At 31.6% G+C, this 144,179-nt stretch overlaps 3 protein-coding genes and 1 long non-coding RNA gene across 4 annotated transcripts in view; all 4 read right to left on the reverse strand.

Moving 5' to 3' along the window:
• Positions 1–4,675: 4,675 nt before the first annotated feature.
• On the reverse strand, positions 4,676–59,917 carry LOC139515638 (adhesion G protein-coupled receptor L4-like). The gene is made up of 32 exons (XM_071305264.1): positions 59,714–59,917; positions 55,782–55,973; positions 51,505–51,576; positions 50,939–51,010; positions 48,655–48,726; positions 46,329–46,400; positions 45,599–45,670; positions 44,697–44,768; positions 42,942–43,013; positions 38,689–38,760; positions 36,573–36,644; positions 35,778–35,849; positions 32,133–32,278; positions 30,991–31,101; positions 28,730–28,929; positions 28,222–28,407; positions 25,710–25,781; positions 24,299–24,407; positions 22,611–22,730; positions 20,645–20,717; positions 19,216–19,330; positions 18,819–18,865; positions 17,669–17,792; positions 16,502–16,605; positions 14,112–14,214; positions 13,338–13,488; positions 12,889–12,958; positions 9,986–10,052; positions 8,887–8,972; positions 7,740–7,866; positions 6,295–6,336; positions 4,676–4,832 (listed from the first exon to the last, which is right to left on the reverse strand). The coding sequence occupies exons 2-32, from the start codon at positions 55,970–55,972 to the stop codon at positions 4,731–4,733; spliced, it is 3,066 nt and encodes a 1,021-aa protein (XP_071161365.1). The 5' UTR covers position 55,973; positions 59,714–59,917; the 3' UTR covers positions 4,676–4,730.
• Positions 59,918–69,784: 9,867 nt separating this feature from the next.
• LOC139514174 (adhesion G protein-coupled receptor B1-like) lies at positions 69,785–100,616 on the reverse strand. Its single transcript, XM_071302963.1, has 20 exons — positions 100,607–100,616; positions 99,671–99,870; positions 95,693–95,881; positions 95,080–95,151; positions 92,930–93,050; positions 91,858–91,977; positions 90,607–90,679; positions 88,995–89,109; positions 87,830–87,876; positions 85,123–85,246; positions 79,262–79,365; positions 78,312–78,414; positions 77,504–77,654; positions 76,788–76,857; positions 76,046–76,112; positions 75,141–75,226; positions 74,087–74,213; positions 72,966–73,007; positions 71,951–72,034; positions 69,785–71,077 (listed from the first exon to the last, which is right to left on the reverse strand). The coding sequence occupies exons 1-20, from the start codon at positions 100,614–100,616 to the stop codon at positions 71,024–71,026; spliced, it is 1,959 nt and encodes a 652-aa protein (XP_071159064.1). The 3' UTR covers positions 69,785–71,023.
• Positions 100,617–103,536: 2,920 nt separating this feature from the next.
• LOC139515642 (leucine-rich repeat-containing protein 15-like) lies at positions 103,537–117,556 on the reverse strand. The gene is made up of 5 exons (XM_071305266.1): positions 117,491–117,556; positions 110,989–111,060; positions 108,210–108,281; positions 105,353–105,424; positions 103,537–104,128 (listed from the first exon to the last, which is right to left on the reverse strand). Exons 1-5 carry the CDS (start codon positions 117,535–117,537, stop codon positions 103,960–103,962), a joined length of 432 nt encoding a protein of 143 aa, XP_071161367.1. The 5' UTR covers positions 117,538–117,556; the 3' UTR covers positions 103,537–103,959.
• Positions 117,557–142,917: 25,361 nt separating this feature from the next.
• Positions 142,918–144,179, reverse strand: part of LOC139515643 (uncharacterized) — a 4,766-nt gene continuing 3,504 nt past the window's right edge. Inside the window, exon 3 of the long non-coding RNA XR_011662819.1 lies at positions 142,918–142,993. This is a non-coding gene — a long non-coding RNA (uncharacterized lncRNA). The remainder of the gene's footprint in view (positions 142,994–144,179) is intronic.

Consider the following 144,179-nt stretch of genomic DNA (forward strand, 5'->3'; position numbering starts at 1 on the left):
ATGGATCAGTGAACAAGGTTAAGTTTTGGTGGTCAAGTCCATATCTCAGATACTATAAGTATAAGCAATAGGGCTAGTATATTCAGTGTATGGAAGGACTGTAAGGTGTACATCTCCAACTGGTAGGTGTCATCTGACCTTGACCTCATTTTCATGGTTCAGTGGTTATAGTTAAATTTTTGCGTTTTGGTCTGTTTTTCTCATACTATATGCAATAGGTCTACTATATTTGTTGTATGGAACGATTGCAGGGTGTACATGTCTATCGGGCAGATGTCATGTGACTTTGACCTCATTTTCATGGTTCAGTGGTCAAAGTTAAATTTTTGTGTTTTGGTCTGTTTTTCTCATACTATATGCAATAGGTCTACTATATTTGTTGTATTGAACAATTGTAAGGTCTACATGTCTAACGGGCAGATGTCATGTGACCTTGACCTCATTTTCATGGTTCAGTGGTCAAAGTTAAGTTTTTGAGTTTTGGTCTTTTTATCTAATACTATATGCCATAGGTCAACTGTATTTGGTGTATGGAAATATTTTATGATCTTTATGTTACTCGCACAGGTTTTATTTGACCGTGACCTCATTTTCACGGTTCATTGCACAGTGTTAAGGTTTTGTGTTTTGGTCTATTTTTCTTAAACTATAAGTAATCGGTCAACTATATATGTTGTATAGAAGCATTGTTAGCTGTACATGTCTGCCTGGCATGGTTCATCTGACATTGACCTCATTTTCAAGGTTCATTGGTCTATGTTTAGTTATCTTGGTTAATGTTAAGTTTATGTGACAATTGTTATAAAGCTTAGCTTTATACTTAGGACTATCAACATAATATCAATGATTAGTATAGAAGGCGAGACATTTCAGCGTGTGCACTCTTGTATTAAAATGGGTATATTTTTAGGCAAAAATGTTGTCACACCCTTCTGTGTTTTTTTTTGCACTGCTCAAGATGCATTCTTATTGACTTTATATAGTTTTGAATTCACATATACATGCACCAAGATACATAAATTTCAACAAGCCCTCACGATCCCAGATTCTGAAATGAAGACTCATGCTTAGCAAAACAATATGATTGGCGTTCGTTATAGTTTTTTCATCCGATGTTATGATTTTAACAATCAATATGCTCTTAATGTTCAATTACCATGATACTTGTCAAAAGCATCATGATACCTATGGAGCTACCATTTGATATTTAGGGGGGGGGGGGGGGTAGTGAAGACGAAAAATTTCTTTCTTTCAAAATTTCCATATTGTCAAATTACAAGATCAAGAAGCATATATCTAGAATAAGGGAGGATTAAAGTTGAAAATAAGGGGTACAGGAACAAGCAAGCATGTGTAGCAGCAACAACAAAAATTATCAATCCTGAAAAAAAAATCCTCCTTTTCTACAGTGGCGTTTTAAATGGCCCGGCGTATACACACATCTCCTGATGAAAATAAAAATAATAATCTTATAAGCTTGAATAAAAAGAGTGGTGTATGCTCCCAAATGTCACTCACCATTTGGGGTACATGGGGCTCATAACAACGACCCCCTAAAACCAAAATGATTATAAAGTTGAGATTTATTTTGCTATTCGACTGTCAAAGCCATAGCCTTATATTAAGACCAAAATTTCTGGCTACATGGAGACATCTAAGTCTACTATCAATATTAACAGGATATTTTGTATGACAGGAACAGAAGCGGTGACATTGTAGAAGAACAAAGTATTAACGGTATTTATGTTAAAAATGGTTTTTATTTTCAAATCAAAGGGGGCATATATATGACCTCTATGTCACCGTATTAAGAACTATTTAAAATATCACCCTCATTCGTTTTTAATTGAGACAAAATGAATAAAGATAAAAATAAAGAATAGCAATCAGTGTCTATATATATATGTTTAAATTACTGGATGGTCATGAAAGTGAACTGGACTGAAAGGCAAAACAATGTGACCTCCAGTCCTCTTATTTTTGACTGATTAAGCAGAGGCGGATCCATGTAACCAATTTTTTTCAGGCCCAGTCATGGATAAAAGGGGGTGGGTTCTAACCATATGTCCAATTCAAATTCATTGATCATCAAAAAGGTGATTCCAACCCCCTTCCCCCTGGATCCGCCCGGGCACTATTTAATTGCAAATACTTTGATAATTTCTGTACATTTATTTATTTATTTATTTATTGCATAGCTTTTATATAGCGCCTATCTAATAAACATAATACTCTAAGCGCTTAACATATAAAATTGAAGGAACATATATATCACAATGCATTTGCCAACTGTCTTCACTCTTTTTATGAAAGTGAGACAATTGCCATACTAAAAGTTTCATTAGAAATATGAATAAAAGGAAATACAAAGTATCATAATGTGGTTAATACGTAAATGAGACCGAAGCTCCCTTCCCCCCACAATAATAAAAGAAATTACTGCAAATATTCTGGGACTATAGTCCCAGAAATTTTAGACCTTTCAGAAGACCAGCCAACGTAAACAATGAATCATCCCCCCCCCCCCCATCCCCGGTAAATATATTTACTAACTGTGATTATAAACAGAATAAATCAACATATGACCATGGAAATATCACACCCAAGTGTCCTTCTGATCCCTGCTGGTATTTCTATTCTCATTTTACTGTAAAATGAGAATAGATTTGAAAAACCAAAGGCGGATTAGGGGGAAGTGCTTACTGAACAACAAAGATATATTCTCAAACGTATTTTATTGAATAAGACCTTTAGCGTAGACTTCAAAATTTCATAATAACTTATGAATATCTGATTCATTTATTCACACAGCCCGGTCACACAGTCAGTCAGGTTTTAACAGCATCTGTGATTTATTATAAATAGATATCTTTTTCAAATATGGTTTCAATGGTAATTAATTTGGCGATAATTTGTGAATGTCCCTTAATTTTTGGTTACTTATTCCTTTTCGAATTATTTTTTACAGTCAAAGAAAATATTGTGTTCGTCTAATACCTTTCTCTGCATGTAAAAATGTATAGGTAGAGGCTATGTTTCGCTCCCCTGTACCAATTTATCCCTTTGAAAGAAAACAGAATTCAAGTTGGGATGCTCTCTATCATGCTTCCTACATAAAACAGTGAACATTATTTTGTTCTGATTAGTGAGTGTATAAATATATTGTTGAAATGGTAATTAAGCCAGTTGCTTAATCATAAGGTCAGGATTGAGTAAGGCTAAGACACTGTAAGAGGGTGAAAACTGTTGTAGTACCTGACTTATCAGAGACATGTATTTTTTAAAAGATACATATAATGTATTATACTGCTATGTGTTGTGTGTTACAGTCTGTTGAAGTCATGATAGTACATATATTTTTAGTGTTTTGGCCATTCTTTCTTCATTGCAATATTCTAATTGCTCAATACTTTAAAATGGAGGGGGGGGGGGGGGGGTGGGGGGGTGAACAAGGGAAATAAATCAAATTTATCTAAATATGAGTATACTTTGTAATCAGTTATAGAAACTATTATTTTAAATTAACTCCCATTGCCTCAGCAGTTACATCTAACCTTAAGTGGAAATGATTCCTTTCAAACAAAAAGATATGGTAAGATGATATTTTCATACTTGTACAAAAAAAAATAATGTATGAAACCATTGTTTATTACATCTGCTTGCATAATAATATTGAAGTTGAAACTAACAACGATCACGTGTATCCTGTCAACCCCTGAAAAACATAATATTGTCTTCTTGACTACTTCCGCAAACCGTGATTTGATAAAATGATATATTGTTATAGTGTATGTTAATCAAAGACATACATTGTAAATACATGAATGTTTCACCTTTTCACATTGATTTTTTTTTATTCATTTAAAAATAAGGAGATGTGGTATGATTGCCAATAAGATTACTTCTGAGTTCAACAGAAAATTTGCACATGCATTTTTGAAATTCTAGATTCACATGCATGACTACATTTAATGTGTAAATTTTAAGTTTAATAATACCAGAGACATGTATACATACAATATAGCTTATTAAAGGAGGAAAATGTGCTTTATCATTTTATCAGCTTAAAGAGGCTTAGCATGAACAGATAATTTTAACCATTATGCAAATATTCATGTTTTCATATTTATATGCTGTAACAGTTCTAATTTTTTTGTCAGCTTGTACACTATTTATAAATATACTCTCTAGAAAATAAAAAGCGATGGAAAATAAATTGTGAAAAACATGTTCAATTTGATGTAAAATTCTCTTGAAGTTATAAAATGAGTTTTTTAATATGAGAAAAAAAAGGCTGCGTAACACAAAAATATATAATGAAAACGCACGTAAAGCACACGTAAAACATATGTTTTACGTATATATATATGTTTTACGTGCGTTTTTAAAACATACGTTTTACGTACGTGATGTATTACGCCCGTTTCAAAACGGGCGTAAAACACCCGTTTTGGTACAGGCGTTTAACGCATGTTGGCTAAAACATGCGTTTTCCATACGTAAAACGTACGTTTTACAGACGTTTTTTTAAAACGTACGTAAAACATGCGTTGCACTTTTTGCTGTGTACAAAAGAAAACTTATAACTTGATTTGCTTCAGACATGTGTATTAAGAATACTTTAACTGGCATCTAATTTCATGTCACTGTCCAGTTTAAAAAAATATACTTGATAATTATTTATTGTCGGTATGACACCGTTTCTTATCAACCTTTGTTAAATTTTATATCTATAAAATAATTCTTACATATTTAGTTGACTCGGTAGATAGTTTCAAATCCATACGACCAGCATGTCGTCGTCTCTGATAATGCCTGTAGCCAAGCCTTACCTGCGTAATTGATAAATATTTACATATGTTCAAAATAAATAGAAAACAGAAGAAAATACATTTAGTATTTGAAAATATTAGTGATTTTAATGATGCCTTGTGGTTATATTAGCTATTGTTATTTACTATGTTATTTGGTAACTTTAGAATTTTTTAATTTGCAATCATACTTCATTTTACATTTTCTTTCTAGGACGAGTGTCAAATGTGGATCAAACTATTCAAACATCCCAGCTGCACTTGATATTACTCCAGTATTTTCCTTGTACTGCCCAACCTGTTATTGTGTTTAATAACCTATATCGCAGATAAATAAACTTCTTACCATCATAATGTTTCAATAACAACAATCTTGTCACATGATTTGTTTTTGTCTATCGATTTATGAGTTATGAACATCGGTATACTACTGTTGCCTTTATTCATTATTGATTTTGCCTTTGCAGATTTGTTGATTGGAGCATCACTTATGAGTGTTGTATACGAAATTTCGCATGTACTGCAAATCTTAATCCAGATGCACTCTGAATTACACTGCACTTTTGTTTAGTATGTGTTGCTCAGTCTGTTACTAATCTTTTATCTGATAAAGTAATGACTTTAAGTGTCCGATTTAAACTACAGACACGCCGACTACTAGACGTATGCTACCAGGATTGGATGGGGGTAAGAATACGGTGGTTGGGAGGATATCCACAGTGGCGTTAAACCAGTGGTTGTGAGCAAACTCATCAAAGATGTAGGGATTCAACTTGGGAACACAATAACTAACAGAAACTGTAAAAAAGATGCATATCCATGTCAGGCATTTTCCGACAAATATGTAGGGTTTATCCTAGTTAGCTAGCTGTGACGGAATTGTCCCCCTTAGAACATGATGTAGATACTTAGTCAGCCATGAGTAGTTGAGCTAAGGAAGTACTTCTTAAGATCAGTCGATAAATGCGCTTGCCTTGTAACACAGAGTTCTCGCGAGTAGAGACATGCGACTTTGCAAAAATAATCATGCTCTCCGGTTACATTGGCGCCCAACTAAAAAAATATGGAGGTTAGAGGGGGAATCTTGCAAGTGTACTTTTGTGTGAGAGTCATAATTGGTATAATGACTATTGAGGTGGGGGAAGTGTGACGGGATTGCTTCCCTTAAAACATGTGGTAGTTAAGTAGTTAGCCGTAAGCGGGTGAGCTAGGGAAGTACTTCTTTAGCTCAGTCGGTTTAAGCGCTGGCTTGTAATACAGAGGTCCCGGGTACCAGTCCCAGTGGAGACATACGATTTTGCAAGTAGAATCATGCTCTCCAGTTACATAGCGAAAAATAACTGGTATTTCGTTCATTGATTATTTTCTTATTGCGTGTGGTGAAAGTTGGACTGTATTTGTTTGTGGGTATTGGATTGATAATAGCTCGTGTAAATGTTTGCTTTTCCTTCGTTTCGTTGTATTCTGTCAAAATGATACATACCTGCTCATTCAAGAAACAGTGGAACAGGCATATGAAAAGACCCTGTTTAAAGATACATATATATCAACCAATACAAATAGATTAAACACTAACAATTGAAAAAAAAAAATAATTAGTAATAACATGTTCCGAGATCGCTGACATTGTCTTCTTTATTGACTTATTGCGTATTAAATATACAAATATTAGCATTAAGTATGCTAGACGAGCATTTTCTCAAAATCAGATTTATTTATTGCAATCGAACCGAAGGAGCTGGGAAGTCAAATTTAAAAATACGCAGCTCGAAACTTTTGATTACATAGTCTTAAAAATAGCCGTGAAAATTGAATCATGTCATAATTACTTCAAACTTTAAGTTGGTTGAGTATGATATAATTGCAAGTTACAAAGAAACACATTATTACCGGTTTAACCATTTTCGTGATGTCCAATGCAATATCTTTTAAAAAAAATTGTTTAAAGAGTTATTTTTAATCAGACACATATCTCTGTTAACAATAGTTAATAGACATTGATCATTCAACCTGTCTGAGACATTGTTGTTATAAAGTTTTGAATAATGTTTTATAAAATCAAGAAGTATCAATACGAGATTGCTTGCAAGGTAGATTTCCATAGCATTAATTTTATTAAAAGGCATTTTTTTTTAATTTTAAAAGAGTTTATTTGTACTGATGATCGACATTTTACAAAACATTGCTTATATAAAAATCTTACATATATAAGTTTGAAAAACAGAGCACTTAAAATGCAGTTTTTCATATGCCTGATATTCTTAAAAAGGATGAAAGACACTGATTTTATACAAATATCCGGAGCTTATATTTATCTTTGCTAAAACTCTGACAAGAACGATGCATGTATTACAAAGCAATTTTCAATATAGTGTTTTGTTTACAAAGGCATCACTCTTACAAAAAAGACTACCTAATGTGAACCATTTCTCTCTGGCAACTTCGCAGTAACGCTTTTATATCGAGTGTTTATCTTCGATTTGAGACGATTTTATCGAGCATTCGTTTTGTAATATCGTTTCCTGCACAGATAGTTGCTATTTTTAGTGAAACTAGATCAATTTCACAATGTTGCTTAGCCGTTAGTTTTTCTTTGCTTTTGTGCCAAATGATTTTCTTTTGGTATTTTTTTGCTTGTATTTCTTTTGTGTTGCTATTCTGTCTTCAACCTATGCTTATTCATATTTCTGTGGTGATTTCAATCTATTTGGTACACTAAATTATCGAAATCAAAAGCTTCCTGTTAAATTTTGTTATGCTTTAATATCCGATTGCCATGTGATTATGAACTTTCCGATTGGATTTTCTCTGAGTTCTGTATGTTTGTGATTTTACTTTTTACAATTTTTTTTTCAGATGCTTGCATTTAGTTTTGATAACTTCGTAAATGATTTTGTCTAGGGGATAAATAAATTTGATATAGTGTACCTGGAGAGAATTGCAAATTGCAAAAAGGTATTGGAACATGACCAAATCATCGTTCAAAGAAAATGCTCCCAGCACCCAAGTTACACCAAACAACGGCAAAATGACACAAATACTTTTTAAACCAGTCCTATCAAAAGACAAGATGCATGTATTATTACAAATACATATAAAGTATATATTTCTCAGGTAAGACGATAAGCTGGAGCGTGTATTGCTTACCTGGTATGTACGTCCATGAACAGCACGGTATGTGTCTCCTGTTGAAAAAAGCAATCCAAAGAATATGCATTTATTCCGTTTTCGCTAGGGTTCGTGTTTTCCAGGTTGTAGTGTCCTACGTATTATTTTTTAATTCGTCCGTTTGTCGTTGTATATCACTTTTTATCATGACACTACATTTTAAAGTTTTGGGTTTAAATGTCCCGGAGGCTTTATTCTTTCTCTTTTGGAATCAATTAAGTTTTAAAAAGACACCAGTAGACGAAATACATATATGTATAAAGCACAAAGTTCTGAACTACGATAAACTAGACTCTTTTAAAATTTCGAGCCAATCGAGGTAGAAATAACAACAGTTAACTTTATTCGTGTTTTTAAAAAAAATCTTGCATTTAAATATGTGCTTTTGCATGTTTATTCAGAGCGATAACGGTAAAGCCAAGTGACTGTGATAACATGCTGTATCCTTACGTGCAGTGCAGACCAAGTAATGTTTGAGATGCAACGTATTGTCTTTTAAGTTTTCAAAGACAGTTAATGCAATTACTGCGTGCATTTATTATTGGGATTCTAAAATGACAGAGGAAAAGTTTCATACTACTTTGGGTGTTAGAGAATAATCATTTAAGTATTTTCTAATTTAACAGTTTCATGTTCTCTTTTTTGGACGATAACTTTTTGTCATTAAAAACCGTTTTACTATTTGCTTTTAAATGTTGATGACTACTGGCATATGCCAAAAACGCATTAAATTGGTTGTTTTCTTCCTTCGTAAGCAATATTCAGATGCGATCTATGTTTGAGTAGTAATAAGACATTCACATGTAATCAGTTTCAATACATCGAAGTCTTTTCATCAATATGATAATTACAACATAAAGGTACAAATAATATATGTTGACAAAATGATTACCAATAACACACTTACTTATATTTCGTTTGAAGTGTTTTAGCAGCTAACCCTGTACTGGTCAATATTTTATACACCGTAATGATGATAATAATTAGATTAATCTGGAATAGACAATGTGAAAATATACATAGTTAATTAAAAATCCATTACGAATAAAAATAAAATACCTTCTGATGCTAATTTGACTTTTTGTTCGATTTTAATGTTGTTTTGCTCATCTCTATACCTCATTTTCATTGCCCCCTAGGCATCCGCCTACTTTTAACAATTTTTTATAGAAACATGTTTTGTTTTCAATTTGAGTTATTGCAGACGATAGAGTTGTAACTCCAAATAATAATAGCTTAGAGTGAATGAATAAATTATTGCAAAAGGGAAGCTCGGTAACTGAATACATTTACGTCTTACGTAAAAACAAAGTGTTTTCATATTTTTTTCATGGTGTAATTGCAAACAAGTTTTAAGCATTTCAATTCTTAAGCATATGAAATTATCAAATGCTGCGTTTATGGCTACGTTTATTATTTTTTCTTGCATAAAAGCCTAATATATCAACATTTATGACACATTTAAATGTACAAAAGCAGGAAAAATATCAATACAAAGCTATTGTTACTGCAGACATACAGCACACCGAAAAATAAAAAAAATATCGGTCTGTTCAAGCATTTTTGTGGAATTAAATGATCAAATTATATATTGATTCTTTTCATTTACTCTGGACAAAAGTTTTCGACAGTAAACATCATCCGCTGATTTACATTTGAAAAATATCATTGTAACCCTGCTGAACAATAGTTTTTAAAATTTCTACCAGAAAATAGAAAATACTCAACCTTTTGAATGCTTCAATCTATATGTTCTTCCCTTAGTATCTTTTAGTGCATTTATGTTTGTTTTGTATTACTATCTTTACATTATTTTTGTTCTTCTTTCATTTATTAGGAGAGATCTTAATAATGTTATATATTGTATACAAACGAACTGTTGAACCAAAAAATAATAACGGATATTAAAGGTTAAAACTAGAATCAAAGAAAAAATGACAATTACACATTTAATAATTGATCATAATATTCTTTGATTTGTTTTCTTATTGTCATGAAATACATACCAAACTAACAAGTAGTGCTGGTCCAATGAATGCCCAGATGAGATTTGACTCAAGGGTTAACCAACAACTGAAACAATTTAAGCAATCATCTTGATAGTTATCATATATATATATATTACGTTTTTCTTCTGATTTGTAAATGTCCAGAACATGCACACTACAAATACATCAAGAATGCCCATCTAGCATTTGTTTGTTCAGTGCGATTTGCATTCACATTGTAAAAGAGGGACAGAAAATACCAAAAGGGACAGTCAAATTGTTACACATTTGTTTTTCGTTCTTTTTTTTTACATAAATAAGGCCGTTAGTTTTCTCGTTTGAATTATTTGACATTGTCTTATCGAAGCCTTTTATAGCTGACTATGCGATATGGGCTTTGCTCATTGTTGAAGGCTGTACGGTGACCTATAGTTGATAATGTCTGTGTTATTCTTGTCTTTTGTGGATAGTTGTCACATTGGCAATCATACCACATCTTCTTTTTTATAAACTCATATTATATAGAAAATAAAACAATGACAACGTCATGTCTTAAAATAAATAGGCAACCAGACAAATAATAGCACAGAAGACAGAACATAGAAAACTAAAGACGTGGCAACACGAAACCCACCAAAACCTGGGGATGATGTCAGGTGCTTCGGAAGAGTAAGCATATCATGCTCCACATGTGGCATCCATCGCATATCATTAGTCAGGGACTTAGTAGTTGTTGTGTGACTGACACAAATTCTAAACTAATTCACAGTCGATTAGATTAATAAGTCAAAGATTAAGGTACAGGTACAAGTCAGATAAAAAACAATATTAATTGATCATGTTCCAAATGGTTAAAGCATTAGCACAGAGAACATCACAAAAAAGACCAATTCACAATTCATTAGCAAAAGACAAATTAATATTGAAAACGGCCAAGTGTTAAAACGATAAATCGCAAAACTAATGAATGACATTTTAATGTTGTTGAATTGATGTTTTAAGACAAAAGTAGTACCACTGTTGAAAAGTCATACATCAATTGAACTGCAACAAAAACAAACGTCAATGCAATATACATAGAAACGAACTATTAGATAACAACAGCTAAATTTCTGACTTGGAACAGGACATTTTGGTATCAATGGTGGGTTGAACCTGGTTTAATGACTATCGAAATCTTCCGCTTTTGACATTGTTAATAATTCCGCTTAAATGACAAGATTTCATGACAGGAATACATGCTTTATCTATAACAGAAACTAAAGTTTGCGTGCAATAAATTCCAACATTGCACTAGTGCAATAAATCTTCAAAATGCTTGACGTCATCAACGACGAAATCTTAGTTTAAACCAAGTTTTACTTTCAAATATTATATTGCTATACAATAAAAGGGTTATTGCATGAATATTGGGGAATATTGTCCCTCGTAGAACATATATTGTACTTGCAAGCTCGTGCAATATAAAATTCTACTCGGGGACAATATTCCCCAATACTCATGCAATTACCCTATATTAGCTAACTATGTGAGTTTTTCTCCTTAATCAAAATGTGTCAAACAAATATATCATGTGCATATAGTTGCTGTTTACTAAAATCATAAAAAAATAAAAAGTAAAATCTCAAAAATACTGAAATCCGAGGAAAATTAAAAAAAGGAAAGTTCCTAATCAATCAACTTAAGAATTTTTACTTTTACTTTCCAATAAAAAATTTAAAAAAATATAATTCAAACTACTAACGAAAATAAACAAAACAATATCAATGATAATTAAAAGCTATTTGTTCAGAGAACAATTGAAGGTCTTTCCAATACCAACAATATATTTTGTTCTGAATCAAAATTCAGTTTAAAATGTTAGTTCCTATTGCTTAATGATATATACATATGAATTTAAAGCAAAGGTCAAAATCTAGAACGTCCAATCAACCAATGACCTTGACCTTAATTTCAAGGTCATAAACAAAGGACCTCACATCCAAGGACCATTGGTCATTATATATGTATTGTTAATGAGTTATATCTCTTTACGAATAAGTCTTAATGTAAAATGGACGAAAACTCTAATAATATTTTTGAAAGTAAGTCAAAATAAGTCAAAATAAAAATTTAGAAAATGACCTTCAACCTTTGACCTTGACCTTTTTTTCATTTTGTTAACCAAGGACCTTAAATTAAAGGACCCTAGGTCTCCATCACTTATGGTTTATAAGATAATAATGCACATCCTTTATATTAAATGCATAATGGGAAATAACTCTCATATGGAGTGTTCATATCGCTTCGATAAAAATAGGGAAAATCATGTATATAACGAGCAATTTTATAAAATAAATTTGTCGCGTTCTTTTACGGTTACGGAGGAGATTTAGTCACAAGGAAAATAGTATTCGGGGAGATAACTTCTACACTGAAAAGTTTTTGGTTTAGAATGGGTGATAACAAAAAGCGCAAAAACTGTATGATACTATATAAGAAATATCTTGGCGACATATTGCAAATCAAAAATTGTACTCGAGAACAAAATTTGTGGAAGAAAATCAGAACAAATACAATAAATACAAAAGGTCTCTCCACAGAAAAGTGGAAAGTGGAAAGAACTAATAACAAATAAAACATCAAAACTAAATACATGACGGTTGGATAAACAAATACACGTCTTATAGCAATGCGAATTCAGTCATATAAAAATGTTCTTGGGGGAATAGGTCACGTTCGGTACGTAAACCCAGACGACATAAATGGTAATCCACTATCTAAGACGTGTTAAAAATGTCCTTAGTTTGTTTAGACACAGTCATGTCGTATTGATCAACCATTGTAATACAAAATATAACAAAGAAAACTTATATGTTTCTCTGCTTATCCTTTTATTTATCAATCATATTTTATTTGATAATGAAGTTGTTAATACGTACAATTGATGATTGCCATATCCTTTCAGTCCTGTCGTACCTGCTGAAACTCCAACAATAACAGCAGGAATAACTGGAATAAAGAAGTAATCCCTTTCTATCAATCAAAGCCTATGTACATGAACCAACGTAATACGCCCAATAAAACAGTTAGATTATATCTCTCCTGCAATGACTTGTAACTATAGTAACGATATAATCTCAGATGTTTTCTATTTACCTTAAATATATGATTGTTTGCAGTATACTTTCATTCCTCGTTGCAACAAGATAAAACAATAATAGCTTGACAAATCACAAAAACTATTTTGTTCTATTAATTAAGATAAAACAAATTCGTTGACAATATAAAAAACAAACAGGCTTTTCAGAAACTTACTTTATTCAGAAGCCTACTTTATTCTTTAGACTTTCAGTTTGAAGTTTTGCTACACGTAGGGTTTTATACTTACTCCAACATGCTGGTATCAGCTTACGGATAATAGATCCTTTGTTAAAAATTATGACTACCATTCTCACTATCTGGATACCCTGAGCCAACATTAGTGCAAAGTCTGTCAGGAACAGATAATGCAAAACAATTGCAATCGCTGAACAAACAACCTTAAAACGATATATAGCAAAGCATAACACACAATATAAATATGTGGCAATTATGTGTGAGCAGTTAAACTAAAACAATACCAGTTGATTTTATAATTGTATATCTTTATTCATAGATTTGATTTAATTTTCCTTTTTTTGTTGATTATGACGTTTCAAAATGTTGATGACTACCTCTATAAAGTATAGATTGTAGTTTAAAAATTGAACCCTATATCATATAAATTGTCATTTTGAATTATAGTTCAAAAAGGTAAACCATACGTTGCAATTATAGTTTCTTGCTGGCGTACACATTTCAATCTTGGCATCTTTGGTATTAAAACGATCAAATCCAGTCCATGTGCATCGTAGATTTGTGATGAAAATAAATTAACAGCTCTGCATTTTCGAGCCAAATAACCTGTACTTTAGGAATGAGACGCTTTGCGTTATACATTTTGAATATAAGCCGCCAGTAGGGAAGATTCATATAGCCTACCTCATAATTTTGGAAACTTTTGTTTAATCATTGGAATTGTTTTGGTTTGAAGTGGTGTTATCCGTTTTACTTTGAATAATGTGCTTCTGATTTCAGTTTTGAATTTATCACTATTTATGTAATTACTTTGCTGTTTTCTTACTTTGTTCCCTGTTCTTGAAATACCAGCTAAGAAAATAACATATGACAAAAGCAATGCTACACATAAGTTCATCAGTGTTTGTGTTCTTTCATTTCTTACATACCTGAAAACATGACAATATAGATCGACATATGACAGGTAAAAGTCTAGATTCAACATATGATTGCATCCGTATCTTTAAAGATAGAGTCCAAATAACTATTTAAAAGGGACACATTTTCGATCAAAACTTTGTTATTGTAAAGTTATAACTGCTATACTGTTACACGAGGGCAATTAAAACACAAGCCCAATAACACATCAAGGTCAAAACGAAAATTGCAGAAAAGACAACAACACTAACTCAACACTTCATATGCACATAAAGATTGAACAACATAAAACCCTTTCAAAGTCGGAAGGATTTATGTCGTTTTCAGTTATGGCAAATGGAAGGAAAATTTGACGAGGTTATGATTGCTAGCAAGTTTAATACATGTGTAGATATATTTAAATTAGTAATTGTTTTGTTCATAAAACGTTTAAGCACAAGGACTTCGAATTTATCACATTAAATCTTATATGCAAAATTTTCTTTTTAGAAGTATTTCTCTTATTAAGTAAATCATGAATAGATTTGCTTGTCCAGAAATGTTGTACATGTTGTATGAAAATGAAAACGTTGTTGAAAGCGACAAAATTCAAATCAATTTTTTATTCGAGAAGTTCTTAACCGACATTCATTGTCAAGCTCACGATATCACAAAAGATATGAAATATTAAATCATAATTTGCTCTTGATAATTATATTCCAACAGTATAACAAGTGCGATTGCATTAAATACTACCATCGCATCGTTTAGGGCCATCTCCTGATGGTTACGTATATTGACAAGATTATTAAGAAGCTTATCAATAAATCAACAAGGTATTAACATTATCAGAGAGGGACGAACGATACCAGAGGGACGGTCAAACTCATAGATTTAGAATAAACTGACTACGCCATTTCAAAGAAATAAAAAGACAAACAGACAAACAATTGTACACAAGATTCAACAAAGACTAAGCAAAACAAACCCCATCAAAAACTGGGGGTGATAACAGTTGCTCCCGAATGGTGAGCAGATCAACATCAGTATGTGGCACCCGTCGTGTTAAATATATTTCTCAAAATATTTTATGATGAAAGGCATTCACATGCAGTTATCTTTTAAAGAAATTAAAGTGTATTCCTGACTAAAAGCATGACTTTTTTGTAATCAAACTAACAATGAAGCTTAGCTATATTTGCGATAACATTTTGAGAGGGAATTCGATGTTTTCTATACCACTGTTCATGTCAACGCACTTCATGACAATACCACTAAACCAATCAAAATGATTTTTTTCCAGTCTTTGAAAAAAGATTTTACTTTATCAAGTAACATTTGTGAAAAGTTTTATAACTACGAAGTTTCTGTATAAAGTTAATAATTATGTATACATTTGAAGCCCAAATTTGGTGTTGCCTTAAACGCATATGTCTCCTATATCATTACAACAATCCCCTTGAATAAGACTATCAACCGGGTTTGTAATAACATGGGCAACACGACGGGTGCCACATGTGGAGCAGAATTTGCTTACCCTACTTTGTACTAGTTTGGCTTTATAACTATTTTGATCTGAGTGTCACTGATGAGTCTTATGTAGACGAAACGCGCGTCTGACGTATTAAATTATAATCCTGGTACATTTGATAACTCTTACCTTTCCGGAGCTCCTGAGATCACATCCAATTTTCTTTTGAAGTATTCGAGTTTTCTTTGTTGTGTCTGGTGAACTATTATTTGTCGTTTTCTTTGTAAGTCACGACTTTGACAGTTTATGTTTTATCTATTATTTGACTGTCCCTTTAGTATCTTTCGATCCTCTTTTAAAATATCTGACATGTTCGCCCTACTCAGTTTAACCATTGTTACTTGTTATGATGTGGTTCTGTTTTTGTTATGGAATCTTACGCAATATGATTGGATTAAGCTTTTATTAGTTTACCTTTATACGGTTTACGTTTTTATACATGACTATTGATTAAACAAAAATTTGAATAATTGTGTACAGTAACTTAAATTACCTTAGAGCTGGACGCTGAATGAGTCTAGATTATAATTTATCAATGAAAGTAAAGGTTTGAAAGGTAAGAATTGCCACTACTTCTATTTGTATAAATTTCTATGAATACAAAGTTAAAAAAATATCTATAGTAGCTTACTATGTTGAAAAACATGTACGTAATATTAAATATATAAATGAACTGCAATTAAACTAAAGTTTGATTGAATGATTAGTGAAAAGTCTTTCCTTGCTTCTCATAATACAATTAATGCTGTTTGACAACAACAACGATGATTTCAATACGTATAACTTACCTCCAAAGAACCATATGTATCAGAATTGTAATGACTAGAAACAAGATTGACACTCCACATCCGATGGCTGATATGACACTCAATGGAATATAGTGAGACGATGGCTTGTAAAAAGTGTAAAATCATATTTAGAACACAGATTTGTATTTTAATAAATGTATAATTGTGAATAATTTTTTAAATTATATATACTGCTTACTAGATAAATGATAAATCGATGTTTCGGCATGAATAATAAAAAAAGGGAAAATTCAAAATTCAATCAGTATAAGAAAGACTAAATATTCATACTCTTACGTTAAAATGAAACTGAGAATGCATTGCGTGAAAAGGAAACGACGATAAGACAAACAAAAGTCTACATAATACCTCACTTATTTTTTATTTGAGAATACAATCATTTTCTAAAAATCTTTAATTTCAAAAAATTGAATTTGTATCAAAACATGATCAATAGTTCCGATTCGATGACAACTAGCCCAAATTCTCTATTTACTAAGTTGTAACTTAGTATAACCAAAATGTTTCAATCCAAAATGATTTAAGAAGAGAGTTAAAGGATATCAAAGGAACACTCAACCTAAAGTAAAAAATACGGACAAACAATAAAACAAGCCACATAACATCAACATGGTATTTCTTCAATAGCAAAAAAGATCAAACAATTTTCACTCACAACTATTGTTTTAATCACATTTTTTTACTTCCTGGGGAGTACTCGAACCCTTTAAATGTCATAACGTCATTTAAGCATACATAAATATAAGTAGATGCGGTTTGATGTCATTGAGACAACTCACAATCGGTTTGCAGATTTTTCGAATTTGGAAATATATTCCAAACTACGGTACTCTAATTTGTTCTGATTTTTGTATTTAAACTTGAGATACCCGAATTGTATATAATTCGCAGTCAGCGTAAAACGACGTGGACAGAGAGAAGACGGCATTAGTTTGTCCACAGTGGGTTAGTGCAAATGACAAAGTCCACCTTGAGTGTAGTGTACAGATGTTTACGATTCTTCTTATTGTGAAACGTACATAAAAAAATTGGTAGTTGTAATTACATATAAATACATATTGCTTAAGTCAAAAGATGTACAAATGTTTACGATGTATCTTATTGTGAAACGTAAATAAATCAATTGGTAGTTTTAATTGAACATACTGTTTTCCCTGGGCTCATCAATATGGCAAAATTAGTGGTGTGATTATATTCACATATTGTGTATGAATCTGAAGCGTCAACAAGTCGTGAACCAAAAGAAGACCACGCTCCATAAACAGTATTTCTACAAAACAAATTGTTTATTGAATAAAGAGTTCTAAATGCTGAAGTTGAAATCATCCATTTCAAAATCCGACGGACACCATCTTACACACAATTTACTACGAATATGTTTAAAATGTCAAAACAATAATCATGTTCTCTTTTCCTAAAAAGGTCACATACCGAATGAAACTTATTAATGCGTTCCTAATTGTATGAGCAACATGATACACATAGACCAGGTTCAATGACACTTTGGTAACATTTACTATCAAGCAATCATTGTTAAAGGTTTATGTGTTCAGTCTTTAGTTTTCTATGTTGTTCATATTTTGATTGTTTTTCAACATTGTATTGGTTGATTATTGTACCGTATTATAAAGTAACAACTATGAGTGTACAGATTTTTTTTTATTTCGCTGATATTGTTGTATCCTCGAGCCTCCTTAAGAGCTACATTCCTTGGTATTATTTGACTATTGCTTATCTTGTATGCAGGTGATTCAAATGATAATGGTCAATTAACAGAACTTTAATATTAAAAATCAATCAGCTGAAAGCAAAACAATAATACATGGAAAAGCAGAACTAATATCAATCAAAATTTCCATGTTAAGTTTTAAAAGAGTTCTTCAGGGACGGACTAGGTTAATAGAGGGTTGATTGTTCTAGAACATGCCCGATGTTCTCATCCTAGATTTTCAGAAGGTAGATTTCACCCATCATTGTCCTTAGAAAATGCCTGTTCCAAGTCAATAATATGACAGTTTTTTTCCACAAGATCCTTTGCAAATTGTGTTAGACTTCCCTTTTATGATTTAGAGTTCAGTATTCATGTTTTTGTTAATACGTTTTTGTTTTATTACATGTATGTAAGCAGACGATAGGATGTTTTTCTCTTGTTTTGTAATGTTGTGGCATGCTGCAAATTAGTATGCAGTTTCTGATTTGAATGTTGTTTCAGGCAAATATCTAACATGCTTCCAGTATATAGTTGTCACTTTTCACCAATACACATGTTCTTAATGTATAAAGACTTCAAACTTACATAGCACTGAAATTCCAATGTCCACAAAATGGCATGGACATGTTATCCTTGTTTAAAAGAAAAAAAAGCAATTGTAATTTTCATACTTTAAACTTTTAAATTTTGTATATCCAGAACATTTTTAGATTTTGTATAATCAAAACCAATCTCAGTAATCGTAAAGATAGAACAATTCCTTTAACGATATTTTACATTCGTTAAGTATTATTCGTATGCAAAATAATCATGCTATAGATATAATAGTTTCTTTAGACAAATATGGAACAAAATTCAAACTAGCAATATACTAGTATTTGCATGCGGAATGGATCTAGTGAATTTCGCAAAACATTAGATATGTATTACATCACAGTGACCAAACAATATTGAAGAGAGTGTTAAAAATACTGTTACTTACCAAAAGGTGGTCGAATTTTATAATTACGGTAAAATCTAAGCAAGATGTTCCATGAATCGTAAAATCCGTTATGATAGAATTAACATCATAACTCCCATTAAATGATTTTACATTCCTGAAAAATATTTATATATATTATAAATAACAAAGCAAATTAAAATACGTGTGTCGTATCAATTGCTAGTGTAACGGTATTGTGAACAAGCTTTCTATAATATTCAATATTCATAAAGAAAGTTGAAGTGTTGCATAGACAGACAACAAGCTATCTTAGACAACAAAGATCGTAGATCACTGACGGGTCTGCAATATTTTCTAGACAAGACTGATCACAACAGATGTTTTTTTTCAACATTTTAAAGATAAATTACATTACCAAGAATAGAATTAATAAAAAAATCGTTGATAAGAAAAAATCAAACGTTTGATTGTATCAACCCTCAAATAATTGGAAAACTGCTATCATTCAATGAAAATATAGAAGCGTGAATAAGAAAACAAGTCGTAGGGTAAATAAACAAAAATAAATCAGCTTTTAGCTAAATATTTTAAGGTGCATCATGAACATAATTATTTAGTCTTCACTCAACACGTGTAAGTTGTTTCAACAGGTGTATATGAATACCTGTTCAGTTGCTTTGTTTAATACACAAAAGTAACATCACAAAAATACTGAACTTAGAGGAAAATCTAATCGGAGAGTCCATAATCACAAGGCAAAATCGAAAAACAAAACACATAAAAAACGAATGGACAAGAACTGTCATATTCGTGACTTGGTACAGGCATTTTCAAATGTAGAAAATGGTGAATTAAACCTGGTTTTATAGCGCTAATCCTCTCACTCTCACTGACAGTCTCATCAAATTCCGTTATATTTACAATGATGTGTGAACTAAACAGACATAATAAATAAAATAGTCGAACTATGGGTACAGCAGTCATCATCGTGTAACAATTTTAAAAAGAACAATTTAACAGAACACAAAAACATCTATCTACACACATTCATTGATTCGCGTGTCTGACGTCAGAATTTTTTTTTAATTTAATGCGTTTACCCGTTGAAATTATAGAAGAAACAAGGAATAATGATAGTCTTCTATAGTTTACTATAGCAACTTCAAATTAAAAACAAATTACGTTTAGTCCACTTAGGTATTACCAATTAAGTACTTCGTTGACAATACGGTTTTGTGTTTTTACAATTTAATGTTGCAAAATGTTTGCATTTGTTTTCGATAAAGGAATATATCTCCCTCATGCAAAGATTTGATTCCTTGTCATATTTTGGCGATACGTTTTGTGCATTTTAATTTTAAAGCTATTATATTTTAAAAATTTTCTTTTTAATAAATCTGTCGGCTTCAAGCATCACTGTCAAAATGCGCCTCTTGTATAGGATAATTTGTAACTTAAATGTTATTACCCGTCTAGTATTAAATACTTCGGAAACAGTCCTGAAATACTTTTATAGAATGTGCTGCTATATCCTGTCAAACCTAAAATAGAAATATTGAAAATCAATTTGGTTACTTCATGAGTAATCGTCATAACATAATCTGAATCACGATTTTTTTCTCTCATTAAAGCACATCAGAGAACAACGGGTATTTAATTGCTCCATACAAACATGGATGTTCAGAACGATATAACAAAAAATGATATAAAATAAAAAAAACTTTTAAGTTTAAAATCGACAAACTGAGTAAGAATTGTTGACATCTTTGTAATCTAAAGCTGTTAAAACGGAAATGTTTATACCATCCGATTCTATGATCGTAAGTATAAGGGTCATATACTTAGTGGAGGCATATCAAAGTAAATAAAGCAACATACTGCTGTTCGAAATTTAGTAATCGATTTAGAAAAAAAAAACAAATCCGGGTTACAAACTAAAACTGAGGGAAACGCTTCTATAAAATACCTATAGCAACGTTATCAGGTTTAAACTGACCACCCTTCTCACAAGAAAAATCCAAATCATTCAGACCTAAAAGGCGGCGATATTAAATATTTTGCTGATTATATAAAATGTAGTTTAAAAGTAAATCAATGTCTTCTGTAGTATAATTTAAGGACTAATAGGACTTACAAATTTTGAAATTGTATGGAGCTCCTTTGCGAGTTTTTAATTAGACAAAACTGACTCAGATGTTAACCTTATATATGTATTGGTGTTATTTTGGTTTCAAATAGAAGGAAAAGAAATCTAGAATTTGCTGCAATTTTGGTAAATGTTCTTTAATGGATTTTAAGTCTAATATAAAGAGAAAATGGATGTTATGAGGCGAATATTTTACCCTGTGTCGTAGTAACAAAATCACGAGGTACTTTTATCTGACAAACATGACTTTACATCACATAATTAAATCCTTAAGAAAACATGTTTAAAAACAAAGTCAAATTCCCCAAAATACTGAACCCCGGGGAAAAAAATCAAAACTGAAAGTCCCTAATCAAATACCAAAATCAAAAGCTCAAACAAATCAATTTAAAAGACAACAACTATCATATTCCTTACTTGTAACAGGCATTTACTTACGCAAAACTTTGTGTTTGAGCTTTTGATTTCGGCATTTGATTAGTGACTTTCCGTTTTGAGTTTTCAATGGAGTTGAGTATTTTGGAGATTTTACTTTTTACAATTTTGAGTCATAACAGGTTTCATTGCTACCTTTAATTCAGTTTTTGCTCTCAAGACTATTTTGTAATTTCTCCTGCAAAACTTTTTTTCTCCCTGGCAATATGAGAGCATCCTATAAGGATATTTTTCGTGAACACGTGCAACACATATACGGAAATACGAAGCATACATTTTTTTACTTGTATTTAGATTACTTAAAATTTAACTTATTGAATATTATATCAAGTTATCATGACACAACTAGAGTTGACTGTTCTGTAAACTTATTAAAATCAATGTCATATATATATTTAAAATAAATAGACTTATAAGAGTACTCATCAGCTACATTATTGACAAGAGTATCTGAATAAAGACAACAGTAATATACCGCTGTTAAAAACTCATAAATCCATGGACAAAAAACAAAATCGGGGTAACAAACTAAAACTGAGGGAAACGCATTAAATATAAGAGGAGAACAACGACACAAAATTAAAATGTAACACTATGTCAGTCTTTTTTTCATTTTGCTTTATTCAATTAAACAAAATCGCTGTGTTTTATATTTTCGTGTCGGGTGTATACCGCTTTAATTACGAATGGTCTATGTAGTATCCAAGTTATCAAGAGGTAGCTCGTAAAATATTAAACAACTGCTTAACAATAAAGTATGTTGATTAAATTTCATAATGTTCGATCTAGGATTCAAGGAATTAATTATTTATGATACAGTGTCATTTTTGCTTTCAACATGTCATTTATTTACCGCTACATGTGTTCTTTGTCAGTGTAATTTCAGTCTGTGTTTCTGATATCCACGAGTCTGATGTTTTCAAGCGATCAGGAACATGTATCTTATCCGACGAAGTCTTCCCTATTTGTATTACTGAAATAGTTAACTTAATTTCAACAAATGGTTTATGATTAAGATAATTATATAACTGTTTTATATTACAGAGTAATGGTAATAATAACATATTTTGTATGAGCTGTATTGGTTCTGTAATGCTTGTTTAAATTACAAAAATGGCAAATTTCACAGAATGACTATCAGAATCAATACATCCAATGTTACTGCTTGCATGCTTGGATAACGCAAGGTTTGTTATTTTGTACCAGCAATAATCATGTTAATATGTAAATCATAATTTACAATATACTCATTGGCAATCATACCACATTTTCTTTTTTATAATAAAACGCTATCGTTAATGCTTTTTTACAACAATATCACGTTTTACGCTAATTTTAAGTTCAGCAATTCTGCCTAAACATTTTAAACGGCTACCAGAAAAACCCAATATATAGCGAAAATACGACTTACTTAGAAGCAATAATGTTACGATTGACTTAACATTGATTCAATGATATTGTGCATCGGAAATGAATGCATTTATTCTTAAACCAGTTGTTTGCATGATACAGGTTATTTTGTATATGTATATGTTATTGATGATATGATGCATCACCCCAAACGTGCGGGAATGTGCTAGATTTTCACATGAATAAGGCATGATTTTTCAATTAGATTATTTGGGGTCTGCGGCTTGTATGTCAGTAACATCGGACACAGTTTTCTGAATTTAACTGTTCGTATTGATGTGTGTGTGTGTCTTTATTCAACATTGGCTTGAGTCATGGGGAAGGTGTGAGATCGCTAAAAACATAATAAGTTCGCTGCATGTTTCACCTGTCCCATGTAAGGAATTCCAACCTCTGGCATATATTAGACATGTATGTTTGTGTTATTTTGGTTCTTTATTTGTTTAGAAGTCTAGTGTGACGTCATTGTGAAGTGAACTTCAATTGAAAATGGAAATGGTGAATATGTCTAAGAGATAACAACCCAACCAAAGAGCTGATAACAGCCGACGGCGACTATTGGATATTAAACGCCGCGAGTAAATCCCGCAGCCGGAGATGAGCCTCAGTTGGCCCCTGAACACAGATGTGTAGTTCAGTGAAAATGGACGTCATACGTAACCAAAAAACAGAACCAAAATGCGGTAGGGTAAAACGAGTGTTGTGAGATAGCAAAGCCCTTCTGCTACCGCTAGCTAATGTAGAATAAAGAAATACTTAGCAATACACACAGTAAAACTCATTTCAACAGAAGTCCGAATCTGAATTTTCTCGCTGTGTTGAAGACCCTTTTGTGGACTTTTGCAACTTTGTTTTTTAAGTTCAATTTGCTGTCGTGTTGACGCTTTCCGCGTTTCCATTCTCAATGTTATGAATGCAGTGGAAACTTGGTCGGGGACGATTAGTACTTATATGAGGGCTAAATGATATTGGACTTTGTAATTTTAAATATAAGTTTCCATCAAAGCGTTCCTCACTCTAATATTACAAGTTTTGGTTTAAAAAGAACTTGCGTACTGAATTACATAAACACTAGTAATTCACAAATTAAAATGATATCCAACAAGAAATTAAGTAAATCCAAAAACTTACCAACATTTTGCCTTGCTACGACAAGGGAGAATTCACCGTCCAATACATCATTAAATGCTTTGGTATACTCCGAAACTGCGTGTACGAGTGAAGTAATACCACCCAACCCCTGGTAAAAAGAAATAGATCAAGAATACCGATAAATGTCTAAAGCCAGTAGTGAACCATCGCTTATATGAGCTAGAGGTTTGGCTAGCATTAAAACCAGTTTGAACCCACTTTGTTTCTCTCAAAATGTTCTATACCAAATAAGGAATATGGCAGCTGTTATTAAGTAGTCAGTTTCTAGTTCATATGTAGATGTTTGCTTTTACTGCACTTCAGCGTGTCTGCTGTTCCATTGTATCCATTTGATAGTGGATGTGTTTCCCACGGTTTTTGTTTGTAACCCGAATGTGTTTTTCTTTTAAATCGATTTATGACTTTTTACTTATACTATTGGTTTTCTCTTTTTTTTTTCTCTCTTTGCCAAAGTACTGCCTTTCTTTCTTTGCATACACTTAAGTTCAATCTTTTCGAGTCTTCGATCATTGAAATAAAAAAAACACCTATCCAATTTGACATACATTTATAACATACCTTTCCGCATTGATCAAATTAAGTTTATAATGAACACCAAGGTTCTTATCCTAAATAGCAAGTTAAACTTAGATGAATGCTCTTTGATTTAATTTACACATATTAAAAACAAGTATATTTTAATAAAATAATACCTAGATTAAGAATCGACCATGCAAGTGCTGTATAGTCAGTCAAGGTCGTTAAAAGCTTCCATTTGTTAAAGATTAAGTTAAGAAAAGTAAAATACGAACTGTCAATGAATAAAAGGTTTAAAATTGAAAACTGAAATGGGGAATGTTTCAAAGAGACTACAACCCAACTATAACACAGAGATCGGTAAACATCTATATAAAAACAGATCGTGCACAAAGAGATCGATATCTTTACTGTTCAAAACCCGATCGTGCATACTTTAGATCGATATCTTTCTAAAACAAATGATTGTGCACATTGAAATCGGCATCATTCTAAAAAAAGAATGATTGTGCACACTGAGACCGATGTCATTTCTAATAAAAACCCGCACGTGCATTTTGAGATCAGTGTCAATTCTTTTAAACACCCGATCGTTCATTCTACGATCGGTATCAATACCTTTAAACACACGATCATGCACACTGAGATCTTTACTAATACTTTAAAAGACCTGATTTTGAACACTGAGATCGTTACCAATCCTCGAAAACCCGATCGTAAACACTGATAATGGTACCAATCCTTTACACACATGATCGTGCCACTAAGATCGTTTCCAACCCTTTTAAAAATCTGATCATGCACGTTGTGATAGGTATCATTGCTTATAAAAACCCGATCGTACATATTGAGATTTCTATTTAAAATTATAAACCTGGACGTTAAGCTCGTTCCATTGTTGATAGTTTCTGTCGTCTAGTAAATTGTTGCACAGAGTACCAAAGATCTGAAAGAAAAATATGCCTTTTTATTAAATCGATAGCTGTAAGCATTGTTAATCACTATGCTCATTACACGAAAAAGTTTAACAGTTTTTGACAAATTCAACCTTGTTGAAATAAACACAGTTTTATATTAAAAATTCGTAGATGTACAAACAAATTGTTGATATAATTTCAAATGAAAGTTGTAGTTAATATTATAAATATGTATTATTTGATTTACTCTCGATATTGTAGTTGAATCAAATAAAAACAAGAATGTGTCCAAAGTTCACGGATGCACCATTCGCACTATCATTTTCCATGTTCAATGGACCGTGAAAATGGGTAAAAATATAGGTAGGCATTAAAATTAGAAAGATCATATCATAGGGAACATGTGTACTAAGTTTCAAGTTGATTGGACTTCAGCTTCATCAAAAACTACCTTGACCAAAAACTTTAACCTGAAGCGGGACAGACGGACGGACGAACGAACGGACGGACGGACGACGGACGGACGGACGAACGGACGGACGGACAAACAGACGCATAGACCATAAAACATAATGCCCCTCTACTATCGTAGGTGGGGCATAAAAAACATGAGGAAAATATTGCTCCAAAGACATAAAACAGTATATGCAAATACTAATTTTTAGCGTCGATCTATATTCAAGTTTCTTGCACCTTTTCTTACCCCCTGATCAGTTGATACTTGAATTTTTACCTTAAACTCGTCATGTGTAACGCTAAATGATTAGCTGATTGTAAATAGAACAGGCATTTGATAGCCATCGGTAGTATAATAATCGAAACAATATGAACACATGTACAATTGAGTGGTCAAACGACAACATATGTGAAGTCACTTAAATGAGCATTTTAAACAACGTTTATTAAAATTTGTTGGATCATTTTGAACTATATACTAAACATATAAAACTGTTTTATCCCTTCTATTTAATTCATTTTTTTTTATTTGTCTACACTAAATACTACTTTGCCCCATAATTATAGTAAGACAACATACACACTTCTTATAAAATTGAAATTAAAAAAGACAGAATGCTAAAATATATGTTGAAACTCTTTACGGTAATTTTCAGTGCTAACCGACAACAATACTATGTCAATTTCACCTGCTTTGATATCACAATGTCTCTTAACATTTTGGTTCCCTATGCAGATTCCGTATATCGTCAATTGATTGTGAACCCTTCTCTATATTGTATTATGATTACGAACAAAATTAGCAAAGATCAATCGTCTTTTTATCACCAAAACAACATCGGATACAAAAATTTGATAACACTTTAAGATATCTGGATGATATATTGGCTCTCAATAAGAATAACTTCAGTTTGATGTTCCGGACAAACTTATTTTTTGGACCATACATGTATGGTCATGACTGTATGTGTATAAACTCATATTGGCCAACCATACGCGTATAGTCCTGGTATGTTATACGGTGTAAGGAATTACATAATTGAAATTGTGACTAATCAAGTGGTAATCATTGATACAGTTTTAAAAAAGAAATGAATTTTACTCACAAATTAGAGTGTTGCATGGTCATCGCCGGTTTTCCTTACGAAACACAATATTTCGACTTCGACTATGGCATAAAACTTGGAAGTAATAGCAAAATTAACAGTTCAACAAAAATCAACTATTGAACTCACAAGCACTATAGGCATTGTACCCGATTTTTCGTGTTCATCTTCATTTTTGTGATTCGATTTATTTTTACTAAAACTACAATTTCTTTAATATTTCAAAATATGTTCTTTATTTAGTTATATTTCATGTTCATAGTCATACGATTAAACAATTCCAGAAGATTATACGCAAAATACATAAACATATAGGGCAGCAAGCATACACTCCAAAAAAATCAAAAATGTGAGAAAAAAAAGAAGAAACTAGGCGTATTTAAAAAATAAGATAATCTACAACGGAGAAAGAAGAAAAATGATTATTCCGACAATCAACAGGATAAAGATGCATCAAATTTACTCTAGTGAAGGCAAGCTTAAAAATTGATGTACAACAATTCCGAAAACATGTAAAATATAAAGAATTTCGGTAAGTAACTTGTGGTGATTTTTATTGGAGAACGAGCTGTGTGTTCCTGGGAAGGAATACAGATTTATTTGCAGAATAAACATATGGCCAAAATTATCATATGGTCGTGCTCAGTAATAACTATAAGAGTATATACACATATGGTCCGACTATACGGTCGAACTATTTGAATATACGTATATTGTCATGATCATACGCGTATAGTCCGGAACATGTATATTAAAAGATTTATCCTACTGAAATGATTAATCTAATTTTGCAAAAGAGATGGTGAAATACGCTTGATTTAACAGCAGTTCTTTACATCTGGTTAGATTTCTCTCATTGCTTCATATAACAACAATGAGTGCAAAAAGTATGAATTGCGTAACTAACCTCTAGTTGATCAGATGTGTGCTTATCTTTGTGTTTTGTAACATACTTGGCGATACCATTCAATATAGCTGACGAAGAAAGCAGATCACCAGACCGTAGTTCATTGTTATCTCTAGTTATGTTTTCTAGATCTTTCAAGATTAGGGTCACATTATCATAGTCACTGGCTCCAGCTAATAACTTAGTCTTTATATATGAAAACATAACAATTTCTAGATAAATTATATAGAGGTATCAATATAACTGTACTTATTTATCTGTCAAATATCCAAAACATTTTAGATATATATCTCCATGATGTGTGTCTTTTTGTTATTTAAACTGACGTTGACAATGTAAACTATGTCATTATGTTAGCTTATAAATCAATACAATGGCTATCATTTTCAAATGGTTACTTGAATGGAGAGTTGCCTCATTGGTGCTTATACTAATATTTATACAATTTATCGCTTTAAAAAGTCTGAAATATGTTATTTATGAATAAGTCATAGTATACTCAGTGTACCTGTGATTTGAGATTTTGTATTGATTTACTAATACAATTGCTGTAGTTTGGTTCCTCCCATTTCCCATAGCTACTGCAGTATCTTGACACATAACCTGTATAATACCCACTGCATTTTAAGGTAGCTATTGTGTTTTGTGCAGTTATGCTCCATTTAGTATTGAAATTGTCCACATTTTCTGCACAAAGATTTGAAGAATCTACAATAGGACAGTAAAGGGTAACTAAACATGCAATATTATCATGATTATCATTAATTTATTTATGAAGGTGATAGCAAAATAATGATTAAAAATATGATAAAGAGTAGTTTGTTGTTATGAAGATGTTTTTTGTGTCAAAATAAAAAGATACTGGTAGAGTACATACTGAGAGGTATTACAAAAACATAGCTCAAATATAAACAACCCAACAATAATATCCATATTAGGTTGGAGTACTCTTTAACTTTTATACTATACTTTAATTTGGATTGTCCTGTTCAGCTTGGTTTTATTTATTACATTTTGCCACTTACAAGCTAACCAAAACAAACATCAAATTTTTAAACATGGATTTTGAAGATTTATAATTATAATAACGTTAACTTTCTTAAAAGAAATCAGTTTGCATACAAATGAATTATGCATTTCAACAGTTATATATGTTTCATAAACACCACAAATTCGTTGTTACAATGAGATTGGGTTAGGTAAATGTGTAAATTACAAACAGTGAAATTTGCAGATTATGAGCAATGTTAAGCATGAGAAGTGAACACAACAATAGATCTAAACTATTATAATTTAAAACCATTAAGGGATTCTTATTTGTTTACATTTAACACCGACTCCTGCCAAGAAATAATAATAAAAAAAACCATCTCTTTTACAAATACATGCACTATGTTGGAACTCCTGTTTTACTTCAATTGTTGTGTACATTGTCTAGATCATTCATTATACGATATACGTATTGTTATATAACACAAAACACAACTATGAAATAAATAGCGAGTAGTGCCATCCTTGTTATCATAAATAAATGTGTACGTGTATTTTATTTTACAATAAAGCAAATTAATTAAACTAACAAAATAAATTATGATTCAAATAAACTTGTAAAGGACTGAAACCAACATTAGTGACCAGATGAACAGCTCATACTTTGCATGTACAAACTCTCTCACCTATGGAAATCTCAAATCAGTAAAAACAAAAGTACAAATTACAATAAGAAATACATCTATAGATCAGACGAGTTCACACATATCTGAGATAGAGAAATGATTCATTGTGAGCAGCAACCATATAAGAAGGAAACAGAGTTGTGTTATCAACCGACCACCTTGTAACTGTCTTGTTGTAAATCAATAAATGTAAATCTCAATTTTGATTGGATAGATGTATTCAGCATAGTCAAGAACACTATCTATATAGCTGAAAGTTAGACTGACGGAAACTGCCTACTTGATTTCTTTCTTTCTAAGAGGTTCCCGTATGAAGCCAGCCTCATAAGTCGACAAGAAGAGGTTGAACTTACTATGGCAATCAATATTACAATGGCCAATATTATGTTAGATATTAAATGGCTTAACCCATCAGTTTAAATGATAACACAGTGCATGCAGTGTTATTGGCAAATTTTGGAATTTCGGGTCCTCAATGCTTTTCAACTTTGTACTTGTTTAGCTTTTAAACTATTTTGATCTGAGCGTCACTGATGAGTCTGGTGTAAACGAAACGCGTGTCTGGCGTATTAAATGATAATTCTGATACTTTTGATAACTAATTAAAAGAAGAGTTTCACAAATTTTTAAAACTTTCTTTTTTCTTTTGTATTTGAATAATTGTTATAACAATGTAAGGTATAATACACCCTCAATGAAATTTCAAACACCATTTGTGGATGAATATTGTGTAAGGCAATAATTTGCACATTAATAAGGTGAACTCCAAGTTTTGCATATTTTTTTTTTCATGGCAGTTACAATAAAATACGATTTAAATCAAATGCTCAAAAGTATCACCGATCTTTATAAACTTACTGCGTTTTCACCGTCTAATGTTATCAACATCTACGCGTTCATTCTTTTTCAATACAAACGACCGTACTGCATATAGAAAAATATGTATATCCTATCCGTTCATTCGATGTAATGGTGTATACAATACATGCATGTACTTAATTTGGTAATTTGTTTCTAAAAGTATGTGGTTCATTGTATATACTGAATCCATGATAAATAAATGAAACACATTTGATCCAATATTTGCTCTTACCTGTACATTTTTCACCAATCCAGCCACCAACACACGAGCAGTCTAAATCACCATTATTGTTTTGACTGCAAGACCCACCGTTTGAACAGTACTCAGGATGACAAGAATAGTCTGTGAAGACATTTAGTTTGATTATATACATGTAGCTCTTCAACTGTTTTATAAAATTGAGAATAGAAATGGTAAATATTTAAAGGAGATAAAAACCCGACCAAACAGCAGACATTCTTTGTTTTCAAATATATGGCTTTATCTATTGTGGAGAATGGTCTTAATGGCAATCATACCACATTTTCTTATTTTTATATATATATGTGAGTGTTCCTGATGACGGTCAATCCAGAAAAACACATTTTATATAGACTTTACACACGTGATATTAGTGTTTAAGTTAATATCAGGCATTCAAATAATAATAAAACTTATTAAAACAACCTTAAATAATTCTTCATACTGAAAGAGTTAATTTTGCTATCAACATGATGTCAATATATGTTCGTGGAGTTCGAGTTATCATTTAAATTAAACTGTATTTAGTCAACAAATAAATGGAAATTTTTAACGACCTTGACTGTATTGAGTAGCACGACATGAGGCATTATATATTTCTTGAGTACAGAAGATGGTTTCGTTTGTTTTGTTGATACGGTATCAAACAATCTTGAGATGTGCATTATTTACTGTCGTGGTTGTGATTTTTTTCATTGGTTTTGATTCAGGGAAGTTGATTGCCTATGTTAATTGCTTTTTTATTGCTACTCTAAATTCAAATATTTTGAAGGCTGTTATTGTTTTTTTCTGATCTGCGCTGAAATAGAAAATATATCACATTCCCAATTTGTACCCTTTGGTTGTACCCTTTGGTTTTTGTACGTAAAAAAAATGTTCGTGTCATTTGACAGGTCTGAGTACACTTCCTTGAAACCAACACATGTGTTTATCCAAAATACAATAGAAATTGTATAGATGTAGATGATATTAACTCTAACTCTATAAATGAAGTACTGACAAATGATTTTTTGGTATACGTCTCCATTACCTAGAATATAATGTAATATATATAATTGTCTAAACTATTTCACACTTCATTCTTGTTATAAACATGGTTTTTAAAGTAGAAAAGACAATACGTATACACTTACCTGTGCAATTTTCGAAGTCACTGGTTGGAAGACTTGACAGGTGAACATTATTCTGATCCAAGCATGTTACACTACCTCGGTTTGGAAATGATTTTATCCAGGACCAAAATGGAGCGTTAATGCAATCACAAATTAATTCAAGGTAACTGTTAAAAAGGAAGGATACAAAGTGAATACATTAATGGTACATTGTTTATATTTCAATAAGCGCAATGCCACAATTCCGTAATTGATCATATTAGTTTACGAGCAATATCAATACAACACGGAACACCACAGAGACATGTCTTACATGGGTGTCTTAGATGAAATTTTCGTTAGTGGTAGCGATAATAAGCGACAAAATATAACTATTAAAAATGTGTTTAGACTCTCCCAGTAACTAGCGTCTCGATAATTGTTACAATTGTAGGACATGATATGATTTAAGAATTACGAATGTCCCGTAAAAATGTCGCATCGACATTGCTAATTGTTCCTTATCTTGTATATCTTAGACCGAATGATGTGCATTTATATTAAATGACTAGAACATCGCAATTTTTCAACAAACCAATATCAACACAAGATATTAGAAATAAACCTAAGATCTGTCCTCAACAAAATATTCTAATGCAATTTTTATGTTACATTTTTCTCATTGGCTAAAAGTTCCCGTCAAATCCACAGTTGACCAGGCGTAACTAAGGTAGGACCCGCCATTTTGAATTGATTGAATCAACAAATGTTCGAATACTGCTATATTATATATAATCGAAAATAAAACAACACTTACCACGATTTAGCAGTTTTAATGTTATTTTATCCGAATTTGAATCGTTCAGGTAATATAATATCCTCCAGTTTGTAAGTTTCCATGTGTATGACGTCACGTTTACCCATGACGTCTTTGCGCCAAAATTATTTATAAAGTTTCGCGTTTTTTTTTTTTATTTGTCCAATTTAGACATTTTATCAAGTTTAATAGTATTATTTCTTTTTTGTAATGCATTAGAATCGGAATAACAGTACTGTAGTTGAAGAGTTGCCACCGTCAATTTTGATTTAACGGTCGCAAATCTCCGTTTTACTGTCTCCGCTACGCCTCAACAGTAAAACTGCATTTGCGACCGTCAAATCTACAATTGACGGTGGCAACTCTTTAACTACAGTACTATTATTCCTTAACCCTCTTACTGCCGAGTTTTTTTCTTGCTTTGTCGCGCAAAAGCATCTTGATGTTTGTTATATGTGACGTTGCAAAACTTGTTTCTCTCTGTAGAACTGCGCTTTCCCGCCGTCCATATTTTTTCCCGCGTTACTGTAGCCGTAATTATGAAAAACGATGAATAAGTAATTTTACAGAAGTTATTGCTCTAAGATTGTCATAAACGATATTTTTAATACAAGATTATTTAAAAATACAACTTTTAACCTTGAAATATTGTTTTTTTAAATGTCTTATCTTAAATAAAGTGAAAATAATATACCAATTGCTAATAGCTTTGAAGGCGATTTTGTTTGATCTTTGTCAAGTGAAATGCATAAATGATTCTTAGCCACCTCTAAAATACTAAAATATATATATTCTCGTTTTTGGATTAGCTTATTAAACCTTGTTATAATTGGTAAATACCGGAAAAAAGTCTCTCAAATCATTATATAAATGGCAAAACAACGGCACCCAATGAAAATAAAAATAAAAACAATGTGTGTACAAATAAAAATGAAATAAAATCTCCAAGCAGCTGATTCTATGAACTACTTCTTGTTGTAAAGTATCAAGCGTGGCAGATTAACATTTTCATTCCAAGCCTTGTTTCGTTAGGCGAGGAAATATGTTTTACAAACAATATCATCCATATTCATTTTGTTTATTTTTTAATCATGTTTATTATTATTTTGTTGACCACCTATTGCTCCACATTTTAGAGAATACGAATAAAAAAAAACATAGTTAAAAACGAGGGACGAAATTCTCTAAAATGAATTTCTATTGTCTACAAGTGAACCTGAATCAATAATAATTCATTTTCATTTTCTATGATAAAGTACACACTGTAATTAACATACACAAAATATCTTTATAATCTGTTAATTGAGAAATTGTTTTCTTCTCAACGTTCAGTGGCAAATATTTCATGCTATATTAAGGACGTCTGAAATTTAATGTACAGTACATATATTGCTCAATGGGTCCTACAATGTAAAAGATCTGTGGTGAATGCCAGAAAAAAAGAGGTTGCCACTGGGAAAGAATATCGATTATATATATGATAGGAATAGAAATCATTGTGTCTACTACTAATTTAACATCTTTATTTCGAATGCAAATAAATATTTTTATGTCAATGCTTCCATAATGAAACGGGTTTAAAATGTATTGAAATATCGCATGGCAATGCAAATATATCGGTTAACATGTGTGTACTTTTACAAAAATAAATCCTAACTGAGATTTCAAACGCGGCATAAATAAAGCGTGTATTTTGACTGAATATTAATAGTTCGCGTATAATCAAGTAAAACAGTTACCCTTTTTATGAATATTTATTAGGAAAGCGAGTGTTACATAAGTTATTCTGATTGAAAGATATGCGAAAAAAACGTTAAACACATTTTTCGAAAGAATGCAACATTTTACATGAAAATGACGAACTAGATAAGTAGTAAACACGTTAAATATGCTATTATTATAGTACTAACAAGCTTATGATCCAGTATCATTTTTTGACATCCGTTTTAAGTATACTTTTAATGCATTTTATTCAGTTTGCTTCCTTTTGGCGCCGTCTTTTGACGTTGCCAGTGCCCCTGAGTATTGTGACGTTACCATGGACTTTTGACGTTCTACACAATCAACAAGATTTGTGTGTAGAAGCCATAAGTGTCCCTTTAGCAGCAAGAGGGTTAAGTGATAGAGGTCATTTGTAGAATGACAAGAGTATCCCGTCTTCAAAGTAGTATTCAATTTCAAAATCAATTATAAATCCTTTTATCAATTTAAGGTATAATGCATTCTAATGCAATTTGGATGAAACAATTTTTATCATTGGCTTAAAGTAACCGTCAAATCCACAGTTGACCAGTCGTAACTAAGGAGGGACCCACCATTTTGAATTGATTGAATCAACAAATGTTCGATTACTACTATATAATCGAAAATTAAACAACACATACCTCGAATTCGCCTTTTTAATGTTATTTTATCCGAATTTGAAGCGTACAGGTATCGTAATAACCTCCAGTTTGTAAGTTTTCATTTGTATGACGTCACGTTTAGCCATGACGTCTTTGTGCCAAAATTATTCATGAAATTTCGCGGATTTATTTTCAATTTGTCAAATTTAGACGTTTTTCAAGTGTTATCGTATTTTTTCTTTTTGTAATGCATTTGACAATTGACGATGGCTACTCTTCAACTACAGTTCTGTTATTCCTTAATTCGCATCTTTGATGTAAATGGTTCAAAGCTAACAGTAATTTTGGTTTGATTTGTTGTTTGATTGGGAACATTTAATTTCATTTTGAAATTACCTTAATTATGAATATCAAGTTAAACATTGACATACAGATTAAGTGCCTATCCCAATAATATAACCCAGTTTGCTGGTGACTCTATAGCAAATTATCATTGTATTTGAAACTGTTCAAAATTGTACTTACAGAAATCGTAGACTTGGATTACTGGTAAATGTGTCACTCTTGACAAAGGTAAAGTTGTTACCGACAACATCTCTGCGAAAAACAAAGTGTGTTCAACTCTAAGACAGAACAAAACAGGTAGGAAATGTCCATGGTCTTCAGCAAAAAAACGTAGTGGGCATATTTAGGTAGCGACGAAAAGTGTTTCATATAATTTATTTCAACAATAAATCATTACAATATTCTCGCAAAACTCGTAACGGCTCTACACATTATATAGAATAGACCTCAAAATATGTCATCGTACGGAATTTTCTTGAAGTTTGGTATTTTTGTTTTCTTCTACTATCAAATTCGTATACCAATATACTTTACAAAATTATGAAAATAAATATAGCTTATTTAAAACGTACACAATTGTAAGCCAGGTAATGATACATGCTAAAATAGTTTTGCGAAGAACAAATTAAGAATGAAAAATGGAATGATGATGACTTTCACAATGTTTCACTAAATTATTCAATGTGTATTGATTTATAATGCACCTTTTCCATCAAATATGAAAGAAGGAATACCCCCAAAACAGTTATATCTTCATCATATTTTGACAAACATACAGAAATATCAATTGAGGGCGGTTTGGAACACAATTTGTTATCGACAACAGCAATGATTTTGTCATCTCATTCTTAACTATGAAGGAATATTCGTTATAACTCCTTCTTGTTGTTACTGTACGTTGTGCAGTAGATATATTTCTTTAATTAGTGTTCCTTTGCATATATTATTTATAGTATTTAAAAATAATATACATACAGCTGGTATAGCGCTGGTAGGCCTTGAAACATTCCTTTGTGAAGTGTGGTTATTAGATTGTTTTTAAACCATCTACAACAAGTATTGTAGAAATTGTTGTTAAAAATGAAAGTGCAGACATGTCCTTATTATTGAAAATGTTAAACCGGCATTTAATAATCAGAAGAATGCCAGTTCTATATGGTTAATTGAACAACTGTGTTACCTTCAACAACCATATTTTTACATAATAGTAAAATGTATCAGAATCACAAATCAGTTAATTTAAAAACTCAGGATGGATTATTATATAAAAAGGACAGCAAGAATTACGAGATTGTGTCCACTTTAACGTTAAGTGTCAAATTGATGTATTGACAATACTAACCAGAGAATATCAATCATATATTTTTTGATTGTTTCTATACAAAAAATATTTGCCAACATCAATCCACAGTTGTACTTTTTGCTCAGTCGATGAGTTCAAACAAGAATTGGTTAATAAGTGTTTGGAGTGGGTATGTGTCATTGATTCTATTTTATGTGTACTGTTTGTTACTGTTGCTTGATCGCTGGTCGTTTTATTTTTTCTCATGATATTTGTAGTCTTATATGACTAATCCTTGTCGCTTGGCCGTTGGTATGTGACGTAATTTTTAATGCCTTTTCACCATCGTATGTGACGTCATTTTCATAATTTACTGCGTTGAGGCCTGGACTGAGTCGGGTGTGTCTATTCTGTGTTTGTCTTTGCATTATGTATTCGTGTTTGTTTTATGTAATGAGTTAATACTTCAGTTTCATTATGTATATCTGTTATATTCATTTGATAAAATTTACTGTTTGCAATAGCATTAATTGTTCTAAATAATAATAAGTATGTTCTTATCCCAAGCATAAAAACATAGCCGTATTTGACACAACCTTTTTCAACTTTTGATCTTCACTGCTGTACAACTTTGTACTTTTTTTCGCTTTCGATCTTGTATATCTGGGCGTCACTGGTGAGTCTTGTGTGGACGAGGCGCGTTTTTGGCGTATTGAATTTTAAACCTGATGCTTTTTGTTATTCATTAATCATGTGTTTCTTTGTCTAATACGTTCTCCTATTAATTTGTATTGTAGTCCTGAAATATTATGTTGTCATTTCAATGTTACATTTAACATTGCCATTAAAGTGCGAGGTTTGGCATGCCACAAAACCAGGTTCAACCCACCATTTTTTCCTTTAAAAATGTCCTGTACCAAGTCAGGAATATGGCCATTGTTATATTATAGTTCGTTTCTGTGTGTGTTACAATTTAACGTTGCGTCGTTTGTTTTCTCTTATTTTTGAGTGTAAATTGACATTGCGATAAGACGTGTCACGGTACTTGTCTATCCCAAATTCGTGTATTTGGTTTTGATGTTATATTTGTTATTCTCGTGGGATTTTGTCTGATGCTTGGTCCGTTTCTGTGTGTGTTACACTGTAGTGTTGTGTCGTTGTTCTCCTCTTATAATTATGAGTTTCCCTCAGTTTTAGTTTGTTAACCCGATTTTGTTTTTTGTAAATAAAATTGAGAATGGAAATGGGGAATGTGTCAAAGAGACAACAACCCGACCAAATAAAAAACAACATGGATTTATGAGTTTGAAGAGCGGTATACTACTGTTGCCTTTATTTAGGTTCCTTGTTTATTATGTTTAGGCTAGTATTTTGTTTTAATTATGAAATAATTCAGATATTTCTTCCCTAATTACATGTACGTGTATATCTGTAAGAATAACACATGCACAGGATTTCAGTCGAACAAGAACAGTTCAACCTCTGACCACCGTCGTGTTTTTTCGTCACATTTCTAAATTATGTTTTAAGAAACTACGAGTTCAGTTATATCATTATCTATATGAAATCATAGTTAAAACTCACGATGAACTCAACACTTTGTTTTTTTATGATAACAGTTTAGTAAATAAATGAAATATCATGGCAAACAATCAGTTACAACTTTAGACGTCAAAAGGCATAAATTTATAATGAATTTTTTTGGCAAAAGAAAAAAAAACATAAACCGTTACTTATTGACATTATTTATATTTCGATTTACTTCTTAATAAAATTAAGTGATCTTAATTATTAATTAATGTTACATACAGTCTTTGAAGTCGTGGTAGATATCGAAATGATCCTGTCTCAATTGTGACTAGTTGATTGTTCTGGAGATATCTGGAATAGAGATGGAATCACAAAATCATGCAGATATGTTGTTTTATGTCTTTGCAATACAAATATCGTATCATTATTTCCTTAATTTTATTTTGTTTCACAACAGTTTCAAATGAAACTTCAGCTCGAAGCATTGTCTCACACCGAACAGCAAGCTCATAAGGGCACCAAACTGCCATGTGTTGAACCCTTCATACGGGATAGCCAACGGTTTAATCTATAATATATATATGTATATATATATCGGGAAACGAGACACACTTATGAACCACATCAACAAACGACAACTACTGAACATCAGATTCCTGACGTATGACAGGTGCAAACACATACAGCGGGTTTAAACGTTTTAATAGGTACAATGTACCAACCTTCGCCATTATCTGAAACAATATGGCAAAACCCCAAAATAAAAAGGACGCAATATAAATAATCAATTAAATAGGCTTCATTCAATTAAAAGACATATTATATATAATTAAAACAAGTGAACATACACTGAACGAATAAATTTGATCTGTGACACAATGTAAATACAAAATATAACAATACGTCTAGATCTGCTTGGGTTGCATTTCCATATTATTTTTGTTTTCAATATGGCAGAACTAGTAATATCTGTCATATATGTAAAAGGTTTATGTAACTTTTAAACCAGGTCTATCGTAACATTTTGTTAGAAAATGCATTAATAAACTCAGAAATATGGCAGCTGTTTTTCACTTCTCCTGTATATTAATATCATTTGATTTTGTTAGTAAAACATAATTTTCCTTTTTAGAATTTGCCTTGGGGTTCAGTACTTTGTCATACTGTTTTTAGACAATCTGTAAGTTATGTATAGATGTGATATCGCAAAAACATGTGGTTTGTGAGTTAAAAGAAAGATGCATTATAGTTAACAATTTTTTGATGGTTGCCTTAGCGTTTAGGTAAAAAAAGCTTTATAAAGCAAACTTCTTAATTGTATGGTAATCTAACACTTTATCACTAATGAACGCTCTGAACATAAAAACGCTCAATTTGTCAGTTTAATAAAAGTGACATTGTTATTAATTGGGGAAAAAATGTCATACACATCTTCACAAAGACGTCACTACAAACTCCTCAGAGTCTGAATTGACCAGTTTTTGTGCTCTACCAGTAAAATCGAGCACACATTTTACTCGACTAGTCTCGACATTGTCTAGACTGTACTTAACTGTACTTACGTGTACTCGACTAGGTCTCGACTTTACTTAATTAGTCTGATTCAGTACTTGATGATCTTTGTGTAGTCTGAAATGGTCTTGACCAAGGCTCGACCTGTCTTGACTAGTTTCGACCTGTCTCGACTGGTCTCGACTCAGTCTCAACCAGTCTCGACCAGTCTCGACTAGTCTTGACCTTCAAATTTAGTTTTGACTGGTGTAAATCAGCCCATCTAACTAAATTAAATATTGATCTTACAAAATTCAAGCTTATTAGGTAGTTTGATTTATTGCTGTGAAATGAAAGAATTTAATTTTACAATATGTAAAAATAAAAATTATTATATAAAAATTCAGATAGGCATCTTTAATTTTTTTAATAACTTTTTCAAATGAACTTGGATTTTCATCAAACTATGCAGCTATCTTACATATATATCAAGCTTACTGAATCCCATTTCATTTAGTTTTTTGTTGTATTGCTGTAAAATTTAAAAATTAAAGTAATCTTGGTAAAAAAAGCTAGAATTTGCAGTTCGAACAAAATAGAGATAGTATACACTTTAATTTTTTTTATAACTTTTTAAATTCAACTTGGATTTTATTGAAACTATATAGCTACCTTGGTGATGTATTCATCTTACTGAATCCCAGGTTGTTATAAAGTTTGTTGTATTGCTGTCAAATTTGAGAATTAATTTAATCTAGGTAAAAAAAGCTAGGATTTGCAGTTTTGACAAAATAGAGATGGTACACTTTATTTTTTTTCATAACTTTTTCAAATCAACTTAGATTTTCATCAAACTCTACAAATATCTTAGCAATATATTGATCTTACTGAATCATAAGTTGTTATTTTGTTTGGTGTATTTCTGTCAAATTTAAGAATTTAAATAACCTAGGTCAAAAAGCTACGATATTAGAAATATATCTTTTCTCATAATTTGGGAAAAAGTATATATATAAAATAGTTATATAATTCCTTTAATGTTTTATTCCTTTTGATATACACTTTATAAATATATCAAAAAGGGATCAAACATTAGAAATTATTAAAATAGTTCTTCTGATTTGTTGTGATTTATAAAGCAATACCTTCTGCTTGGGGCAAACTTATTAAAAAGATAACATCTACCAGAGAGTTTTAAATTCTAAATAACATTTATTCAAAGTTGCAACATCCTGTTAAATCTAAATCGCAGGGCTTTTAATTCACTAGATAAGTAATACACGAGTTTAAGAAAAGTAGGGCTTTCTTTTTACCTGTCAAACTCACGTGTACTGATGTAATTAAATCATGTATAGTGCCATGTCATTAAATTTGACAAAAAAATATTTTAAAACTTCATAACAAACTGGGATTTAGTTAGATCACCAAGGTAGCTATATAGTTTTAATAAAATCCAAGTTGATTTGAAAAAGTTATTAAAAAACTTAAAGTGTACTATCTCTATTTTGTTCGAACTGCAAATTCTAGCTTTTTTTACTTAGATTAATTTAATTCTTAAATTTGACAGCAATACAACAAAAAACAAAATAATCTGGGATTCAATAAGCCTAATATATATCAAAGATAGCTGCATAGTTTGATGAAAATCCAAGTTGATTTGAAAAAGTTATTAAAAAAATTAAAGTGTACTATCTCTATTTTTTCCGAATTGCAAATCCTAGCTTTTTATACCAAGATTACTTTAATTCTTAAATTTTACAGCAATACAACAAAAAACTAAATGAAATGGGATTCAGTAAGCTTGATATATATGTAAGATAGCTGCATAGTTTGATGCAAATCCAAGTTGATTTGAAAAAGTTATGAAAAAAATTAAAGTGTACTATCTCTATTTTGTCCGAATTGCAAATCCTAGCTTTTTATACCTAGATTTCTTTTATTCTTAAATTTTACAGCAATACAACAAAAAACTAAATGAAATGGGATTCAGTAAGCTTGATATATATGTAAGATAGCTGCATAGTTTGATGAAAATCCAAGTTGATTTGAAAAAGTTATAAAAAACATTAAAGATGCCTATCTGAATTTTTATATTATAACTTTTTTTTACATATTGTAAAATTAAATTCTTTCATTTCACATCAATATATCAAACTACCTAATAAGCTTGAATTTTGTAAGATCAATATTTAATTTAGTTAGATGGGCTGATTTACACCAGTCAAAACTAAATTTGAAGGTCAAGACTAGTCGAGACAGGTCGAGACTGGTTGAGACTGAGTCGAGACTAGTCGAGACTAGTCAAGACAGGTCGAGCCTTGGTCAAGACCATTTCAGACTACACAAAGATCATCAAGTACTGAATCAGACTAATTAAGTAAAGTCGAGACCTAGTCGAGTACACTTAAGTACAGTTAAGTACAGTCGAGACAATGTCGAGACTAGTCGAGTAAAATGTGTGCTCGATTTTACTGGTCGAGCACAAAAACTGGTCAATTCAGACTCTGAGGAGTTTGTAGTGCGTTAAAGCAAGGATTATAACAATTTCATATAGTACATTAAACCAGCTACAGAACAATCATGACAATCTAGAGTACATGCTAGCAGTGAATTATAAAATAGCGTGTATGGAAGGGTTTGCAAATTTTTACAATTTAAATTTAAAACATACGGTATTTACTTTATGTTCATCTTATTTATATATAAAAAATGATACTTATGGGTTTCATAACGAGTAAGAATGGGATATCGCTGGAGTTGATATAAAGCGAAATCCAATTCTCAGAAATTGTTAAAACCTTGCCATGGACGAAATATACATAACCTTTTAATCTCATCAATGACTTAACGAATAGACAATGGAAATGTAATAATATCTCCTAAAGATCATGTATAAGACAATCAAATTAACGCACATTTTCGTTTCAATTTTTTCGTTTCACACTCCGTGCAGTGTGATACTAGATTTATCTTAATATGCAATAAATAGATATCAGGCCTCAATCATAAAAGAATAGTATTTCTTATTTTTTTGTACTTACAAATATCTTAACGAATACAGATTCACAAATGTGTCTTTCCTGAGATGTATCATGTTGTTATCGTTCAAGTCTCTATAAATAATTGAAATTATAATACGGTTTCATTATATGTGGCAAGTATTGATATATTGATAACATTTTAAGATCGCTCGCGGGTATACAAAATTCAGCAACTATTTAAACTTTTTTTTTTCATTACAAATATTATGTATTACACAATTAATGTGGTCATTTTTATAAATTTCCTGTTTACAAAACATTGAATTTAAAAAAAAAAATAAGGATTTTCTTGTCCCAGGTATAGATTACCTTAGCCGTATTTGGCACAACTTTTTGGAATTTTAAATCCTCAATGCTCTTCAACTTTGTACATGTTTGGCTTTATAACTATTTTGATATGAGCGTCACTGATGAGTATTATATAGACGAAACGCGCGTCTGGCGTACTAAATTAGAATCCTGGTACTTTTGATAACTATTAGTTGTTACTTTATGATATGGTACAAAAATCTTCCAAACAAAAAATTGTTTTGGACCCGGATAATTTTAAAATGTTTATAGCATTGACAAAAGCTCCAAATTATCTCCCTTGTTAAAAAAAATGCCAGTTTTTTGCAGTAACATTGAAATATTGTTTTAACTCATTAGTGTCCTACATGTATACTTTTTGTTATATTTCTAAAATAAACTGTACTTAAAATAAACTATTGTAAAATTTAAGCTATTTCTGTAATTTAGTCCTTTTTTATTTCGATATTACCTTTTTTTCTCTTATTAGTTCAACAGAAAAAATTACCTCAACAAAAATGCATGCCTCTCTCGATGGCAGATTGTGAGCTTAAATAAACACTGATCCCATATCTTTTTTATTTTTCTATTAGATATAGGATAATAAACAGCGAAATCCTTTTTTAGAATTTTTTTTATCAGTATTTCAAAATAACTAGTCAGCATTATTGTTAAATGTATGTGTCATATGATAATCTGATTTAAACACAAATTTAAATGTATTAACTGTCACGTTATCTAATATATTGATGCAGTTTGAACAAACAGTTGATAATGTGTTGATTCCAGTTCCGACGTGTGTGATACTTATTACCATAACAGTTCAAATGTGTGCTCTTTTTAATTTTAAAACACGTATCTGTATATGTGTTTCATTCAAAGATTGTCTACATTCATTAAATCAGTGTTTAAACACGGGAACTATGCTCTTTATTCTTTTTCGCGTGTTTCTGGAAGCTAGGTATCAAGTGTTTAAACATTTGGGACTAGGCTCTAACTTCCTTTTTGCGTGTTCCGATAGTGTATATGCAGTAAAATATGTATTCATATGTATACACTATCTGTTTTGTGAGTAAATATTTAAGACGACAACGTGAATGGAATAAAAATAATGATAGTCTGGTACTTTGGAAATTGAGTCAAATGTTTACAAGCTGAAATTTCACAGAAGAACATACATTTTGTTAGATGAAACGGGTGTCTGTCGTAAATATAGAATTTTGATCCTGGTATCTATGATGAGTTTATTTCAAACCATTGTATAAGTTTTTATTTGTATCCAAAATAATAACTATTCTTCTTTTTAGTTTGGGTTTTTTTTTTTTTACAAAAAAAGGCACGTGATTTTTTTTTTTGTACTTGATAGGATAATCGCTTTTTTAATTACCAGTTGGAATAGTCAAACATTAATCTAGACATGCATTTTATTTGCAACTGAATAAATCTTCTTATAAAATGTATACATACAAACGCTGTAGCACTGCATGTTGTTCAAATGCGCCTTGTTGTATAGTTGTTATTGTATTATCTGCCAAGTACCTGAAACAATATTCATGTACTGTTCAAGGTTATTATCTTACGGACTGATTAAGTGTTCTTCTTATAAAACTTACTGACAACAGTATTATTCAGCTGTTCGTTTTTGATCCTATCCATGCGTCTTTATTCTGTATTTACGTGTTGTTACCTTTGATATTTGGATAAAAGCAACGAACTCAAAACGATTGTATGTATGGTAAACGGTTGTGTGTTGTTTTGTTATGCCAGAATTAGAATGGTTTGCTTTCATATTTTATAACTTGAACACATTATACAAGTGTAAGAACCGTAGACATAGTTTTTGTTTTATATAATTTAGCTAGTTTGCTTTTATATGGTACACACTGTCTTATGTAACCTTTGTTGCTTTGTTGGTGAATAAATGTAAGGTATGCAGACAAAAATACGAGGACACGGTGCGAGATAAGAAAATGACTGTACAAAGTCAGGAATATGACAGTTGTTGTCCATTCGTGTAATGAGTTTGTGTTTTTGATTTTGCCATTTGATTAGGGATTTTCCGTTTTAAATTATTCTCGAAGTTCAGTCATTTTTTGATTTATCATTTTACCTCAACACTGAACGATTTACACCCATCCTCCCTTTTATAGTAGTCTTCAACTTCAAGCACCAATCAATCAAACGAGTTATAAGTAGATGGTTCAGGAGCAAATACTAATTTCCAAGTATAATATGACAGAATAAAACACATTGATAACAATAGTATGGAAAGTACTCACTCTGATTTTCAAACTAGTTTAACAAATATACCATTTTTGGATATTTTTTTCTTGATCATCTTAATAAATATTAAGTTACTTCATACATACAGATGATAAAGAGCTGGTACGTCCCCGAACGTTCCTTTGTGTAATATAGTTATTTTATTGCTGTACAGATTTCTGAAACGACAATATATCTTTGTTCTCATTATGATCTATTTTGCAGTGATTGTTCTTATCAAACTGTTGAAAGTTGCTGGGAATTTGCTGTCCATTTTAGTCTCTATTCTGATTGTTACGTTTTTTTTTGTTTTTTTTTTTGTCTCCTAACGAGTGGACGTAAACTAATTTCTAGTAATCCAACTGTATAGCAAATGGTAGTATATGTCTTTTATTATTTCAATATCAAGACCATACATTTTTTACACTTGTCTTCTTTAATGAAACAAGTCGTAAACATTTGTTAAATAAGAACAGTGAGAGAAAAAATATAAAAGGACAAACGTTGTTATGTTATGTAAATAAGATGATGACTTTTTTGAGCTTGTCTTTTTTTAATTCCATTTTGGTGACTTAATCTAGGGCTATCGGATACATTTGCGTGTTAAGTTGCTTTTTTGTTATCCACAAGTCAGAGTGGTTGATTATTCCTTCAAAATAAGTGAACGCAAATACCTCTTAAAAAATGTCGTAGTTTTTATCTAAACGGAATACAAGACATAAACATCTTTATTGTTGGGAGTACGCACATTGTTGCTACATACTGTATTAAAGCTCAATTATTAAAGTAGACACGGTTTCTGCATCTACACAAAGTAGAGTAAAACTATATACATACAGAACATAGAGAGCTGGTATATCTGCTAACGTTTCTCGTGTTAATGTCGATACTTGATTGTAGAACAAATTTCTGAAACGACAAAGTAGAAGCGCCTCTGTGTTATTTTTATTATTTTTGCAAAGATTTTCGACAGTTGTTTAATATCCCTAATGAGCTTTTAATTGAGAAACTAACAAGTAGTGAATCAACTGTGAAGTGACATTGAACAGGTTTCAATTTTTAGAAAGTGACTGAGCTAATCCCTTTGTGATGTTTTTGAGAGCAAAGAACAATAAAGTAAAGCTGTAAAAAAACAAACAAAAACATTTTGCAAAAAGAGTAATTTTTCAACTCATGAAGCCGCATCACAAAATGCTCTTCGAGTTGCGCTTAGTTATGGGAAAACTAATCTCACTTAGTACCAAGAAAAAAGTGAAATCACAAAACAAACTGAACTCCGAAGAAAATGCAAAACGGAAAGTCCCTAATCAAAAGGCAAAATAAAAAGCTCAAGCACATCGAACGAATGCATAACAACTTAATATACCTAACTTGGTAAAGGCATTTCCTATGTAGAAAATCTAAAACAGATTTTTTTTACATGTATATAAATTAGATGATAATTTGTTAGTGCGAGCATTTATTGGACGTTCTGAACGACTTATTTTAGAACTTGAATGCATGTTTGTTTGCAACTTATTTGGCAAAAAAAAAATGCTCTGTGGTCTTAACAAAAGTGATTGATCATGTCTTCCGTATTCCATATCTGTTTATTATTTAGCAACATTTTGTTCAAATGAAATAAAATCAATTAATAAACAAAGTGACAATGAATTACTAGAGACTGTTATCTGATGACATAGCTGGATAGAAATCTATCTCACCAAAGCAGTCTAAAACATAACAGGTTTTCCTTCGTTATCGGTGTTAACTTGTCAATGAAAGTTCAAAAGTTCTGTACCCTTTGGCATAAGTTTATGCACTTTCACTTTTAAACTTGGAGTGATCGATTGAAAAGCAAACGCCATCAACAAAGTAACGACAACACAATCGATTGTTAGTGCCCTTGGCGATCGATTCTTACCTTTGATATAAATAATGAGATGTTTTATCGGACCACAGATAAATTATCAGGTTGTGATTGGTTAAACGCCTTCACGTGGTGACCCCCTATGAGACCTTAGGGGATTAGTAAGTTTCATATGGGGTTCATGACGCGTTGATGGTGACATCATCTATCTTTTATAGTTGTTGTGTTTCATTGTTTATTTTTCAACAATACGCAGCAGAAAAAGTCAAGCGTTATACGGTTAACTACTGATCCCTCCGGCCTCACCCCCTATGGATTTTACTAACCCTCTATGGATCCGTACTGGGTCAGTAGCGAACCATATAACTTATAGTATAATAAAAATCTCCATCCAAGACACACGGGATAAAACGTTCATATTGGAATATTTTAGAAATTTAAATGTGTGCGTTGATCTGTTCGGCAAGCATATAATACATTGTTCGGCTGTGACCTTTTAATGTAATGGTTTGGGTTGTTTTATGTATTCGTTTTTATTCTGAAGTCAGTAACCACTTCGGTGTGAACATGTATATCTATTATATAGTCACTTTCATAAATTTACTGTTTGCAAAAAAAAAAAAATCTAAATACTAGGGATTTTCTTATCCATGGCAGATAACCTTATACATAAATAAGGCCGTTAGTCTTCTCGTTTGAATTGTTTGATGAGTGTTATGTAGACGAAACATGTGTCTGGCGTATTAAATAAAAAGCCTAGTACCTTTTGATTGCTAGTATGTGTGTGTTTCTCTGACCGATATATTTTCCATCTATTTGCATTTTAGTCCTGTCATGTACGTAATGTTTTTTTTCATTTTAATGTTATATTTAACATTACAACAAAAGCGGGAGATTTGGCAAGCCACAAAACCAAGTTCAATCACCATTTTTTCTTAAAATGCTCTGTACCAAGTCAGGAAAATAATCATTGTTATATCATATATAAAAAATTAGACGTGGTATGATTGCCAATGAGACCACTCACCATAAAGCACCAAAATGACACAGAAATTAACAACTATAGGTCACCGTACGGCCTTCAACAATGAGCAAAGCCCATACCGCATAGTCAGTTTATCTGTGTGTTACATTTCAGAGATGAGTGATTTTGTTGGGTCGTTGTTCTCCTCTTATATTTGATGAGTTTCCGTCCGTTTTTGTTTGTAACACGGATTTGGTTTTTTTCCCAATCGATTTATGAATTTCAAACAGCGATATACTACTATTGTCTTTATTTAGCATCTGTAAAGTGTTTTAAAACTGTATACATACACAACTTTAAGAGCTGGAAGGTTTACAAACGTTCCTTGGTGTATTGTTGTTATGCGATTGTTATGCAGATATCTGAAATGATAAGATGATAACTTTGTAATTTTCATTATTGCATTGTTTTTTTCCCTCAATCAGGTTGACTGTTGCAGGTATTAAAGTGCATTCTTCAACCTTTATTATTGCCGAAATTCATGTTTCATTCATATTTCTCTTTTATTTCATCCATTATAGGGCATGAAGTAACTCATCAAATGCACTCTATAATAATTTTATTCAGTTATGCTTTTAAAGCTTTCCTCCTTATTTAAAGAAATATAAGATTAAATCAGACTTGGGAGAAAAAAAAAACTACTACTGTCTGAATGCCAATTTAGAAACAAAAATATTTATACAGAAAAAATACTCGTGATAGATGTATAATCCCTAATATTGGCACATTAATTTGATTATCATGCTGTTTCACTGAACTATTCTTTGTAGAGTTAGTCTTTAAAACATATTTCAATGAATATTGCACTTTAATCGTGGGTAGGACTAAGAAACCTGTTTATATTAATCTTGTTCCATTTAATGTCACTAAATATAAATCTTCCGTTTAATTTGTATCAATTAAAAAAGGACCTACCTTTTAGTTTCTGTAAGTAGCTTGTATGAACACACAATGCCTGTACCAAGTCAGGAATATGACAGTTGTTATCCATTCGTTTGATGTGTTTGGACTTTTGATTTTGCCTTTTGATTTTTGATTTTCCTTTTTGAATTTTCCTCGGAGTTCAGTATTTTTGTGTTTTTACTTTTTACTTTACACTCAACTATACAGAAATTATTCACTTTAAATCCTTAACCGGTTTGATATTATATGATTTTTTTTTATGATGGAAATTGACGACATGTACACAAGTTTAAAACCCCGTAATTTAATCGGATATTTTAACTGTAAGACTTCATAATCCTTGCAGTTGGAGTAAAAACTCTTACAGGATACAAACTTTTTAATTGATGTTTGTTGATACATACCCAATTGTTTATGATGTGATGGAATTTGGTACATTATGTACATAAAGTGTGCCGTTGATCGACAAATTTCGATATTTGATTGTATCCGATAATTCATCCCTTGCAAATGAAATATATGGGTCAATATTTATGAAGTATTAAAACTTCGTTTGGAAAGAACATTATGAAGTCGGAATTTCATCTGCAGTTAGTGTGAAGGGATTCCAAGTAAATTGTCACTTTCTAATTAATATAACCAACAAAATATACTAGTAAGAATCCCGCTATGACCTCGGAAATTATGAAGTATTCCGAAGTTGTTGTAAGATCGTGGTGGTCGTGGTCAGGTTATAGTAAGGATGTGTTTAGAAGCGTCATGATCGTTGAGATCCACGACCAAATTTGAACATGCTCGAAAAATGTGTTGTGCTGTCGTGACCACAACTAGTCGTAGTATAAGAGTATGAATGTCGTACTAAGGATATAAATAGATCGGGATAGGCGTAGACGCATCGTATTTGAAACATAGTACAATCGGGGTAGCCAATTGAAAATACTTCGATGAAACCTTTCTACAATTTTATTGCGACTATTTTAAAACGCTTCTGCTACGATATTGATACGATTATATTAAGATGAGGAATACAAAATAACGCAGCTACTACGATCTGGTGGTCCTCAGTACTACCTCGCTACGATGATTCTACTTTCTAACGACTTCATTTTCTTGATACCTCTACGTTTAGCACCAATACCGATAAGTGTTTACGATACCTTGAAATTCATGTTTTCTCAAAGAAAATGCATTCAGTTAACAATGAGAAACAAAAAAAAATGCATTCAGTTTACAATAAGAAACAAAGAAAAATGCATTCAGTTTACAATGAGAAAGTCGCGATATGTATTTAGTGACAACATATCGGAGTTGTGGTTCAATCGTATTAGATTCGTATTGAAATCGTTATGTAATCGGGAAGGTCTTGATAAAAGCGTAGAGAGAACATGTAAGTTGTGGTAAGTTCTTCTCTTCATCAACAATTGTACATGTTAAAAGCATCAACGCATTAGAAATTATTATTTCAGTTTTGATAGATATGTATAGTATTTACACAAACAATGTATCAGGAGCTACCGCAATTTCTCATACGTTTTTTTTATATTGTATTATATATTAAATAAAGCATACACTGAAATATAAAATACCATTATCAGTTTCAACAAGAATCATGTATATTAAACTTCTTTTAAAAGTGAGTAGCATGCGGATATACAACTTGCAGATACTTACAAGTTCTCAAGGATTGGCAAATTTATAAATGCACCTCTTTCAATGGTTGATATTTCACACGAATTCATATCTCTAAAAACAATGAACTATATAAATGATATGTATGTCTTTGTCAATGAATGATAGAATAATATTAATACGTACATTATTAGCATATATGGCATCAAATGTTCTATTTCAGATTGGTATTTTAACAAATCATTGTCTCCAAACTTTAATTACAAAGTATATAAAAAAAATCAGAGTACTGCCTATGGGACTTGTGATATCCACGAAAATTGCCAGTCAGCTTAGTTCATTTGTGTTATTTCATTCTATAATAGATTGATCAATATTCGAGTCACCTATATTATATCATAGTTATAAGACGCTTTACAAGAGGAACAGTTTTTTTAGTTTCTTTATATGTAAATTATACGACCACTTTATTGATACGAATTTGTATATGATACAATAATTTATTATATTTCATGTGACTTCTCGTGTTCTTCATTAATCAAAAAGGAAAATTTATAGTTAACGTAAATTATAAAATAATTCATGAAACATAACAAGCTTATACTTACAATTGATATAATAATGTCATGTTCTGGAATGTCCCTTCTTCAATTATGGTAATGGAATTGTTATGCATATTTCTGAAATGCATACAAAGTATTCTTACATTGTAGGTTACTTGTTTGTTTATCATTTCTTTATTTCTAGGGGGTTGTTGAAATATCTTGTTCCACATAAATAGTGCAGTTAGCGGTGGATAATGAAGGAACATATTAGGTAAATGTGCATTGACGATCCAAACGTTTGCTTCAATTTTTTATAATTGCTGGTAACAGATTATTCAAGAAACATTTGGTGATAACCACATCAATTAGTCCCGAGACAGACAAACTAAATTCAATATAGTGATCTATGCATTCAACATTATCCACTTATCTATCATGCCTGAGGAAGATAAAATGTTTGCTCACTCAACATGCTCAAGATAAAAAAAATCTGGGGCTTTTTCCGAGGGAAATATGACTTTTCAAAGGTGGAAAAGTCTCCCTTAGCCAATGGAAATGAGGGTTTAATTCCACTGCCTATATTTGTTATTACATGAAAATAAAATATTAATTTACATTAATGTTTTATATCCAAACACGACAAAAACATTGATAACAACATAAATGGTATATTTCTTCTGCACCAGATTCGCATTTCGACAATCAATGTCGCTTCTGTGATGTTGGAGGCCAAGATATTTAATATTTAAAAAATCGAATTTCAAATTTTATTAAAAACATAAAGACATGCAAACCAAAAAGGACAAGGCTGGACCAGGAGTAATGAGGCAGATGTATTCCTTAATTTTAATAATTTCCAAAATTATGTAACAGCATATTTTAAAAACACAAAATCATGATGAAAAGTAATTCTAATCAAAACAGGAACTAATGATTCTGTAAATTGTACAATTTTGTTCTTTATTTTTTTTTAACATTTGAAATAGGTATAAACACATTGCTGACTACACTGTTGATATTTATATATATATACCTCGCGTTACATAATACGATAATTCTAGAAATTTCAGTGGAGAATTTGAATGTGTGTTCATTGTCACATAGGATAGTCTCAACCAAGCATATGTTGCTTACACTTCAGTGAAATAATATTATTTATTTATGATTTCAAGTTGCCGATTTTAATCATGTTGTACTATTTAGTACCGTTTATATCATGTTGAATAAAGACAGTGAATAACTTGCTTTGGCTTTAACTTGGTGTTTTGGTGCTATAAGTTTTCTTTGTTGTGTAAACATAGACCAATTTTGTTATTTCTTAAAAGTTTTTCTAAATGAAATAGATATCATATTGAAATTCTTTTTCTTTTTATGATAATAATTTTTAGGTAAAGAATGCTATGGTGGTTTCTTCTTGATTTGTGCCAGTAGACAGTAATACGATTTATTTCAATATTGTTTCGCTAAGGATACATCTGGCAGTTAAGAAGAATAGCTGCTTCAGAACGCATATTTTAACCCAGATCGTAGTCTAATTTTTGCTTAAATGGCATGTAAATATTGCGTTGAGGAAAATATGGCTTATCTTTGGTCCCCAATGCTCTTCAACTTCATACTTTATTTAGCCTTTTTTACTTTTTTGCCGACATCAACATGCTCTTATGAAGATGGAAGTTTTTAGCTACCTTGACTGGCTATACAGACCGTGCACGGTCGGCCATAACTTGCGCCTTTTAGGCGTTTAAATAATTTAATTTAACCATGTGGTAATTGATATTATTTAGGATGACAAAAAGTTAAAAACAATTAAAAAAAAGGTGTAAAAATTTTAATGATTTGATTGATTAACTAAATAAATAAACAAATTGATGAATAATTAAAAAAAAAAAAGATGAATAAAACAATAAATAAATAAGTTAATGAATTTCAGAAAAGGAAAGAATGTAAAAGAAGTAAATATATTAAACAAAAGAGATACAAAATAAATAAAAAATATACACAAAAAAAATGAATAATTCATAAAAAGGGGCCACCAAAGTAGGAACAGGAGAAAAGGCTAAGCATAACAAACAGTAGTATGCGACAGCAACGTCAACCTGGTACACCAGCAGCCAATTAAACAGTGGATAATTTTCTAAGCCAAATTATGTATGTGAATTTATTAGCCAAATATCTTGTATAAACCGAAATATGTCTAAATATATGTATGTGGATTTTGCAATAATAATTATAAAATGGTTTTGTATGTACAAAAAATATAGAAAAATAAAAATCCAAAGAGTGTATGTACAATTTTAACTGCTTCTGCTAGCCTTACGTAGGTGCAGGACATTTTATAGTGCTTGTACACCGGAACGCTGTCCGCAGGAAGACAACAATCCACGCTAAATAAAACTGGGTTAGTGCAAACCAGTACAATCTCTGATCTGAAGAACTGTAAAACTACAGTAGAAATAAAGGGGTATATAAGCATGATTTTAATGGACGCAAGAAACAACAGAAATCTAAAATTCTGAATTAAAATTTGAAGGGTTATTTTGTTTATCAAATGCCATGCAATGTTATATTTCTTATCAATTCTTTATAATTATGTGGAAATTAATGTTACAGAATCATTTTTGAAAAATTGAATGGATTAAACAATATTTTTTGCGCATTTCCGTTATTTCAAAGATATGACGTCATGACTGAAGATTTTTCCATTGCGTTTAACATTCATATAATAGTGGGTATAATAGAACAGCCCTTCACACGTCATACCCAACCTTGCTTCAGTTTTTTCATGACCGTATTTGTCCGGATGTGTTTTTCTCAATCGATTTATGAAATTCGAACAGCAGTATACTACTGTTGCCTTTATTTTGCACTATTAGAATCGGAACAATTCATTGAAGCCACAGATTGTTGTACATGTACCTAAATAAAGGCAACGGTAGTATACCGCTGTTCAAAATTCATAAATCGATAGAGAAAAACCAAATCCTGGCCACGAATCAAAACCGAGGGAAACGTGCCTAAGGCATAGGCAGTGATATCTGTTAATTTTATTACTCGCTAAGGCTCAGGATAAAATTTTAAATAACACGGACTATGCCATGTGAAAATTTCTGTGAAATCTAGGGGCTCAACGAATTATTTGTTAATCATATGTTGTCATGAACAAAAATAGAATCTTATTATAAGCATACTGTCCTTGGACAAAAAATTTAAGTGTATGGAATAAAACATAACCCAAGACGTTTCTTTATAACTTTTATTATTACGTTATTAAGTATTGTTACAGTGATTTAAAAAAAAAATTGAATCGATTAAACACTGTTTTCATTGTATAAAAAACCTCAGCTGTACTTAATTTTAAGTTTTTTTTCTAACACGTTAACGATTAAAATATAACTAGGAAACATCTGCGATGCGGAATCGTGGACATTTAGAGAGTATATTAACTGTAAAACAAAAATCATGACTGAAAAATTCAGCAGAGGTATTACCAGTGTACTTGGGAACAGGACAATTGTTTTAAGCCCTCCTTCCTTTTCTAAAGACCTTTTTTTTTGTTTTCTATATTTTTCTGGCACTATAAACAGTCACTGATAAGTTACATATAGAGACTTTATAAATAATATATCAGTGACCGCCGTGGAAAGTAAACTATTGGAGTTGATAGTAAAGAGCAAATACGATTAATTCATAGTATATGCATGAACATAGTATACAGAAAAATGCAAAAAATAATTGTCAGGTCCCAAAGTACTTATGAAAAGTATGTGTAATTTTAATACAGTCTTAAACAGAAGTCTTTTATGTGCCTCAAAAGTCAGTCAGTTCGATGAAAGAAATATTATCCAGACACCTTTTCTTCTCCTCTCAAAATAGCCCAACTGAATAATCATAAGCAAAGATCATTAATTCGATTTTGCATTGTACCTATAGGACACAGAGGCGTGACAATGAATTTATTGTGGAAGGAAGAGAAGCGACACACAAAATCAGGCCATTTCATTAAATAATATGGATATTAAAATAGAGGCTTCATGTAGATTTACCAGGAGTTATATATTTGGAAAGGTCTAACATTATATTGTACTTTTTTGCATGCACCCGTTCAAAGTCAACAGCCTGTAATTCAGTAATTGTTTTTAAGACATAAATGTTTTTCGTGTACTGGTTTTTTTTTTTTGCATACGTCGGGCCATTAACTTCTCATTTGAATAGTTTGATATGTTGGGGACTGTTATGGCTTGTTATTAGGTATGGGTTTTGTTCATTGTTAAATCAATTGATCACCTTGTTGGTCAATACAAGCATATTTGTAAGTAATAACTTATGGAGAACATATTTACATAGAGTATGAGTCATTGTTGAAGTTTCTTGGAATAACAGTCAAGCCGTTAGAATCGCAATCTACATTAACTTGACCTGCAAATGGCGTTGTTGTAGAACAGTAACAGTTGTCTGGACATGCTGAAACCACGTTTGTATATATCGCAATTATCAGTAGTCCGAAAGCTACAATGAAGTTCATCGTTTTCATTCTGAAATTAAAAAAAACGTTTTTAAACAATCAGACCATATTTGTTATCAACATCTTAAACAAATACACTTACTAATTGACTTAAACTCAATAAATTTATATATTTTACATTACAAATCTTGAATCTTTACAACAAACAACTGTGTACAGTCTTTGATCAAACTCGAAAAACCAAAAATCTAATGTAAATTCGCTATATCCATGTCATTTTATATCATACTCTTTTATTAAAAAATCCATCGTTTACATATCTAGTTAACCATCAGTTAGACATATTTTAATAAAACAAAAATGCACAACATGCATTAATATCATTTTACACATCATGTTAGAATAAAAACACCTGTTATATCTCGTATTTTAACTGCAATTGGTTTAATTCTAGTCTTGTCAACGTGTGTACGCTGTCTAGACCAAAAATTGCATGCAACAATTGCGCCAATTTATTAGAATTATAAATAACAAAGTTTTTAACTTGATTCTCTAAGATGTAAGCCTATCGGCTGTACTGCTCATGATACCGTTGTGATATAACTCTTATACTTCCTCAACAATTGTACAACGCAATTTAATGTAAATCATTATGTTTTGCTGTATATAGTTGCTCAAAATAGATTATACCGGAGTAAATGATATATTTGACAAGTTTTGCGAAGAACAACTATCAAGTACAATGTATGATACAAGGACATTAAACATCTTTAAAGTCCGATTGATCTTATTCTTAAATTACAAACAATCAAAGTGGTCTGGCTCTGTATAATAAATCTTCGCTAGCCAATGATTCCGATGTTATAGGCACTTTTCGATTGGTTGTAGCCAGTTACAATTGTAACAAATCAAAATCATTAACTCGTTGATATTATATTCTTTCTTAATCCCCCAAGGGTCAAGTTAGCCTTAGAAGTTTTGCGATATTGATTGCATGCCGGTCAATCAGTTCTCAAATATCGCGTTCAGAAATTTACATTTGTGTGGTTCAATATTTTCTAATATGAGGTTTACTAAACTCGCTATGAATAAAATGATGATATTTATTATACTTATATTCTTATTTTTTTTCATTAATTTCACTGAACATGCGGGAATTGTTAATCTGCACTAACTTTTTGTACGACCTACCCACTCGTAGCAATTTGTAATATATTAATATGAGCAACGTCTGATAATGCCTAAAATCAACTCAAAAGATTATAAACAATTCTCATAAATGTATGATGTGTTTCTTTTAAAACAGCACTGTGATACAATTGTCGATATACCTTTACTTAGCGCATACTCCGAAATGTACATAATAATGGCTGTTTAAATATTCATCCAACGGTAATCAAATAAATTGTAACCTATGTGCAAACGCTATGGCGATTTTGCTGTTTGAAAAAATTATAATTAAAAAAAAACCTACCGAACCTTTATTCTTTTTCTGTGGCAAATAAAAACCCAATCTTATGCATTAGAGATCAGAAAAATATGCAAATCAAAATAAATTGAACTTCTAAGGCATTCCATTTATATTTTTTGCGAATTTAGAGATGAATGGAGTCAAACTTTAAAACATTTACTAACAATTTCGGTTTCTATTTTCTATTCTTTCGAAAGACATACATTTTTTTTTCAAAATCATCTGGAATATCTATATTCCTGGTATGTTTGATAACTATTTCTACAATAATATGCTTTACATTTTTATAATTATTAGTTTTTATCAAATATTCACGATAATAGAAAAAAGGGCATTTTTTGTGATATATTTATCTGTTTGTAAAATATTTCATCGCTAATTTTAAATAGAAATTGGCACTGGTAACCTTCATAAGTAATCAAACATGATGTCACTTTAATAGGAAAGAAGCCCATGAACTCGACTTTAAGTGAAGTCAGTCTGAATAACAATAGCAGTCGAATAATGCATATATACTCGATATGTCACGGTTTGATATCGTGAAAATAGCATCTTACATTAGCAACGTCATTACCTCCGCAGTAACTGTACTGTATGCACTTAAACAAATAAGTCGAACAACATCCTGGCAAATAAATGTTTTTGATAATTTAGTCAATAAATTGATTTATGATTACCCGCTTTTTATTTCTTTTTCTTGTTTGCACTATACTTGTGTTTCTAATATCGAGTAACGATATTTTCATTATATTTTGATTGAGTTTGAATTTTTTTTTTAAATCACTTGTTCAGTGTTTAAGTACCAGCAGTTAACCTTCATAAACTATACATTAGTTTACAAATTAAAAACTATCTCTTAATCATAAAAGCATGACACTTTGCAGAGTGATGCTTATGACTACTTTACAGAGCCCCGAAAAAATAGAATATGGCCACCATATTACAGATGACCTACAATATGTATTGAGAATACAATACCATGCATTTGATGATGTCTACCAATATAAAAATGTTCATAATGTATTCATCATAATTATGTATGATGAAAAAGGAAAGCCCATGTTTTTTTTTTATCGCTATGGATATTATTAGTTTTGTAACAATTGCCCATATTTCAGGATTACGATTATAGAACCCCAAAAACTAACAAATTGGAAAGCTTACAATGATTTGATATTATATATTAAGTTCTATTTTGGCAAAACTTTAAGGTATATTTGTGCTCAAAGCTCTTCAACTACTTTTAACATTTTTTTATTTGAGTGTCACTGATGAGTCTTGTATAGACGAAACGTGCGTATGGCGTGTATACACAATTTCAATCCTAATATCTCATGGTGAGTTTATTGGTGATACAATTATACATTTGTTTTTTTGAGCGTTCCTTATGATTGCGATGATTGTTGTGCGGTTTTTTTTTTTTTTTACATTGGCTGCACGTAAAGGGGAGGGTTGAGATCTCAAAAAACATATTTAACCCCGCCGAATGTTTGCGCTTGTCCCAAGTCGGGATCCTCTGGCCTTTGTTAGTCATGTATGAATTTTAATTTTAGTTTCTTTTGTATAATTCGAAGTTTAGTATGACGTCCATTATCACCGAACTCGTATACATATTTGTTTCGGGGACAGCTAAAGTACACCTCCGGTGCGAGAGTTTCTCGCTGCATAGAAGATCCATTTGTGGCCTTTTGCTGATTTCTGCTCTATGGTCGGGTTGTTGTCTCTTTGACACATTCCCCATTTCCATTCTCAATTTTAATCATGTTTGATACTGTCGTATTGCAAAATGATACATTTGGAGTTCTTGGTTTTGTTTAGGACATGTAAGACTTTGAAGACCAGTTGTTTTTAATATGACTTTAGACTGTAATACTTTCTATTATAAAGTTATCTATATACAGCAAAACTTTTTATGTTGATAATGTCAGTAGAAATGTTAATCATGTGATTCTATTTTCCGGTCATAGATCTGGTAACGACAAATTCCATTTAAACGTTTGATCACATAGTCATACAAACGCATATGTCGAGATTACCTGTTATTCAACGTGGAATTGTTTCAATAGTTACCATTGTATTGCCTGTAGCTAACCAGTTGTCCAACTTGTTTCGAATGCTAAACATGTACATTCTGATTCGACATGCATGGGAAAAAAGTACAATTCATTCATTTTAAAAGAAGTATTTTCATTAAGACTAGTATCTAATGTTTAAGAGCTGAAATACAGTTTTTTTTATAAAGTATTTCACATTAATGCAATGTATGTATTACTTATAACATAATTATTACAAAATCAATTAATCTATACACAATTTAAGAAAAAAACATTATGACCTACCTCAGATACTTCCTTTACAGAACATTGTTGTATTCAATACCCCTTTAAACTTCTTTAGCTATATTTTTGTGTATTAAACGGTCACAAAATATTAGGAATGTAAGACAACACTCTTTTCATTCGTGTCACCATTTAAACATACATTGTTGTAAACAATTTGTTCGGGTAATAAGATCACTTTTTCGAGTAATATGATCTTTTTAATTGAAGCGTAGTCAACTATAAATTATATAAATAGATGGAAAGGTTTTCCTTATACATTACAGTCGTGTTTTGAACTATGGGTAAGATGATTGAAGACCAGTGCATTACAGTTGTCTTTGAATAAATAATAAAATACTTTTATGACGTTTTCGAGAAATTAAAGTTTAAACTTGTTTTTATTATAGATTGCAAAAACATAACATTGCATTATGGATAACAAAAGTTCCGAGTTTTGAGATACATTTACATCAACAAACTTCCGGAATATATAGTACGTTTGTGAACCTGAATTGGAGCCGCAATTAATCTATAAACAACCGATGTGATGTGACTGACGTATTATTTTATAAATATATAGGTTGCATTTGTAAATAATGCTGTTTCTTCAGGTAGGCCTTGGTAACACCAACAATTTTCTCTTGTATAATTTTTCTTATATTTGCATCATTGAAAAGGTAGGGGTCCATGCATCATCTGCCAAAGTCCTAATAAAATTCACTGTTTCATTTTATGTTTAGGGTATATTGAATATGACCAGTTTTGGTGTCGAAAACACTACTAGGTAAATTTCATTTAGTGTTTTTGCACATGTTGTCATTAGAAATACCCCTAACTGTTAAATTGCATAGAAGAAACATATTTTTAAAGTAAATCTGAAACATCATGGTAATATAAATAACCAGAATGTAAAAAAAATGTTTTTTAATAATTGATACGGCAAAATGTCTGGCCAGCTCAGATAACACATTTTTTTTTCTTCAAATTTATCCATAAAAAATGTCGTTTTATTCCTGCAGAAAATTGTTGAAACAATTATTGGTTATTAATCTTGAAATTCACAAAATTATATAGAATTTTACCGTTTGAAATTTTCAAAATCTTTCAACAAGTTGGCTAGCAACATGAACAAGGCACACGAAAAAGAAGAATTTAGGGACATAATTTATTTTCCCTTACAAAACCTCCTTCATAATGTCTTTGCATATTTTGTATGTGTAATAGTCAAAAGGAGTACTGTCCCGATAATAATGGTAATACATTTTATAAGGAAAAACAGTCACAAACCTTTACGTGAACTTATTTTGATCAAGGTCAACGATTAACTTATACGCAATATCGGACAATAGATAGTACAATTCTGTAACTAAGCAATATGGCGATACTGTAAAAAACAAATTGTCAAAGTTAATGTATTTATATATTAATATTGTATAACTAATCATATTTAATAGACATAGTTTTTACTGTATGATCTCCTTGGTTAAACAGTAACTAATTTACAGGGATGCCCGACTGAATACTGTGAGTTTAGTAAGTTGTAAACAGCAAAGAAATGTGCAATGAAAGATTTATTGAAAAAAAAAGAAAAAAAAAGGAAAAACAGTAATATCCATTATTGGACGAGTATCTTTGGGGCGAGTTGACAACATTTTTTATCACAACTTTTTATTGATTTCTCTCTCTAGACTAAAGAATGCTCCTGTCATCAATAGCAGACGCTATCAGAATTCATGGTTTTGACAGTTTGTCACTATCTAAGTGCTATATTTGTGTTGATGTCGATTATCTATTAGCATAAGGTTGTACTAGGATTGATGTTCATATCATGTCTTCTAGAATAGTGCCTTTTATATTTGAAAAGAACAAACATAAACAGTAAGTACAAACTCTGTACAAATGACTTAGCACTAAAACCAAATTACTTCAATATTTAATTCATATGTTCAAGTCGATTTTCCCAACACTTCTAAGATTTTTGATGCCACAACTGGTACAAGGTACTTTAGTCAGTAAAGTTGCTCCATAACTCCTCACACTCATTCCATTGGTGAGTTTTTTAAAACATTATTCTCACAGCCAAATGTAAACAACATAAATGCTTGATCAATGTTTAATTTACTGCTATGTTAAAACGCACTAATGACTTTCGATAGATGTGTTAGAGTTGTCTCCAATATACAAGGTATACCCCCTTAAACCACGCCTCTTTTTCGGTGAAATATAATATTCATAGATAATTAATTTTGTGTATGTACTGGTTCCCAGATATGATCCCTATGTTTGATCTCGTAGAATATGGGAATGTTACCATTAAAAATACATATATACATAATGTTCAAATTGAAATCTGTAGAAAACCTAAAGCCAATGTTTAGGTATTACAGGGTTTTAGTGTATATTTAAACTCTTACAAATTTGGGGTACATAAACGTTGAAAAGATGCCACTTAGCCCTATATTTTGACCTTTGAAAAAAATAGTAGTGAATAAGAACGTTCCTTTCAAAGATGCAATTTGTGTTCAAAACATCATAGTAAACGTGGTATAGTTTTAGCAGTAAAGGAAATTCCTGTGAGAAATTGCATTGCCGATATACACAGAAATGCAACCTTTAAGAGAGCAAGAGGCTTAGAATAAGTAAAAAGTGTTAAGTGACTGTCCCATAATAAGCTTTCAATTTAAAAACATATGACTTGAACAATTAACACTATATTGATAACTTAACGTGTTTTATAAAGAATTGTATAGATGATTGAAATATTTCACTTCGAATACAACATATTTAACATATGCGTAAGTATATCATGTTACTTGTTTCAATATTTATTGTGCCATGATACAATACACATGATAAATGTCACCTGCATACACACAGTACACATACATGCTTAACAAAAATTCCAAACTTACAAACAATGTACTAAATATGATGAACAAATAGCATTGAAGTAAATTAAACAAAATATACATATGAATGAATTGGGTTTTAATCTCGTCTTCATTGAATGACGAATGTTCAACATATGTTATACAATGTATTAGCTTGCTGATCGATGTGAGCTAAGGCTCTGTATTTGAGACCGTAATTTGACCTCTGTAAATGACATCTTGAACCTATGTGTATTATCTCTAGAAGATAGCGTTAATGACAATATACCAGCTTACACTGGGGGAAGCGGCCGTCCTTAACTTCCGTTACGGACCGCACAATATGGTAAATGAAATTATCGATCAGATTTGATAGTTCTCAAATACTTTTGATCGAAAACATTGTCGATAGAGAAAATTGGTAATTGTCTGTGAGATATATAGAACAACACAAGTATAAAGTGTTCTGGAGAGAAATTGACGATATAATGGTTATATACGACTTTTAAAAAAACGAGAAGCCGTACAAAACTTTAAGAATGAAAATACAACAGCTGTTCGTAACGGATCTTACGGCCGTGCGTTACTCATTTATAATTTTATCGATTTGTCAAATGTATACCACTAACTTCTATCAATTTAACAATTTAATTGTCATATTACACTGTTTACAAAATACTTAAAAGTCTTGAAATACAGATACAAAACAACATATTATGTACGTAAGTTTCTAGTCATGGATATAATGTAATTCCGTGACAAAATATATTTTATTATATTGGGAGATTTTCCTGGTATTAAATCCAGCCACTGTCCATCCCCTCTCCCATGTTTTTGACAGTTCATTCGAAAATATGCATCTTTACATTTTGATGCGTACATTTAATTGATGTAGTAAAACTATAACTTGTAAAATGTTATGTCCAAAAATACAAGTCATAAAGTCATAAACATGATGATGTGCTAAACTTGTTTTCTTTAAACGTTACGAGCAGCCGTTCTATATAAATACCTCAAATTACGTACGGCTTCTCGTTTTTAAAAGTCGTATTACACCATTTTATCTCCAGAGCACTTGATATTCGTGTAGTTCTATATATCACACAGACAATTACTAATTTTCTCTATCGACAATGTTTTCGATCGAAAGTATTTGGGATATATAAAATCTTAACGATACTGCCATATGCCATAGTGGGTGGTCCGTAACGTAATTTACGGACCACCGCTTTCCCCCAGTGAACTAAGACAGCTCGTAAAAAGGATGTTTGTCCATGGATAACAACAGACCTGACAAAAATTATAAAAATAATGTACAGAGCTTTTAAAAAGAAGAAAAATCAAGTGATAAAAGTGACACTACTTCATATAAAGAGCAAAACCCCAAAAGAACTAAGAAATGGATAGTGTATCGAAGACATCGTTATACCAAGTAGTGAGTCGGATATAGGTATACTGACTGCATGAAAAGATTCTGGACGTATATTCATTAAGCATTAACGGTCATACGTGAGTAGAATACCACCTCCTAAATCAACAGGTCTACTACACGCCGACTCAACTGACAAAGCCAACATTTTAAACACATAGTTCCAAGGAGTATTTTAAAGTAAAAAATTACCTCAACAACACAGAATATAAGAAAAGATATAACATGTCTGTCCAGCACTCCGAAGCATCCAATACCCAATGTAGCCAATGCAATAACTCCTATACTGTAACTTGTCTTGACGATATCATATGAAACATGAATGGTAACGCCATTATTGAAATCAGTAAACGTTTGTCCAGTATTTTAAACAATACAAAATATTGAAACAATCATATACAGACCAATATTGTTAAACTGTATATGTTGTTATATAATGGAGCATATAGCAACAAGCCATATCATGTACAATTCAGATAACGAAAACATCCTGTATGACGATCCACATTGGTTTCGAAAGAAACTTTTATATGTAACCAAGGTGATAGGATTTATAGACGACATAACCAAAAACCTTTAGAGTTGACAACACACTGACTGCCTAATCATGGACTTTTCTGAAGGATTTGACAAGGTTAGCCATAGTCTACTGAAACACAAGCTCCAACACTGTGTCATAACAGGAAAAATAAACAACTGGATTTAAAAGCTTCCTAAGTGAAAGAACCAAGCGAGCACTGATAGATGGGGAATCATCTGACTCATTCTATGTAAAATCTTGAGTACTACAAAGATTGAACTAGGAATTTTCATCTTTTATATGAACGACATACCAGAAAAAAATTCGACCGTTAGGCAAGTTGAAGATAGCATAATTGCATACATCACATTAACATCAGATGATAAATGGATGATGAAATTCCATCCACATAAATGATACGTATATACTATCAGTAACAAAGAACCGAATACCTATCTTAAATAATCATCTTTTACATAGCCACACTTTGGAGCACGTAACATCTACAAAATACGTTGTTGTAATTACTACATGTACTATAACATCAAAACTTAAATGGAAAAAAATATATTAGAAACATATTAGCCTAGTAAAATAAAACAATTCGATTTCTCAAAAGAAACCCCAATATATCCAACTGCGGTATCAAAGTAAGGCGTACATCTCCCTACTTAAACAAACAGTGGAGTATACCAGTGCTCTATGGGATCGACACCTGAAAAAAAGATAATTAGAAGTTAGAAATAATACATAGGAGATCGACCAGATATGAACAAACCGGTACAGAAACAGACTTCCGTTACTGATATGTTGGAACAACTAAAATGGTCACCATCAGATGATACACGCTGCGTACTGTCGATTTATTTGTTTGTGGATATTAATTTTCGCGGATTATGGAAAACTTACATGTTTGTGGATATTTACAAGTCTGCATACAAGCCAATAGGAAATTTGTCATTAATTAATCATTTATTTTCGTGGTTAACCTTTACTCATGATAACCATTAACTTCATATCGAACGAATAATAATGGATCAACAACTTTACAGCAAGCCACAAACTTCAAAAATTGAAATCGTTTCGTTTGTCAAAGATTCTGATACTGCAATTATCATTTATGTCAAATTTGAGGTATAAATCTAAAAACGAGGCGGATGAAACCGTGTCTGTTTGTGTCGTGAAATTCTAGTTCGTGGGGATATATTATTAAAACCCAAACAACAAATAGTTAAATCGTTAATACAAAACATCTTCAAGATATCTGATTATAATATAAAATGATCGGGTGTCTTTGGTCTTTCTTGTTTTCAACAAATGTATGAAGGAGATCTGACTCATATGAAGACACGAAGATGTCGACAACAAGGGGAGTCACACAGTTCGTTTCTATAGGCATGCCGAAACTTTCTTCAAAATGTCTGCCTTTTAGCTCGACATATATTTTTTCAATAAGAAACTCAAACACAGTGTTCACTAATTCCTCTTTGTAGCATGTTTATCTTTTTGTCAATTACTAAGAAACTATTCCGTATGGTATCCTAAAGTGATAAATTTATAGCGTACATGTATGCTACTTTTTTTGATATTGGATAGCTAGGATTGTGAATTATTTACAATGGGAAATGGTGGCATACAGGGTTAAAAAATCAAACGTTTTATAAGAAATATTTTAAGAGAAAAATTGGAATTTAAAAGTCAATAGAGTTGTTTAAGAATCCACATATGGTTTCCACTTACCCGCGAGTAAACAGTTTCACATTATTTCTGAAGACCCTTTTTCTCTGCGAACAATTTTCTTTCAAACTAATTTACAGTTCCATAGTTCTATAGTAGAACATGCAGATGAGCAAGCAATGTATGGTTGTTTGTATGGATTTTGTGAAGTTAAGGTAAGCAACACAAACAAGAAAAGTTCTTAGGTTCGCTGTTACATGTAATGAGGGGGGATAGGACCTTTATCGGGACTCCGGGATCAGGTGTTTTTAAGCTCGGGATTTCGGGATTGACTCTTTCGGGATTCGGGAATCGTTTTTTTCGGATTTCGGGACATCGGGATTTACTTTATTTAAATTCGGGACCTCGGGAATTCGTTTTTTTAAGTCCGGGATGTCGGGATCAGGACCCCTCCTATCCCCCCTCTGTAATGATTATTTAAGAAAAAAGGGACTTGTGATTTTCGATACTCCAAGCCTTCATAATTAATAGCGTTGTTGTATGTAGGTTTACCATAGTGCTCATTTATTCTTAATTCTTTTACAAGACACGTGTAGTAGTCCAATTTACATTAAAGGAAATATCAGTTGAAGCTATGTTTAGAAGAACAAAACCCTATTCTTCGAAATGTAAGGCATTTGATAGATTTTTTGTCTGTGAAATGGATTTCAGTCAATCATTCATACAGTTTATCAACTCATAAATTTAATTCGAAACCTGAATGTTTTAACTCATTCTGACAAAGTGTCCAGTTCAGTTTCTTCTCGTTTAGCATATGCTTTTTTGTAGTTTTTGTTAAATGTAATCCATAATTATTTTGAAGTTGCGCAAACCAATAACTAACCAATCCATTAATCGAATTGCTACGTTGTGGTTCTCTGAACTAAATTTCATGACATCTTATCTTGCAGAGATGTTCAGGTTGAACTTTATTATCCACAGTATTAACATGACAAAAAAAACGACTGTAAATATTAGACGAGTGGGAATAGTAACATATTAGAGTTTTTTTATGCATTTTTATAAATCAAGTTCTGGCAATGGTTGCTTATACGTTTTTGTTTTGTAATTAAATACTTCAGATGAATTAGAGTATATAATGTGAAATTGGAGATTTTACCACCTTCAGATTGTATCATTCCATAATTTAAACACTAAACTTGAACATGTTGAAGGAATTACCTCTTTTCACCATTTAACCTATATGTTTCATAATAAAGGCAGATCCCTAACAAAAAATGTATTATATGTAGGTACTTGTTAATGGAAATCATGGAAATTGTACGCACAAAAGATTGCCAAATTTTCCTGGCATGTTATTTTATTAAAAACAATAGTACAAAGTCATTGAAAAAAGATATATCTGGGCTTATGACACGTGAAAGTAAAATTACAAAAACACCGTCATTCGGAGAAAATTCAGCTCGGTTTCAAATGGCAAAATCCAAAGCTCATAAACAAACTATACCAATCTCTTGTGTGACAACGCATAACATTCCATGAGAGATGACTTTCAACCTTATAATTTTAAAATAAACTCATCACAGATACCAGGATTTAAATTTTGTATTTACGCCAGACGCGCGTTTAATATCCAAAAGACTAACCTATTTTCTCTTGAATTTTTTAATTACTAAAAACACTTTTGAATATTATAAATTGTAAGGCAAAACTCCAGGGTAACAATCAGTATAGACGTATTACTAAACAAAGTGAGAACTAAAATCATAGTTATGGTATGTTTGTATAAATAAGCATTTATGATTAAAGTATGAATATTTATTATATTTGCCGTGCTCAAAAGAACTGAGGGGCATTATAATTAAGAAATAATTCATGGGGGCTTGAATACCTAAACTACACAAGTGTTCTTACAAACAACGGTATTTTGGTGGGTCTTCCAAGCGCTCCACGAAACCGCTTTCTAAATTATTAACATCTATTTTATCAGCAATCAAAGACGGGCTTCAAAGTTATTGTGAAACTGCCTATTCTAGAGGTGGCGTGAATCAGATGTGGATACTTAAAAAATCCAAAGATCTTTTAGAGTACATGCAATCTAACTCTCTTTCATCTTGTAACAGTATTTAAACATTTGACTTTTCTACTCTTTAAACAAGTATTCCACTTTCTAAACTAAAAGACGAATTGAAAGAGTTGGTATTGGTTTGCTTCATAAAAAAGAATGGCCAACGTATAGATACAAGTATCTTGTCTTAGGGAGGGACAAATACTACTTTGTAAAGAATCACTCTGATTCAAACAAAAAATTCTCTGAAACTGATATTATCAAGATGCTTGATTTCTTGATTGACAACATATTTTTTACGTTCGGAGGACGTGTTTTTCAACAGACTGTCGGCATTCCTATGGGAATAAACTGTGCCCCTCTACTTTCCGACTTGTTTCTTTATTATTATGAGGCTGACTTCATGCAGGAACTTCTTAAGAAGAAAGATACGAAGTTAGCAATATCCTTTAACTCTAATTTCCGCTATATAGATGATGTTCTTTTTCTAAATAATTCAAAATTTGGTTACTATGTGGAACGCATCTATCCCATCGAGCTAGAGATAAAGGATACTACAGATACATTTAAGTCGGCCTCATATCTTCACTTACATCTAGAAATTGACAATGAGGGTCGGCTGAAACAAAAACTTTACGACAAAAGAGATGATTTCAAATTTCCAATTGAGAACTTTCCATTTCTAAGTAGCAACATTCCAGCAGCACCTGCATACGGTGTATATATCTCCCAATTGAAACGATATTCCCGTGCTTGCATTTCCTATCATGATTTTCTTGATAGAGGGTTGCTGCTCACAAGGAAGCTTTTAAACCAAAAGTTCCAAATGGTGAAGTTGAAGTCATCCCTTCGTAAATTTTACGGACGCCATCACGAGTTGGTTGACCGTTATGGAATAACCGTTTAACAAATGATATCGGATATGTTCCTTACGTCGTAACTACAATCCCCTTCCCTTTCATGAATGTGACCTACCGAATTAGACTATTTACCGGATTTGTAATCACATAAGCAAAACGACGGGTGCCACATGTGAAGCAGGATCTGCTAACCATTCCGGAGCAACTGAGATCACCCCTAGTTTTTTGGTGGGGTTCGTGTTGTTTATTCTTTAGTTATCTATGTTGTGTCATGTGTACTATTGTTTGTCTGTTCGTTCATTTTTAGCCATGGCGTTGTCAGTTTGTTTTAGATTTATGAGTTTGACTGTCCCTTTGGTATCTTTCGTCCCTCTTTTATACAAGTATTCATTCAATGTTTTTGTCATAAGCAAGGTGGATTGTTAGTTCTCAGTCGTGATTCAATTTAAATGTTAATAACGAACATTATCTAGTCATGTATAATTCATTTAAGTTTTTAAATCCCATCCGCTCTTTTCACGCAAAGGTTTTCCTCTAGTGTCTATCTATAAAAACTTCATTCTGAGGCATGGTTTCAATCCGTGGATTACTTATCCGTGATATCGGATTAATAACCTGAGTTCTCCGATTCACACAAGTTGGGGTCTCAGATCAATAAAAATATATTCAATTTCAAAGAATTTGTTATTGTATCATATCATGATTATATCTGTAATTAAGTACAATATAAAATATAATTTATTTTAAGTAAAACAAAAATATAATGATTAAAAAAATACATGCTTACCAATTTTCTTATAACTAATATCTTAAATTTATTAAAATCCATTCACATTTTATCAGTGATTCTATGTTTTAATCCCTATAGTACATTGTTACCTGTTTTCTCACATATTTCACTCATCACGAATAGTGATTTGACCAGGGACCTATATGCCCTGAATATCAGACCTACACAAACGAGCCTAAACATTCGTACCAGAGAGTACTGTATAAACAAATACTGGGAGCAAACAAAACAAATATGGATATCATTGTAAAACCATAGCAAAAGTTGAAATAGTTTCAATCACATTTTAGTGTAATTCTATTAAATAAATTAGCTTGAAATTATATGTTCACCATATTCGCCTAAAATTTAAAAAAAAAAAGTTTACTAAAAAATGCTTCGAACTTCGCTTTATAAGTTAATGGTCAACCTGAGTCATTGCGAGTAACAAGATAAAAAAAATAAAGGACGTTTTGCTCTCTAAACACATATAGAGATCAAGTTTAATTCTTATCCCCTCTATTTGATGTTAGTAGAAAACGATATATTTATGAATTTCCAAAACTAAAGATATCTTCATGAAGATATTCTACTAATCTAGATAATGTACTATGGTGACATTAATTTTTTTTTTAACTAAGTGATTATCTGTATTTTCTCTTCAAATACGAAAAGACAACAGATATGAGAACACATGTTCTTTCTTGACAATGAAATACTTGCAATAAGTTTATGAAAATTGGAAGTGCATCTGGTATAATACTCTTATGTATACTTAACGGACTGACTATCTCCCTTTAATTATTGAACGTCAATGTATGATATATGTATAACTTATGATATACATATCTAATGTTGTGTTTGTATTTGTTACCTTATTGCTGTGATTGTTATGAGCACTTTTGTTGATATAGTCATAGTATATTACTATCAGTAGAAATGAATAAAATATGTACTGAAAAAATGCTAAAACTAGACCCTACTTCTGACAGGCTTGAGTTATAAGTCCGATTTGTAATTATGTAAGATATTTTTTTACGCCAGAACAAATAAGATAATAAGTATACATAAAATAATTTAAAAAAAACAATATTAAACTGCATATGATTGATGTGATATTCTTATTCTCTGTCATTTATTTCTTCTCTTCACGGATATTGTCGTTGAGACGATGTGTTTTTGAATTGTCCTATATGAAAATAACAGAAAGTAAAAAACAAAAAAAAATCAATTAAACTTATTTAAATTTCACCACAATTTCAATAAATGATTTGCAATTTCTTGGACATGTATATGATTTGTAGCTCTTTATTAACTATGAAGTAATAAAAAGCGCTTATTTGGAGATAAAAATCATACAATAATATTCAAATATGTATATATATATATATCAGAATATTAAAAACATTAGGAAGAAAGTGAAAAGATGAAGAAAGCATAAAACTGCTACATCAAATATATACCAAAAAGATTGCTTTTCTTTACGTTTTATATTTATTGCAGATATGCTTTGAAAAGTATATTTATGGAAAAAAAACTTTGTAAAAACCACACTATGCACGAATGTACTTTTCAAGTTCATAATGATATTGACTAAATATTTCTTTCTTTTTGTTATAATAAAAGGAGGGAGAAAAAAACACGAAATAGAAATATCAACCGAAAACTTGACGAAATCGACCAAACGATATAAGAGGTTATGATACTTCCGGAGCATCTGAGATCATCCCATGTTTTTGGTGAGGTTTGTGTTGCGTATTTTGTAGTTGTCAATGTTGTGTCATGTGTACTATTGTTTGTTTGTTTTTTTTTTCTCCATTTTTAGCCATGGCGTTGTCAGTTTATTTTAGATTTATGAGTTTGACTGTCCCTTTGGTATCTTTCGTCCATCTTTTGTAGTTTTGCTTTTGCATACTGTATTAATTAGGATGCATATTCTGCACATAAAGGCAACACTTGAATGTAGATTCAGACTCATGTATGCAAGATACGTATACGTAATTTTGTATTATGTATGTCAACTTAAAAAGGAAATACCGTCTTTTGATATATATGTACTCACAGTATTAGTAGACTCGGTGGGTAGTTTTGAATCCATACGATATGCGTTTCGTCTTCTCTGGTAATGACTGTAGCCCAGTCTGACCTGTTTACAATATGAACATCATTATACATATGTACATGTATGAACAAGTACATATTTTTGTTAGGGGTCAGCCGTAGCCAGTCTCTGGTTTTGAAATGTTCCCGCTGTGTTAAAGACCAATAACTGGCCTAGATCTATTTTTGGCTTTGGTCGGGTTGTTTTCTCTTTGACATATTCCCCATTTTAGTTCTCAATTTTAGATTTCAAAATTCACCACATAAAATATATAAAGGTTAAACAAATACATGATGGCTAGTTTACAAATGTATTGATGTCTTAAGGTTACACAATGTATCACATGTTTTCTGATGCTTGGATCTCTTATATTACTTATCAACATAAAAGATAGTAGAAAGAAAACAGGTGTCACATGTGGATTCGTATATGTTACCGCATAATAGTATTGAGTGTTATTGATGTAGTTCATGGAATTCTGAATCCTTAATGCTCTTCAACTTTGTACTTGTTTGGCTTAATAACAATTTTTATCTGAGGGTCCCTGATTAGTCTTATGTAGACAAAACGCGCGTTTGGCGTACTAAATTATAATCCTGGTACCTTTGATAACTATTTTAACAGAAGTTCTTAATCGTCGCTTTTCGTTTTTTAGCAATTCTTCAAATGTTGATGTTCAAATGAAACCTCGATAATCAGAAATTGTACTGACTTTGAAAACGCCAGAAATGTTACCTATAGTTGCTTATATCTATTGAGAGTTATAGAATATCTTTTTTTTTTAAATTGTGAACGTTGGACGTTTGCACCACTTAATGATTGAACATGTATACTGATAGGGTCCATTTCTTTGCGGATGTGAAAAAATTGAAGGATAATAAATACGTTTCAGTCACAATCGTGCGATTATATACATTTATCCAAACAATGCATACTTTTATTTTGTGCTATTGCTTTCTATTGTTAACATAAATACCTGATCATTCAGGAAACAGTGGAACAAACATATGAAAAAACCCTGGTTAAAGAATAAAAAAAAATATAATTGTAAAAGACAGACGACAGATACCAGAGGGATAGCCAAACTCATAGGTCGAAAATAAACTGACAACGCCATGGCTTAGATAAAAAAAAAACAGACAAATAAAAGGTACAGAAGACACAACTTAGAAAACTAATGAACTAAGCAACACAAACTCCATCAAAACCTGGGTTGATCTCATGATCAGGTGCTCCAGAAGGGTGAGCGATCCTACAAATTGAATTTTACCTTGTATATAAACCTATACAATTAGTCTTAATAAGCACAGTTGATCACTAAAATTAAAAAAAAAATTGTCGAAACAACACGATACTTAAATTCATGTTTTGATAAAGCTAGTAAATATACCGACTTAAGTTTTGGTACGCCTGAATTTCTTTTCGTGTACATCAAACTTTCGATATATATGCATTCAAGCAGCACCTGCCGATTGTGTATGCAACTCCCATTAGATATTTCAGAGCGCCTGTATCATGACTTTTTTTATAAAGATTTCTGCTTACAAGAAAACAATTAAATATGCCCTTCACAAGTTTGTTAACCGTTATGAATGATCTGTTTCAAAGATGACGACGGATATGTTCTAATTGTCCTATCCTCCATATCGTTCTGTTTTTTTGAATTGACATCACCTCATAAGACACTAATTAATATGATTAATATAATAAGCATGACAACGTACGCTACACGTTTTGCAAGATATGTTTACTATATATGAGCACATGAGCTCACATCATGTTTTGTAGGGGTAATTGATGCTCTGTCTTCAGTTTTTCAATGATGCGTTATAAACTATACTTTATGCTTTTACCGGTTTGTTTTGTCTATTGTTTTTAACCTTGTCAGTTTGCCTTCCACTTATAAATACTCATTTCGTTTTTTCCGTTCCTCCTGTAAATATCATGAAGTTATCGAGATAAAACAAATGTCTTGTTAACTGTAAATTATCGATCCCAGAACTTTTTTGATAAATGATTACAAATATCAAATGTTTGGTTTTAATGATCGTTAACATCCATTTGACTGAGTGATAAACAAGTAAAAGTCTAATATACCTGAAGAGAGTTGAACGTTGCAAACAAGTATTGAAACATGACCAGGTCATCATTCAACGAAAATGCTCCAAGTACCCACGTTAATCCAAAGATCGGTAAAATGACACAAATACTTTTCAACCCAATCCTATAAAACATTGAAAAGAACAGCATACATTTTTTGTACAGAAAAATAACAGAGAAACATTATGTTATTCACAAAACAAATTGTCTTTTGCGATTGGTATAAATACTTGTGAGTCATGTTATTTCCTTTTATATGACTAGTCAATATTTCACGCACACATTATTCTGTAATAATTCTAAGGGCAGGTCGATGTCTTTTTAACAAACGCCCAATTTCCATTCTCAGTTTTATTAACTATGCATATGTTTAAATAACGGTAGTATTTATGTCTCCATTTGTCTATTATACTCTCGAATTTTCACACTTTTTTTACCTTATTAACAGTTAATAGAGTTGTACCTCTGATACAACAACTGTCCTAACAAATTTATAAAGAAGCAACGAGAAAATAAACCGGGTCACAAACCGAAACCAAAGGAATTAATCGCTTGAAAACATAACATCTATATTGATAAATATGCATAAAGTTACCATTACAGTATCTATTGTTTGTATATATACATAATTGGAGGGTGACGGGGGTCCTTATCCCGAAATCCCGGGCTTACAAATAAAAATCCCGAATTTGAATTTGAATAAAGGTCGCTTGAAATAACGAATTGAAGGGTGAAACCAAAATTGGTGGCAATAGATTATCTTTAGTTTGCCAAAGCTCTTCTCTTCGTCTAAAGTTTAATTTGATCCAGTCTCCATTCCTTGTTTAGTGTTATGTTCAGTTTCGCTTTATAGTATGGTAACATTGATAATATTATATACATATATGCTGATATTGTTTCGTTTCCTTGGTATACTTATTTAAGCGACAAACACTTGTGTTACTCAGTTATATGTTGAATACATTTTGTGGGTGTACTCTAATATGGATTTTCAACCATTTTTCAAAAATGACAATACAATACCACTGATAGATGTTGACAAAGTATTTACTTAAATTTTACTTGAAGTGCTTTAGCAGCTAACCCTCTACTTGTCATCATTTTATACACCGTAATAATGATGAACATACAATTAACCTGAAATATAAACATTAATTTATAGTTAATAATACCTAAAGATATCAAGATATCTTATTTTGATGTTAGTAACTCTTTAGTTTTATGGGATGGAATATGTGAACTGATTATTGAATATTTGTTTGGTTAGGATCGTGTATTTTTGTTAACTTATGATTTTTATAGTACTTTTGGAATCTTCTTAATTTTGATCCTTTTTTACATACTGGCATATTTTTCCAGTATAGTTTTGATCCTTTTTAACATACTAGCATATATGTCCTTAGAAAGGATACAATGTGCACGACCATATCAAGATCAAACTATATTGTTTTATCAATCTATCTATCAGTTATTTCGACTTATGAGTCTGACTATTTCTATGGTAACTTTCGCCTCTTCCGTGCAAGCAATTTCATTTCGTTTTAAAACTGTACTTTCCAAATGATATGTGTGAATCATAAGAAATACAATTAAAACAATATCAGGTGCATGTTACGGTCAGTGACTTTTTTAGATAGATAAAGCGAAACAAAGTTTTAAGTCAATATGTTTGTCATAACTCTCGTATTGTTACCAGATGACAAAAATCAACAATTTATTTTTTAAAGATTTGCAAAAATACTGTATTATTCATTTGTTTATGTGTGGTTATTTTTCTATATTTTTTTTTAGAAATCTTAATATTTGTATACATAAGCCACATAGACCATCTTCTATGAATCCCATAACATTGAACTAAATGCCAGAATTTAAAAAAAAAATGGCAATATAAATAACTGATCATCATATTCCTAAATTCAGAATGGTAACATTCTTACATCATTTGAACATACATACCACTATAACAAAAAGTGCTGGTCCAATGAACGCCCAGATGAGGTTCGATTCAAGGGTTAACCAACAACTGAAATAAATAATTAAAGTAATCCTCTGCTAGATAATATATGTATAAACTTTGTATGACGTTTTATTCGATTGATTTGCAAATCTTTCGATTTGACACAGGATTTAAACAAAGATGATAATCATGATAATCCAATATGGAAAAAATAAACAGTAAAACAAATATAACACTAGCATGTTGAACACATACCAATATGTATGTCATAAGTTAAAAAGTCAGTATCTCGAACTCAGTTTAATTACAAATTGTTGTGTGGGAATACACCGCCAGAATACAACACTGAAGCACACATAGTTTTCGTTTAACCCCGATCTGGTTAAAGTAAAAACTTATAACTATAGTTCCACAAAGTAGCTAATTATTAGTAGTAAGATCAACATTGGTTGATTTGAGTGACGGTAATATTTTCATGTAATTTGATTAAGAACTTTATGTATATTACCATTATAGCATATAATTTCGGTTAAGTTCAAAACATAATTCATTTTCATTCAACATCAAGAACTTATCACCCTCAGTATCGCGAATCAACCACCACTCATAACCATTCTTATGATATATACCATTTGCACTCGTATGTGGTAATGCTATTTCGAAAAAAAATATTGTTTCAATTGCTCAACAGTTCGGTCTGAATGTAATAAACTATATAATATTTACGCGGCAAATACTTACAACTGTTGATTGCCATAGCCTTTAAGTTTAGTCAAACCAGCAGTAATTCCAACTATGCAAGCAGGAACAACTGGAAATAAAAATTAAATTATTTTGTATAGAACAAAGCCTACTTTATAGGTGTTGTGTACTCTCTACATAAGCTCAGTGCAAGATGTTTTGCTCTTCCGTTTATGCACAAGTGAGAATGGAAAATGGAGAGTATGTCAAAGAGAACTATTCGAGCAAAGAACAGAAAACAGCTGAAGGTCATCACGTAGTCTTTAACGCAGCGATAGAATCCCACAGCCGGGGTTGGTCCTCAGCTGGACTCTAAATAAAATGAGTGAAATGTACATGCTATTATCCGGGTTTGTATAGGGACATTTATTTCAGGGTTTGTGAGTTTGCTGTTTTTAAACCCAATTATACTCGATTTTAGTGATTTTGTTTGGTGAATTTAATAATAAAAACAAATGATAATGATGTAGGACCTGCACTGAACTGAAATTATGATACATCACTATAATTTGTTTAGCATTGACGCCATTAATAAATTAATGTTTGCAGTGAACATTTAGTCTTCATTTCGACTAGCAAAATATTTTGTTTAGCATTAAAGGTAAATGATCATGAGTTGTAATACATTGTAATATCACATAAAACGTTTCTTTTATTATAAATAATGCTTTCTATTTGTAAGTGTGATATAAATTTATGTTTTTTTTTTAACTTACTCCAACATGCTGGTATAAGCTTATGACTTATAGAATTTGTTGGGAAAACAAATACTACCATTCTCACAATAAGGATACCCTCCGAAAGCATCAATGCAAAGTCTGTTAAGAACATAAAATGCAAACCAACTGCAATCGCTGAACATATAACCTTTCAATAAGATATAAAAAAAACCATTACAAAATATATAATAATGTTGCATTATTTGAAGGCAGTAAATTTTTATCATTGGAATTTGCAATCAACACTGCAACTTTCTGATAATAGTTTTAATAGTAAAACTACCTTTTTATGGATGATTTCTGCATAACAAAATGTTGACACGGTTCGTAACATCACCATTGACCTTTTTCTAGAATCATGTTAATTGCACTTTTCGTCAGGAAAGGTACATCTTATTGCTTTTGGGGTAGCTTGATTAAAAATGCACCGAAAAAATACTTAGTTTCTGTACAATGCTTGTCAATCATATTACGTTGTGTGTATTTGCGTAAAACATGCATTATGAAAATGTATAAAAATGATGAACTTTTAATGTAATAGCTCGTGCAATGAAATTTCAATATTTTCAAATAAATATATGTGTGCTTGAATCAGTTACGGTTAACAGGTATTGATATACAAACGCGTCTGATAATACTTTGAATTTGAGTATACAATAAAATGTGCATGCGTAATTTTATCTCTGATGGAAAGCTGTCTTATTGGCAAGCACACGACAACTTTTTTTATAATGACAGTTTATTGTTTTTATTGGATACCAACAAACTAGTGTTATACTATATCTCTTGCTTCCATTTTTCTTACTTTATTCTGTGTTTGTGTTATACCAGCTAAGAATATTACATACGACATAATTAATGCCACACATAGGTTCATCAGTGTTTTTGTTCTGTCAGTTTTTACATGCCTACAACAATTAGAAAACCGGTCAATACATGAGTCTTGAATAAAGGTACACAATCAAATGATACGAGAACAAAATTCAGGTTACGTATGTGTCGTTGGATCACCGGTTGTGATAAATCGAGTTCAGAGACGTCCCAATCGTAAAAAATAGGACGAAGTTGTTAATAGAAAAACAAAGCTCATATGTTTTGACGTTGTTTATTATTTTAGTTTCTTGTTCAAGTGTTCTGTTATGTGTTTTTGTAACAATTCACTTTAACTGTTTAGTTCTTTTTTGGATATAACCGTAAGCTGTGTCTTGGTTTTCTTACGTTCTGCTTGTGAGTTTATGTGCTACGGTAATGTTTGGTATTCTCGTCTTTTGTGTTTGCACATGTGTTTTGTCGATATGCAATTTTGTTTATATTTGTTGACTCCTTTGTTTGTTTATTGTTTTCCCCCTTTTTTTTTAGGGGGGGGGGGGGGGTTGTAAAAGTATGAATTATTCGAAATACTTAGGATTTTCTTATCCCAAGAATACATTATCTAAATGCTCTTTAACTTGTACGTTCTAACTATTTTGATATACGCGTCAAATATGAGTTCTATGTAAACGAAACGCGAGTCTGGCGTATCAAACTATATGCCTGTTACCTTTGATAACTAACTAGTATGCATATAAGCAAATCAAATTATCACAGATTAAAATGTGCATGCTGTCTTTTATGAAAAGTGTAAAATATTTTGATTAATAGACTAATTTGTTCAAACAACCCCTTTGCGTTCAACTGATATTTACATATACGTATTCATAACAACAACGTTATTTTAATAACAACAATGCATCATTGTAATTTGTCAAATCTTACCTCCAAAGAACAAAATGAATGAGAATTGTAATGACCAGAAACAAAATGGACACTCCACATCCGATGGCAGATATAAGGCTCAGTGGAAAATGGTGAGAGGGCGGCTTGTAAGAAGAGTAAAATTATATTTAGAAAGATACAATGACATCAAAGTACAATTTTAAATACTTGCGCAGACTAGTTATACCGCTTTAGTAATATGTTGATGGGCCTGCACAAATAACATGAATAACCAACATGAGTATCAACATTTTTTTTTTCGGCCAAATTCTTTAAAAAGTCCAGGAAATCAGGAAATACCATCTAGTATTCTATGAACTTTAATTATGTGTTCATCTCTATAAAGTTAATGTTGTAAAAGTATGAATCATTTTAAAAATGGATTTACTTATCCCAGGCATAGATAACCTTAATCGTAATTGGCACAACGTTTTGAAATTTTGAGCCATCAATGCTCTTTAACAATTTTGATATGAGCGTTACTGGTAAGTCTTATGTGGACAACACGCGTGTCTGACGTTTTAGATGAAAAGCCTGGTACCTATGATAACTATTTACATTTGACAAGGTATGACAGGAAAAAAAAATCAAACAAAAATTAAAATGATTCACACATAACTTTTGTGATAACCTACAGCATTCGCTCAAACGAGGACTGAACAATAAGCATATTATCAGATTGCAAAAAACAAAACAAAAAGTATTCAAGGCATATCGTTAAAAACTGTTTAAATAGTATGTAAGTCATATGTCAGTGTCAATATAATGGAATTTGATGCGACTGTCATACACGTGTGAGGTTTAGCTAGCTAAAAACAGGTTCAATCCACAATTTTCTACATAAGAAAATGCCTGTACCAAGTCAGGAGTTTTGACAATTGTTATCACTTCGTTTTATGTGTTGGAGATTTTTATTTTGACATTTGTTAGGGGACTTGGGTATGTTGGTGGTTTTACTTTTTTTCAATGTAAACAAAATAAAATATCTTCAGGATATATACCGTATTAGGTCACTAGCACACTATGTAACGAATTTATCTTACCGACTATCTTAACGTGTGAAATTTAGACCTATCAAAATGAGCAAGTCCTCAATACTGTTAGCATTAAGAAACTACTTCCATTGATACTACAAAAACAGATACCAACAATAACAACTTGTGAGGTTTCAATGTGTTATATGAAATAATTTATTTCACTCTTAATCATCAATTTCTTCGTCTGTTGAAACCTTTACGATTTTTTTCTCAGTACCGGTTTGTTTTTATCAAGGGACGTAACACCACTACTCACCGTGTTTGAAATAAGCCCCGCCTCCCTACTACCTTATATGGAATATAAAGGGACGTAACTCCACTACTAACCGTGTATGAGATAAGCCCCGCCTCCCTACTAACCTAATATCAAATAAACACGGTCTCCACGAGGGCGCTTTTAACCAATCACATTCCTAGAAATGTATAGGAGGTAAGATAAATAGTCATTACTATCATGCAGATACATAAAGAGATGACACGAGTTGTGCGCAAATAAGGGAAGTAAAGTATGAAGGTGAATTTATTTAAATTTCTATTTCAAATTGGTGTTGTTGTTCGTTTATTGTGAACTTTCTACTTCGTTCTTATATACATAAAAAAGTGACAAGACCCCAAGTGGGGGAATCAGAATAGAAATGTGACTGCTTTTGGATTCATGTGTATATTGATTCTAAATTGATGTTTGTTTTGTGGGATATTCTATTTCGTTCTTATACAGTGTATTCCCGGCGAGGGAAGAACAAACAATTTGCGAAAGCAAATTTAAAGATCTAACATTGTTGGGTTGATGTGTAGACGAGTTGTATGTAAATAATGTACACAGCCATATATCACCATCATTGCTGGTGATCCGATGGATAAATCTAGTGTAGAGTTGTCACTGACTCAGACGTACTTATAAATATAATTATTTTCTGTGACTGTATTTTGCATTAATTTGTAGGATCCTCTACTATAGATAATTGAGCTGATCTGTAACAATAACATCTCCATGCCTTATATATCATGTACTGTAGTACGACGTTAGATTAAAACTGACGAGGAAAGGTAAAACACGACCACCGAAAGCTTTATTATTGTAAAGCCCAGGTGGTCGTGTGGTCTAGCGGGACGGGTACAGTGCAGGCGATTTGGTGTCACGATATATCAGTAGCATGGGTTCAAATCCCGGCGAGGGAAGAACATAACATTTGCGAAAGCAAATTTAAAGATCTAACATTGTTGGGTTGATTTTTAGGCGAGTTGTATATACATAATGTACACAATCATGTATCACCGTCATTGCTGGTGATCCGATGGATAAATCTAGTGTAGAGTTGTCACAGACTCAGACGTACTTATAAATATAATGATTTTCTGTGACTGTATCTTGCATTAATTTGTAGGATCCTTTACTATAGACAATTGAGCTGATCCGTAACAATAACATCTACATGCCTTATATATCATGTACTGTAGTACGACGCTAGATTAAAACTGACGAGGAAAGGTAACACACGACCACCGAAAGCTTTATTATTGTGCAGCCCAGGTGGTCGTGTGGTCGTGTGGTCTAGCGGGACGGCTACAGTGCAGGCGATTCGGTGTCACGATATATCAGTAGCATGGGTTCGAATCCTGGCGAGGGAAGAACATAACATTTGCGAAAGCAAATTTAAAGATCTAACATTGTTGGGTTGATTTTTAGGCGAGTTGTATATACATAATGTACACAATCATGTATCACCATCATTGCTGGTGATCCGATGGATAAATCTGTTGTACAGTTGTCACTGTCTCAGATGTACTTATAAATATTATTATTTTCTGTGCCTGTATCTTGCATTAATTTGTAGGATCCTTTACTACAAATAATTGAACTGATCTGTAACAATAACATCTCCATGCATTACATATCATATACTGTAGTACAACGCTAGATTAAAACTGACGAGGAAAGGTAACACACGGCCACCGAAAGCTTAATTATTTTGAAGCCCAGGTGGTCATGTGGTCTAGCGGGACGGCTACAGTGCAGGCGATTTTGTGTCACGATATCTCAGTAGCATGGGTTCGAATCCCGGCGAGGGAGGAACAAAAAATTTGCGAAAGCAAATTTAGGTCGTGTTCACATTGACCTTAACTCGGTGCTGTGTAAGTGTAACTCGCACGTAAACTAAACAAAATTACGTTCCCATTGATAAAACTCAATGTTTACATGACGTGTAAATCATGTTTTGTCTACATGCAGTCGATACACGATCGCGATGTAGGCCTGGTGTAAATTAAGTGTACACACAACTAGGCATTTAAAACATAAGTTTCACCGTGTATATTTAAGGAAGAAACGATTTTTGAATAACATTGATATTTATAACAGTTATTAATAAAGTTCTTTACAGAAATATTTGTCTAAACTTGATAATTTTATATTTATTTATTTTTTTTAGGAAAAAAACTTAACGTAGCTTTATTAACCCCTTATCAAGAATCAAAGCAGCATCATTGTCGAACACATAATTCATTTAAAATTTCAAATTGAGGTCTTCCCGAATCGACTTGACTTACACAGAAATATTTGCCACTGACATTTACCAAAACAACGATTCACTCATAAATTCATTACTTAAAAAGTGTGAGGTAAATGTTTTGTTTGTCTAGTATCTATATTCCGTTAAATTACACTTAAAAATAAAAAAAAAACATTATCCCCCTCCTTTTGCCAAATACTCATTGGAAGGGAAATACCATTTGAAACAAACAGAAAAGATAGAAATATTGGGATCCCTAATATATCAATCCTACTTCTTCGTCTGTAAGCACGCTACTGCAGCCTACGTTTTCTAATGCTTAATCGAGACATCTTTAGTATCTTTAAACTACTGCAAATCATCAATATGGCTTTCATGTTACCCCGATTTTGTTTTTTGTCCATGGATTTTTGAGTTTTGAACAGCGGTATACTACTGTTGCCTTTATTTTTCATAAAGAAGCAACCACTTAACTTCCAAAAAGGAGGGGGGTATTTTGTTTATTTATCTGAGTCAGCATTTTTTTTCGCGCAAACGTTTTATTTCCTTTTTTTTCGATGCTGGTAATTTTTTTCCAACATTTAACACTATAATGTAGGGGGAAACTCTTGATTCAGAATATTTTTTATCATCTGTAGGACCTGATTTTTTTTGTATCCAATTGGGGTTGGGAATATTTCCATCCCCCCGGATTTGAAGTCAACTGGTCGTTCCCTTACTGCTAGAAAAGTTGTCCGAAAACTTTGGATTCGGTTCTACGTGATGAACATTTAAATGACATATAGTTTACAAGCGTGAACAAATCTTATGTACAGGTAATAAAACAAGGTGTAAAGATGTGAACAAAGGAGTAGGTCCAGTAAAACCCCTTTTTGGCCCCAAAATATAGCAGTTTTACAAAATTGTTAACATGTAAACTTTTAGTTATTTATTGGACAGTAGAATGCTTCTGCTACATAAATATGGGCTGTTTTTGACAATACAATGCACACATATCGGGTACTAGCACCATTAAGTCATGCTAAATTACTGAAATCTTCACAATTCTAGCATTTTAGTTAAATTTTAGACGGTTTTCGCGTGAAACGAAAGTGGCTGCATTCGTGTTCATCCTTGATATTGAACGGTTAGTTGTATTTTATGATAATACATAACATATATAAAGGTTGAGGATGAACACGGATGCGGCCACTTTCATTTTTGACGAAAACCATCTGAAAAGTGACATTTTTCGGCATATTTGGTAGATTTTTCATATTTGAGCTTGAATCGGGTCGTTTTTTATGACTAAATCAGTTAAAATCTTTCACGTAAACTATTTGTTTCAAATGAAATAGACACTTAAGTGTTTAAAAAGTGGTCAAAATCTTTCGTAAGATGAACCTGAAATTTGAGGCCAAAATCGGTCCTTACCGGACGTACTCCTTTAATGTGAAACCAATGTCCAGTACATTAAACTTATTGTAAACAAGTTTACTGTACATGGATTTTGATGTGAACACGGCCTTACAGATCTAATATTATATATTGTTGGGTTGATGTTTAGACGAGTTGTATATATATATGTATATCTAGAAAAGACGTGACCACACCCTATACAAAAAAAGTTGAACGACGGTAAAACAATTTTTTGAGAATACCATCTTGCCATACCAATCCTGCATTGCTTTGGATAGTACGAATATTTGTCAAAATGACTTCACACTGTTCGACAGTTGACAGATTGAGCCAATTGAATATTTTGTAAGAAAGCAAAGTTTTTTGTAAAAAATATCATTCGACTTAATTCGTAGAATCCCCGAAATAAGCACTTAAAAATTGAAATGAAACATATTCTGCTTGCAAGGATTGGATACCTTATGCATATATGCTTATTGCATGCTAAGACATGTTTGCATTGTTGAAAGTATTGATTTCGCTTAATAAGCTAAGTATTAGATAAGTAATAAAAAAAGAAAAAAATTGATATATTAAAGTCCATGACCGATATATATATTAAGGCGACGTCAGAGTTAATTGCTCGAAAACTGAGAATGATAAATATAAGGGATCCCGGTGCAGTCAGTATAACAAAATTATGCAGAAACAGTTAGACTCTTATCATGTGCAAACTAACTCTAATATCTCCAAACACGTAGGATATGAAAAGTGCATATTTCAGAAATATTAGTTCAGTTGAATCCATTAACATATTTACACATACAGATAATAAATTATTAATTAATAAACATAATACAATTATAGAAATGATACAATGTAGATGTGATATTCTATTGAGAAACTGTGATATATTATTTAACATAAGTAAACATACTGTCCTCCCTGGACTCATCAAAATGGCAAAGTTAGTTGTGTGATTATATTCACATATCGTGTACGAGTCAGTAGCATTGACAACTTGTGAACCAAACGTCGACCACGCTCCATGAACAGTATTTCTATAAGATAAAGTATAAAGGTCACATTTGCAGTTTATCTGTTGATATAATCTTGCATATGGTAAATTTGAACACGATTCAAACATGTTAATATGTATCTAATCAAATACAATTTGGAAGGATAATGATTAATAAACATATTAATTAAGAATGCAGTCTGAACAAAATATTGGAATCAACCAAGATGAACATGTACAGTTTCCAAAAGGCATCTTCAATTCATGTGTCAATACAACTGTCATAAAGTGTGACTTTTAAATGTTTATTACTGTGTTAAAGTAATATATTCGAACCACATTCATTTCCTTGTTTAAAACGTATATTTATAAAATAACGTTGTGTTTAACATTGACTATGTGAAAGTAGTAGTCAGGGTGAGAGACAATAGTGCACGACCTAAAGGGAAGTACACTATTGTCGCTCACCTTGGCTGCTATTTTCCAAAGTCAATGTTGAACACAACTTAAATAACATTATTATTATGCTGACTGTTTACTATTTCAAATAGTGCTTATTTTTATCAAATGTACGAGGATTATAATTTGATACGCGCGTTTCGTCTACACAAGACTCATCAGTGACACTCAGATCAAAATAGTTATAAAGCAAACAAATACAAAGTTAAAGAGCATTGAGGACCCAGAATTCCCAAAAGTTTTGTTAAATACGGCTAAGGTACTCTATTCCTGGGATAAGAACATCCTTAGTTTTTCGAAAAATTCTAAATTTTGTAACAGGACTTAGTGTATTTCTATGTTAAAAATGCTTTATAGTATGAAAAATGTCCTTTATGAATCTCTGCATATATATATGCTGTCTTTTAGAAAGTTAATTTTTTCAAGTTGACTGTTAGAAAGAGTTCCAAATAAATAAATTCAAAAGTAAGTGTTTTGAGGTGAAATGATTGATTTTAAATCTATCTGAAGATTAATCAATATAGACTAGTTTAACAAGTAGAATTCTAATTAAGGGCATACGATACAGTTTTGATCCTGTATTTACAAGTTGATGCAAATTTGCATATAGACTATTTTTTACCTAATTAAATCAAATATGTAATAAAAAATATACCTTCATGTGCTACTTTTTGAGTTAAATGAGGTCGAAATTTTGTATATTTGCTCAAAATTCGGATTTGTGGCCGTATTTTCCTTTTCGAAAGAAAGCATAACTTTTTTTGTTTTTAAAGATAAACACAAATTGTTTTTTGTTAAATAATTTGTAATTTCTGTTTTTTTTTAAATATCTTTAAAACGTATGCATTTCTTCTTCAGAAATAATACATAGTTATCAAATGGTCATGAATGTAGAAAAAAACGTCATTTTTTGCTGTATATTTATCAACTTTAAAAAAATGCATTATTTACAGTTTTATAAAATTTGGCCCACATAAATTACCTGCAAAATGAAACAAAATGTCATTTCAAAAAATACGGGTCCATGCACTCGTTTTCAAATTAAATCAGTTTGAATGATAAAAATCAGTCGAAAAATGCATCTTTTCCCGATATGTCACAGTTTGACGTCGCGAAAATAACATATTACGTTAGCAACGTCATTATCTCCCCTGTAACTGTATCGTATGCCCTTTAACTGGTACTAGAGTTTGTCTTAAACATGCTATAAAGTACCTATATTGTGCTCATTGTTGAAGGCATGTTCTCATATTGACTTCAAGATGAGGAAGTACCAAAAAGGTATCGTTTCATAGCTTTGATTGCCCGGTATTGTTTTGGATTTGGTATAAACAAGGTTTATTCCATACCCCTTTCATTTCATTCTCATTAGCATTTTCCATAGTACTCAATAACGTACAAAACAGTGATGTAGTCATTACTATTTATCTGTAAAAATTACTTCTAAAGTATTCAAACAATTTTTGTTTCAACGGCAGTAAGCAGACGTAAACTTAGAACAAATACGTTCTAACAGAACAACAGTATGTTAAAGTCTCTTAAAATGTATGAACAATTAATATGATATCTATTATTTTCCCCTTATTGTTCAATTGTAATAGTTAATTAATTGTCAGGCTAATAAATCCAATCCACTGGACTGTTAAAGCAACTAAGCTCTGCCTTTGAACGCGAAATTGAAAATGATTGACGTAAAAATCACTAGTCTGGTGCAACAGCAAGGCATACTAATTTTGCATAGTGTAGTTAACTATATATATTTCTTTTAAAAACTATGCAAAGATAGAGCAATTTTACTATAGTAGGACATTCTTACAGAAAGTATAATAATTCGTTTTTGATGTGTTTTGTTAGTTGATTTTTGCATGTGATTATGGACTTTCCGATTAGATTTTTCTCTAAGTTCAGTATTTTTGTGATTTTACTTGATGAGAGGGTTGAGTAGTCTCCGATATTGGTTTCACCACCACATGTGTTGTTCTGTCAATCATATTTGTTTCCCTTTGTTATTAAAGCAGAAATTAGGAAGCTGTTTTTTTTCGTGTTTTTGGATAATTGTTGCAGGTAGTTCGATCTACATCCAACTATTTTTTTTCTGATAGATAGTAGTTTCATTGGCCATCATAACAAATGTCCTTAATATAAAAAAAAGACTGTTCATACTCACAGAGCACTGAAATCCCAATGTCCGCAAAATGGTTTGGTATAGTTTTCCTTGTTAAATAAAATATCAAATAAACCATATTATTCTAACCACCATTTTGTCATATTCTCAGAAAATTGTTATGATTTCATATAGTTTGTATGACGAAGGCACTATCGTGTGTTCTCAGTTCCAATAAATGAATTAAACATGCTTCATATTCCTACTCATCTTCCAGTCATTGTTCTAGTGCCTGTACATTTTATACAGAATGCCTTACGCAAGTAGACTTATAGAAAGGAGTAGGTCCGGTAAGACCCCTTTTTGGCCCCAAAATATAACAGTTTTACAAAATTGTTAAAATGTAAACTTTTAGTTATTAATTGGACAGTTGAATGCTTCTGCTACATAAATATGGGCTGTTTTTGACAATACAATGCACATATATCGGGTTGTAGCACCATTAAGTCATGCTAAATTACTAAAAACTTCAAAATTCTATCATTTTAGTTAAATTTTAGACGGTTTCCTTGTAAAACGGAAGTGGCCGCATTCGTGTTCATCCTTAATATTGAAATGTAAGTTGTATTTTATGATAATACATAACATATATAAAGGTTGTGGATGAACACGGATGCGGCCACTTTCATTTTTGACAAAAACCATCTGAAAAGTGACGTTTTTTGGCATATTTGAGAGATTTTTCATATTTGAGCTTGAATCGGATCGTTTTTAATGACTAAATCAGTTAAAATCTTTCACTTATACTAATTAAATCAAGTGAAATAGACACTTAAGTCTTCAAAAATTGGTCAAAATCTTTCGTCAGATGAAACTGAAATTTGAGGCCAAAATGAGTCCTTACCGGACCTACTCCTTTATGATAACTTCCAAAATTGTAAGAAAAACATCAGTTTTTTTTTCATTCCAGCATCTACAAGCTGGCTACTGGTAAGATAATACACCCGGTAACGAACAGTCCAACACCACAATGTTTCTTCGATGTTAGTAATAACATCAAGGGTAATGTTTTAATGCACCATATTCACATTTCAACAATTATTGTCACTTCAACAATGTCCGGGATCAAAACGTTGAGTGCATCCAGACAGTTTCACAAAGTTATAAATGTAGCAAATTGAACAGTGACAAAATAATATAAAGAGATAACTTTGAAAAATTTACTTACCAAAAGATGTTCGAATTTTATAATTAAGGAATAATCCGAACAAGTTGTTCCATGAATCGTAAAATCAGCTATTATAGAATTAACACCATAACTCTCATTGAAAGGTGTTATGTTCCTGTAAATAGAATAAATATAGATACATTCCAATTGTATGCAGCTTTACAGAAAGTATTACTTATTGATGAATTGTTAAATGCTATTATCAGCACGCGTTTCTGTATTAAAGTGGCCGATATAAGGAACTCATTGTTCACAGAAAAAACAACCGAACGTACACAAGCAAGATCAGAGTGAAACGTAATGTTTCAAAGTATGTACGGGGCAATACTTTTATCAAGGGGGTTTCAAAATTGTAAGTAGACGCTGAACATTACCTAGAAGAAGTATAAGCCAAAATACTGAAATCCAAAATAAATTCAGAAAGGGAATTATTCATTAAACTTGACGAAATCAAATGCTTTGCTTTATATTCTACAGAAAAAATGAAAAAAAAAACAAATACTCTCGTATCAAGGAAGCATATTTGAATAAGGAAATAAGGTTGCTTGTAAAATGTACGAATGAGAACTCAGCGACTAAAGGTTACCATTTAGATTTCAAGTTGTTCGAATCAATAATTGTCCCTGACTGAGTCGGGTGTGTCTATTCTGTGTATTTATGTATTCGTGTTTGTTTTCTGTAATGAGTTAATACTTCAGTTTCATTATGTATATCTGTTATATTCATTTGATAAAATTTACTGTTTGCAATAGCATTAATTGTTCTAAATAATAAGGATGTTCTTATCCCAAGTATAAAAACATAGCCGTATTTGACACAACCTTTTTCAACTTTTGATCTTCAGTGCTGTACAACTTTGTTACTTTTTTTCACTTTCGATCTTTTATATCTGGGCGTCACTGGTGAGTTTTGTGTGGACGAGGCGCGTTTTTGGCGTATTGAATTTTAAACCTGATGTTTTTTGTTATCCATTAATCATGTGTTTCTTTGTCTAATACGTTCTCCTATTTTTTTGTATTGTAGTTCTGGAATATTATGTTGTCATTTCAATGTTATATTTAACATAGCCATTAAAGTGCGAGGTTTGGCATGCACCAAAACCAGGTTCAACCCACCATTTTTTTCTTTAAAAATGTTCTGTACCAAATCAGGAATATGGCCATTGTTATATTATTGTTCGTTTCTGTGTGTGTTACATTTGCGTCGTTTGTTTTCTCTTATTTTTTAGTGTAATTTCTATTGCGATAAGACGTGGCACGGTACTTGTCTATCCCAAATTCATGTATTTGGTTTTGATGTTGTATTTGTTATTCTCGTGGGATTTTGTCTGATGTTTGGTCCGTTTCAGTGTATGTTACATTTTGGTGTTGTGTCGTTGTTCTCTTATATTTAATGCGTTTCCCTCGGTTTTAGTTTGTTACCCCGATTTTGTTTTTTGTCCATGGATTTATGGTTTTGAACAGCGGTATACTACTGTTGCCTTTATTTAGTGAATAAATATTAAGGTCTATTTTTGTTATTCTTTCAGTCGTAAAAATAAAAAGAGTGGAGCGGAGGAGTGTTAGTTTTTTTCATAGGATTAAAACATCTGAAAATATAATTTTAGACTTACCCATTTAGTATTATATACTTCGGGAAAAAACGTGAAATATTTCTATAAAATGTGCTACTGTATCCAGTCAACCCTGAAAGAGACATACTGATTATGTATTATGTTTACCGCTTTAGAAGAGAGACGAAAGATACCAGAGGGACAGTCAAACTCATAAATCGAAAATAAACTGACAACGCCATGGCTAAAATTGAAAATGACAAACAGACAAATAATAGTACACACGACACAACATAGAAAAGTAAAGCATATACAACACGAACCTCATGATGCATGAGAATACATTCGTCACTATGATTTTTTCACAATAGATACACAACAACAAAATGATAGGTAGCTTTATGACTCAAATCAATGTAACTCAAGTCTTGTGTATTGATATCGATTAAATAAAAACATGATATAAACTGGCAACCTTTTTCATTTGTTTTTGTGGTAGGCCAATACACGGTGCAAAAGTGTTTGGCATTTAACAAAAAATAAAAACTTGTCCAATCTAGACCTGTGATACTGATTTCATGAACTTTTGCATTGATTTCTAATACTAAATGGTGACGTCCAAAAAAAGATTACTAGATTGCCTGTTTAAATCCACTGCATCTCTAAATAGAGGCAACAATGTAATAGAATCTACAAAGCGGTCCATTAAAAATAGGTTTGATTATTACAGAAGTATAAAAATTAATTATACTCAGGTAGCTAGTATTCTACCTTTAGTACCTGGTATGTATTGGTAAAATGAAGATAAACTAAAAAGTATACCCCACAGACGTACTGTGCATATTATCGAATGTAGTAACGAAAATTAATGCAAAAAGGCTTAATGGAAATGTTCATAAGCAGTTACAACATGCGATGGCAATATAGACCTTTAACTAAAAAAGTTAATTTTTTGGACATATTGTTGATGCTTACAGACCTTATTGAATTGTTTGACTTTGAAACATTATCACATTGTCAACATGAAAATGTTGTACTGTAGACACGAAACAAAAATGAGGACCACAGTACGTATCTTTTTGTTGTTGTTGTTATTTTGCCTAATGTTGCCATCGCATGTAAATATGGTAAATAATACTTTGAGATAACAGATGGATTTTTTTTCAGATTATTTGTTTTTTAAGTGTCGTCCTTTGTTTATAACTTTGAATTCTTTAGTAGGTTTGCTCCAAATTGCTTGCGTCGTAAGTGTAAGCGATTTTTTTAACGTGTATCTTGTGTTTTTGTTTTATAAAAAAAGTATTTATTTACCGGTACATATATTCTTTTTCAGTTTGATTTGAGTCGTTGAGTCTGATATCCATGAGTCAGATGTTTTCAAACGGTCAGGTACAGTTATCTCATTCGAACTAGCTTTTCCTACTTGCATTACTGAAATAATATTTTTCTGGAATAACTGATATACTGTGGATTCATTATTATTCGTTCGATACTATTTTTGGTGGGGACAGATGAACTACGAAGTTAGATAGTCGACGAATTACAAATTTCTTATAAGCTATGAATGCAGATATTGGTAAAACCACGCAATCAAATATTCAGAAAAATTGATACGCACAAACAAACATGAATCCACAGTATAGATCGTATAAAAAATGATACAAAAATATAAAGATAATATACATTAAGATATATAGGAATCCTTTGAACAACTGTTAAAAGAGATATCATACTGCCTAATTTCAATGAGTTGGTTTTGTATTGTTGAGGTATTTACATTCCGAAAAGACAATCTAATCAATAGTCTTCTAGTATTAAAAAAAACCTCAAAAATTAACGACTGCACACTACAATGAGTTCAAATGAAGTTTCAGGTTTCATATTTGAAAATGAATGGGTTAATAAATATGCAATTAATTAATTTGAAAGCTTATTGTACTAATAAATTCAATTTAAATCATGCATTATTTGCTGGTTCGTAAAACAACAAATCAGAAATTATAAAATACAATATGACATCGTTATTGCTACCTGTTTCCTGTAAACGGAATGTAAAATGTTCTTTTTGGACCAAACCCTAATGTTGATTTATTTCTAGTACACAAAGTGAATTTCACCTACGTTGATCAATTTTCTTTTCTAGCAGGCTTTCGTGGATGAAATAAGATTAAAAAACCGATATAAAGTACTAGTTCTTGGACAATAAGTATTACATGTAAGTTTGTTTTTGGAGACATTTTTTTTAAGTCAAAGTGAAAATTGTCATCCCAGTCACTATCAGTTTGCAGGTTAACTTTCACAGAAAGGCATTTATACATACAACCCCTTAGAATTTTGAAATAATAAACTGCAGTTTATAAGTCACCAGAGTTTAAAAACGTACCGACATTTTCCTTTACAACCACCAAGGGTAGTTCATCGTCAATAACATCGTTAATAACATCGTTAAATGCATTAGTATACTCCGTAACTGCGTTTACTAGTGACGTAACACCACCTAAACCCTGGTGAAATAAATAAATGGATAATTCGAGGATATCACATGTATGAAATAGATCTCTGGAACATATTTGAACTATTTACAATATGTCCCTTTTTATAAGTTTTTTTTGAAAAATGTGGTAAGGAGCTTTGTTTTATAATGATTTGTTTCTTTTTGTTTTCTTTTATAGTGCTTTTTTTCTCTGCCAACTTACTACCTGTCTCCCTTTGTATACATGTAACTTTGATACCATTTTTGAATATTCAGTCATTTGTTAACACTTAAAGAAATGCAACGGGTATCAAAGGGACATCCAAACTCGTCGAAAGTACACATATAACACCATGGCCAAGTATGAAAGAAAAAAAGGAAACAACAGTACACAACATACAACATAGAAAGCTGGAGTGATTATAGGTGCTACTGGAATGTAAGCATATTCTGCTCAAAATGTGGCATCTGTCGTCTAGATATAACATACAGGTTCAAGCATGTTGTATCAACTGGGAATATATAATCCGTATGCAGACGTTGTTTCTGTTATGTAGTTACATAGAAATGGAAAATTCACAATGGATAAATTTTATTTTTAGTCGACCCTACCGAACGTTTATGACGTCTTTAGGCTAATTGTATGGTGGATGTGTACTGATTGATGATTAAAGCTTAGATGCATGATTTGTTTTATTAATTGTTAGTGGGTTTGAACTGGCTGTCAGTTACTGTGAGTACTATCAGATCTGTACTTAGTGTTGTTTTGTTGTTTGATGCTAAAGTACCCGGCCCCGTTCACTTGTATTTGTAGTATTTGTATCCTTCTGATTAGGTAAGACTTTTTCAACTGATTTTTATATCTTATGTTGTACTGTTACACCACCGCCCCAGGTTACAAGGAGGATGGGGATCACGCTAGAATGTTTAACCCCGCTACATTCTGATTGTATGTGCCTGTTCAAAGTCAGAAGCCTGTAAATCAGTGGTTGTCGTTTGTTCAAGTGTTTTATATTTGCTTTTTGTTTATTTTTTATACGTAAATTTGACCGTTAGTTTTCTCGTTTGAATTGTTTTGCATTGTCAATTCGGGGCCTTTTATAGCTGACTTTACGGTATGGACTTTGCTCATTGTAGAAGGCCGTAAGGTGACCTACAGTTGTTATTTCCTGTGTCATTTGCTCTCTTGTGGCGTCTTCTTTTTATAGCTTATTGTCTATTTCTAGACGGAAGTCATTGTATGAGACACAATTGTATCGATTTTATCCATTATCACAAGTTTGGTGAGATAGATGCATTCGACACATTCATCAATTACTGAATTATTTACTGTGGATTCATTATTATTCGTTAGTTACCAATTTATGTGGGGTTTGTGGGAATTCAAATGCTCAGCGAATTGCAAAGTTTATATAGACTTTGTATGCAGAGATTGGTAAAACCATGAAATCAAATATCAACGAAATGCTTTTCTCTAATCCATGAATATTGGAACCAACGAAAAAAAATTGAATTAAAACAAGTGTGAGAACATCATCTTTTTAGCGAAATTGGCAGTTATAGGACACTGATATAAAAATTCCTGTATTAAGTGAACAAGTCGACGTGAAAAGGACCACAGTTCGTCGTCATGGTATGCCGATTGGTTGTTGAGAAAATAACACGTCCTCAAAACGTAGCATATACATTCATGTAGTCAATCATGAATATTTCAGGTAATTGTGTGTTTGAATCAGTGAAATGTTTAAAAATGGCACATACTACACAGTTCAGATATTCCATACTTGTTTTCAAGATGTTTGTTTGAGCGTCCCTAGTGAAGGCAAATACAGAGAAATGCTCTTTTGCACAAGATTAAAACCTTTTGGTGTTCTAGAAAATATTTTCAACTTCCAAAAGACATTAAATAAACCTGATCGTGAAGCTGAAATTGGTATCTTACTTTAACATCATAATCATTATGTAAGCATTTTAAATAGTTTGTATAGAATAACAGTAGAGAGAATGGGATAATGCTATCCTTATATCAATATGTATTGTATTGAAGAAAAAAAATAAACCTCGTTGTTAAGTTCTTCCCATGACTGATGGTTTATTTCATCAAGTAAATTGTCGCATAGAGATCCAAAGATCTGAAAAACAAATGACTTTTATTTAACAGATAGCTGTAGGCGTTGTTATAACTTGGTTATTTTAAATAAGAAGTCTTTATATACATAGTTGTCGATTCACTGCCATGTACTCCATATTTCTATTCTTTTTAAATTATTTAAGAATTAAATGCTCCTTTTTGTTAATTCATTAGGGTGTAAAAGCGTTGATCGAAGTACATTGTGTATGAAGCGCGGTCAACGCTTTTACAACTCTAAAGCATTCAATACTTATAATTGCATTTTTTAGCTAGGATCATGAAAACAAGATTTCTATGAAGTTCTTCTTTAATTTACATGATTTCCTGAGGGACCTCGTGTCATCATGAATGTTATATTTCATTGTGTATTGAATAAGAAGGACACTAGATTGCTGATAGCCAATCAAAATAACGTATTATAGTGAAACATACATGTAATATAATTATTAAAAATTAATGAGTTCTAGTAAGAATAAATGAGTCTTGAAATATCCTTATCCATCTATAAATTCGCATACGTGATGCATAACTTAGTAACAAACCTCTAGTTGATCAACTGAAAGGTCTTCTGTGTGGTTTGTAACATACTTGGCAATATCATTCAGTACAGTTGATGACGTCAGCAGGTCACCTGACCGTAATTCATTATTATCTCTTGTTATGTTTTCTAGATCGTCAAGAATACTAGTCACATGATCAGTTTCAATGTTTCCAGACAAAAGGTTAGCCGTCTAAAATGGTTTATTTTAAAAATCAATAAAATATCAGTATTAGTGTAAAAATGCTTGAAATGCAAAAACCCACAAATGCATGTATGATATTTAGTTATATAAATATTATTATTTTTGTATATTTTCAATCTAATACACTTGAATTTTGCAAAACTTAAAAGTAAAAGACAGAAGTCCTTTTAAAGTATGTCATCTTATCAAGACTTAATTTGCAACTTAAATCAATATATTCAAATAATAAACTAATTTAGAAAATACATCAACTTCATATATATAGGCACACGATATATTTGAAGGGTTCACGTTATAATTATTGTAAATACTTCGAATAAAGAAACGCAATCAGATACATATATAGTTAACAAAATATTGGATATTAATCAATAAGATACAAGTGTATCAGCAGTGCATGATCTATAAACAAAATGTAACACACATATAAAAAAGAAGATGTGGTATGATTGCTAATGAGACAACTATCCACAAAAGAGCAAAATGACACAGATATTAACAACTATACATGTTTAGTTAAAGAAATAACGTTGATTGACAGGTAGACATTTTAAACCTTCATTTTCTGCGACTTCAGAGGTGCAAGGAAAAGAAACGTACGTTCCTTTATAAACGAAACATGGAATTTTATTCGATATTCACACTTTGTCCAGCTATCAATCCCCTGACTTTTTATCATTTTTAGATTAAAGTTGTATAGGTTTACATATTAAATGCACATTAAACATTTCTCTTTTTCCATTTTCTTATCTTAAATAATGGCTACCAGACTCTACACTGTTGATTTTGAATGTGAATTGAGATGCAGTTAAAAAGGATATCCTTCCAATTGGAAAAAATATTTTTATATGATGGAATATAAACTGTATTGTTTTAGTTGCTTCTTTCCCCATTATTTACAGTATCTTCCAAAAAAAATTACAGAGATTATTTAATGTTATTTACTTTGGATTTACGATTCTGTGCTTGGTAAAATGTTTAGACGAAAATTGTGTCCGGATATATCAACGTTGTGTAGTTATGAATAAAAAAGGCAACAGTAGTGTACTGCTGTTAAAAAGTCAATGATCGATTGAGAGAAAACAAATATTGGTTACAAAATAAACCCAAACCAAAACCGGGTTTCAAACTACATGTATGAACAAGCTCGTCAATTTCGGTAGATTCATCCTACCGAATATAAATGATATATGAGAGTTCAGAAACAAAATAAACTCGTCCTGAACATGAATTAAATATTTGACCTTGGACATTAAGTTCCCAACAAAATCAATCAACTGACATAATATACTAACAGTCAGTATATACATTTCCCAGTCGAGAACTTCTCATATTGTTCATTATGAAATACATTTTGTATCAGTATAATCAATTATTTCAGTGTTGGATGATGCGGTCAAATATGTTTGTTATACAAACCATCCTGAAATATAAACTTTTGACTTTAGGGACGGTACACTATTATGTACACGAAGAGAAAACGCTGGTTCTCTAAATTGGTGCAGGCAATATTATTTAGTCATCATGGACATGTATTTAATAAAATCCATCCAAAGTTAACAAAATTACTGAATTATGAGGCGACTATAAAATTGATCGCTTCAGTATTTTGAATAAAGGAAATGATGGCACTTCAAATTGATCTGATCAACATCTTATATTCATGGTATTCTTATATTCTTTCTTTTTGTATATTTGCAAAATTAATGTGGTCAGCTTTAGTGTTTGCAGTTAATTTATTGTGTGAAAAAGTCAACTTTGAAACAACTGATTTTTTGTGACGAATCATTATGTAGAACATCTTGAATTAAAAGAGGGCAAGCTGACAACATTGTGTAATAATTGTGGTCCAGTATTGTCCTTTTTGTGTTATTCAATCTTTCCTTACACAACACTGATTTATGATGCATTTATAAACTGACATAATAAAGTGCAAATATTGTCAGTTTTTATTATGCTTCAAATATTTGACTAATACAAGCCAACCTAAGATATCAAAACTACTGGGTTTTTTTGGGTCCATAATTTGACTATGTTGGGAAAAAAAGAGAATATAATTGCACTCTCATTTGATGCAGACAGTATTTTGTACTCGTTGTGTCCGATATTGATGACATTTGTTAAAAAAAAAGTTGATGCAACAGTAGTATACCGCTGTTCAAAAGTTATAAATCAATTGAGAGAAAAAAGTCTGAGTTACAAGTAATATACAATCCATCCTGGCATAACAAAAAACATTTATATTTCATGTGGTCAGATAGATGAAATATTAAAGAGAAATTATGTCCAGGTTTGGTTGATGCTGTCAAACAACTTTGTGATACGAGCCAGCCTCTGTTATCAAAACTACTGATTTTTGGATGGCAAGTCAACATTTTGAACATTGACATGTTTTATAAAAAGAGAAGATGCAGGCATTATAAATTGATGCGGACAAAATTGTGTAGTCATTGTTTGTCAATTTTGCTCTAACATTTATTTGTATTACACAATCCATCTTGACATAAACACAATTATTTATATATATAATATGCAGCCATATAAATACAGCCGTATGCATTTATATAATTTAGTGCAAATATGGTCAGTTTTGGTCGATGAAGTCAGACGATTTTCTTATACTATCCAGTCTGAGGTATAACATGTATAAAGATTACTGAATTTTTGCTTCGAGTTAATATTTTGAATAGAAAAGGTTTACACCACAAATTGATATGGACAACATTTTGAATCATTATGTTCCAATATGATGTAATTTGTATTATACAGTCCATCCTGACATATAAAAAGAAGATGTGGTATGATTGCCAATGAGACAACTATCCACAAAAGACCAAAATGACACAGACATTAACAACTATAAGTAACCGTACGGCCTTCAACAATGACCAAATACACATTACTGATATATGATGATGCCATATAGATTTACATAATAAAGCCCAAATGTTGTCAGTGTTGGTTGATGCCGTCAAACAATTGTGTTATACAAGTCGGCATGAGGTACAAAACTACTACAATTTTGCTACGATTCATTCTTTTTTTTTATTAAAAAGTCTACATGCTGGCACTCTGAATTAATGCGGACAAAAGTTTGAAAACTTGTATTCCAATTTTGCTGTCATTTGTATTATACAATCAATCCTGACATAATACAAAATGATTAATTATGCGGTCATATTAATCTACTAAATAAAGAACATAAAATTATATGGTTAGTTTTGGTTAAGATACGTTTGTTTATGTTGTTAGTATAGTAGAAAGATATAATTATTTTATAAATCGATGAAGAGCGGCCCTGGTTACACGTTACCTTAATGTTGAGCAGACCAACATGAAATTAACCTAAATCAGGTCTGGTTCAATTGGAGATATTCAAATGAAAGTTTACTTAATGCATGACAGGTTTCGAAGTTAACTAATATTTGTAGCGATATGTACAAGTTTGAATGCATAGCTATAATTTTATTGATTTGTGGCAGTAAATGTATGCTTAAACTTTAACTTATCCTGCCATCAGATGAACAATTAAGCATGCATTTACCAGTTATTAATGTATTGCACTTCTTTTATGAGTAATAGGGCATGTTTATCCGCCTATTTTGGTTTAACGTATATTTTTGATATCATTAATTACTTTCAGAAATCATTGGGATTATACAGTTACTACATTTATAAGTTTGATATTTGATACCAAAGTAATATTATTTTTTAACTTGTTGTCACAATTATCATGTATGGAAGCACACATGTAGTCATAGCATATACATCATTTACCTTGTCTTTGATATATTCGATTGGTTTACTTATACAATTGCTGTAGTTCGGTTCTTGCCATTTTCCATTGCTACTACAGTATCTTGACACATTACCCGTATATTCACCAGTGCATGTTAATGTTGCTAGTGTGCTTTCTGCTGTTTTATTCCAATTAGTATGAAATTTGTCAACATGTTGTACACAATGAGTTGAAGATTCTACAAATATACATCAATGTAGATTTTAATTTCAATATAAAAAATATGAAATTGAACAAAAATGTGATTATACAGCCCAGTATTCAGCATTTCGGTGTTGACATGAATATCAAATATGTGGTAATTTTTATAAAGGAGAAGGTCCGGTAAGACCCGATTTTGGCCTCAGATTTCAAGTTTAAGTGTCTATTTCAATTGGTTTGATTAGTTTTTGTGAAAGAAAAAACGCTCCGATTCAAGCTTAAATATGAAAAATGTATCAAAAATGCCAAAAAACGTCAAATTACAATTTCACAATTTTGTAAAACTGCTATATTTTGGGGTCAAAAAGGGGTCTTACTGAAACTACTCCTTTCCCGTTTACAAAACTTTAAATTTTTCGAAAAAAAGGATTTTCTTATCCCTGGCATAGATTACCTTAGCCGTATTTGGACCAATTTTTTGGAATTTTGGATCATCAATGCTCTTTAACCTTGTACATGTTTGGCTTTATAATATTTTGATATGAGCGTCACTGATTAGTCTTATGTAGACGAAACGCGCGTCTTGCGTACTAAATTATAATCCTGGTACCTTTGATAACTTTATACAGATGTGCGCTTCTTTACAGATCAGCTAACATCATAAAAGTATTATATTTTATGATAAATCTTAGTTCAAACTTGTGTATCGTTTCTAATGTTGACTAGTATATTATACAGGCAACACCTTAATATCTTCCATCAGCAAAACATACCAAATGTCATAATCACGATCATTAACGGACGATGCATCAGTTTGTCATCATCGAGTATTTGTGCAAGTATAACTATAGATTGTCGTAAAAACAAATAGATGAAACTGCGTTTGAACATGTCCACAAATAACAACGACAGTCGCACGCCTTTCTAATTATCATCTACATATTCACAGTGTAGAAACTGAACAGAACGGTTTTCTCATATTTCGATCATTTGGGAATATGTCAAGCGGGGCCCTTAACATTCAAGAAAATAACCATTTGTTGGATGGAAAGTTTGATGAACTAAAATGTTACTATGTAACGTGTCTACTGCAAGGTTTTGGTATTCAAAACACTCTATATGTCAATATTATTCAATCAAATAATAAAAACGATATTTGCATCCAAACATTTTCCTTAGAATGTGGAACACCGAGTAAATCGATCAACACTGCCACATAACAGCGATCAAAACTGTCAAATTAAAATCGAAAAAAACAATCGTTGCTACCAGTACCTTTTCTTATATATATAGTTTACCTTACTGGAAGTTTAAAACCAGTGTTCCAGTAGAAACCAAAAGATATTATTTCCTTTTTATAGTTTTTAGAGTTTTCACCATAATCAACAAAATCCACAATGGGTTATTGTACGTATCATATTTAAACATTTAAAGTATCATTTCTAACTACATTTGGGACTTAAATAATTTCAGATGCAGCTTATTTAAATTCAATTATCCCAACAGGCAAAGAATATATAACTATTATATAGTTTAACCAATCAACACCATTACAGATGTATTACATTATCGGTCAGCATATATGAACATTACGGTTTAAATAATTTAAATAGATACTACCATGTCTATTTATCTTCCTGAGAGAACAATGTCTGCTCTCAGTACTTACACTTATTCTGGTCTTACCTTGACTAGATCAAGAAAAAAAGATAAGCCAAAACACTTATTTACAATTTTGTTTAACTTTTAGCAGAGAATAGAAAAAATATATATCAAAAAGAAATGCAATTATTTACTAAATCGATCCTAAAAACGATACAAACAATTTCTTGTGTTTTAAAAGGATTATGCTCTAGGGCAATTAAACATGATACAAAGTCCTTCTGCATTCGTGGTATTTTTTTACATGTAAATGTCGGAAACAAATTATTTAACGAGGCACAATTGGTAAGATTGTGATCAATACAAACGGGAAATGTATAAAACAAGTTTTTTAATCAATAAGTACAATTTGAAAACGCTATGTTTCTATCGTTTAAGCTGGAGTCACACATTCACGATTTTTACTGCCGTCCTTCACAGGACCATTCCCAATAAAAATTTGTCAAAAGTCTGATCAAGATCCTGTGAATCGGGGATGAATATTCAAAATTTAATTACGACAACAATCAGACATTGTTCAGAAAGCGTCGATATTCAACCGTTTTTAAGCGAATCTATCCCGATAATCCCGTTCTCAATCCTCTTCTAATCCGATTTGTATCTTTCGCCAGGTAAAATTCGACCAAGTCTGTCACGACTGCGTCCCGATTCTACCGAATGTAATTCGACAGAGATCAGACAGTGAACCGACGCTGACGGAAGTTATCCGTTCGAAAACTGTAGACATTATCAGGATGAGCAGGTACTGTCGGAACATAATCCTATCACGGTCCGCTCTCCGCATTGCAAACGGCTTTGTCTGGTCTCAGTCGTATTGTATTCTGTAATTGTCGGGACTCTGACGTGGGTATTATTGACGAATTTCGTATTAATAACGGGACTGTTCCGGAACGGTTTCGGCAAAAACGGTTCGCAATTGACACGATATGGATGCAATCTCGACTCAATCGGCAGACAAACAGCAATGAAAAATTTCTCCAGATCATTCCCGTCCCATGGGACACCGTCCAGAATACACAGAACATTGTTAGGATTTTGATCCGATACAGCAGAAACTATCACGACAAAGGCACAATTGTAATCCGACTAGACTAAATCGGCTGAGTATCCCCGAATGTTACGGGGCGCACCTAACTGTCGGGTTGCTTCGCCGAACTATTCGGACCCTTCCCGACCAGTAGGAATCTTTTACGAACTTAAACGACTGCGTTCAGACAATGATAGGACATTCCAGATAATTGAGGATAGTAATCCGACATTTTCACTATTCGTGTCGTATCACTGTCTGATATCAAACGGGAGCAACAATCGGCAATGTGTGAACCACGCATTAAGTTTTTTTGTGTTTTTTCTTTTTTCTTTTTTCCCCTCAATCTACTTTTGTAAAAAAAACATCTGCTTGCTGGATGACATGAATCATGTCTAGTACAGTAGTGTAAAACAACGATTGTAAACATTCTTAAGGGATTTTCAAACTCATACTTTTTCTAAAATATGGCAAAAAAACTAAAAAAAACATCACAAAAATACTGAACTCGGCGAAAAATTCAAAAGGAAAGTCTCTAATCAAATGGTGCAATTAAATGATAAAACACATCAAACGAATGGACAACAACTGTCATATTCCTAACTTGGTACTGGCATTTTCAGATGTAGAAAATGATGCATTGAAATGGTTTTATAGCGCAGAACCTCGCACTTGGATGACAGTCGCATCACATTCCATTATATTTACAACGATGTGTGAACAAAACAGACATATTAGCATACGACTTGAAGAAAAACTCTTAATCGATTTATCGGATTGAATGTGTTTATTTTCCATGATAGAAACAAGTGGTTATTTGTTTCACCAGCTTCCCGGAAAATTTTATAAGTTCATGTCAAACTTATCAACGTTGTTACGTTCATAATGAAATAAGTTATATATCCGGCTAAAGTTTATATAGGCTTAGTTGACGTATTTGATGATAAAAAGCCGTGATATGCAATTTGTGTTGCTTGTGTAGAACATAATACATGAAATACAAAGAAGCATACATCCAAAATGTATAACATATATTCGTTACACATTTGAAGAAAAAAGAAGATGTGGTATGATTGACAAATTGACAACTCTTCAATAGACACCAAGTACAATTTACAACTTTAGGTGACCGTACGGGGTTTGACAGTAAGCAAAGTCCACACAGCATAGTCAGTTATAAAATACCCCAGAAATGACAAATTCAAAAATATATTGAACGAGATGTTTAACGGCCTTCGGACACTGTTTGTTGCACACGAATATCGTTTGCTTTGTTTTCTGTGATTAAAAGCCGTCTCTTTGAAACATAAAACTTCCTTTAGTTATCTATTCATTGTAGATATATTTATTTGTCTTGTGTATTCTTTAGTATAAAGATGTCGGGGTTGGAAAATATTTAAGTTGACCTTATTGTTAACGTTCCTTATTCTATTCCTTCTAAATTGGTAGCATACTACCTGTGCAGTTATCGAAATCAAAGTCAGCTAGAAATGTTCCGTCATCACACATGGCACTTGTAAGATTCCAATACATCAGATTTTGCAAAAATACGCTGAGTTGTTTCGTATTACAGTTGATACACTTTAGAGGATTATCAGATATACCACTTTAATAAAAATTTAAAAAATAGGTTTTTTCCAATTAAAGTTTGCAGATGTTAATTGTAGATTACATATGATATATTTTACTTAGGTTTTAATGTATTCACACCTACAAGAAAAAAAATAATGATTTTCTTGTCATAGACAGATAACCTTAGCCGTATTTGGCACAACCTTTTGGAATTTTGGGTCATGGATGATTTTCATCTTTGTTTAGCTTTCCTTACTATTTTGACATGATTGTCACTGATTAGTCTAATGTAGACGAAACAAGCGCCTGGCGCATTACATTATAAGCCTTGTAACTAAAATAACTATTAGCATGTCGTAATGTGCTATTGTATTGTTTATTTGAGTATTTCTCTGTCCTATATGTTCTTCCTTTTATTTGTATTGAAGTCCTGTCATGCAATGTTGTAATTTAAGTGTTATAATAAACGTTGCCATAAAAACGGGAGGTTTGGCTAGCAACAAAACCAGGTTTAACCAACCAATTTTTCTTAAAATATCTTGTACCAAGTCCGGAAATAACAATTGTTTTCTGATACTAGTAGTTCGTTTCTGTGTGTGTTGCACTTTAGTGTTTCTGTTGTTTCGTTGTTCCGTCTTACATTTGATGTCTTTCCCTCAGTTTTAGTATGAAAACCGTTTTTTTTTTTTCTTAAACTGTTCACATTGTTTAAAACAGTGTTATTTCAATCACTTACATTTTTGGTTAATATCAATTTTTATTTTGACAAAATTTTGCAAGAACTTTTCGTAATTGAAATAAAGAGATGTAGAATGATTGCTACTGAGACAACGGTCAACACGTGACCAAAATGAAAGTCATGGCATTTACAACAAAAAGGTCACCATATGGCGTTCAACATGATATATGTGCAAAACAGCGAACGAAAAACAAAATGATGTACAACAAAAAACGATATCAACCGAATAACACGATGATTTTGGACAGGCACATACATAATGTGGTAGGGTTAAACTACCTTGAAGGTGCAAATCATCTCCTAACCTTGGACAATGGAATAACAGTACAACATCAGAACAAACGATAAAAAAGATAAAAAAGATTATAGTTGGAAAGCGATTCACTCACAATTACACTTAAAACTTAAAATGATTATAAAACTAAATGTCAAACATGTTCAATAATCGGATCAACGAAAACAAATCCGGGTCACGAACCAAATCACAGGGAAACACATCAACTGTGAGAAACTACTTACATGGCTTGAAGGGCAGTCAAGCCGTTAAATGTATTTACATCTATAGTTGTAATGTGATTGCTGTTCAAGGATCTGAAAAAATGAAATGTCTTTATCCAATGTGATACTTCATAACTTATGTTATCTTCATAAATTCAAATGTATTTAAGTAGCGAATGATAAACAAGCAAAGACGACATAGAGGTGTTTTAAAACTAATTATCCTTTATCATATGTGCTGAACTGTGTTTTGAAGATAAAAAATATTTTACGATTAATGCATTTTCCTCCATGGTGAATTTTTTAAACGGTACGATAACATTGTGAACAGACCAAAAATAAATTATCAGGCATTAAACATTTGGCGAAATATCTTTGACAGTATCATAACTAATGGGGTGCTAATATAAGTGGAAGATGACGAAAATAATCTAAAGATGTTTGGAAAGAATATTTATCAAAACATTTCAATTTAGAATCTTATATCGTCTTGATGAATCCAACACAGGTGAAACTTAATATATTATATAATATAATGCAGTTCTGTGCAAATACACACAAATTAGTTGGAAAATATATCAATAAAACATTTCAAATGAGCAGCTTACGATGGTCATTTTGAAAAAAACTATGTTTTGCATTACGATCAATGCTGTTTTGAATTTTGTTAAAGATTGTTAGGGAATCAGTATTGGTCCACAAATATTTTGTCTTCCTTATTCTGACGTATATTAAATAATAGACTGCTAAATATGTAACTCCAAAAGTAACGATTTTTTTTAATTTGTTCTTTATCGTAACTTCCAGACTTCACAATCACCAGCGTTATAGATTAAAGGCATACGATACAGTTACTGGGGAGGTAATGACCTAGCTAACGTAAATTGTTATTTTTGCGACGTAAAACTATACCTTATCGGGAAAAGATTCTGATTTCGACTGATTTTTATCATTCAAACTTATCTAACTTGAAAACGAGTTCATGGACCACTCTTTTTAAAAATATCATTAGGTGTGATTACGTAAGAAGATAAATGTGTGCCAATTTTTATGAAAACGTAAATAGTGAAAAAAAAATTAATTTGATAAATATACAGCAAAACATTACTCTTTTTTTTACATTTGTGAACATTTGATAAAAATGAGTTATTTGAGAAACAAATTGCACAAATTTAAAGGACATTTATATAAAAAGGAATTTACAAATAATTTCACAAAAAACAGCTTGTGTTTATCTTTTAAAACCAAAAAGTTATGTACATCTGTCGAAAGGATAAATACGTCTACAAATCCGAATTTTGAGCAAATATATATAATTTGGACCTCATTTTAAAGTAGCATATGAAGGTATATTTTTTATTACATATTTAATTTAATCAGGCAAAAAATAGCCTATATGCAAATTGTCAGCAAAGTTTCAATATGGGATCAAAACTGTATCGTATGTCCTTAGATAAAAAGTATAGATTTATTTATCAGTCATTTAAAAGAAGTTAATCGCAGAAAAGTAGGACACCTTCAAAGAAGTCTACAAGAAAATATATCAGATGACAGTTTCTTTGCAGGTTCTTAAATTTTGGATTGATCAATCAAAGATGTTTAGCATCAGATTGAATTGTCATTTTATTTATAACAATTGATTTTCACTTCATTTCCAATATTATTTCTTAGAAGGACACATTGACACCACTCTATATTTTGACAACTGAAATAGTAAAATTGAAACAGTTGGTATTGCTGTGTTTCATAAAAAAAGCAATGAAAAACTTAGATACAAGTAACTTGTCTTACATTTTTCTTAGAGAGGGATAAATTCTTCTTTGTAAAGAATAACAAAATTCTCTGAAACTCACATCATAAAGATGCTTGATTCGCGATTGACAACATATTTGAAACGTTTGGACGACTTTTTTTTCAACAGACAGTTGGAATTCCATTGGGAACCAATTGTGCCCTTTTCTTATGAAGAACAATAAGTTAGCAATATCCCTTAACTTTACTTTCCGCTATATAGATGATGTTGTCTCATGAAAAATTTGGTGACTATGTTGAACGAATATATCGCATCGATCTAGGAATTTTTACTACAAATACAGTTGGGTCTCCCTCATATCATGACTTACATCTTGACTGAAATTAAAAATGAGGGTCGGTTAAAAACAAAACTTTACGACAAAAGAGATAATTTCAGCTTCCCAATCGTGAACTTTTTATTTCCATGAAGCAACATTCCAGCAGCGCCTGAATACGGAGTATAAATCTCTCGAAGAGTTCCAAATAATGAAGTTGAAATCATCCCTTCGTAAATTTTACGGACGCCATCACGTGTTGATTGAACGTTATAGAATAACCGTTTCACAGATGCTATCGGATATGTCCCTTATTTCCTTAACTACAATCCGCATCCCTTTTCAAGTAATGTGACCTGCCGAATTAGACTATTTACCGAATTTATAATAAAGACAACACGACAGGTGCCACATGTGTAGCAGGATCTGCGTACCATTCCAGAGCACCATAATTCACCCCCAGATTTGGTGGGGTTCGTGTTGATTAGTCTTAAGTTTTCTAGATTGTGTCTGTTGTACTTTTATTTGATTTTTTGTTTTTTTTCATATTTAGCCATGGCGTTGTCAGTGTATTCATTTTATTTTCGATCTATGAGTTTGACTGTCCCTTTTGTATCTTTCGCTCCTGCTTTAAAGCTGGGTCATCAAGTCAGTAACATATTTGTTGCACCCTTCTTTGTATTATATCAACATGTTTCTTATTAAAAGTATCATGAAATGATCATGATGATATCAAAACGAAATGTAATAAATGACTCATTAAAACCATATATTTTTTGGGAAATTTACATATGGCCCTAACTACTTACATTACTCGAAGAGCAGTTAATCCGGTAAATGCATTTGCATCTATAGATGTAATTTGATTGCTATGCAAAAGCCTGAAAAAAAATCAAATTGTACTACTAGATCACATGTGCTATCTTCATAAATTCAAATATATTTACGCAGCAAATAACAGGAAAGTGAAAACGACAAAGAGCTATTTTAAAACTTATGTCCTAGCGTATGTGCTGAAATATGTTTCTAGAATTAAAATTCATGCATGAGTGCCTTTATATATTTATGTTCAGATATTATTCTTAAACATAAAACAAATGTTTAAACAGTTCTCCCACAACTAGATATGTGTTTCAGATGTAGAAACCCGTATGCAAATGACAACATTTGCAGTAACCAGAACAATTCCGATGTGAACTGACTAAATAGGCTTCTGTCGGCGAAAAAAAACCAATCAATTTTACATCATCATCATCTGTTGGTATGAGTTTAAACATCAGTCAATCCTTTTCATGTTAGCTAAAAATAACAAAAAAGGTATTAGCTAACAAACTATACTTTGCACAATGGTTTCTTTTGTTTTTGTCGGAGTAAATAATTTTAGTCTGCACATATTCTGTCATCTATCGCCCAAATACCCAAATTTATTATGTTAGTTCTATTTTTGCTACATTTAAAAATTATATTAACTTATAAATTTTATGAACTCAATGATAAGAAGCCTGTAATTGGTGGTTGTCGTTTTTTGCTGCATATGATATTTGGTTTTCCTTCATTTTTACTATATTAATCAGGCCGTTACTTTTCTTGTTTCATGTAATTTAGAGTCATTTATATCTAACTATGTGATATGGGTTTACTCATTGTTCAAGGCCATACGGTTACTTATAGGCGTTAATTTCTAGTCTCATTTTTTTCTCGTTTGGAAAGTTGTTAATTTGGCACTACGACATCGTCCTATTTTATAAAGCTATCTTTTTGCATTTCTTATGAAGTACACACATACACGGCATGATGACATTATAAAACAAGAGGTATTTATAATCAGGAAATTGATAACGCTTTTTGAAGTATCAGCCTATTTCAAATATCAACACAATATAATGTTGTAATTTTAGCCGTATTCCAAACAGTGTCATATACGCGGGCGGTTTGGCTAGCCAAAACATCAGGTTCAACCTACATTTTAAAAAAAAATGTCCTGTACCAGCTCAAAAATATGGCAGATATTATCATATTGTTCGTTTCTATGTACGTTGACGTTTGAGTTTTTAAGTGCTTCTATTGTTCCTTTTTGTTTCCCCTTATAGTTGATGAGTCTCCCTACGTTTTGGTTTGTGACCCGACTTTGTTTCAGTTTAATTGATTTATGACTATTGCACAACAGCATATTACAATTAATTAAACAAAATGAGAGGAGATATTTCATATCTTAGCAAACTATCAACACATAGACGCAAGAAGATATACTTTTACATACAACATTTGAAGCGACGTTAATTCGTTGAAGACATTTTCCTTTAGTGTGGTAATCTGATTCTCGTTCAACCACCTGAAAAATATCATTTCAAATTGAATTGTTGAATCAAAATTGTAATTTTATAACTGCATAAAGACAATGTTCAAGATGTACATGTTTTAAATTGTCGCGCAACTTATGATCTGAAAGAGATGTTTAAAAACGTGTCCCACATTGTTTTTGTTTTGGCAAATGAGTATATTACAATAATGTATAACATTATCAGTGTACATGTATGCCTTGCAGCTTTAAGCTTATCGCGGTGATACATGACTAAGTCTTGACTAGCTGGACAACAAGGTTTTGACTCGCGCTTTTTCAATAGTACAAGATAAGTCATTTTCTTTTTAATGCATGAACTGCGCCCAAATATCGCTTATATACATTGTATTTCTTAAAGATATATGAGGCTCTTGATCCACATTTAAAGTGAGGTTTTTTTTGTTTGTGCAAACAAGGTAATTCTTGCCAAAAATTACAGGTGCTTGAAAATTTGAAAGATGCATTGAATTATATTCTGAGAATATCAACATTATTTATTAACATTAAATTTAATTATTTTCAATAACAATTTACAGGAGTGGGCCAAGTAAGACCCAGTGTTCCCCTAAATATACCAGTTTTAAAAAATTGTTAAAATATAAACTATTTATTGGAAGGAAGAATACTTCTGTTACATAAATATGAGCTGTTTTTGACAATACAATGCACATGTCCCATTTTTTTCTCGTTTGGAAAGTTGTTAAATTGGTACTACAACGTCGTCCTATTTTTTAAAGCTATCTTTTTGCATTTCTTATGAAGTACACACATACACGGCATGATGACATAATAAAACGAGATGTATTTATAATCAGGAAATTGATAACGCTTTTTGAAGTATCAGCCTATTTCAAATATCAACACAATATAATGTTGTAATTTTAGTCGTATTTCTAACAGTGTCATATACGCGGGCGGTTTGGCTAGCCATAACATCAGGTTCAACCTACACATTTAAAAAAAATGTCCTGTACCAGCTCAAAAATATGGCAGATATTATCATATTGTTCGTTTCTATGTATGTTGACGTTTGAGTTTTTAAGTGCTTTTATTGTTCCGTTTTGTTTCCCCTTATAGTTGATGAGTCTCTCTACATTTTGGTTTGTGACCCGACTTTGTTTCAGTTAAATTAATTTATGAACATCGCACAACTGTATATTACAATTAATTAAACAAAAGGAGAGGAGATATTTGATATCTTAGCAAACTATAAACACATAGACGCAAGAAGATATACTTTTACATACAACGTTTGAAGCGACGTTAATTCGTTGAAGACATTTTCCTTTAGTGTGGTAATCTGATTCTCGTTCAACCACCTGAAAAATATCATTTCAAATTGAATTGTTGAATCAAAATTGTAATTTTATAACTGCAAAAAGACAATGTTCAAGATGTACATGTTTTAAATTGTCGCACAACTTATGATCTGAAAGAGATGTTTAAAAACGTGTCCCACATTGTTTTTGTTTTGGCAAATGAGTATATTACAATAATGTATAACATTATCAGTGTACATGTATGCCTTGCAGCGTTAAGCGTATCGTGGTGATACATGACTAAGTCTTGACTAGCTGGACAACAAGGTTTTGACTCGCGCTTTTTCAATAGTACAAGATGGGTCATTTTCTTTTTAATGCATGAAAAAAGAGGGACGAAAGATACCAAAGGGACAGTCAAACTCATAAATCTAAAACAAACTGACAACGCCATGGCTAAAAATAAAAAAGACACACAGAAAAACAATAGTACACACGACACAACATAGAAAACTAAAGAATAAACAACACGAACCCAACCAAAAACTAGGGGTGATCTCAGGTGCTCCGGAAGGGTAAGCAGATCCTGCTCCACATGTGGCACCCGTCGTGTTGCTTAAGTGATTACAAATCCGGTAAATAGTCTAATTCGCTAGGTCATATTCATGAAAGGGAACTGCGCCCAAATATCGCTTATATACATTTTATTTCTTAAAGATATATGAGGCTCTTGATCCACATTTAAAGTGAGGTTTTTTTTTTGTGTGCAAACAAGGTAATTCTTGCCAAAAATTACAGGTGCTTGAAAATTTGAAAGATGCATTGAATTATATTCTGAGAATATCAACATTATCTATTAACATTAAATTTAATTATTTTCAATAACAATTTACAGGAGTAGGCCAAGTAAGACCCCGTTTTCCCCTAAATATACCAGTTTTACAAAATTGTTAAAATATAAACTATTTATTGGAAGGAAGAATACTTCTGTTACATATATAAATATGAGCTGTTTTTGACAATACAATGCACATGTATCGGGTACTAGTATCATTAAGTCATGCGAAATTACTAAAATTTTCCTAAATTTGAACATTTTGATTAATATTTTGACGGTATTCGCATTTGTGTTCATTCTATATATTTAAACGTAAGTTGTATTTGATGATGAAACATGACATATATAACGGTTGAGAATAAACACGAATGCGGCCAATTTCATTTTTCGACAAAAACCATCAGAAAAGTGACATATTATGCCATATTTAAATACTTAAAAGATTTTTCATACTTAAGCTTGACTTTAGGCGTCTTTAATGACTAAGTCAGTTTAAATCGTTCACATAAACTAATTTAATTGACTGAAGTAGACACTTACGTGTTTAAAAAGTGTTCGAAATCTTTAATCAGATGAACCTGAAATTCGAGGTCAAAATTGGCCCTTACCGGACCTACCCCTTTCGATCTTTATAGTTTCATTTAGATGATATTTGTGAATTAAAATTAGTATTTTATTTATTTCGTAATCATCAATATGTCGTACCTTTACATTTTGTTAGGATATTATAAATTAATAATAAGAAAGAAAATTATTTGTAATTTAATTCTTAATGTAAAATTGTAAACAGACTCAAATAATTGTATAAAATTTAGACATAATTTACAATTGTAAGTGCCAAATAATAGCCCTTGTCAAACTTCCATGTTGTTGTTAGTGTTTTCAGATAAGACTCAGATATATTCCTCTCCATTAAGAAATTCAGAAGGTCGTTATTCAGACTCTTATTGTATATCAATCTGTACATACAATGTTATACAAAATTTTACAAAAATAAAAAAAAGAGATTCAAAATGAAGCAGAATACCTGTTGAAAAACGATGACAGAGGCTCATGCTTAATAAGACTGTAGGTCAGTTTGTATGGTTAAATAAATATGGATAATCGTATCGATAAAGCTCTTTACAAGTAAGAGATATCATTAATTGCATTGCATTAGGCGTGTTCAAGTAGTGTAATTCCTTGGAATTCTGTGATTGGTGAAGGAAACAGTTTTATGGTATTTTTAGTGCTATTCCAAATAGATGGAAAAGTAGGATAGAAGGTAGTTCTAAACTTGACAATATGGTAAATAAATTAGTAGATAAAAGTAAAAAGAACCAAAATCTTGTAAATTTCTCTATAATTTAATTCTGGCTGATAATAAAGTATTATCAATATCTTCCCGTAACAAATGGGAAAAAGACTTAAATATACAGATTGAAGATTGGAATGCTATGTATTCCATGCACTTCATTATAACCAAAAATTGGTTTTTACAAAATTTTCAATTTAAGATTGAACTATGCACATTTTGTTCAGAAGTTAGAGAGAATATTTTTCACGTTTTTTGGGAATGTAATGTAACACAAAACTTTTGGTTATCCATTATAGATTGGATTAAAAATTATGATATCTTCTTGCCTTTTATTGCAAAAGAGGTCATTTTAGGTGTGCCTGAGGATTTTTTCAACAGTAAAACAGTTAATAATATCTTGTTGTTACTTAAATACTATATATACAAATGTATATGTAAGAGCATATTGCCCACAAAATATGGTGGGATAGAATATTTAAAGTATCGGATTAAAATAGAAAAATGCTCTGTATGTTTCTTAACCCCTACACAAAATATAAAAATGGATCAGAAGTGGCGATTGTTAGAAGCAGCATTTAATTAACAAAATCAATTGTAATATTTATATCTTAATATTACATTATGATTGTCTGTTGTACTTTTATTTGATTTTTTGTTTTGTTTTTTTCATTTTTAGCCATGGCGTTGTCAGTGTATTCATGTTATTTTCGATCTATGAGTTTGACTGTCCCTTTTGTATCTTTCGCTGATGCTTTAAAGCTGGGTCATCAAGTCAGTAACATATTTTTTGCACCCTTCTTTGTAATATATCAACATGTTTCTTATTAAAAGTATCATGAAATGATCATGATGATATCAAAACGAAATGTAATAAATGACTCATTAAAGCCATATATTTTTGGGGAAATTTTCATATGGCCCTAACTACTTACATTACTCGAAGAGCAGTTAAGCCGGTAAATGCATTTGCATCTATAGATGTAATTTGATTGCTATGCAAAAGCCTGAAAAAAATCCAATTGTACTACTAGATCACATGTTGAGAAATTATTTAAACAACAAAAATTGAGAAACAACATTTTCTTTTATAAATATGCTTAATTCGCGATTGACAACATATTTGAAACGTTTAGACGATGTAATTTGATTGCTATGCAAATCCCTGAAAAAAAATCAAATTGTACTACTAGATCACATGTGCTATCTTCATAAGTTCAAATATATTTACGCAGCAAATAACAGGAAAGTGAAAACGACAAAGAGCTATTTTAAAACTTATGTCCAAGCGTATGTGCTGAAATATGTTTATTGAATTAAAATTCATGTATGAGTGCCTTTATATATTTATTTTCAGATATCATTCTTTAACATAAAACAAATGTTTAAAGAGTTCTCCCACAACTAGATATTTGTTTCAGATGTAGAAACCCGTATGCAAATGACAACATTTGCAGTAACCAGAACAATTCCGATGTGAACTGACTAAATAAGCTTCTGTCGGCGACAAAAAAACCAATCAATTTTACATCATCATCATTAGTTGGAATGAGTGGAAACATCAGTCAAACCTTTTCACGTTAGCTACTTAGATTGTCATGTAAATGACAAAAAAGGTATTAGCTAACAAACTATACTTTGCACATAGGTTTCTTTTGTTTTTGTCGGAGTAAATAATTTTAGTCTGCACATATTCTGTCATTTATCGCCCAAATACCCAAATTTATTATGTTAGTTATATTTTTGCTACATTTAAAAATTATATGAACTTATAAATTTTATGAACTCAATGATAAGTAGCCTGTAATCGGTGGTTGTCGTTTTTCTTTCTGCATATGCTATTTGGTTTTCCCTCATTTTTACTATATAAATCAGGCCGTTACTTTTCTTGTTTCATGTAATTTAGAGTTATTTATATCTGACTATGTGATATGGGTTTACTCATTGTTGAAGGCCATATGGTTACCTATAGGTGTTAATTTCTAGTCTCATTTTTTTCTCGTTTGGAAAGTTGTCAAATTGGCACTACGACGTCGTCCTATTTTTTAAAGCTATCTTTTTGCATTTCTTATGAAGTACATACATACACGGCATGGTGACATAATAAACAAGATATATTTATAATCAGGAAATTGATAACGCTTTTTGAAGTATCAGCCTATTTCAAATATCAACACAATATAATGTTGTAATTTTAGCCGTATGTCTAACAGTGTCATATACGCGGGCGGTTTGGCTAGCCATAACATCAGGTTCAACCTACATTTAAAAAAAAATGTCCTGTACCAGCTCAAAAATATGGCAGATATTATCATATTGTTCGTTTCTCTGTATGTTGACGTTTGAGTTTTTAAGTGCTTCTGTTGTTCCGTTTTGTTTTCCCTTATAGTTGATGAGTCTCCCTACGTTTTGGTTGGTGACCCGACTTTGTTTCAGTTAAATTGATTTATGACTATTGCACAACAGCATAATACAATTAATTAAACAAAAGGAGAGGAGATATTTGATATCTTAGCAAACTATCAACACATAGACGCAAGAAGATATACTTTTACATACAACGTTTGAAGCGACGTTAATTCGTTGAAGACATTTTCCTTTAGTGTGGTAATCTGATTTTCGTTCAACCACCTGAAAAATATCATTTCAAATTGAATTGTTGAATCAAAATTGTAATTTTATAACTGAAAAAAGACAATGTTCAAGATGTACATGTTTTAAATTGTCGCGCAACTTATGATCTGAAAGAGATGTTTAAAAACGTGTCCCACATTGTTTTTGTTTTGGCAAATGAGTATATTACAATAATGTATAACATTATCAGTGTACATATATGCCTTGCAGCTTTAAGGATGTTCGCTACTCTGTTAAAAAATAACAAGCTTTTTAAAAGATTGTTATGAATTGATAGTATATAAGTAAAGAAACTAAAAAAGTAGAAAAAAATGGAGGGTCTGTGTGCTCGTTTCTGAGATATAAGCCATTGAAAATTTGGCGGGAAATAATTCTCTCTAGATTTTTCTTACATTTAACATTGGCAACTATTTGTTTCAAAAACAATGAAAAAATAACAAGAATTTTATAAAATTTTGAAATATGGCTTTTTAACCTATATGTAATAAAATTATGAAAAGAAAAGTAGGGGTTTGTGGGCAAATTTTTTTAATGACAATACATGGATAAAACCAGAGGATTCCGAAAATCTGGCAAAAAATCAAAAAAAGAGAGGAGCAAACATCCTTAAGCTTATCGCGATGATACATGACTAAGTCTTGACTAGCTGGACAACAAGGTTTTGACTTGAATGCGGCCAATTTCATTTTTCGACAAAAACCATCAAAAAAGTGACATATTATGGCATATTTAAATACTTAAAAGATTTTTCATATTTAAGTTTGACTTTGGGCGTCTTTAATGACTAATTCAGTTTAAATCGTTCACATAAACTAATTTAATTGAATGAAGTAGACACTTACGTGTTTAAAAAGTGTTCAAAATCTTTAATCAGATGAATCTGAAATTTGAGGTCAAAATTGGCCCTTACCGGACCTACCCCTTTCGATCTTTATAGTTTCATTTAGTTTGATATTTGTGAATTAAAATTAGTATTTTATTTATTTCGTAATCATCAATATGTCGTACCTTTACATTTTGTTAGGATATTATAAATTAATAATAAGAAAGAAAATTATTTGTAATTTAATTCTTAATGTAAAATTGTAAACAGACTCAAATAATTGTATAAAATTTAGACATAATTTACAATTTTAAGTGCCAAATAATAGCCCTTGTCAAACTTCCATGTTGTTATTAGTGTTTTCAGATAAGACTCAGATATATTCCTCTCCATTAAGAAATTCAGAAGGTCGTTATTCAGACTCTTATTGTATATCAATCTGTACATACAATGTTATACAAAATTATACAAAAATAAAAAAAAAGAGATTCAAAATGAAGCATAATACCTGTTGAAAAACGATGACAGAGGCTCATGCTTAATTAGACTGTAGATCAGTTTGTATGGTTAAATAAATATGGATAATCGTATCGATAAAGCTCTTTACAAGTAGGAGATATCATTAATTGCATTGCATTAGGCGTGTTCAAGTGGTGCAATTCCTTGGAATTCTGTGATTGGTGAAAGAAAAACGATTTCAGGTTCGAGCCAATAATGTGGCATTTATGTTTGAGAGGTATAAATGTTGTAAGTTAAAAGTTATAAGTACTAATGTTGTTTAAATTCGTTGAAATTGGATTTTCTAAAAATAATATACTGCTCAAACAAAAGGCTGAGTTCCGAGAATTTTCTTTATAAACATGTAGTGAAAAAATAATTTATAAGGATTTAATTTACTTACAAATCTAAAAGAGCCGTCAAGCCTTTGAATATATTTGTGTCCAGCATAGCTATCTGATTGTTGTCCATATACCTGAAAATGTAGTGATTACTGATATTTGTCTACTTGATAAAAAAAAAAATGTTGAGAAAGTATTCAAACAACAAAAATTGAGAAACAACATTTTCTATTATAAAGATGCTTGATTCGCGATTGACAACATATTTGAAACGTTTGGACGACGTGTTTTTCAACAAACAGTTGGAATTCCATTGGAAACCAATTGTGCCCTTTTCTTATGAAGAACAGTAAGTTAGCAATATCCCTTAACTTTACTTTCCGCTATATAGATGATGTTGTCTCACTAAATAATGAAAAATTTGGTGACTATGTTGAACGAATATATCGCTTCGATCTAGGAATTTTGACTACAGATACAGTTGAGTCTGCCTCATATCATGACTTACATCTTGACTGAAATTAAAAATGAGGGTCGGTTAAAAACAAAACTTTACGACAAAAGAGATGATTTCAGCTTCCCAATCGTGAACTTTCTATTTCAATGAAGCAACATTCCAGCAGCGACTGCATACGGAGTATAAATCTCCCGATCGATACAATATTCCCGGGCTAGTTGGTTGCTGCATACAAGGAATCTATTAAATCAAGAGTTCTAAATGATGAAGTTGAAATCATCCCTTCGTAAATTTTACGAACGTCATAATGTGTTGGTTGACCGTTATAGAATAACCGTTTCACAATTGCTATTGGATATGTTCCTTATGTCGTAACTACAATCCGCATCCCTTTTCACGTAATGTGACCTGCCGAATTAGACTATTTACCGAATTTGTAATAAAAGCAACACGACAGGTGCCACATGTGTATCAGGATATGCATACCATCTGGAGCACCATAATTCACCCCCAGATTTGGTGGGGTTCGTGTTTAATAGTCTTTAGTGTTCTGTGTTGTGTCTGGTGTACTATTATTTGATTTTTTGGTTTTTTTTTTAATTTTTAGCAATGGCGTTGTCAGTGTATTCATGTATTTTCGATCTATGAGTTTTACTGTCCCTTTTGTATCTTTCATCCCTGCTTTAAAGCTCATGAAATTATCATGATGATATCAAAACGAAATGTAATAAATGACTCATTAAAGCCATATATTTTTTGGGAAATTTTCACATGGCCCTAACTACTTACATTTCTCGAAGAGCAGTTAAGCCGGTAAATGCATTTGCATCTATAGATGTAATTTGATTGCTATGCAAATCCCTTAAAAAATCCAATTGTGCTACTAGATTACATGTGCTATCTTCATAAGTTCAAATATATTTACGCAGCAAATAACAGGAAAGTGAAAACGACAAAGAGCTATTTTAAAACTGATGTCCTAGCGTATGTGCTGAAATATGTTTCTAGAATTAAAATTCATGTATGAGTGCCTTTATATATTTTTTTGCAGATATCATTCTTTAACATAAAACAAATGTTTAAAGAGTTCTCCTACAACTAGATAATGTTTCAGATGTAGAAACCCGTATGCAAATGACAACATTTGCAGTAACCATAACAATTCCAATGTGAACTGCCTAAATAAGCTTCTGTCGGCGACAAAAAAACAATCAATTTTACATCATCATCATCAGTTGGTATGAGAGGAAACATCAGTCAAACCTTTTCACGTTAGCTACTTAGATTGTCATGTAAATAACAAAAAAGTTATTAGCTAACAAACTATACTTTGCACAATGGTTTCTTTTGTTTTTGTCGGAGTAAATAATTTTAGTCTGCACATATTCTGTCATTTATCGCCCAAATACCCAAATTTATTATGTTAGTTATAATTTTGCTACATTTAAAAATTATATGAACTTATAAATTTTATGAACTCAATGATAAGTAGCCTGTATTCGGTGGTTGTCGTTTTTTTTTCTGCATATGATGTTTGGTTCTCCCTTATTTTTACTATATAAATCAGGCCGTTACTTTTCTTGTTTCATGTAATTTGGAGTCATTTATATCTGACTATGTGATATGGGTTTACTTATTGTTGAAGGCCATATGGTTACCTATAGGTGTTAATTTCTAGTCCCATTTTTTTCTCGTTTGGAAAGTTGTTAAATTGGCACTACGACATCGTCCTATTTTTTAAAGCTAACTTTTTGCATTTCTTATGAAGTACACACATACACGGCATGATGACATAATAAAACGAGATGTATTTATAATCAGGAAATTGATAACGCTTTTTAAAGTATCAGCCTATTTCAAATATCAACACAATATAATGTTGTAATTTTAGTCGTATTTCTAACAGTGTCATATACGCGGGCGGTTTGGCTAGCCATAACATCAGGTTCAACCTACACATTTAAAAAAAATGTCCTGTGCCAGCTCAAAAATATGGCAGATATTATCATATTGTTCGTTTCTATGTATGTTGACGTTTGAGTTTTTAATTGCTTCTATTGTTCCGTTTTGTTTCCCCTTATAGTTGATGAGTCTCCCTACGTTTTGGTTTGTGACCCGAATTTGTTTCAGTTAAATTAATTTATGACTATCGCACAACTGTATATTACAATTAATTAAACAAAAGGAGAGGAGATATTTCATATCTTAGCAAACTATCAACACATAGTGGCAAGATGATATACTTTTACATACAACTTTTGAAGCGACGTTAATATGTTGAATACATTTTCCTTTAGTGTGGTAATTTGATTCTCGTTCAACCACATGAAAAATATCATTTCAAATTGAATTGTTGAATCAAAATTGTAATTTTATAACTGCATAAAGACAATGTTCAAAATGTACATGTTTTAAATTGTCGCGCAACTTATGATCTGAAAGAGATGTTTAAAAACGTGTCACACATTGTTTATGTTTTGGCAAATGAGTATATTACAATAATGTATATCATTATCGGTGTACATGTATGCCTTGCAGCTTTAAGCTTATCATGGTGATACATGACTAAGTCTTGACTAGCTGGTCAACAAGGTTTGGACTCGCGCTTTTTCAATAGTACAACATTGGTAATTTTCTTTTTAATGCAAGAACTGCGCCCAAATATCGCTTAAAAATCTTTAGGGGTGGGGGTAACTTTAAGTAAAAAATTGAAACATTGTGAAACAACTTTTATATATTATAGACGCATGTGTATATGTTTGGTTAATGCTGCTTTGATAGATTGTGCTTGTAGATATTTATATTATTTATGCTACTCATTTTTGAACACTTTATTATATTATGTCGACTATAACTATTGGTAGTGTAAACTGCAGGGGTTTATCAGAAACAGTTAAAAGAATTGATATATTTACAAAATATATGGACTTATATGATATAACTATATTAGTAGACACCCATAGCTCATCTGAAAAAGAAAAACAATGGCTTCATGAATGGGGATATGTGGGGAAATTTAGTTCTTATTCTAGTAAAAGTAGAGGGGTAGCTATTCTTTTCAAAAATACTTTCGAATTCAAGATCTATGAGGAAACTATAGACCTAATGGGTAATTTTATCATACTAGATATCACCATTCAGGACTACCGTATAACTTTGGCAGCTATATATGGACCGAATAATGATGACCCAGTCTTTTTTTGAGAACATAAAACACAAAATATCCCACTACAGCAATACGTCAATTGAAGTAGCAGGAGATTGGAATGTTATTCTAGATTATGACATGGACACATTACATTATAGAAATGAAAATAAGTCAAAACCCAAGATTCATGAGGTAATGCATGAACTAGATTTTTTAGATATATGGCGCCAGCAGCACCCTTTTGGTAATAGGTACTCATGGCAGGATCCAAATCACAAACAAAGTCGTTTGGACTACTTCATGATATAGAAACATTTGTAGTTTCATTAGATATAGGGAAGAGTTAAAGATCCGATCATTCTCCTGTATTGATTAATTTAAGGTTTTCTAGTCAGATAAGGGGGAAGGGTACATGGAAATTTAATAACAGTCTTTTGAGGGAAACTGAATTTATTGAGAAAGTAAAAGGGGACATCAAAACTGTCATTGAAGAATATGAGTCTGATCCATCTATTGATATTGAAACAGAGGATAAACAGTTTAATATCAGCTATCACCTTTTATGGGATATTATTAAGATGAAAGTCCGCGGATCTGCAATCTCATTTTCGTCTTTCCAGAAAAAAGAAGGAAATAAAAAAGAAAAAGAATTACTACATAAGATATAATTATTAGATGAAAAACTTTTGGAGAATAACTTGCCATCAGTATACCAAGAAAGGGAAGGGATCGAACTAGAATCAAAAATATTGAGGGAAAATGTAAAAGGGATAATAACAAGAGCTAAGGCCAGATGGCAAGTAGAGGGGGAAAAGGGAAGTAACTATTTTTGTAATTTGGAAAAAAACCATTACACAGAAAAAAATATTCCCAAACTTATTTTCGAGGACGAGACTGAGAGAACAGATCCCAGTACTATCAGAAATGAGCAAAAACAGTTTTATAAAAAATTATATACTAGTTGTAAACCATTGTTACTTGAAACTCAAAGGGACACATTTCTTCAGCATGATAATCCTTTTATTACAAAACCGAATGAGGAAGAGGTGGGTTCCTGTGAAGGACCTTTAACAATGTAGGAATGTTTGTCTTCTCTTAAACTTATGAAAAACTCCAAATCACCTGGTATAGATGGATTTACTGTTGAGTTCTATAAATTCTTTTGGAATGATATTAAGATATCACTGGTAAGATGTTTAAATGAGGCTTTAGAATATGGAAAGTTCTCTGTCACACAAAGGCAGGGACTCATTACTTGTATACCAAAGGAGGGTAAGTCAAAATTGTATTTAAAGAACTGGCGACCTATAACACTTTAGTGTGTAGACTATAAAATAGCTACAGCAAGTTTAGCAAATAGACTAAAAAAGGTGCTGGTAAATATAATTAGTCAAACACAAAAAGGATTTCTTAAAGGTAGGTATATAGGCGAGTGTACTAGATTTATTTATGATCTGATGGAAAAGATGGAGGAAGACGACATTCCTGGTCTTTTAATTTTAGACGATTTTGAAAAAGGTTTCGACACGGTCGAATGGTCTTTTATACGAGAGGCTTTGTAGTTTTATGGCTTTGATCACACATTTATAAGTTGGATTAAGGCATGCTACTGTGATGCCTCTAGTGCAGTGTTAAACAACGAATATATTTCAAATTTTTTTCATTGAAAAGAGGGGTTCGTCAAAGGAATCCTCTGTCTCCTTATCTATTTATTTTAGTTTTGGAACTACTCAGTGCAGCTATTTAAAATGACCCTGATGTTGCTAGGGTAACAATTAATGACTCGGAATTTTTATTGAGTCAATATGCTGATGATTCTTCCCTAGTCCTGGATGGTGACAAAAAGTCTCTAAATCCATGTATAGATTTGTTTGATGAATTTTCAGAATGTGCTGGACTTAGGTGTAATGTTGACAAAACTGAGGCCATATGGATTGGGTCAAAAAAGGGTAGTATGGAAAAACTTTTGCCAGAAAAAAATCTCGTTTGGAACCTTTCTGGGAGGTTCAAACTATTAGGTATATAGTTTGAGCTTGCTAAAAGGGATAAGACTCTATGTAATTTTACAGCCAAGATAAACAGTATCAAGTCACTTCTTAATACTTGGGCTTATAGAGAACTAACATATATTGGGTGGTTGTGATTAAAACTTTAGCACTTCCCATTTTGGTTCAAGTTCTGACTGTCCTTCCTATCCCCCCAGATGGGGTTTTGAAGGAGATTCAAAATTTCTTTTTCAATTTTTTATGGAAAGGAAAACCAGATAAAGTGGAAAAGAACAGTGGTTATGTCCGAACACTGTGATGGCGGTCTTAAGATGCCTAATATTTACTATTTTTGTTATAGCGTAGAAATGTCTTGGTTGTATAAATTACTAGACCCCCAAAATTACTCTCCTTGGAAAGTTTTGCTGCTTAGTTATATACAAAAATTCGGGGGAGACAAAGTTTTACAATTAAGTAAGGAAGGGTTGCTTTATTTAGCAAAAAAAGTCAATCCTTTTTGGCATGATATCCTGGTAAATTTTTCAAAATTGAAAAATAAGTTGAAAGTTGGAAACAATACCGATATTCTGGCCCAGTCCATATGGCTAAATCCAAACATCAAAATGGATGGCAAGATGATTTTGAAGGGTAAATATATTGAAAATTGTATATTTTTTGTCAATGATCTGGTGTCAGATAATAATACATTGTTTCATATGAAGAATTTGCGAAAAAGTATAATATCAATACTAATTTTGTAGAGTTTTATGGTATTTTAAGTGCTATTCCAAATAAATGGAAAAGTAGGATAGAAGGTAGTTCTAAACTTGAATAAATTAGTAGATAAAGTTAAAAAAGAACCAAAATCTTGTAAATTTTTCTATAATTTAATTCTGGAGGATAATAAAGTATTATCAATATCTTCCCGTAACAAATGGGAAATAGACTTAAATATACAGATTGAAGATTGGAATGCTATTTATTCCATGCCCTTCATTATAACCAAAAATTGGTTTTTACAAGGATTTTACCATGTAATTCCTTTTTATATAAATGTAAATTAAAAGAAACTGAACTATGCACATTTTGTTCAGAAGTTAGAGAGAATATTTTTCACGTTTTTTGGGAATGTAATGTAACACAAAACTTCTGGTTATCCATTTTAGATTGGATTAAAAATTATGAAATCTTCTTGCCTTTTAGTGCAAAAGAGGTCATTTTAGGTGTGTCTGAGGATTTTTTCAACAGTAAAACAGTTAATAATATCTTGTTGTTACTTTAATACTATATACTATATGTAGATGTAAGAGCATATTGCCCACAAAATATGGTGGGATAGAATATTTAAAGTATTGGATTAAAATAGAAAAATACTCTGTATGTTTCTTAACCCCTACACAAAAAATAAAAATGGATCAGAAGTGTCAATTGTCAGAAGCAGCATTTAATTAACAAAATCAATTGTAATATTCATATCTTAATATACCATTATGATGTAAACGATCTTACAAGTATTAATTAACTTTTTATACTTTGTGTCTAATACTGTATTATGTAATTTCACATGTTTCATCTTGAAAAATAAAATAATTACAAAAAAAACCTCGAGGGGATGGTCGCAATGAGGTCATTGAAACGTCGCTATGTGATCGTATTCCAATCTCTCCGGTGGTATAAATATCTTACTGCGTCTTAATTACGCCTTTACTATGACCTGATGTTGCCATGACCAAACCACGTTTGTTTTGAACATGTTTAAAGTTGATCACGACAAAAAAAATCTAACAACGACTGTATCACGACCTTAGTGCGATCTATACGATTTATTTTTCATTTTTTTCACAGATGGTAGTGTGCACGTGTCCAAGTCAAACGGGTGTATATCATTACCAGTCATTCAATTATTTAAACGTAATAGTTTTAATTCTGATAAATTGAATTGCCATATGACTTTGACTGAGGTCAAATGCCATTAGTAGTATGACTATTTTTGAATAGCCAGCAAAATATTTAGGTAGAATTGTTCGGATAAGATTCCACATCGTACATAATGTAACCCTTTAAAAAAGCATAAGTGGATTGACATCTTGACATAGTTGAGCATCGTAAACGCTGGTTTTGGGATTAGTGGCAATTTTGGCACAGAATTATCAACCACTTCAAATATCCTTCGTTATAAAATGATGGCGACCAATATTACTTGGTAAAGGATACCAATGTACCTAATGAGAACCTTTAATCTTTGGATAAAAAAACGAGAAATCCTTTCAAGTTCGATTCGAAGTCAAACACACCTCGCCACAATAGATTTTCGAAATCAAAATAGTTTTATCGAATGTACAGACTAGGTTTATATGAGACACAACAGACCACACGTAGATAATTAAATGTAATAAAATTCAACGGAGAACTCATTCGTTGAAAGTCGAATAAATTATTGAACAATTCTATACATACAATGAGTGAAGTGCGGTAAGGTTTTCAAACGCTCCATTTTGTATTGTAGTAATAGTACTGCTATCAATCCGCCTGAAAAAAGAAAAGAAATGTTATGGTGAGCAAAAAGTAAAATCACAAAAATACTGAACTTAGAGGTTCAATGGTTAAAAGGAAATAAACTGTTCATGCGAGACAATTTACCGGTGTTGATGCCAACAACATTTATATGAACATTCATATGTACAATTCCTAGAGATGGTTACAAACCATCATATATAAATCAGATGTTGCATAGTTTTAGTTGTTACTTGATGTATAAAAAAATCATCATAGATACAAAGATAGAAATTTTGTATTTGCACCAGACGCGCCATTCGTCTACATAAGACTTAACGGTGACGCTGAAATCAAATACAGTTGAAAAGGCCAAATGACGATTGACGAATGACGGAGATAGAAAAGCTTTACTAATTCAAAAATGAAAAAAAGGTAAACAGTAAATTAAAAGTCAACACAACTAAATAATTCTTCTTAATCACTCCAACTCTATATATAAAATATTGTTGAATTCTTTCATAACGCTCTCATTATTCTAAATATACTTTTCACCCCCTCCTTTGCTATCTATTTTTTTATGAATTATCTTTTTGCTATTATATATATATATATATAACGATTTATGCAATAAATAAAGGCAACAAAAGTAAACCGCTGTTCAAAATTCATAAATCGATTGAGTAAAAAGACTAAATCCGGGTTACAAACTAAAGCTGAGGGAAACGCATCAAATATAAGAGAACTACGACACAACAGAAACACAACATTAAAATGTAACACACACAGACACGAACGTTAATATAACAATGGCCATTGTCCTGACTTGGTACAGGACGTTTGAAGAAAACAAATGGTGGGTTAAACCTGATTTTGTGGCGTACCAAACCCCTCGATTTTATGGCAATGTTAAATATAACATTAAAATGACAACATTACATGACAATATGTTGATATTTCTACAAAAAAAGTCAGGAAGTTGTGAAAGAGACGTAAAAGATACCAACGGGATATTTCGCAGCGATAGATCTTCAACATAGCGCAAAAATGACGCATTTAGGAGTGGTCGTCAGCTGGCCATTTCACAAACATGTGTACTAATTCAGTGAAAAAACAAACAAGACTAACAAATGCCAAATGCCAGATGCTACTGACTTAGGAAAGGTGCGCAAAAGTACGAAGAGGGTTCTAAGATGGGTTTTTTTGTAGAAATATCAACAACCCTCTTTGTTCTAGTTTATGACAATTGAACTAGAAAATGTTTTATACATACATATTTCTGAGAGCTGGAAGATTTTTAAACGCTCCGCTTTGTATTACAGTGATACGATTGTCATTCAAATCTCTATAAAGAAAAAAGAAAAAAAATAGTAATGTTTTGATGAGTACTTACGATGTAGTATAGGGTTACTTCCATGTAGCTTGAGAGAGTAATCAAAGGGTATTAAAATGATCATTGTTGACAGGTTCATGGTTTAATGCTAATACCATTAATATATATCTTCTTATTTATTTATCATCTTTTTAAGATAATCATGATTATTAAGTTTAACTATTAGTATTGGAAGCATTTTTTCCGGATTTACCATTTATGCAAACACCGCTCTTCATTTGAGGTGGGTCCGCAGGTTTACAATGAATCGTTTGAATGTAATTGTTTCTAAGGACAAACTTTGTTTAAGAATGATTTGTATAACGAACTAGAAGCTCTAACGAGCCTGTGTCGCTCACCTTGGTCTATGTGACTATTAAACAAAGGACACAGATGGATGCATGACAAAATTGTGTTTTGGTGATGGTGATGTGTTTGTACATCTTACTTTACTAAACGTTCTTGCTGCTTACAATTATGTCTATCTATAATGAACTTGGCCCAGTAGTTTCAGTGGAAAATGTTAGTGAAAATTTACAAGTTTTATGAAAATTGTTAAAATTGACCATTAAGGGCAATAACTCCTTAGGGGGGTCAATTGACCATTTTGGTCATGGTGACTTATTTTTAGTTGTTACTTTGCTGCACATTATTGCTGTTTACAGTTTATCTCTATGTATTATAATAAAATTCAAGATAATAACAAAAAACGGCAAAATTTCCTTAAAATTACCAATTCAGGGGCAGCCACCTTACAACCGGTTATCCGATTCATCTGAAAATTCCAGGACTGATAGATCTTGACCTGATAAACAATTTCACCTCTCGTCAGATTTGCCCTAAATAATTTGGTTTTTGAGTAATAAGCTAAAAACATCATTTTACCCCTATGTTCTATCTTTTGCCATGGAGGCCATCTTGATTGGTTGGCCGAGTCCCGGACACATTTTTCAAACTACATACCCCAATGATGATTGTGGCCAAGTATGGTTTAATTTGGCCCAGTAGTTTTCAGAGGAGAAGATTTATTCTAAAAGATTACTAAGATTTACAAAAAATGATTAAAAATTGACTATAAAGAGCAATAACTCCTAAAGGGGTCAACTGACCATTTTGGTTCTGTTAACTTATTTGTAAATCTTTCTTTGCTGAACATTAGTGCTGATTACAGTTTATCTCTATCTATAATAATATTCAAGATAATAACCAAAAACAGCAAAATTTCCTTAAAAACTACCAATTCAGGGACAGCAACCTAACAACGGGTTGTCTGATTCATCTGAAATATTCAGGGCAGATAGATCTTTACCTGATAAACATTTTTACCCTGTGTCAGATTTGCTCTAAATGCTTTGATTTGAGTTATAAGCCAAAAACTGCATTTTACCCCTATGTTCTATTTTTAGACATGACTTGCTATTTAATGAGAGCAAAAGCTCCTTGTTGAAGACAATACTTTGACCTATACCAGTTTTCTTTTATAAATTGTGACTTTAATTGAGAGTTGTCTCATTGACACTCAAACCACATCTGCGTATACCTAGATAATCTAATTTCATATTCAAATACATATGATGTTCTTTACATTAACAATCCAAACTTTTCTGATTGGGTGCCATTAGTATATCCCCAGAACTACAAATCGGAGAAACAACAAACTCAGCTTTTTCTGTCTAATTTTAAAACTTTTACTTCGAATTTGTCTTACAAAACATCTCAGTTCCAGAACATATTACACACTAAACGATTTAAGGTATCAATTACCACCACCTTAGAAGCAATTACCCAACTTCACCTGCATTTGGAAAATACATTTCCCAACTTATTCGGTATTAAAGAGTTTGCAGCTCCTACTCAGACTTTGTAAATCGTCACCAGTGACTGAGTAGAAACTTGATGAATTAGATGTATGTCAACGAACGCCTTGTCCTTTTTCTTTAAAGTTCATTAGAAGGTACCAAGACCGTGTTGATACATATTCCGTATCAGATTCACAAATAAAACATGATGGCCTTCAATTATAGATTCTAGGTACTGACGTTTTTTATCATCTTAATGACTTGTTATAGTATTCTTCTTTTTGTAAAATTTTGAAAATAACTTTTACTGTTTGGTCTGTTTAAGGTGATCTCCATTTGCCGTGTCTGGGTACATCCCGTCATTGTGTTATTATACTGTGGTTTTTCATTTTTGCTTATATGACTTTTTATATTTTTTGTTACATTTTTGTTTGTTTCTCTGGTGATTTTGATGGTAACACAAAATTGACTGTAGAACCCATATTTTGACATGTTTACATATTGTGTCTGTTTTGTTCACACATTGTTGTCAATACAATTCAGTGTTACACTATCATTTAAGTTAGAAGTGTAGGTAGCTATAAAACCAGGTTTAATATACCATTTTCTACATAAGAAAATGCCTGTACCTACAAATGTAGTTAGGAATACGACAGTCGTTTTCATTTTGTTTGATGTGTATAAACTTTTGATTTTGCCTTTTATTAGAGACTATATATTTGAAATAGAAGATAATTGTTTAACCTTTTTATACCAGACTGAGGCAAAATGTTTGTTTATTTCGATCTAGTTATTATGGAATATCAAGATGCCGACAACAATAGTCGTTTGATTGTAATTGACTCTTACAATTTCTGTCATTATGCTGTTGAATACAATTTAACTGATCTGAATAATAAAATTGAGAATAGAAATGGGGAATATGTCAAAAGACAACAATCTGACCAAAGAGTATACAACAGCCGAAGGCAATAAATGGGTCTTTAACAAAGCCAAAAAATCCCTCAGGTGGCCCCTAAATAAAGTTATGTACTAGTTCGATGATAATGGACGCCAAATTGAACTTCAAAACATATTAATGAGCTAAAATCAAAAACATACACGATAAACAAAGGCCAGAGGCTCCTGATTTGGGAGCAACTTGACGAAAAATTTCCGCCGGGAAAAACATGTTTTATGATATCGCAACCTCCTAATACATCTAGCCAATGTAGAACAAATTAAGACATAGCAATTCTCACAGTAAAACTCTGTTTAAAAGAAGTATACATACAAATACTCGAGTGCTGGTAGGTCTTCAAACGTTCCTTGTTGTATTATAGTAATTCGATTGTTACTCAGATATCTGAAAAGGATGAATGATACTATTGATCTTTTTTATAGGATTTATGGTAGTTTTATTTCATGTGTTAGCTAACTGATTGTTGTATATGATTTCGTTTAATTTAGGCACTTTTGTTGGTTTTGTGCCTTTATTTTCTGTAATTTCCAGGTGAGATTTAAAGTAAAATTATAGACGAATGTAAGTTTGGATGTTACAACTTACAATAGTTGAATGACTATTTTTTAGGGTGCTTTTTATTTTAGGCTTGAAGATTGGTCAACTGAAAATCTATAGCAGCTGTCATTCTCTTCATCGCGTCAGATAATAAACATATAAAAGAATACTTCGTGTATTGTATCAGAGATCCTTGTTTAATTCCTACGACAAAGTAACACCTCCCGAAACGAAAGCTTATTTTTTATAAGCTAGAGTTAGAGGAGGGGATAAGGTCTCTGCGCAATGCTAGGCGGTGTTGTCGTAGAAGTTAGAAATAAAAAGTACAGGTTCCAGCCCCGGCGCCGGGAAGGAAGTAACGAATCAAAACTACTCTAACATCGTTAGTTTGATTTTCTAGGCACTTTATATGTTTATATGATCCGTTCATCCTGTTTTGACTCTTAAAATTCAAGAGTCTATCTTAAAATGAGGGTACTTTTTATATGGCCTTCCAAATACCGTTTCGATCCCTAACATCACTGAAGAGACATTTATTGTCGAAATCCGGATCTGGTGTACTAAAAAAAAAGTGACACGGTATGTTTGTGGCATAAAATCGTGGCCACAAGTTAATTTTTTTTCTGTTTAATATCAAATTTATATTAAGATCCATTTTGTTACATCTTGTGATCAATTTTATTTGGCAATCGCTAATGGCAGTCAGCAGGGTTTAAGAACATCAGTTGTTCGACCTATTAGTCAAATGCGTTTTGTTTAAATGTACTTTTTCCTTTTTTTGGTCTTTTAGAAACTGTTGTTTGTGCTGTTTTTAGACCCTTCTACAACGAATTTTTTTTTACATGCACACGTATAAAAATTGCGATTTTTATCCAACGCAATCATAGGTTTGAACGTAGTTTTCAATTTACAAGCACCACGGACGGGACTTTATTTGTCGATATGCTTTTCTGATTCAGAAAGAATACTATCACTTTTGCTATTTAGCATATATCAACAAACGTGAAAACAATAACAGTAAATAATACCACAAAAAAAACGACAGAAAAATGTAAAAAGTGAAATCACGAAAAACTGAACTCCGAGGAAAATTTCATAACGGAATGTCTCTATTCAAACTTCAAAATTAATTCATAAAACACCTTAAATGAATGGACATAGTGATCAGTATTTTAACATGTGGTTGGTCAAATCAAGTATTATAATGCACGAAGTTGAGATATGTTGTATGATATTTAAGTTAAGTATAATTACAATACCGAACTCTCCGGTAAATTTTAAATCTTTCAAATCATTAGAATGCATATAAAGCAGCTGTCATATCTTTTACTAGGTAACAATTGGGTATATTAAACAATCTATCGAAAACCATTTCGATTTTTTTTCATAATTTGACATGTTAAAAATGCAGAAAAAAATAGAAACCGACGCCTGCAAAAATGATTGGTAGCTCAAAGTTCAATTTGTAAAACTTAATATATTTCAGATACACCTTCTCTACATTCTATCATGATTTGTGTTTTTCCATACTACAATCTGCAGTGTATGCAAATGGGCCAATTTTCCGTCATTTAATATGAAATCATATCATTTGCTACCCCTGATTGACCCATGTGGTTTATTCTGCTAGTAAATAACATTTTTTTTAATATTTTAAACATACATTGAAACAAGTCTTGGTAAGTCTTTGAAGGCACCACTATATATTGTAGTTATGTTTTGGTCACCTAGATAACTGAAAAGAAATCATTGAAATGCGTTATCATATTAGAGATTTATATTTATATTGCACTTTTCATTACTTGATCAATGAAAACAATTGTACAGATTATTTCTTATATATTATTGTTGTCTAATACGACGCTCCTAATTCTATCTTACTTTTGAGATATAGTTTTTCATATGTGACGTCATTTTTCTGCTGTTTCACAAATTTCATATGTTCAAATGTGACGTGTTTGTTTTATGTAATGAGTTAATACTTCAGTTTCATTATGTATATCTGTTATATTCATTTGATAAAATTTACTGTTTGCAATAGCATTAACTGTTCTTAATAATAAGGATGTTCTTATCCCAAGTTTAAAACCATAGCCGTATTTGACACAACCTTTTTTCAGCTTTGATCTTCAGTTCTGTACAACTTTGTAATTTTGTCACTTTTTACACGTCACTGGTGAGTCTTGTGTGGACAAAGCGCGTTTTTGGCGTATTGAATTTTAAACCTGATGCTTTTTGTTATTCATTAATCATGTGTTTCTTTATCTAATACGTTCTCCTATTTATTTGTATTGTAGTCCTGTAATATTGTGTTGTCATTTCAATGTTATATTTAACATTGACATTAAAGTGCGAGGTTTGGCATGCCACAAAACCAGGTTCAACCCACCATTTTTTCCTTTAAAAATGTCCTGAACCAAGTCAGGAATATGGCCATTGTTTCTATAGTTTGTTTCTGTGTGTGTTACAATTTAACGTTGCGTCGTTTGTTTTCTCTTATTTTTGAGTGTAAACTGACATTGCGATAAGACGTGTCACGGTACTTGTCTATCCAAAATTCTTGTATTTGGTTTTGATGTTATATTTGTTATTCTCGTGGGATTTTGTCTGATGCTTGGTCCGTTTCTGTGTGTGTTACATTGTAGTGTTGTGTCATTGTTCTCCTCTTATTATGTGCTGGTTTTATTCTGTAGTTTGTCACCACTTCGGTTTTATTATGCATATCTATAATATAGTCATTTTATAAAAAAAATACTGTTTGCAAAAGTATGAATTATTCTAAATCATAAGGATGTTCTTATCCCAGGCAGAAAACCCCAGCCATATTGGGAACAGGCTTTTGGAACTTTTGGTCCTTAATGCTCTTCAACTATGTACTTGTTTTGGCTTTTTCATCCGAGCGTCACTGGTAAGTCATTGTTAGCTATTATTCGTGTGTCCTATATGTACTCTCATTTATTTGTACTGTAGTCCTGTCATGTAATGTTGTCATGATTTTCTTGAAAGAGGGTTGCAGCTTACAAGGAAGCTATTAAACCAAGAATTTCAAATGGTGAAGTTGAAATCATCCCTTCGTAAATTTTACGGACGCCATCACGAGTTGGTTGACCGTTATGGAATAACCGTTTCACAAATGATATCGGATATGTTCCTAACGTCGTAACTACAATCCCCTTCCCTTTCATGAATGTGACCTACCGAATTAGACTATTTACCGGATTTGTAATCACATAAGCAACACGACGGGTGCCACATGTGGAGCAGTTTCTGCTTACCCTTTCGAGGCACCTGAGATCACCCCTAGTTTTTGGTGGGGTTCGTGTTGTTTATTCTTTAGTTTTCTATGTTGTGTCATGTGTACTCTTGTTTTTCTGTTTGTCTTTTTCATTTTTAGCCATGGCTTTGTCAGTTTGTGTTAGATTTATGAGTTTGACTGTCCATTTGGTATCTTTCGTCCCTCTTTTGTCATTTTAATGTTATATTTAACATTGCCATAAAAGCCGGAGGTTTGGCTTGCCACAAAACCAGGTTCAACCCACCAATTTTTGTTCTTTAAATGTCTTGTGCCAAATCAGGAAAATGGCAATTGTTATATTATAGTTCGTTTCTGTATATGTTTCATTTTAATGTTGTGTTTCTGTTGTGTCGTAGACCCCTCTTATATTTGATGTGTTTCCCTCAGTTTTGGTTTGTGACCCGGATTTTTTTTTCTCAATCGATTTATGAATTTCAAAAACAACGGTATACTACTGTTGCCTTTATTTACTGTAGCCTTATTTCGCACAACTTTTTGAAACTCTAGGTCCTCAATCATGTCAATGCTCTTTAATTTTATACTTGTTGCCTATTTTACTTTTGTGATCTGAGCATCACTGATGAGTCTTATGTACACGAAATACGCGCTGGTGTATAAAATTTAATTCTGGTACATTCGACAGCTCAAAACTCAAATTCGTGTAAAAATGTGTGTTCAACGAGCATGATATCATTTTATTATATTATCAAAACCCTTTACAAGGATTGATGAATTTATCTAAGTTATATTTTCTTTTTGTTTTTAGGGATATGCTCATTATATATTTCAATTAGATTTACTACTGTTTGTGTGAGCAGATCTTTCCTTATATATAAAAAGAAACAACATATTTCATAAATGTGACCTACCGAATTAGACTACATGTATTTACCGGATTTGTTATCTCAGAAGCAACACGACGGGTGCCATGTTTGGAACAGGATCTGCGTACCCTTCTGGAGCACCTGAGATCACCCCTAGTATTTGATGGGGTTCTTGTTGTTTATTCTTTAGTTTTCTATGTTGTGTCATGTGTACTATTGTTTGTCTGTTTGTCCTTTTCATTTTTAGCCATGGCCTGTTTGTTTTCGATTTGTGAGTTTGACTGTCCCTCTGATATCTTTCGTCCCTCTTTTAAGATTATTCATAAATATGTGTGATAACCGACAGCCTTCATCATTATGAGAATAATAATGTTGAAGAGGGGCAGAAGATACCAGAGATATATTCAAACTAAAGATTGAAAATAATTTGACAACGCCATGACTAAAAAAGAAAAAGACAAACAGAATAATAATAATACACAAGACACAACATGAAAAGTTAAATTCTAAGCAACAGGAACCACATCAAAACTGGTGGTGATCTCGGGTGCTCCGGAAGGCGAATCAGATCCTGCTTTATATGTGATACCCGTCGTGTTGCTCATATTCTTACAAACACAGGAAATAGTCAAATTCTGTAGGTCACAATTGTGAAAAAGGAACGTGATTTTATTAACGACGTAGGAAAATATTCGATATCATCTGTGAAACTGATATTCTATAACGGTTAAACAACTCATGATGGCGTCCGTAACATTCACAAAGGGACGACTTCAACTTTACCATTTGGAAACTCTTTGTTTTCAGAAAATGCGTTTTCAATAAGTTCAGATGTAAATACATTTGCAGATTTTTCCGAATGGTTATAAAGCTTTTGTAATATACATTTGTATTTTCGAACTTTTTTCTATTCTAATGTTTGCATTCGATAGATATGTATTTATGTATAAAACTTTGCCAATGAATGATTTTTTTTTTACATTTCGCTTCAGAAAGACGCATTTAAAATAAAATTGAGAATGGAAATATGCCAATGAGACAACTTTATACTTACAACGAATTCAGTACTCGTAAATTTTCAAACGCTCCAGTGTGTATTGTAGTAATTTGATTGGTGAACAGCCATCTAAAAAAGATTAGTCATGCTTCAATAAGGTAACATTAATCGCAGGCATACCTCCAAAAAGCCTGTATAAAGGTGCAGGGAATTACACCGCCAAACATATTTTTTTAGTTTTTTTTTTATTAACACATTTAATACTAATATAAAGAGGTCCAATTTGTTAGCCGGCATGACGTATATACGACGAATCGAAGAATTCGACTGCATATTTAACTAATATTTAACAATGGTGTTGGTTAACAATCTTAGCATTCTAGGGCCTTCTGTTTTGCCACATAATTCATGTAATTCTTATAACCAAAAAAATAAAGTGTTCCGGATCGCATCCGATAACAATACCACTAGTGTATGTTAATGTTACCTGTTCCCCCTCTGTCAGACACAGCGCCAAACGTTGTAATGATGATTTGCAATATACATGGGTCATAATCACACACGAGCTTCGTCATTTTACAGGCATCGGTACTACTCAATTCCATCATTGTCACATGTAGTTTCCGATTGTAGTCAATAAGAGATAACCAGTATGGGTTCAAAAAGAATAGTTTTTAATGAAGAAAAACAATTCTCAAATAGCTGCTTGTCAATTTGTTAGCAGGTTTGACGTAAACAACACGATGAATCAAAGATTTCGACTTCATATATACATGCAACTGTGATACAGGACACTACTGTTGATTATGATTACATCATTGAAGGCCCTTTGGTTTTTGCATAATTGTTTTTATCTGCATTAATTTAATCCTTGATTTCACAGCAATACACCAAACTACATAACGACCTCGGATTTAGTGAATTTATTATATAACTGAGATACCTGATTAAATTTGACAATATCCAAGTTAATTTGAAAAAAGTAATAAACAATTCTAAAATGTACTAGCATAATTCAGTACGAGTGAACAATCTAGCATGTTTTACCAATTAATTAAATCCTCAAATTTGACAGCAATAAATCGCACAACAAAAAAACATTGTTTTGTGTAAGACCAAAGTATAATTGCGAAAGCTGTAGAATTTTATGTAAAACTAACTTGATTAGAAAAAAGTTATAGAGATAATTTAAGATGAATATATGCATTTGATCATTTTGTTTTTACCTATTTTTTTTAATTTCACAACCATGAACCAACCTACCAAAACAACTGGAGTTCTGTGAGATTTATAACTTATTTGGTTAGATGTGCTAATTCAGACCAGTCAAAACTTAATTTAAAGATCAAACTAAGGGAGACATGCCAGGACAGTTCAAAACTTGTCGAGACAGGTCAAGACTGGTTGAGACAGTAGAGACTGGCCAAGCCTTGGTCACATTTCAGACTACACCAAGATCATCAAGTAATGCAACAGACATTATTAAGTAAAGTTGAGACCAATGTCAAGTACAGTTAAGTACTGTCCTAACAATGTCGAGACTAACCGAGTAAAATCGGTGCTCGATTTTAATGGTCGAGAATACAATATGGTTTTTCAGACTCTAAGCAGTGTGTAGTGATACTGCAATCAGTCGTATAAACATTTAAGTCGAAATTCCTTCAGAAGATTTACAGGTAACCTCTTATCAAATATATATATTGTTGTGTTTTATGTTTTTATTTTTTTAATGAAAAAAAGGTTTTATATTTTATATATACATACAATTGATTTAGTGCTGGGAGGTCTTTGAATGCTCCTGTTTGTAGGGTTATTATTTTATTGCTATCTAATGCTCTGGAAAAAATAAGAATTACAATACATGTAATAATTCGTAATACAAACGTATCTCGACGTACGCACTGGATGGAACCACTTATTGTTTATTGTTATCAGGCTAATATTTAATACGATAGACGCGCGTTTTTACATAAAACTAATCAGTGACGGACGCTCATATTAAAATATTTTCAAATCCCAACAAATACAAAGTTGAAGAGCATTGATGAACCAAAATTCAAAAAAGTTGTGACAACTTATGAAATTGTGGACTTTGCCTTCCAAGTTGAAGTTAAGTATTCGAATTCCTTAATTACTTTTACACACGAATTTTTATCTATATGAAGTTAGTTCTAAGAAATAAAAAAAAGATCGTTAGACAGTAATATTCTTTTTTTTATTTGTGAATATATTAGTTTATATAAGTTATTGTTTTCATAACATTTTAAAACCGACAATGCAGCATGATTTGTTCAGCACCATTTCAAACATTTTGGAACTGGTTAGAACATATCTTATGATCCTCTTTTGACTATCTTAGGACATATCTTAGACCGCGTCACGAAGTTGTCTAAGGATGATCTTGGCTAAGATATCCTTAACTTCTCGTAAGTTCTTTTAATTTTGTAAAATTAACATGGTTATACGGTAGAACAATCATGTATGTGCTTCTCATAGATTACTACACTATCGATTGATATTCCAGAAATAGGTAGCTTGTAAAATTAATAAAAACCGTAAGTTAACTTATAGTAATAACATATTAATAATACGTAAATATATAATAAAAGTTTAAATTCAAAGGATTTAGTGCAATATGACAGGATACTTAAGATGAGTTGGCTTCTTTGAATAATGCATATTTATTAAAAAGCGCTTCTGTGATTATCTAAGCAAGGTAATGTATTTCTGCGGAAAATCCTTTGGATTTTGTTCTGATTATAATTGTGTTCATCCGCCAAAGTTTAATCTTGCGTTAATTATGCATAGATATTTGTCATATTGTATTGAATGTTGTAGAAGCTTTTGAATTTTAACTATGCTCAACTGAACATTTTTCTATGTAAAAGTTATTTCCCAATATACGGATGATCAAATGTGTAAATCTCCTCCATAACCCAAAAAAAAAGTTTTAACAATTTTAGACGTTAAATGACTGCATATCCAAGAGGTAATTAATAACGAAATGATTTAAATCTGCTCTTCCTTTCAAAATCTCATAGAGTTTATGATTTAAACGACTGGCTAATAAGTTCATTTGCCATACTGGTTATTACTGCAGCCCTTTATAGCTTCATCAGGTGTACATGTGTCCGTGTAAAACGGATCCACATGAACTAAAATTGTTGTAGCTCATCGACATAAGTATGTCAATACTTCATTTATCCTTAACTATTACTTATTAACATACACAGTAAATGCAAAATTTGAAAAAAAATGCAGTTCGTGTTTTGTTTCCTTTCTTGTTTCTTTTTCGGAGGAGGGTGGGGTAAAAATAAATCATATTGAGCATATTTTGAAAGACTTTTCCCCTTCTACCTCTTAAACCTTTCGTTAATATGAATAAAAATAAAAAGCATGATTCATATTGATTATCATTTAAATACAAAACCAGATGGTAATTTTAGTTATTAAAATGCATATTCAAATGAATGTAACAAAGATTATAATGAAAATATTGCATTTGTTTTGAATGTTTTTCTTCTTTGCTCTGACAGCATAAAATTGAAAACAACTATTTTGTTCTTAACTTTTTATAATGTCTATTTATTAGTTACATTTGATTCAATTTATATTGGCTCAGATAATGAACACTTGCACAGGTTTTCATCAAATATCCATTATAGCAATTATTTCTATGTTCTACATTACAAACTTCATGGTACACATTTGACAATGATTGGGTCGATATTCCTTCAATATACATCTTGAAGTAAACACATTTTGTCACGAATAACTTTACATGTGTCTAGATTCTGCTTCTGAATAAAATATTGTAAAACTGTATACATACAGATATTTGAGAGCTGGTAGGTTTTTAAATACACCATTCTGTATTGTGTTAATGCGATTGCTCTCCATGTTTCTGGAAAGAAAAAATAAATATCTTATTGCCATGTTTGTTAGCATATTACTAGACTTAAATAATTAATCATTTCACTTTAAAAGAAATCATTTGTTCTTGGAATACTATGTCGTGTTTTTTTTATGAATATTTGTAAAGTTTGTTATTGAATATTAAAGGCAACAAGTTACCTACAGTAATTCCTTTAGCAATTACAACATTAATTTCTGCCACCTGACTGATGTGTAAAAGTTTCACAAGTACAGCTAGGTTCGGAGAAAAGAATCAATGTAAGAATACCGTAACAACTGCGTTGATATGCGTGCACATTTGACATTCCAAAAACATTCCGTTTCTTTCACGTAAACGCGCATTAACCATGTGTTTCAACAAATATTATTGATTAACGCACAACAAACGACGCGTTGAAACGTTTTGAATTAGACGTAATGCAAAATTGGAAACACTGTACAACGAGCGAGCTTCCATACCACATGATATGATATACCATACCCTCCAGTCTGATTAAATGGCGTATACTAAATTTTGTATATAATGTGTCCATATGTATTTTTTTAAAGATTTTTTTAATAATTTCTGGTATCTTTAAAAGCACATATTTGTTTGCGTACTGTTATATGCAGTTTATATAACTAAGCAGTTTTTTATAAACAAAACGCGCGTCTGTTTTGCCAAAAGATAAGCCTAATAACTTATTTGAGGTTATTACTAACACTATTGTGTTAACAACAATTATTATCAAAATGTGCATTTTCTGTAAAATTATCAGTTTTTGACAAAATTTCACGATATATCTACCCGTACAAAAAACATTCCTTTCATCATATTTTTAATTCTTAATATTTGACCACTGTTTGGTCTTTTAACTTTCATTTTAGGACCATAGATGTGTTTGTTGAAGATGAAAAGCACGACATGGAAACTTATTAAAGCCTGGTCTCTTTAACGAGTGTTATTTTAATAAGGTTGTTAATTCTTATGATCATACTCTACCTAATGGATTCTAAACAGTTAAAACATGATTAAAAGTCATGCTGTTGAAACAATTTAATTAACTTATTTACTCACATATATACGAGTGCTGGTAGGTCTTCAAATGTTCCCTGTTGTAGTATAGTTAATAGATTACCACTCAAATATCTAAAACAAAAAGTATGGTACTTTATAAAATTGAGAATGGAAATTGGGAATGGGCCAAAGAGACAACAACCCTACCATAGAAAAAAAACAACAGCAGAAGGTCACCAACAGGTCTTCAATGTAGCGAGAAATTTCCGCACCCGGAGGCGTCCTTCAACTGGCCCCTAAACAAATATATACTAGTTCAGTGATAATGAACGCCATACTAATTTCCAAATTGTACACAAGAAACTACATGTACAGGTAAATACGACATTTGTTTGATGTGTTTAAGATTATGATTGTGCCATTTGATTAGGACTTATAGCTTAGTCCTTAGTTTTCCATGTTGTGTCTTGTGTACCATTATTTGTCTGTTTATCTTCACCCTCTTTTTTAGCCATGGCGTTTTCATTTTATTTTCGATCTATGAGTTTATATTTGGAACAGGCACCTGCATTATGTGCTGGGGTAAACTAGTTTTGTCAAATACCAAATTGTCAGCTTCATCGTAAAAGTCTGACAAAAAGAAGTCGTAGTTAAACCCTAATTTTACAGAGGAATTTAATCATTTCATACATATAGTTGGTCTGATTGATATGCAAAGTATGCCTAATACAGATTTTCATTTTTCATTTTGAAAAATCAAGATTGTTTAACCAAATTTGGCATAATATAATGTCTATCATCAAAAAGAACTGGCGAAGTTGCCTATGAACTTCTCACAAATGCATTTCTCATATTTGGATTATATCATTGTCTTGTAATTTGCAAATGAGTTTCATCGAGTTTCAAAAATTATAAAACAACCATTTTCCAGTTTCAATTCATAAACAAAACTGTAGAACATACAGTCTTTGATTCCTATACCTTTAGGTAATCCCTGCAATCCCTAACCCGTTACTTTCTTATTTAGTATCATGAATTATGTCTCAAATTTAATACAAAATATAAAGTTAGTAAATAGCTGTAAAAATGACAAAAAAAATTTAATATCAGTAAATACCTGTAATCACTGAAACCATCAGTAAATACATGTAATTACTAAATTGATTAGTAATTACAGGTATTTACTGAATTGTTTAGTAATTACGTGTATTTCATAAGTTCACCTATTTACTGCAACAGTAGTATACTGCGGTTCAAAAGTGAAAATTCGATTGAGAGAAAGAAAATGGTTTACACCGAGGTAAACACATTGACTGTTAAAAGAAAACAACGGAATAAGAGATACACTAAAGTGTAATATGAGGGAATCAATATACATTTCTAACAAATGCCATCTTTATTTACTGGACAACAGTATCTTAATTATATTCCTTCTGAATAAGTATGATTGAATATTTGGTTACCTTTTTACGTGAATGACGACTTTGTTTCTGCTAAATATTACTTTAAACGATTAGGTCTACAACACTTGAAAGTTTAAGATGTTTACACATCGATTTTAATCTACGAAAGATGTTTTTTAATTGTCTTTGAATTTTTCCTCGGAGTTCAGTATTTTTGTGATTTTACGTTTGTACCGATGATAACATTTAGGAATGCAGTAATAAGACTATAATATCAAAGCTGTTGTAATATATTTTCAGTACAACAGAGGTCTCTTTCTTTAAAGACAAATACTTCACTATTTATATATAGCTAGAAATGAGAAATAATCCATAAGAAATAAAAATCGTGTATTTTTATTGTAAATTTTTCCGTTAAAGTTAAAGATTCAAGAAAGCAAGTGTTCATTGTTGGTATTAGCTTTATTTGTAGTAATTTCAACAAAAGAAATCTTTTAAGTGCACATACTCATGACACAGAATACGTCATTATTAAGAGTCAATATATAAATTAATTGACTAAAATTTTGTTGTTGTATCAGTTATTAAAGATTGAGAAATATATTGGAACCGAGCATCACAAGTTTCGAACTACGCACACGGTGCTGAGAAATTATTTCAATTTTAAATGTAAAAAAAAAATGACGTAAATAAAATAAACAACACACGACACCAAAAAATATGAAGTCATGATCTGCTGGTAGAGATCTGTGCCTCCAACCAACGCACACATTTATCACATGTACGTGTTATAATATTTTTATTATAAATTGGAATCCTAAGTGAAGATCTAACATATTAGCAAATTTCTGTCGTCTAAAGATTATCAAGCTAAATACGATTGTGTTTTAGAATTTGAGTATTTCGAATAATAAATAAGCTAACGTTTTCACTGCCATTTATATGTTATGTTTCTTCTGCACTGAACTGGACACGATAAGGCCTTCAGCAACAGCCATATCCTATACTAAGCTGTGAACACACCCATTAAAACTTTATATAAAAGGATGGAACAATAAACCTGTTTATAAAATAATGTTTGTACCACAGAACCATAAAACCCTTAGATCTCATTTTGTTTCCGTACTGCATTGTACACCACTTATAAGTCTGATGATGACAAAACGCACGTCTGGTGAAATTAATTAAAGCCTGATATTTTGAATATGTTATAATACTCAAAGGTATGTGATTATTCATATTAATGAAAACAACGTTATCTTCATGAACCTAACAGTTATTATAATGCTGTTTAATACATATATACATACATATACTCGAGTGCTGGTAGATCTATGAACGTTCCCTGTTGTAGTGTATTTATTTGATTGCCACTTAAATCTCTGAAAAGAAACAGGATGTATGTAAGTATTTTATTTACCCATTAGCCCATATTGTACAGTCATCGATAACATGACCCGACATGAAAAATATGAAACAATAAAGTTGGGAAAAACTAATAGCCTAATTTTTATAAATAGAAATTTACGAAATACGAAAACATGAACCAACGACAGTTGAAGAGCATAGATTATTAAAAATTCCAACAAAGTTATGTCAAACACGGCTAATGTAATCTATGCATAGGATAAAAAAAAACCTAAGTATTTTGAAACATTCAAATTTTGGTATTAAGGGTTGCATTTTTCTGGCAGTTGAGTATTTTTGTGACTTCAAAAAAAGAAGATGTGAAATGGTTGCCAATAAGACAACTCTTCACAAGAGACCAAAATGAGTCCAAAATATAAAATTGAGACTGGAAATTGGGAATGTGTCAAAGAGACAACAACCCGACCAAATAAAAAACAACAGCAGAGGGTCACCAACAGGTCTTCAATGTAGCGAGAAATTCCCGCACCTGGAGGCGTTCTTCAGCTGGCCCCTAAACAAATATATACTAGTCCGGTGATAATGAACGCCATACTAATTTCCAAATTGTACACAAGAAACTAAAATTTACAAGACTAACAAAGGCCAGAGGCTCCTGACTTGGGACAGGCACAAAAATGCGGCGGGGTTAAACATGTTTGTGAGATCTCAACCCTCCCCCTATACCTCTAACCAATGTAGAAAAGTAAACGCATCACAATAAGAACGTCTGACCCAGTGACAACTCTACCACAGATTTATCCATGAGATCACCAGCAATATATAGCTAGCAATACCTCTCGTTTATATTCCAATGTTAAAATACCGTCAAAATGACCAAAAGTAAAGTAAAAATAAACACTTTAAAAAAAAAAAGAACACTCTTGTCAGAAGAAAACATAAATACATAACTCAATAGTACAATAAAACATGTAAACCACGGAATAATAACGTATCAATAGGAATGTCACTGTTTATTTACATGATTGAATTCAACTACATGTTTAATGATTTAAGACTATACAGTAATCTCAAATAATCTTTAATATAAGTTTTTCACAGCCCAATACAATTATCTATTTGATTATTAAAGTAGATTTAATTTTGTGTCATATATGTTAAATCATATAACTAATATAAAAACTAATAGCCTAATTTTTA

Source organism: Mytilus edulis, chromosome 3, assembly GCF_963676685.1.
Source record: "Mytilus edulis chromosome 3, xbMytEdul2.2, whole genome shotgun sequence".
Classification (NCBI taxonomy): domain Eukaryota; kingdom Metazoa; phylum Mollusca; class Bivalvia; order Mytilida; family Mytilidae; genus Mytilus; species Mytilus edulis.

Coding starts and splice junctions, on each gene's coding strand:
- LOC139515642 (XM_071305266.1), bottom strand. CDS start 117,537: ATGCTGGACACAAATATATTCAAAGGCTTGACGGCTCTTTTAGATTT. Junction 111,061..117,490: donor TTGACGGCTCTTTTAGATTT/GTAAGTAAATTA, acceptor GATATTTTTCAG/GTGGTTGAACGAGAATCAGA. Junction 108,282..110,988: donor TTAACGTCGCTTCAAACGTT/GTATGTAAAAGT, acceptor ATTTTTTTTCAG/GCTTTTGCATAGCAATCAAA.
- LOC139514174 (XM_071302963.1), bottom strand. Junction 87,877..88,994: donor TAAAATTCGAACATCTTTTG/GTAAGTAAATTT, acceptor TTATTTAACAAG/GAAAACTATACCAAACCATT. Junction 74,214..75,140: donor GCACTTCAAGTAAAATTTAA/GTAAATACTTTG, acceptor AATGTTTTATAG/GATTGGGTTGAAAAGTATTT.
- LOC139515638 (XM_071305264.1), bottom strand. CDS start 55,972: ATGAAAACGATGAACTTCATTGTAGCTTTCGGACTACTGATAATTGCG. Junction 28,408..28,729: donor TACAAAATCTCAAATCACAG/GTACACTGAGTA, acceptor TCATATATAAAG/ACTAAGTTATTAGCTGGAGC. Junction 12,959..13,337: donor GCTGATACCAGCATGTTGGA/GTAAGTATAAAA, acceptor TCTTTATTCCAG/TTATTCCTGCTGTTATTGTT.